Here is a 144,179-nt window from a genome sequence, read left to right as displayed (position 1 = left end):
ATTTTGAGCACAGCAGGGAGGATAAGTGCAGCTGGCACAGACTCTCCTACTAATGGATCCAAGCGCTGACGTTCCCATCTGTTCTCTGCACTATTGACGGCGGTAGTGCAGAGAGAATAGAAGGGAACTGCAGCGCCTGCAACCATTAGTAGGTGAGTTTGTGTGCGCCGCCTTTTTCCTTCCGCGATGTGCAGCGCGGGGGAAAGGGGGAATGCGGCAGCGGCCGGCGGCGGCAGATGCGGCAGGAGAACGGAAAGATGGGGGGACATGTCACTGGAGGAGGGGAGCGGAGGCCAGTGACAGGAGACAGCCTCTGACCCCCCTAGCTGCCGCTGCGACCACACAGAGGAGGGGAGACCAGGCGGCCAATAAGCGAGAGGAGAGAGGTGAGTGATGGGCTGGTTCAGCCTGCATGTCACTTCTCTTTTGCGTCTGTGTACGCTGTTAGAGCCTGGGGGCATGAGGAAAGAAAATCTAACTGGGAAAAAAGTAAGATTAATTTAAACTTTTGAATTGCTTTGTTAGCATCCTTTTTAACATTTAATAGCCTGTAATAGATAATTGATTCAGTATTTTATGCCTAATTGTTACTCTTTAAAACCACTTATTACCAATTAATAGCTGCATTTAAAGTGTTGATTTTAACTGTAAAATCCATTTTCTTAAAAACTAAAAGTTATTTTTGGAATTTTAAGTTGTAGCCCCTTATCACCTTTATAATCCATGCAATTTGGGGAATTGTAGCATGTATGGGGGATTTAATAATAGCCTAAACGCTTTTCCATTGTTACGGCTGTGAATTTCCGTGATTGCCTCACTCACGGAAAAGATCCGAGTCTAATTCATAAGTCCATTTCAAATCCGGAAATTAATCACGGAATTTCCGTATTTTTTTTCAATCACTGCCGAATAGTTGAATCCGTGAAGCAGCAATATTACCCGGGGCTTCCCCCAGCCCCATACACCTAGATATGTTCCTCACCTTCCTCCCGTGTGCCTCCATTAAGTGGCAATTGGCTCCGTTATTCGGCTCACTGATGTCAGCAGAGGGCCTCCTGCGCATGTGCGGACCTTCTGCACAAGCGCAGAAGACCCCGATTGATGTCACTGAGTCAGACTGGGCCCGACTGACCCGAATACCGGAACTGATTGCTGCTTAACGGAGGCACGAGGGAGGACAGCGAGGGACGAACATTCATGCTTATGGGGCTGGAGGAAGCCCTGGGTAAGTAAAAAGTCTTTAATAGCTGACATCTCTGGGTCTCTTTAAAGGAGTTATCAGGGTGAATGAAGAAAATAAGTGCTACTTACCCGGGTCTTCCTCCAGCCCCGAGCTCCCAGCATGTCCCTCGCCGCAGCTCTGCACGCAGCCGGTCCCCAGCAATGACGTCCGTACTGCGCCTGCGCGAGCGGCGCTATCAGTCACCGCCACGTGGACCAGAGCAGCAGTCCGCTCCGGTCCACGTGGCGGTGATTGACAGCACTGCTCACGCAGGCGCAGTACAGGCCGACCTGGAGGTCTGCCTGATGTCATCGCCGGGGATCGGGACGGAGCTGCGGCTAACGGCTGCGGGGAGAGCTGCAGGGAGGGACATGCTGGGAGCTTGGGGCTGGAGGAAGCCCCGGGTAAGTAGCGCTTATTTTCTTCATTTACCCTGATAACTCATTTAAGGGGGCAGAGACCACTGGTACTGAATTGGTTAAAGGTTATTATGCTGTTGTGTATCTTTTAGAGCAGAGATGTAGTTCTGAGTTTAGGTCCGCTTTAATATACAGATATTAATGAATGTTTGCAGTGCATAGTTTTTTGCTGAAAATGTACACATTGAACTCAATTCACTAAGCTTTATCGGACCTTTGATAATTTACCTCATCCGTAAAATCTAATTTTGAATTCACTAAGGTGTTATAGATTTATCCAATGTTTTATCGATAAAATGCTGAATAAAATTATAACGCCTTAATGAATTCAAAATTAGATTTTACTGATGAGGTAAATTATCAAACTTTCGATAAAGTGTTTGATAAAGCTTAGTGAATTGAGGCCATTGTGTGTTGTGATTCGTTGTAGCCTTCCTGCACCGCTGGATGTCTGTATACAGCACACACTGGCTTCCTGCACTGCTGGATGTCTGCTTACTGCACACACTGCCTTCCTGCACTGCTGGATGTCTGTATACAACACACACTGCCTTCCTGCACTGCTGGATGTCTGTATACTGCACACACTGCCTTCCTGCACCGCTGGATGTCTGTATACAACACACACTGCCTTCCTGCACTGCTGGATGTCTGTATACAGCACACACTGGCTTCCTGCACTGCTGGATGTCTGTATACAACACACACTGCCTTCCTGCACTGCTGGATGTCTGTATACAGCACACACTGCCTTCCTGCACTGCTGGATGTCTGCTTACTGCACACACTGCCTTCCTGCACTGCTGGATGTCTGTATACAACACACACTGCCTTCCTGCACTGCTGGATGTCTGTATACTGCACACACTGGCTTCCTGCACTGCTGGATGTCTGTATACAGCACACACTGGCTTCCTGCACTGCTGGATGTCTGTATACAACACACACTGGCTTCCTGCACTGCTGGATGTCTGTATACAGCACACACTGCCTTCCTGCACCGCTGGATGTCTGTATACAGCACACACTGGCTTCCTGCACTGCTGGATGTCTGTATACAACACACACTGCCTTCCTGCACTGCTGGATGTCTGCTTACAGCACACACTGCCTTCCTGCACTGCTGGATGTCTGTATACAACACACACTGCCTTCCTGCACTGCTGGATGTCTGTATACAGCACACACTGCCTTCTTGCACCGCTGGATGTCTGTATACAACACACACTGCCTTCCTGCACTGCTGGATGTCTGTATACAGCACACACTGCCTTCCTGCACTGCTGGATGTCTGTATACAACACACACTGCCTTCCTGCACTGCTGGATGTCTGTATACAGCACACACTGCCTTCCTGCACCGCTGGATGTCTGTATACAACACACACTGCCTTCCTGCACTGCTGGATGTCTGTATACAGCACACACTGCCTTCCTGCACTGCTGGATGTCTGTATACAACACACACTGCCTTCCTGCACTGCTGGATGTCTGTATACAACACACACTGCCTTCCTGCACTGCTGGATGTCTGTATACAGCACACACTGCCTTCCTGCACTGCTGGATGTCTGTATACAGCACACACTGCCTTCCTGCACCGCTGGATGTCTGTATACAGCACACACTGGCTTCCTGCACCGCTGGAGGTCTGTATACAACACACACTGCCTTCCTGCACTGCTGGATGTCTGTATACAGCACACACTGCCTTCCTGCACTGCTTGATGTCTGTATACAACACACACTGCCTTCCTGCACTGCTGGATGTCTGTATACAGCACACACTGGCTTCCTGCACTGCTGGATGTCTGTATACAGCACACACTGCCTTCCTGCACCGCTGGATGTCTGTATACAGCACACACTGCCTTCCTGCACTGCTGGATGTCTGCTTACAGCACACACTGCCTTCCTGCACTGCTGGATGTCTGTATACAACACACACTGCCTTCCTGCACTGCTGGATGTCTGTATACAGCACACACTGCCTTCCTGCACTGCTTGATGTCTGTATACAACACACACTGCCTTCCTGCACTGCTGGATGTCTGTATACAGCACACACTGGCTTCCTGCACTGCTGGATGTCTGTATACAGCACACACTGCCTTCCTGCACCGCTGGATGTCTGTATACAGCACACACTGCCTTCCTGCACTGCTGGATGTCTGTATACAGCACACACTGCCTTCCTGCACTACTGGATGTCTGTATACAGCACACACTGCCTTCCTGCACCGCACACACTGCCTTCCTGCACCGCACACACTGCCTTCCTGCACCGCTAGATGTCTGTATACAGCACACACTGCCTTCCTGCACTGCTGGATGTCTGTATACAGCACACACTGCCTTCCTGCACTGCTGGATGTCTGTATACAACACACACTGCCTTCCTGCACCGCTGGATGTCTGTATACAGCACACACTGCCTTCCTGCACCGCTGGATGTCTGTATACAGCACACACTGCCTTCCTGCACTGCTGGATGTCTGTATACAGCACACACTGGCTTCCTGCATCGCTGGATGTCTGTATACAGCACACACTGCCTTCCTGCACTGCTTGATGTCTGTATACAACACACACTGCCTTCCTGCACTGCTGGATGTCTGTATACAGCACACACTGCCTTCCTGCACCGCTGGATGTCTGTATACAGCACACACTGCCTTCCTGCACTGCTTGATGTCTGTATACAACACACACTGCCTTCCTGCACTTTTGGATGTCTGTATACAGCACACACTGCCTTCCTGCACCGCAAGATGTCTGTATACAGCACACACTGCCTTCCTGCACTGCTGGATGTCTGTATACAGCACACACTGCCTTCCTGCACCGCTGGATGTCTGTATACAGCACACACTGCCTTCCTGCACCGCTGGATGTCTGTATACAACACACACTGCCTTCCTGCACTGCTGGATGTCTGTATACAGCACACACTGCCTTCCTGCACTGCTGGATGTCTGTATACAGCACACACTGCCTTCCTGCACTGCTGGATGTCTGTATACAGCACACACTGCCTTCCTGCACCGCTGGATGTCTGTATACAGCACACACTGCCTTCCTGCACTGCTGGATGTCTGTATACAGCACACACTGCCTTCCTGCACCGCTGGATGTCTGTATACAACACACACTGCCTTCCTGCACCGCTGGATGTCTGTATACAGCACACACTGCCTTCCTGCACTGCTGGATGTCTGTATACAGCATACAGTGTCTGCATCTAAGCTCATATTCCTCTGCTATCTAGCATGTTGTACAATGTAACAGATTTGGTTTAAACTTTAACTAATCTACTGGGAGTAGTGTTTGGTGATATGACCTAATCCCTGTCTTGTGGTTTCCCTGTAGGGATGCATATAAAGTCTCTCAGAATATGCAGAAAGAGAAACAAAGCCTCCTGCGACAACTGGAACTTCTCAGGTAACACTGCTTCATACATGTAAATAAATAAGCAAACTAAAGCAAGCCATGGGCTTTATACAATGCTATAATTGTCTGTGCATGTGTAAAGCAGCTGCCCATAGATTTCAGACTATTCAGCTTTGCATGAATGATCCAACTAATCTTTATGTAACAAATGAACATGCATGCCCATATCGGCAAATCTTTCATATTTCTACACTCCGGGGTGAGTAGTGATATCCTGCAGTTGGATCTTATCTTGAAGATAGTCTACAGAAAAAATAATCCAGATAAATGTTTTTCCTGTGAGCAGATTTGGCAAGTGTTTTACAGAGTTTTATGTTCATAGTCTAATTACACTGGCTGGATAGTGTACTGGTTAAAGTGTGACCGAGGCGACATGTGACATAAGATAAACATGTGTATGTACAGTACTAAACATATTAATAACCAGGCTGTTTTATTTTGCTGCCTGAAAGCGTTAATTTTTAATGCTGGAAGTGACAGCTTCTGTCTTGTCAGGAATATAGTAAACATCACTGATAAGCAAATTACGGCCATAAAAGTGTTCCTGGCACAATACATTTTCTACATATTCCTTAGAGCAGATGGTGAGAGTAAGGGTCAATATAGTTCAGGTATTTTCATTTAGGGACACTTAATAGACTGCAATTGAGCAGAGACAACAAACCATTCAGTCTACTTTCTAAATGTTTAAATATAAAAAAAAATCCTGGGATGTCTTAAAAAGTCATTTTTAGGAGTAGGAGGATATATATAATTGTTTATCTAACCAGTTTATTTTCATCTCATGTTTACTTTAAGGGCTCTGCCTTTGACATGGGAGACCAAGGTTTGAATTCTGGCTAGGGTCAGTGCCTATTCAGTAAGTAGTTTAAGGTACAACTCCCTAACACTGCAGAGTGGCCTCTTGAGCGTGTCCCAGCGGCTGCAGCTTGAGTGCTTTGAGTCCAACAGGAGAAAAGCGATATACAAATGTTCAGATTATTATTATATTCTGTTGGGTGGCAGTAGTGTACACTGTGATCCCAGACTATGACCACAAGGTGGCACTGATGTGTGGTGGAAGCTTTGGGCAAGTGCATTTATCTCACTCATGGACTAATGTATGCACCATTAGCAGACACATCTGGTGGCTGGTGCTAATTCTACGCAATTCTGATAGTTTCATGTCTGTTGTTCAGTCTCTGCTGTTGTGTCTTTTGCAGTCAACCACTTTGTTATCAGTGGTGTAGCAAAGGAGCTATGGGCCCCAGTGCCAGTTTTACAATGTCCCCCCACAAGATCACTATGTATGTTACAGCCAGAACCCGAAGACTGGCCACTTTCGGGTTCTGGCCGGTCAAAACTAGAAGTGGCCGTCTAACTGTGGCCAATGTCCAAAATTGATTGAATCCTGGCGGCGCCATTCTTTTTCCTACAGCTCTGGATCCTCCCCCCTGCCCCCTTTATTGGCTGCTGGCAGCCAGGGACACGCGCAATGCATCCAGAGCCATTTGTTGCGGCAGGTAAGCAGGGATTTGTGCTGTTCGTTCCTGCAGAGCGGGTGCTGGCAATGTCTGCAGCATTCCATCTCTGCTTTCCCACCGCGACAAACTACTCTGGCTGCATTGCGCGTGTCTCCGGCTGCCAGAAGCCAGCAGAAGAGAGGGAGAAGCCAGAGCCATAGGAGAAAGTACGGAGCCACCAGGATTCAATCCACTTCGGACATTGGCCGCAGCGAGACAGCCACTTCTAGTTTTGGCCAGACTTCGGCTTCTGGCTGTAACGTGTATAACAATTGATATGGAGCACCAAAATCTGCCAGGGACAGCCGCATTTGCAGAATCGTGAGCAGGGAAGGAAGACAGTTTGTTAAAGAGAACCCGAGGTGGGATTTAATGATGTTAGTGGGGCACAGAGGCTGGTTGTGCACACTAACACCAGCCTCTGTTGCCCCATGGTGTGCCTCCAGGACCCCCCTGCGCACCGATATACCCGCCGCAGTGCTAGTGACACACAGCGTGTCGCCAGCACAATGTTTACTAAAGCGCTGTCTGTCAGCGCCGCTCCCCCGCCTCCTCTGCAGCGGCGCTACCCGCCCGTGTCCCTTCCCTCCCGCTGATAGGAGGGAAGTGACGCTCTGTGTCGCTAGCACTGCGGGGGTATAGCGGCGCGCAGGGGGGTCCTGGAGGCACACCATGGGGCAACAGAGGCTGGTGTTAGTGTGTACAACCAGCCTCTGTGCCCCACTAACATCATTAAATCCCACCTCGGGTTCTCTTTAATGATTACCACTAATCACAGCATGCATACAGGTGATCATTACCAATATAGCGCCAATGAAAAGCGAACAGCAGTGAAAGGAGGGTCCTTCTGATCCAGGGGCCCTGGTGCAATCACAACCTCTGCATTGCCGAACACTACACCACTGGTTGTAATAATTATGCAATTGCTGTTAAATTCTTCACTGCCAAAACAAAAGCCCCTGCTCCTTCCCCAAATCCCCCCTCCCCTCTCAAATAGCTGGTTAGGCTTACCTCATGGAAATAGCTGGTTAGTCTTACCTCATGGAAATAGCTGGTTAGTCTTACCTCATGGAAGAGTCAAACGTAGAAAATAAAATGTTCCCCATGAAATGATTGCCGGTGGGGGTGCTTTCAGCTTGGCTTTGATGGTTACACATAAAAATAATAATAATTATGTAATATTACCATTTAGGAGCACTGTAAAAACAGCGCCAGAGATTTGGGCGCAGCTGGCACTGCCATAGGCCGTAATAGGAATTATGGCTATATTGGCGCTCAGTCAGTAATTTGGGCGCTGCATAACAGACGCTTGCTAACTCCGCTTACTGCAGTGCACCACCTATGCAATGAGGCATCGTAAACATGCGTGTCAACAGTGACAGTGAAGCATACTTTTCATTGATTGTATGCTTCCCTGTTATAGGGAGCGCAAAGCAACTTCCACCGTGAACCTAGCTTTAATGCGTGGTAATTGTATGTCCTCCCCATCCTACAGGCACCCTGGTTTCCTTCCATAACCCCAAAACATTTAGAGAAGTTAAGAATTTGTTTCCCTAAATAATTGACCTTAGAAGATGTAGATAAAGAAATGACTATAGTAGACATTAGATTGTGAGCCCCTCTGAGAGACAGCTAGTGACAAGGCAATATTGTTTAGCGTGCTTAAAGGGAACCTGAAGCGAGGACAATTATTTAAAATCATTACATGACGTAGCTGCATATGAATATTACATTCTAACCTCACCGTCAGTTCCTCTCAGAAGCTCACCATTTTCTTCTTACAGTGATCCCTTCCAGTTCTGACAATATTTTCTCAGAATTGAAATATACCAGTTGCTGTCAGTTATATATCAGCAGCTGTCAGTTACAACTGAATGTGCAAGGTAATGTCCATGTATCTGTATGGCTCAAGTGGGTGATATTACAGTTTAACAGTGTGCTGACCAGGAAGCTGTTAAGGGGGAATGGCCATTTTTAAAATGCATGCAGAGGAGTGTTTACATGGAGGGGAAGAATCTCCCTTTGAGCGTGAGGAGCGTATGGGGAAAGCGGCAGGCTGGTTGCTGGGCAACCGTCATGTGACCATGGGAGGCGTGGCGGTTTTTTCGCCTAGCCAACCACGGAACACCCCATGCGTCTATGCGCCAATCAGAGCGCAGTAGCAGCGAGAGGAACGGAGGGAGATGACGCAGCGCCTGGTGAGTGACTCTCACGGATGTCTGTCACATTCCCCCTCACGGTGCACCTCAGGAGAGGCGGGACTTCCGCCCAGGGCATGCCACAGCAACAATTAGGGCGACGAGCGACTTGGGGACAGGGATGGCGACTTTGCCTCACAGGTACTGTGTACATGGTGAACAGTTTTACAATGATGTACCATGTGTGTAACCAGCAACAATGAGATTATGGTTTGCCGTCACAATGTAATGTGTTTAAATATGCTAATTATGATATGTTTGAATTTTGGAGGTGGAGTCAAGTACTGGTCTGAGTGCTTATTAGGTTGCGCTGTCAGTTTGCACATTGTTACCATTCTGTATTGCTTTACCTTGACAAAGGGGACCCCACGGGGCCCCGAAACGAGTCGTTGGGTTTATGGAGTGGACATGTGTCACGATTGGTTGTCTCAGCTCTGGTCTTCTCTTGTCTCGCGCTGGCAACCTCTGGTAGCCTCCCACATCACTGAGAGTGTGCCACGCCTGTGCAGTACTACTGCGCAGACACAGTATGCTCCTGACAACGTGGGCGCGTTCACATGACGTGGGCGCATTCGCAGAAGATGCTGACCCATCGGGGGTCTGCGATACTTCAGGGGCTGCCAGTGGGATCCGGGAGAAGACTGGAGCTGCGAGGGACGCATGTGACTTTTATGGGAAGCCCCAGGTAAGTAAAGATGGATTTATTTTCGCTTGCCCTTTAAGAAGGTGTCAGCATGATATAAATACAATATAAATGATCAGCAGAAGGTTTGTGGTATTAAGGGGAGGGGCTACCCCAATACCTCAAACCTGCTGCTGATCTGTCGTATTGAGTAGGCCCAGCACTTTAAATCATAAATCTATATAAATACAAAATAAATGTAAATAAAAATGTATGATGCTATATATTCAGGACAATTTATGAATCCATTCTGTAACTGTAGATATATGCTGTGTTACAGGGATATGAACAAAAAGCTTCGGGATGAAAGGGATGTATTTGAAGCAAAGAAGCTGGACACCCTAAAGAAGAGTTTCCCAGACCCGCTGCTTGTGCCCGGTTGCTGCTGTTGCTGCTTATCCAGCTGTCCCAGTAGTTTACACTGTGATCCCAGACTATGACCACAAGGTGGCACTGTGAAACAAGTATAGCAACCTACATGGACAATCTAGCTGAAGAAACTTTTATCCTTATACAGATGTACAGTGTATATGTAAATAAGACTGTATATATAATTATCCTTGTAAATATCATTGTTCACAATTCTCCATTTATATTTGTATATGTACCTGGAGTTGTGGCCACTATGTTTCTGTGCCTTCCTTAGGTCAAACTTTACTCAGTACAGAGAGATCTAAAATACAAATAGTGGTAGATACTCGCTCAAGGTTTTATTACAGAAGAGTAGATGCAGGTTACACTACAGGTTTGATGTAAGGCAGCCCTCATTGGCGCATCATCTCTGCTAAAGCATCGGTACCATGAGAAGGAACTCAATCGTGTAAGGTGTCTCCACAGAATAGAAAAGCTTTGAATGTATAAATAACAAAGGTAACATTTCTATAAAGATATTTCCACAAAATAACAAAATATAGACAAACTTTAGTATTCACATTAGGTTGTAATAGTTGAATTACATTCATCGAAAATTAAAACCCACCTACAAGAAATCTGGTGGGGGGATTAGCAGGTTTGTAGTTCTTTTCATAATTAGCAGTCCAATTTACATACAATATAAGGAAAATATGCCACATATGTACAATGGACACAGAAATGATGTTCTAGGAGATGGATGTCTTATGCTTCGCATACACGGCTCGATTTTGCCGCTCCATTCTCTCGCTCGATCGATTACGCAGGCGATTCTCTTATCTTCCGCTCGTTTTTAAAAAAAATCTTTTTCCATTGAGCTCAATGCGGAATCGAGCACAGAAACGATTGGGCGGGAGATCGGACATGTCGGAAATTATCTATCGAGCCATCTAAATGACTCAGAATCGATCCATGTATTCCCAGCATAAAGGAGAGATATAATGTTTGAAGATTGTGAGTGGGCACCCCATTTGCTTCAAAGTCGGGTGCTTGGTATTATGGCATAGGCATGCCACAGGCAAAGTCAGTCATCAAGTATACCAGCACTCAGTGTTTGCAAGAAATCACGCTCTTTTATTGAGCCATAAATTGTCGGCTACTTCTGTGGGTATGATGGCTCAATAAAAGAGTGTGATTTCTTGCAAATACGGAGTGCTGGTATACTTGATGATTAAAGGAAAGATAAAACCCTCCAATACACTTCCTGTAGTTGCCATTGGTGTAATTCGCTCTCACAGTCCTGTGCAGCAAAGCAAACAAGTCTATACGATTGGCTGTAGCCACTATTGTTATAAGTACATTAGGTTCTGTTAAGATAAATATACAGAACCTATAGTGCAAGAAGTCCATGCTTTTTGGCCCCCGGATAGGTCCCTCATAAACTTATCTGTTGCTCAATATAGTTGTCTGCTGCTTACACAGGTTTCCCATCAGCACACCAAATGTAAGGACCCTGTGCTGTGCAGATGGGAAGTTTAGAGTCTCCCAATAGCTTTTTCAGGCCTTAAAGTGTACCTGTGAGTTTAAAAGGTGAAAACTAAAGATACTTACCTTAGTGGAAGGAAGACTCTGGTTAATCCTGAGGCTACCTACATCCCTCCTCAAGCTTGCTGTTCCAGCACTGGGACCCTCTGAACCTATTCACCAAAGTCTAGTTGGATAGGTTCATACAGCTATGCTTCCACCCTCCATGTACAAGTGTGCTATGCGGGCTGTCACATTGCGCCGTGCTCATACACAGACCTGAGCATGACCATGAAGAAGAAGAGGGTCCCAGCGAGAAGTGGTGGGCTGCCGGATTGAAAAAGTCTCCGGGTGTTTCAGAGGTTTCCCCCAACTAATGTAAGTAGCTAACTTTTAGCATTTTGTTTTCTCACAGGCTTACTTTAAACAGCCATGATGAAGGGCCACGGCTGTTAAACTTTTTATACCTTTTAAATACATTTTATACCTTGTTGAGCCATCCTAAAACTAATTCAGAGTGTGTGTGTACGTACAAGGCTATAGTGTCATAGTTTAAGCATAAGCATAACTCAACTTTTCCTGACTAACTGAATGTAACAAAGAAGAGGTGTCACATGTTATGCTTTCTACTTTTATTTATTTCTTTAATCTGTGATGGTGTTGCTGATTTTATTTATTGCATACATTGGGAAAGGTACATACAGTATACAGTGTATTTTACCTGTCGCCCATAATGGGTAGAGCAACAGCTTCTTTGGGCATAATGGAACAATGTAATTAATAAATTCCAATCTTTTTTCCTCATCATTTTTATGTAAGTTTAGGTAGGAAGAGGTAATACTTCCATCTATCACGTGTGAGAGAAGGTTGCAGTAGAAACTTTACATCTTGCACCCGAAGAAGTGGTTTCCTAGCCCAAAACACCATTGTTGGGTGTATTACCTCTGCCTACTATTTCTTTACTGGTTTTACAAAAAATAAAGAGTTTTTATCCACAGAGGTTTTTATCTTTCCCAAATAAAAATAAAAATAGAGTTTTACTTTTTAGATGTTCAGGAGCTACTAAATGATTATTACCTCAGAACAATATAAATGAGCTTCTGTTATTGCTAAGGAGTTTCCTGTACAAATCAGTTTTATTATTGTTATTATAATTTATTATGGTTTATTGCTGGCCGAGGCTGCAGAAAATCACTTACCTTTGTGCATGTCCTAGTGTTAGTTGTGCCTTTAGTGGTTGTGTATTCCTTTTAGGGAAGGGAAGTTCAGTGAGATGCAAAAAAAAATAGTTGGTGCAAAATTATGTGTATTTTTTAATGTAAATTTATGCAGCTTGAAAATTAACCAATTGAATCCCACCCCAAGGTGGTCATTCAATTGGTCAATTTTCAAGCTGTGAATACATTTGCATAATTTTATCATTTACCATATCATTGATCATCCCTAATTATGTTACAGCAGGGTCAGGTGGGTGAATGGTAGATGGATGAAGGATTGTTGGTATACAGAAACTTTACAGGAACCTGTATGTCACATGATATACAGGAAGCAAAGCGATGCGAGTTGGCAGGGGACGGAGAGAGGAAGACTGACAGCGTTGGACTCGGTTTGAAGGTGAGTCCAACTCTGCTGCTGGAGATGTGCGCCAGCACTCGGGGAAGTTTGGAACCGCATCTTCAAACTTCCCCCACGCGGAAATGACGTCCTCACGACTGGATCGGCTCGTTCGTATCGGCGGGTCATTTGTAAGTCTGACGTTTGTAAATCGGGGACTATCTGTACTAAATCATAATGAGGAGCATAGACATATGAGCAGTTTAACACACTGCACAATCAGGACATCCAACGACACAAGTACCAATACATACAATTGATATGTCGTTTGAAAACATCACCAATACTGATACATTTTTATTTGGTAAAGTGCAACGGAAATGGGAACCGCTAGGGGGAGGTCCCTGTCCTTGCAAGACTACAATCTAGAGGGTAGTGGGGTGGAGGCACTGGGGGAGTAGACAAAGCGGTTAGTGGATGAGGCGGTGAGCCTCAAATTCTAGCTGTAACAAATAATAAGCCTGTCTGAAGTGATAGGTAGTGATGATCGTAATGTGGTAATTACGATTTCACAAAATTTCATTTAATTTTCATTACAGTTACGATCATATTGGAAGAATCGTAATCATAGGAATTTACGCAAAATGTTGCGTAATTACGTCCATACATAAAACATTCATAATTCCAATCATCTTCATGATTATATTTTCAGAATCACGAAAATGTCTGAATTACGAGTATTTTTTGGGACAAATTTTCAAGTAAAACCTGAAATTATGATTTAGCACTACCTGTAACTTCTTTTTTTATAATGCCGCTAATTTAAAGAATTACAATTGAAATGCGAAATTATGACACAAAACAAATTACAAATGTTCACATTTTCTGATAACGAATTACGATTTCATATCATAATTGCAAAATGGGTGTCGTAATTACGAAAACGCTAAAGTTCGGCTCATCACTGGTGATGTGTCTTGAGGATGCATTTGAAAATTTCCAGGCTTAGAGCATATTAGACCGGCTGTGGGAGAGAGTTCCCAAGGATAGAAGTCCCGGATGTGAGAGTGAGAGGAGGTAACCAAGCTGGATGACAAGCCTGGGAGGAGCGAAGGTTCCCGGGAGGGATGGTATGTGGAGATTAATGAAGAAATATATACGGAGGAGATAGCTTATGTAGAGTTTTGTATGATAGTGTTAGGAGTTTCAACTGGATCCTTATCTGGCATCTTCCAGTGCTGGAGACCCAGGCTTGAATCTCAGCCAGGCTTGAACACTCTGCTTGAAGATAGTGTTTTTTCATTTTTGCAATGATTTTCTTCTGGTGTTCTGGTCTCCCCCCTCAAATGCTGGCATCTTTTCTGGCTGTGAACTGTTAAGATTGTGAGCCCCTCTGAGGGACAGTCACTCACATGAATGTATCAGTGCACTCTGTAAATTGATGGCAAATGATAGTCCTATATAAATGTAATAAAAATGCACATGTCCGCAGTGCAGACTTCAGTAAACACAGGTGGTCTTGGATTTTTATTTTTTTTAAACAATCTCTTAGGGCTCAGTCACACTATAAGCACTTTTCTGAGCGCTTTTTGGCCTCTAAAGCTTTCTGAGAGCTTTTTTTTTTTTTTTAATGCTCCCATTGACCTTACATTAAAATTGCAGTAAAATCGTGATAAAATTGCACAATTTTACAACGATTTTAATGTATGTCAATGGAAGCGTTTTTTAAACGGCTCCCCGTAAGCTCTGGAGGCCAAAAAGCTCTCAGAAAAGTGCTGATAGTGTGTCTGAGCCCTAAGGGTCTGTCCATAGTTATGCATTGCATTACTGATTTCAGCTTCATGCTAGGCAGGTGTGATTGCTAAGGAAATCAGACAATCCTTAGACAGCACTGTATGATATCTTCATTCATTTACTGTGCAGCAACACACTGCTGCATGCATTTCAGCATACTGCGTAATGTAATACATTGTAATAGGATCAGCAGTCAGCAATGCAGGTGCTATTTGTAAAACGTGCATCCACCTGCGTTGCAAGCCAACACACAAGTGTGGGTGAGCCTTTACTATGGATGTTGCATGCAACTGCAATCATTAACCATCTGACTCTGATGAAGCAGGGTTAACCCCTGCGAAACACCTGTCAGGCATCTTTCCCCCCCCACTGCTGTAACCACTGTGTCTACCCAGCCACAATAAAAGGTTTTTATGCAGCTGTGCCATCTCTTTTTTTTTTTTGCTGTGATACGTTGATGTGGACTGGAGCATGCTGCAGGTAAGCCCAGGTGTGGCTTTATCCATCCCTGCTGCATTCAGGTGCCTGTGTTTCTACTGTTTTAAGAATGTTTGATGGCATTAGGGATGGCAATGCTTAGGAGAACGCGTGGAGAAGCATGTGATCAGTTTGATCAGCTGATAATTTGTATGGCTGTGCACCACAATGCTATGCTATTCCTACGGAGAATTCCACATCGAGCGTGGTGCGGTGGGTTCCAACGCAGTAACGCAGGACATGCCTTGCGTTAACTGAGTAACGTGTTTTTTCTGCTACGTTGCATTGAGATGTTACCGCAATGCTACTAACTCTGTATAAAAGGGCCCTTACAGTATGTACAGCATAACTTTCCTGCTTGTTGTGTAACCGTCTCTGTTGAGAACGATCGTATGTGTATATGTAGCTTTTCTACAGTAAATTGCAAATTGTAATAACTGGTTTCACCTCTGCAAATGAAAATCAGATGATATGTTTACTGCATGCAAAATGTATGGGCTTGGAATCAAATACAAAGGACCAAACAAAGTTGCCCAAATAAGCAATTCTTAAACAAAGCTTAAATTGAATAAGTTATATTGACATAGCCAAAAAAGTAAATAAAAAAAAAAAACAGATAAAAAAACTCCCCAAATAGGGTAATTATTACCAGTTGCCACAGTGTACAACAATTCAATAAATGATGACTAATCAGTAAGTAAATGAAGCAACAATACATGTCAATGGATAATATAAAGATACATGATGTGAAAAATAAAGAAAGAAATTGATGATATAAGATAAATGAAAGTCCATAAATAAATAATCAAAAATAGTCAACTTTAGCCAATTTATGATCCAAAGGTGCAAATAGCAATAAACATATAGATGTACAGGAAACTGACTGATTAATTGATTAATCAAAAATGCAAAACACTCCCACCAACTAAGTAAATACAAAAAAATCAAGATTCAAAAGATCAGAACTTAACATGCTTAATATGACTCTTCTTTATAGAACTGTTCAGTCTCCATCAGATTGGATGATGACCCTTGGTGATCTTAAAGTGGACCCAAATTAAAAATACAAGATTTTAGAAAGAAAATCTATTTTCTAAATTATAATAATAAATAGCAGCCTTTTTTCAGCTGCATGATGAATAAAAAAATATAAAATATTTTACATTTATTGGGGTAACCCCTCTCTTCCTTTCATATTGCCGGGACAGAATCCGGCAAACTGGTGGAGTAGATGGTGGCCAGCAAAGGAGGAATTGCTAATGGCTGCCATCTGTATAACCCTAGTTATGAAAAGAGAAGGCTGAAAAGCATGCACTGAAATGCTCATAGGCTTGAAGGAGTGTTTATTTATTTTTATATGTGTCAGAGTGGTGCAACTAAATATTTTGAATTTAAAAAAAAATGTTTGGCTTGGGTCCGCTTTAAGTCATTCCACAGATATTCAATAGCGTTTAAAGTGAACCCGAGCTGAAGCTCAGGTCAAAAAGGGAACTTTAAGAAGAGGACAGCCTTTGAATGCTATAAAGACTTCCCAGTTCCCTCTCTCTTCTGCCACTGCTTGCTGGGACCCTCCAGAATATCTGGGCCGCACTCTTCAAGCATGAGTGGCTGTGCTGCCCCCGCATGAGCACAGCTGCACTATGCCAGACGTGCCTATCTATGCTCACGCAGGTGCAGTATGGCTGCCTTACTGCTTGAAGAAGAGCGCGGCCCAGATCAGATTTCTGTCCAGCCCTTGTCGGGAATCTTTGGGGAATCTGCGAGCAGCAATGGGGCACTGGAGAACGCAGGGGGAAGGCTCTACACTACAGGATCCAGAGGCTTCCCTCTTCTTAGTTATTGCCCTTTGACTCAAGCTTAAGCTCGGATAAACTTTAAGTCTGGTTCTCTGACTAGGTCATAGGATTATATTTACTTTTTTTCTCATTTAGTCACTGTAAAGTAAATTGTGCTGTGTTCTTCAGGCCATTGTGATGATGGAAGGTGAACCTCCTTCACACTGAGAACTGTCTAAAAAGGGGCAACAGTTTTCTTGAAGGGTTTGGTGACAACTAATGCCCTGTCCATTTTCCCTCTATCCTGACAAGTGTGCCAGTCCCTGCTGCAGAGGAAAATCTCCACAACAGGATGTGAATGCATGTGCTAAGTGTTGCGGCACGCCGCATAAGCGCGCACATGCTCATAGCCGTAGTCTAATCTGCGGCCAGTGATGCGTGTGAAGGACAGGAAGGACACCAATATTGGATCAAGAAAGCATGAGTATGACATTGCACCTGCCCATAAGGACAGTCCCTGAATTCCTTTTGGTTTGGACTTTTCAGGATGAATACTATGAAAAATATTCAGCAATCTGGGCGCATGAATATTTTGTAATCGTTACAAGAATTCTCCCATGGACCAAACCCAAGCCACTTAACTAAATACTGTACCGATCTGCCCCACCTCCTGCTATCCAAAATCTTCTCCACCTTAAACTCATCATTGCCGTCAACCACGACTAGCTGAGGAGATTCATTGACCCTCTCCCAGATCGGAACCTGGCTTCAAACAAGATCGGTAGGCTGGCTGGATAGTGTACTGTTTAACCACTTCCCGACCGCCGCATGTACAAATGGCGGCCGGGAAGTGGATCCCGCAAGGACCGCCGCATGTACAAATGGTGGCGGTCCTGGTATGGGCATGGGCGGAGCGATCGTGTCATTCATGACGCGATCCTCCGCCGGGGACTGGCTCCGCCCCCCTCGCGCTGTAACCCGCCGGCCGTTTGGAAGCGCCGGCGGGTTACTAGCACCCGGATCGCCGCATACAAAGTGTGTAATACACTTTGTAATGTATACAAAGTGTATTATACAGGCTGCCTCCTGCCCTGGTGGTCCCAGTGTCCGAGGGACCACCAGGGCAGGCTGCAGCCACCCTAGTCTGCACACAAGCACACTGATTTCCCCCCCCCCCCCTGCCCCCTGATCGCCCCCAGCACCCCTCAGACCACCCCCCACACCACTGTTTGCAACCAATCACCCCCCTAATCACCCATCAATCACTCCCTGTCACTATCTGTAAACGCTATTTTTTTTTAATGCCCTAAACTGCCCCCTGCTCCCTCCTGATCACCCCCACCCCTCAGATTCTCCCCAGACCCCCCCCCCCCCCCCCGTGTGCTGTATGCATCTATCCCTCTGATCACCTGTCAATCACCCATCAATCACCCCCTGTCACTGCCACCCATCAATCAGCCCCTAACCTGCCCCTTGCGGGCAATCTGATCACCCACCCACAGCAATAGATCGCCCGCAGATCCGACATCAGATCACCTCCCAAGTGCAGTGTTTACATCTGTTCTCTACCCTAAACACCCACTAATTACCCATCAATCACCCCCTATCACCACCTGTCACTGTTCCCCATCAGATCAGACCCTAATCTGCCCCTTGCGGGCACCCAATCACCCGCCTACACGCTCAGATTGCCCTCAGACCCCCCCCTTATCAATTCGCCAGTGTAATATTTACATCTGTTCTTCCCTGTAATAACCCACTGATCACCTGTCAATCACCTGTCAATCACCCATCAATCACCCCCTGTCACTGCCACCCATCAATCACCCCCTGTCACTGCCACCCATCAATCAGCCCCTAACCTGCCCCTTGCGGGCAATCTGATCACCCACCCACAGCAATAGATCGCCCGCAGATCCGACATCAGATCACCTCCCAAGTGCAGTGTTTACATCTGTTCTCTACCCTAAACACCCACTAATTATCCATCAATCACCCCCTATCACCACCTGTCACTGTTCCCCATCAGATCAGACCCTAATCTGCCCCTTGCGGGCACCCAATCACCCGCCTACACGCTCAGATTGCCCTCAGACCCCCCCCCTTATCAATTCGCCAGTGTAATATTTACATCTGTTCTTCCCTGTAATAACCCACTGATCACCTGTCAATCACCTGTCAATCACCCATCAATCACCCCCTGTCACTGCCACCCATCAATCACCCCCTGTCACTGCCACCCATCAATCAGCCCCTAACCTGCCCCTTGCGGGCAATCTGATCACCCACCCACAGCAATAGATCGCCCGCAGATCCGACATCAGATCACCTCCCAAGTACAGTGTTCACATCTGTTCTCTAACCTAAACACCCACTAATTACCCATCCATCACCACCTGTCACTGTTACCCATCAGATCAGACCCTAATCTGCCCCTTGCGGGCACCCAATCACCCGCCTACATGCTCAGATGGCCCTCAGACCCCCCCCTTATCAATTCGCCAGTGCAATATTTACATCTGTTCTTCCCTATAATAACCCACTGATCACCTGTCAATCACCCATCAATCACCCCCTGTCACTGCCACCCATCAATCACCCCCTGTCACTGCCACCCATCAATCACCCCCTGTCACTGCCACCCATCAATGAACCCATCAATCAGCCCCTAACCTGCCCCTTGCGGGCAATCTGATCACCCACCCACACCAACAGATCGCCCGCAGATCCGACGTCAGATCACCTCACAAGTGCATTGTTTACATCTGTTCTCTACCCTAAACACCCACTAATTACCCATCAATCACCCCCTGTCACTGCTACCTATCAGATTAGACCCCTATCTGCCCCTAGGGCACTCAATCACCCGCCCACACCCTCAGAACGCCCTCAGACCCCAGCCCTGATCACCTCGCCAGTGCATTGCTTGCATCTATTCCCCCCTCTAATCACACCTTGAGACACCATCAATCACCTCCTGTCACCCCCTAGCACACCTACACATCAGATCAGGCCCTAATTTGCCCCGTGTGGGCTCCTGATCACTCGGCCAAACCCTCAGATCCCCCTCAGACCCCCTTCCGATCACCTCCCCAGTGCATTGATTGCATCTATTTTCCCCTCTAACCACCCCCTGAGACACCCATCAATCACCTCCTATCACCCCCCTAGCACTCCTATCCATCAGATCAGGCCCAATACAACATGTCATCTAAAAGGCCACCCTGCTTATGACCGGTTCCACAAAATTCGCCCCCTCATAGACCACCTGTCATCAAAATTTGCAGATGCTTATACCCCTGAACAGTCATTTTGAGACATTTGGTTTCCAGACTACTCACGGTTTTGGGCCCGTAAAATGCCAGGGCGGTATAGGAACCCCACAAGTGACCCCACTTTAGAAAAAAGACACCCCAAGGTATTCTTTTAGGTGTATGATGAGTTCATAGAAGATTTTATTTTTTGTCAAAAGTTAGCAGAAATTGATTTTTATTGTTTTTTTTTCCACAAAGTGTCATTTTTCACTAACTTGTGACAAAAAATAAAATCTTCTATGAACTCGCCATACACCTAACGGAATACCTTGGGGTGTCTTCTTTCTAAAATGGGGTCACTTGTGGGGTTCCTATACTGCCCTGGCATTTTAGGGGCTCTAAACCGTGAGGAGTAGTCTTGAAACAAAAATGACCTGTGAAATCCTAAAGGTACTCATTGGACTTTGGGCCCTTTAGCGCAGTTAGGGTGCAAAAAAGTGCCACACATGTGGTATCGCCGTACTCAGGAGAAGTAGTATAATGTGTTTTGGGGTGTATTTTTACACATACCCATGCTGAGTGGGAGAAATATCTCTGAAAATGGACAATTGTGTGTAAAAAAAATCAAAAGATTGTCATTTACAGAGATATTTCTCCCACCCAGCATGGGTATGTGTAAAAATACACCACAAAGCACATTATACTACTTCTCCTGAGTACAGCAATACCACGTGTGGCACTTTTTTGCAGCCTAACTGCGCTAGGGGGCCCAAAGTCCAATGAGCACCTTTAAGCTTTACAATTAGGCACCCCCCAAAATGCCAGGACAGTAAACACACCCCACAAATTACCCCATTTTGGAAAGTAGACACCGCAAGGTATTCAGAGAGGAGCATAGTGAGTCCGTGGCAGATTTCATTTTTTTTTTGTCGCAAGTTAGCAGAAATGGAAACTTTTTTTTTTTCTTTTTTGTCACAGTGTCATTTTCCGCAAACTTGTGACAAAAAATAAAATCTTCTATGAACTCACCATGCCTCTCAGTGAATACTTTGGGATGTCTTCTTTCCAAAATGGGGTCATTTGGGGGGTATTTATACTATCCTGGAATTCTAGCCCCTCATGAAATATGACAGGTGGTCAGAAAAGTCATAGATGCTTCAAAATGGGAAAAATCACTTTTTGCACCATAGTTTGTAAACGCTATAACTTTTACCCAAACCAATCAATATAGGCTGAATGGGTTTTTTTTTTATTAAAAACATGTTTGTCAACATTTTTCGTGCTGCATGTATACAGAAATTTTACTTTATTTGAAAAATGTCAGCACAGAAAGTTAAAAAAAATAATTTTTTTGACAAAATTCATGTCTTTTTTGATGAATATAATAAAGAGTAAAAATTGCAGCAGCAATCAAATAGCACCAAAAGAAAGCTTTATTAGTGACAAGAAAAGGAGCCAAAATTCATTTAGGTGGTAGGTTGTATGAGCGAGCAATAAACCGTGAAAGCTGCAGTGGTCTGAATGTGAAAAAAGGGTCTAGTCCTTAAGGGGGGTGGGGGGAAAGCCCGCGGTCCTCAAGTGGTTAAGGCCTCTGCCTCTGACACAGGAGACCAGGGTTTGCTTTAATACAGAAATGGGACCATAAACTTTGGTCCAAGTTTCAGATTGGCTGTGGACAACCAGATCTTGTCACCTAGTTTGAAAATAGGACTTATGCTGGGGATACACTGTACGTATCTGTACCATGTATCGACCAGCTGATAATATTCAGCTGGTCCGATCACGCTACTCGACCCCCGCCCGCTTGATCCCCGCCGGCGGACAATGGCAGGGAATCGAGCAGCTGATAAGGAGCGCCGGCAGGGACGAGCAGTAATCGATCCGCACGGACGAGCGGGGATGCAGCGGGAGTCGATGCGGCGGCTAATCGGATTCCCAGCATTACTCTCCTTTTCTTGTATGATTGGTGCTTCACCCCTAACCTGAGCCTGATGAGGATTATTGGGAAGTTTGAGAACATTTTTTTGAGGTAAGTAGTTCCTGAACCGAGGGCAGAGAACGTTCAGATCTGATGTTAGGAAATACCTTTAGGTAGAGCCCAAAATTTGCAAGAAGTGGAGACTGACTAGTAGAATAAGGCACAGCATTGTTATGATCAATGAGGATCATTCATTCTAAGATACCAAAGATACTGCTCTAACGTCTGATTAGTCCTCTCTGTCTGCCCATTGGACTGAGGATGACATCCAGACGATAAGGAAGAACAAGCAAAAATCAATTTTTGTATGCAATTCCTGCCAGAAGTGAACTTAGACCCTCTATCAGATACAATGGGTCTGATTCAGGAAGCTGTGCTGCTATATCATCGCCAGCTCCACGACAGCACCACACTCTAAATTCAATGCTGCACAACATTCTCGCTCTCGCATCGTAGCGTGTCTTCCTTAGTTGCACACATTGTCTTATTACTTCTTTGATAAAAACTTTAGCCGTGGTAGCTGCAGACTGTATGTTTTCCATAGGTATGAAGTGATTTTGATAAAGCGCTCCATAATAACCAAAATAGTAGTGTTGCTGAAAGCTACTGACAATTCAACAACAGTCTATTGCTATAATTTAACCACTTCGCATCCAGACCTTGTTTTCAACTTATTGACCAGAGCAGTTTTGACAGTTTAGCAATGTCCCTATTTAATCAGAAATAACTTTATCCCTACTTATGACACAGAAATGAAATATGTATTGTTTTTTTCAAGACAAACTAGGTTTTAATTGTATGCAATTTTTTCCCTCAAACAATTTTGTTTTCTAGGAATTTTAATGGGAAAACAAAGAAAAAAATAGAAAAAACATGTATTTCTCAGTTTTACCAATTCCAATTTAAAAATAAAAAGTGCTACGGTCGATAAAAAACACAAATTTTGTTTGGCTATTCTTACTGCTTATCACAAAACCTCGATTATGTTCTGGTCACAATTTATGGTGAAGATATTTGATTCTGAAATAGTGCTACAAAGTGTGTTTTTCACTATGAAATGAGAAAATAAAGTACCTTTAATAGTAAAAATCAATCTCATTAGCTTAGGAAACTCATATTCCCATTCACCAATTAGTCCTGCATCAGATAGTGCCAGAAATATGCACAGGAGCAAGCCCAATCCTGCACAGCACTGCTTCTGCTACAAGACGTATATCTACTGACCTGTGGCTTAGATGAAGTCCCAGAGGACGTATATCTACTGACCTGTGGACGAAGTGGTTAAGTGGACAAGCATACACATGGAAAGTACAGTCTTTTTTTTATCTCTGGCCAATAGAAATGTCTTTTGAGTTAACGCCAATATTCTAGCCACTCTTCCATGACCGGCCAGCTTGTGATTATGATAAGACTGAAGAATCGTTGAAGGTTTTCTGGAACAAAGATTTTCCCTTCCTGGATAAGCACCTAATCTTGAACTTGTACTTCAGGAAATTATTCAACTGCAAATAGCATGCTGCTTGTTTAACTTGGAAAAAGAAAACTAGTTGCGTTCAGAGGAAGCACTGTTGACTCTGTCACTAGTGGTTGGCGTAGGCTCTTCCAAGGCATGAGGTCTACATGGCTACATGTCATCACCAGAGCACCCTGCAAGGGATGATGGGCCTGCTACCCCTAGTGGGCAGTGGCCTACTATGCTTCCTGGTAGCCACCAGGTCAGGACCCTCAGGATTGCCCCACCAGTGACGAGAAAGAACAGCTGACGCTGCGTTGTGGAGAACAAGGAGGAACAAAACGTGGTACCAGAATTGGCAGGCAAGAAGTGTAGTCAGACAGTCCGGGATCAGGGCAGGCAGAGTACAATTGTAGTCATAGGCCAAGGGTCGAGACAGGCGGAGTTTAATCAGAAGAGAGGGAACAGGCAATGGGTCAGGGCAGGTGGAGAACAATCATAATCGAACAGACAGCACTGAACAGACAGACAGTACTGAAGTACAGGGCAAGTGGGTTTAAATAGGCAGCTTGGCTCCAACTAAGAACGCCACGCATGCATACAAGTGTTTGGGTTAAAATACTGCACATACGTACGCGCACGTGTACTACCATTCACATAAAGCCGTGCATGCGTTCGAGCGCACAGACGATCGTATGCCCCCATGCTTGTGTGAACCCTCTCTCGTGGTGAAAAGGCTGTTGCACGAAGCCATGAGAGAGACAAACAAAGTGACGGTCAGTAACGCGCGCACGCACATGGGCCGGACGCCAAATAGGATGGCCACAGAGAGTAGGCCGGTAAGTACAGTATAACATATGGATTCTTCACCTGGAAACATCTGAGAAAGAGCATCCGGTTTGACATCCTTTGACCCAGGCCTATACTTTAGCTAGGAAATCAAACCTGGAAAAGAACAGTGCCTATCGGCCTTGCCGTAGGCGTAGCCACTTTGCTGTTTTCAGATATTCTAGCTTGTGATGGTCAGTGTAAATAAGAACAGGATGCTTGGCACTCTCCAGGAGATAATGCTAGTGCCAGTTGAATTGCCAGGAGTTACCTGTTTTGAATTTTCTGGAAAAGAATACTAGAGGGTACAGGAGCAACTTAGGGCCAGATCATTGAGAAAGTACAGTGCCAGTAGCGGTTTCAGATGCATCCACTTCCAAGATAAACAGTTGGGTTGGACATACATGATGCAAAATAGGAGCTGACATGAACTATTTCTTGAGAGAATCATAAGCCGTCTGTGCTTCAGATATCCATTGAAACAGTTGATGGGTCTTTGTAAGCTGAGTTATTGGGTCAACCACGGAAGATAAATATTTAATGAACTTACGGTAGTAATTGGCGAAGCCAATGAACCATCAAATTCCTTTATTTTGTATCGGAGCAAGCCAGTTCAACATTGCAGAAATCTTTTGAGGATCCATGGAAATACCATCACATTTCTCAGGTTTTGCGTATAGACCATGCACTCTTAATCTCCCTAATACTTCTTGTACATGCCCTCTGTGTTCCTCCAAAGTTTTTGGAAGGGATAAAAGGCAATGGCCTCAATTCACTAAGATCATGCTGGAGATAATAAGGCAAGAGAAAACTTACCTCCACACAGTAAGAGAGTTATCTTATCTCTTCATTCCTTACGTTACCTCTTCTGTAGTTAATTTACCTCCTCTGTAGTTATTTTCACATGCAGTTAATGAACAGCCTGTCTTTAACTCTGGAGTTATTTTAAGGATTAAAGAGTTAACTTAAAGACAGAAGAGTTAACTTTAGGTTTGCCTGAGGTAAAATGTTTCCTGAATACTACATGCCTTATCACCATGGTAACAACTCAAGAAGAGTTATTAAAGACAGGAGATAAGCTTAGTGAATTGAGGCCAATGTCTATCATTCGATTCTTTATCATAATTGTATTTAATCCCCTGTTGTCCACACAGGGTCGAAGTGAACCATCCTTCTTCTCCACAAAGAATAAGCCTGCACCTGCTGGAGATGTTGAAGGCCGTATGAAGCCCTTGCAAAGATTTTTGTCAATATATTCTTTTAGTGCCTGAGTTACGGGTTCAGATAAAGGGAAAGTTTGCCAAATGGAATGTCAGCTCCTGGAAGTAACTCAGTATGGCAATCATAGATTCAATGGGGAGGAAATGAGTCAGCAGCTTTCTCATTAAAGGGAAGGTCCAGGCAAAATAAAAAACAAAATCCACTTACCTGGGGCTTCCTCCAGCCCCTGGCAGCCATCCTGTGCCCTCGCCACAGCTCCAGTGGCTCCCGTTGTCCTCCTGCTGCAGGAACTGACCTCATCCGGTCAGCTTCCTGATCGGCTTCTTGTGCGTTCCACTGCGTGGGTCACGTGGTCTGGCCGACGTCATCAGAATTGTACTGAGCAGGCACAGCGCCTGCGCAGTACAGACCTGATGACGTCGGTCAGACCACGTGACCTGCGTGGTGGTATGCACAAGAAGCCGACCAGGAAGCTGACCTGGCGAGGTCTGCTTCTGCAGCGGAGGACAATGGGAGCCACTGGAGCTGTGGCAAGGGCACAGGACAGCTGCAAGGGGCTTGAGGAAGCCCCAGGTAAGTGTATTTTGTTTTTTATTGTGCCTGGATGTATCCTTTAAAGACATCTGGGACATTGTGATACTGGGATGGCACTAGATTCTTGACTGTTGCACTGAGACACTTGAGACAACCAATTTTGGTCAGACAAAAGCGAGATCAGTAATCAGAAGGGAATGAGACTTTGCCCAAGGACCAATCGATCAGTGGATTGTGGGCTTGTAACCATGGCATGCCAAGCATGTTAGGAAATTGAGAAGAAGGGAGGAGATCCAGGCTAAGGTATTCCTGATGACCAGAGAAAATAGATACCAATAACGGGAATGTTTCTTGAGTAATAAGCCCCAAGCTGATGGTTGATACATCTGCCAAATGGATAGGAAAAACTTGGGACTTGCTGTGAATTAGACATTCTAGTTGCTGGGCCAGATGATTATCAATAAAGTATGAGCAAGCCCCTGAGTCAATAATGGCCTTAACTTTGGTCACCCCTCTTGGACCCTGTAGTGAAATAAAGGAATATGAGCTGATGACCCAGATGTGTGACAGATTGGATGTTGACAGATCTCAGAACCCCTACTTGTAGGTCTCACAGGGCATGACTGGCAGAAGTGACCAGAGGTTCCGCAGTAAAAACATAGGTTAGCTGTGAGGCGACATTGGCATTCCTCAGCAGACAGAGAAGATCTTGTTAGGCCAATCTGCATAGGGTCATGCATATTTTTAGGTACTGAGGTAGAGTTGCTGAAACTGGTCCTAGGGGCAGGTAGAGATGTCTGTAGAGATGAACCCCAATAGGAACAAAGTGTACTAAATTTTTCTTTATGCCTTTCTCTGAGTCAACAGTCTATGGAAATAGATAGTGGATTGAATTCCTTGATGGTTTCCAGAATCCCAACACGAGCCAGTTCCTCATTAAGTTGTTCACTCAGGCCCAACCTGAATTGATACTTCAATGCTGCCTCATTCCACTGAGTATCCTTGCACCATCAGTGAAATTCAGAAATATAATCTTCATCAGGTCGCTTTTCATGTTGAAGAAAACAGAGAGGCACTTTGGCAGAAGCGGTGCAGCCTGGGCCATTACACACCTCTGCCGAAGCTTGGAAAAAAGTTTCAACAGAGCCAAGAGCTGTCTTGTTCTGTTCCCTCAGTTGCAAGGCGTAAGCCAGCGGTTCACCTTGAAGGAGAGAAATGATTGTGCCTACTTTGATTGCTTCAGAGTTAAAGGTGCAGGGTTTAGCTGAAAAATACAGCAGTCATGCTCCCTTGAAGACCCTAAACTGACTGCAATCTCCAAAGAAGCGGTCAAGTAGGGGGATCTTTGGTTGAGGTGCTAGGGTTTTGGCAGTAGTGGGAACTGAAGCTGGTGAGGGACTAGCAATACTTTGAATCTGGCCGTGTAGTTGATGATAATCGTTTTACTTCTCCCACTGAAATGAGCAGTTCTGCAATCTGCTGACAGAGTTGCTCGAAAGTGGAAGGTGCAGGTATCTGAGCAGGAACTCCAGAGGTGTCCATCTTCTATTCTGTTTGTATCTACAGTGCAGTTCAGGAGACCATTGACGCTTACACTTGTGAGTGGAGTCTTACCCAGGTGTTGGGTCTGAGTGACCCTGGGCTTTCACCATAGTGCCCCGAAAGGGACAATGGTCTTTGCTGCCTAGGGCCCATCAAGTTACACTCAGGATAGTTCCGACTAGTGGTTAGGAGAACAGTGACACCACATGAAGGAAACTCCAAGATCCAGCGTAATTGGCACGAAGTGAGACAGGAAGTTTGGTAAGTATACAGCAGAGTCAAGGCAGGTGGCTCTTACGTATCCATTTTCCAGGCAAGGGTTCAGGGCAGCTGGCTTTCAGGCATATCCAGTATCCAGGTAAAGTCGGGCACAAGCCAAGGTCCATACCAGAGGAATCAGATAAAAAATAATCAGGCGGTACAGTAGAAAACATTTATTTTCTAATGTCCTTGCAGATCACAGATCATATACCTTACTAAAAAGGGGACAACAATATGTATTATGTAAGGCCTTGTTCACATCATTGCGATTTTGTGAGTGATTATTTTTTAAGCGCCTCTCAGCACTTACCTGCGTGTTAGGGATTTTTTGTAAATTGCTTTTCTAAGCGCTTTTTCAGAGCAATTTGTTTTTTTCACTTCCTGATGTCAGTCAGGAAGTGAACTCTTTCACCCGGAAATGAATAAATACAATGGGCAGGATACACTAAGACAAATAGCATGCCTTATCAAAATTAGCACGCCTTATCAGAGTAGCATAGCAAACTTATGCCTGCTTATTGGCAATGATAAGAGCTCCACTTATCCTGCCCTGCGCCCCTGCAGGTTCGGAGCGCTCGCTATGCTACTCTGATAAGGCGTGTTAACTTTGATAAGGCGTGCTATTTGTCTTAGTGAATCAAGCCCATTGTATTTATTCATGAAAGCGCTGGGGAAATCGCTATACAAAACGCTATACCTTCCTATTGAGGCAAATCGTTCCGAAAATGGTACAGGCAGCAATTTGGTGAGCGGATTGGAATCGAACTGCTCATATGTGAACACTCTCATAAGGAATCATTGCACAAGTGCTTTTAGGGCAATTTTAAAAATCGCTGGCACTTAAAAAAAACCTGAAAGCACCCTAGGTGTGAACAACTCCTTAAAGAGGCCTGAATTGCACACCTGAAATAAGCATGCAGCTGAAATGGTCAGCAACTGATGTTGATACTCATTCTGGGTCAGTGACTAAAAGTATTTTGGCTGGGGCCCACTAGTGGACGCATTTGCGGTTTGGACTCACAGCTTGATTTCCTAAGTGATTGCGATTTGTCTCAAATTGCCTTAAATGCAATCACCCCATGATTGTGGCATAAATGCTGCAGGTGGCGCTTTTTGCGATTGCTCTGCGGTAGCAATGCTGCTGTGGAACCACCCCCATGGGTTCACCTGTTTCAGCACTTTTCTGATCGCTAGCTATCAGAAAAGCAGCTAAAGCTCTTCTAGTGGGCCCCAGTCCTTAGAGACCCAGGATCAGCAGGACAGAGAGAAAATTGGCATAGTTTGAAAGAAAAAAGCTGGCCTTCACATCACTCTCACTTCAGCTTCCCTTTTAGTATCTCTGAGCCCATCATAAGTACCCTGTGGGAAGTATATACGGCATGTTGAGAACCTATGCTCTACAACACAAAAAGGTGTTAATTTGAAGCTATCTTGTTTTTACCTTTTGATATACCATACTGATTTATGGTATGTTAACACAATCAGTATAGAACCAGATAATTGCACAGGACTAATTAAGTTTGAATAGTTAATACTTGATATGTTTCAGCTTGACTGGATTTGAGGCAGTATATCTACGTCCTGTGGGAGGACAGATCCCGTTCCAGGGGCATAGATATACGTACCTCTCTGCATCGCTGCTGTGCGCACTCCCCGCTGTCTCCTGCACAGGTTCTTGTTGCCACCAGTTAGTAAGGAGATCAGTGAATGGGAATGCAAATATTTTAAACAATGCAATGACCGGGACAAATGAGCAAATACAATTTGTGGGTTTTATCCACTGTAAAATGTTTTATTTTAAAACTATAATAGCTGAAAACTGAGATATAATGATTTTTTTTTTACCATTTGTTCTTGTCATTCCCATTAAAATGCATTTAGAATAAAATAATTCTTAGCAAAATGTACCACCCAACGAAAGCCTAGTTACTGGTGAAAAAAACAAGATATAGACAATTTTGTTGTGGTAAGTAGTGATAACGTTATTGGCGAATGAAAGGGAGGAGCTCTGACAGGTGGAAATTGCTCTGGTCCATAAGGGAAAAACCCCCTCAGTGGTGAAGTGGTTAATAAGGGCTGGTTCACACTCGGAGCTTTTTCAGTGCTTTGTTGATCGCCAGTGATCAGCAAAGCGCTGCTACTAATGTATCCCTATGGATACATTTACACTGTGGCATTTGTGATTTCGATCAATTGCAAACACACTGCATGCAGCATCTTTGGGGCAATTACGCTGTGATTTTCGTTCTATTGGTGGGAATCACAATCGCACATTGCGAGATTTTGCCACTGAATCGTGATCGCGGACCTGAACGCAATCGCTGGGAAGAGGAGGCCAAGCGCCCAATGTGAACCGGCTCTAAGCTATCAACTGTTAACTAGTGCTGTACAAATATCCAGTTCTTCCCTCAGAAATTCCACGTCCTGTGGAAGAGAAACATTCCCCTAAAGTTGGATTTCCAGCTCATGTAACCTGGATAATCAGCTTAGAAGGAAAGTTGAGATGAAAGTGAGCCAGCAGATGGCGCTGCGTGTGCTGGCGAGCAGTGCTTTGCACATGACGTCCTGGGGGTGAGCACTTCGGGCAGGCACAGGCGGGGTGTGGCTTAGGGAACACTTTCTCCTTTCTCCAGTCTCAGGGTAGTCCAGCTGCTTGCGGTGTCCGGGGATCCTGTGCCCACGTAGACTGTAGCCCCAGCCAGTGTCACCCCACAGAAGCGGAGACTGCAGAGCCAGCACGCCAAGGTAAGCGGATGTGTGATCCTGGCACCGGGCTGTATCTGATCCTTTGTGCTGCTCCTACCAGGAAATACTAGCAAGGTGCAGTAGCCTTTGTGCTATTCCCATATGTGCTGCTGTGGGTTATGTATACTGGGCTGTCCGCTGGTTACATTGTAGTTCTGCAGTGGCTGTGCTGCCCGGATGAGTATAGTTGTGTGCCACTCTGTGTGTAGCGTGCTGCCAGTATCAGCCATGGCCAGACACTGCAGCTGAGCCAAGAAGTCTGGAGGCATCAGCTCCATGTTGGGTCAGAGCTGCCACCAGTGCCCACTTCTACTTGTTTTCTTGCTGACTTGTGATGTTCTATGAAATAGAAAAGTTGCAAACTGTGTGGAGAACACAATGCTACAAGTGTCATAATGTGGAAGCGGTCATGCCTGTGACTCCAGACATCTTCACTAATATATTGGCAGTCAGACTGCTGTCAACCACAATATGGTCATAGATTTTGCAGTTGGGTATCCTATGGGTGCCCAGTTTATTCATTTCTTCATTATTTGTGTATGTTATGATCGGAATTTGAAAAAAAAATTGTGTGTGTGCTAGCTTTCTTTTATTTCTGATCAATGTCAGATGTGAATATTGATCTGATCACTTACGCGAATCTGATGTGAAAATTGCATGGTGTGTGCCAGGCTTTATTCTTGCCTTGTCAAATGTTACTTCACATCTCCACTAACAAGTAATCAATGGCAGTAAAAGCAGCATAGAAAGGTTGAGTACCCTTTTGTGGTGAACTCTTCCAGGAGACAGTTTTATCGGTTTCACCAGTCCACGAGTCTCACCTCACCTCTGGGACTGAATCAGTTTATAAAATATAAATATCTATCCTATCTATCTATATAATTTTTTTAGCAAGTGGATATTGTATTCTCCTGCCACTCCTTTCCGTAGGTATGAACGTTTTTTTATCTTAGGCCAATCCTTTTTTGTGTTCCGGAAGTTGTGTCTGGCAGTCCTCTGCCTGTGGCCCAGTGTAGAATAAATCCCAGTTATTGAAGTGAACGGAAGACCTGTTGAATGCTTGTTGGTGCATAACTGAGTAGATCACGGACCCGCTGAAGGCACACAATGTAGTGAGTGTAGCGACAGCGCAAAATGGCGCAGGGAAATTTGGGCGTACCATGTACCACCATAGGCCGTAATGTGAGTTATGGCTATAGTGGCGCTCAGAAAGTAATTTGGGCACTGTCAAAAGACCGAGCCCAAATTACTATAAAAACAGTAGCAATAGCTGGCAGCTGAGTTATGTTTTTCCGCGGTGGCCTGGAGGGGGAATTGTAATTAACGCCACTTGGACTTTTGCAGGAGCAGGGTGAGTCTTTTTGCTTTGTCCTATACCCAAATTTCCTGGTACCGTTTTTTCATATTTATGCGAGTGTAGAGTAGATCTAAAATTCCTGGTCGTGTTTTTTTTTTTTTTTTTTTTTTTTTTTTTTTTTTTAAATTTGAGATTTGAAATGATGGAAGTGTTGCACAGACATTTTTAATGTATTCCTTTAGTCTTGCTGCATAATTACTGAAGGTAACATCCTTTTCTGTAGCATGATATTGTGGCCAGTGACAGCACTATAGCCTGGAATTCTAATCACAGAGATAGGTGTCTCCTTTCTCAGCTGTATACCTATGCAGACCATGGCTCCTTATTCATTCTCCATTGTAATATGTTTCCTCTTCTGTTTTAAAATAACTTTTCAGCAATAGAAAAAGTACCAAAAGGTAGGTGGAAAAGTACTGTCAATGTGCAAGTATTTTCTTGCACATTGGTGGTTTAGTGCTGGTTTACACTGGGGTAATTCTTCAGCATTTTGCTGATCGCTGGCGATCGGCAAAGTGCTGCTACAATGTATCCCTATGGATACAATCACACTGCAGCGGTTGTGATTTCGATTAATCTCAAATGCTCTGCATGCAGCGTTTTGGGGGCGATTGCTCTGTGATTCTCGTTCTATTGAACAGGAATCAAAAGTGCAAATTGCAGCAAATCATGAAGTTTTGGCTGCCGAATCGCGGATGCAAATGCGATCACGGTTAAGTGCCTAATGTGAACCAGCCCTTTAAAGGGCATTTTATTGACAAGGTATTTAAATATTACCTAGGAGAAAACTTAGAAGAAAAAGTTAGTTGCATATGGCAGCGATAGGATTCTGAGTAGGAAGCCATTCAAATTCAGAATTAAAATGAGGCCTAATTGCCTCAGGTGTGAGCACGGGAGACGGGGTACTTACCCAGAAGTCCGTTGGCTCCTATGCCTCTCAATCCACCTCACACGTGACCTATGGGATGCGTTGCATGACTCGCTACCACACTTCCTCCTTCTGGCTTGAAAGAGGAAGTGTGGTAGCGAGTCTTGGAACGCGTCCCATAGGTCACGTGTAAGGTGGCTTGAGACGCATAGAGGCTCATCTTGCAAGGGTCATAAAACAAGTGTGGACATCGTAATCTTAACACCAATAACAAGCGTAGCCACAAAAACACCTGATCTGCAGGATGGACCCCTTTATTGGAGAGAGTGAAGTAGTAGTTTGAGCCCCCTTACAGCTCAGAAGCCCCCTGCGGCTGCAGGGGCTGCTCCTTGTAGATATAGTGCCTGCATGATGTCCACAGATCAAGCTCCTTTATTATGGACGTATCCAAAAGTCATTACACATCACCAACTGACATGTTTCGGACCTATTGGTCCTTAATCATAGCAAGTTGGTGATGTGTAATGACTTTTGGATACGTCCATAATAAAGGAGCTTGATCTGTGGACATCATGCAGGCATTCCTCTATATCTATTTGCAATTGGGTTGGCTGTCCTAGCCCTTGCACTGTCCTGGAGGAGAGCGTTTTTTGGCTGCTCCTTGTAGTTACGCCCGTTTCACTGACCAACTACCTCACAGAGTGCAAATCCCTTATTTATTGTTTGATTTATCAAATCTTCATGCTGCCTGTTGGTTTGCTTTTGCTGCCATAGTGTGTGTTTCCATCACCTGTCAGTCTCTGGCACTAATTCCATAGTGACATCCAGCTCCAGCGTTAACAAGCCCTGCAGCAGGGGCCACACCTGTCGAAATCGCAGAAGTTTTGCCAAAACTTGAAACTGCAAGTAATGCTTTACTGTGGGGCAGCTGCGTTTTCAGGAGCCATCTGCATTTCTATATAGCATTTAAAAATAAAATACAACCTGCACTACTTATCCACACAATGCATGCTATTCCTCATTGGAATTTACTGGGGGGGGGGGGCATACGTTCAACCGCAGACAAACCAAACGCACATATCATGAAAAAAATGTTTGCAAAGGAAGCATCTGCTGACACAGGTGTGATTCCTCCCTTCTGTGGCATCAGGATTGTCAGTGCCAGTCTGCCAAAGCCAACAAGAATGTTACAAATTTCCATAGTATCAGACCATTTCCCAAACATGTAGGCTAAAGGGTCTTGTGATATGTTTGCATCAGCATTTTGTATGGACTGGTGGGAGGGAGAGGCTGCGCATCCCTAAACACATGTTGCAATTGAATGGTTAATCGCACAGGCATACACCGCCCCTGCCAGACTGAAAAATGCATGCCCTGCATCCAATGCATGCCCTGCATCCAACTATGTAACTGTTAGGTTAGCTGCTCCCAGCCCCTCCTCCTGAGTTTCCTGTTTGCATGATAAGTAGTAGCAGATTTGCATATGATTTGCATCTGAATTGAATGCGAAGTGTGCAGAAAGTCTATATAGGTGCTGCACACTGAGCTGGTGGTCATTTCAGATGCAGCCTTAGTGGTATGCGCTGGCGTTCTCGCTGTTCTACCAAATGTAAGTTACACATTTTTCTTGCTTAGCTGCTCCCGAGGTTTTCAATTTAGGTTAGGTCACTTGCCCGGAGGTCTGCCTCACCGTGGCGCAAGTGTCTAGTATAATATACTTTGCATGCAAACCATATTGGAAGCTAAAGTACATCCTAGTTTAATAAATGTTAGCACTTGTCTTGGATGCAGGGCATGCATTTTTCAGTCTGACAGGGGCGGTGTATGCCTGTGCGATTAACCATTCAATTGCAACATGTGTTTAGGGATGCGCAGCCTTTCCCTCCCACCTTTCCTTAACTTTGTTGTCAGGTTAGCTGCTCCCAGCCCCTCCTCCTGAGTTTCCTGTTTGCATGATAATTGCATGATAAGTAGTAGCAGATTTGCATATGATTTGCATCTGAATTGAATGCGAAGTGTGCAGAGCTGGTGGTCATTTCAGATGCAGCCTTAGTGGTATGCGCTGGCGTTCTCCTCGCTGTTCTACCATATTGTATGGACTGCCTGTAACATCTAAGTTGCTGAAGTAGTAGTACTTGGACATTAGTAGCGATAGCTGATTAGTAGTAGTAATGTGAGGCTCCCCATCACAGAGAATATAAAATACAATATTCTATAGTCAGAACACTGAACAGGAAGGGTGGATCCTCATGGCACAGAGGGGGTTAAACATGAGAGGCTCAGATAGGGGATAGTGATGTGTATGAGGATGGACAGTAGGGATGGTCAGTGTGGAATGAGGCATGCCAGGAATGTCATGACTCTGGGGACTGTCACTAAGATGACTTTCCTCAGGGAACTCCTCCACCATAGCAGGGCAGGTAACAGGCAAATATGTAGCTGGAGGCAGCAGGAAACCTGACACCGCAGTACTATGAGCTGCAGGTCCCAGGCCTTTGTTTCCATTCAGCCAAACTGGTTACATGAGGTGGTGCTAGTCATTGTTTTGTCTTGTTTATTCTATCATGAAGCAAGGAAGCAGTTCTCATATACTGACTCTGGATACAGAACTACAGTATACTGAGAGGGCAGGGAAGCTGCTTGCCTGGCTCTCAGCTGCATTCAGTAGATTGAATCACACATCTGCAGAAAGCATAGTCAGAGGCCTTATACAACTCATTCACGCTTCAGGAGGTTAATAGAAAATGATTGAATTATAACTTTTATTGCATTTATTTCCACTGTTTACTGCTCTGTGTATTTGCACTGTAACTGGAAAGTTCAGGACGATGGATGCATAAATTAAACTTTGCTTTATGCTGGGAATACACGATGCAACTTCTGGTACGATCGGCGGGAACCAGACTATTTCCAACCTGTACGATCTGTTTCTGATCGATAAAGGGATTGAATTTGCTAAGTTCTCATCAGAAAACAGTTTGGACATTTACACACGATACAACTTCCAGTCTGATAATTACTCGTCAATCGGACAGGAAATTGCCTTGTGTGTTCCTAGCAATAGCAAATGTCTGTCTAAAACTGGCCACACACCATACTATTTTTTTTTTTTTAATTTCTCTTCACTTCAAGAATTACAATCAATTTTTCTGATTGATTGTAACATTTGAAAAATCTAATCAATGTACCACACACGTGTTATATTTTTCCCCAGTTATGAAAAAAAAGATTGAAAATTGAATGGCTTGGGACTGTACAGTAAAACTGTCAATTTTCATAAAAAATTATCAGAAAAATACATCGCTCCCGATTATCTTGTATTGAAAAATAAGGGAAAATCTATTCGATTTGTTGAACGAATAAAATAAAAAACTCCTTTCGATTTTTCTGTAAAACCGATCGCTTTTATCAAGTTGCCGTAAAATTGGATCATTTTATTGTATTATGTGTGCCCACCTTAAAGGACACCCGAGTTGAGAATAAACAAATGAAATAAACAATTGTATCTATCTTCCTTCTCCTAAATATGACTTTTTAAGATATTCCAGTTTTATTGTATGTTTTAAATCTACTTTTTAAGTTTTAACTGTTTTTTATTGTTTTTGCTCAATGACACATTCATTGAAGTAGGCCAGAGCTAAACATTTTTGAACGTTGGACAGTTTTCATCTCTTTCCTGCTCTCAGAAGTAATTTTCTGCTAGGAAAGCGTTTTATAGTTGGAATTTTTTTTATCAGTGAGGGTCACACTGTAGTCACTTCCTGTCTGAGTCAGGACTGAGTCAGCCACTTACATACCTGATATTTACTGTAACTCTTTCAGGCAGAGAAAGAAAAAAAGGAACAAAGCCTAGTTATTTGTGTGCTAGACCAGGGTTTCTCAACATTTTATTGTTATGTACCCCTTTTAAAACCCCGTACTCACAAAGTACCCCCTAGCATAGTAAACATTATCACAAGTACCCCTTGACAAATTTATATTTTATCGTAGTACATAATTGGTTCTAAACATTTTCCAAGCTTTTACTATTACTTTTAAATAGCTAATATACTAATTTGGTGTTGTTTAAATAAGATTTATCTTTTTCTAAAACACAAAATTTGTTATTCTTGGTTAAGTATATCAAGCCCGAGTACCCCCCTGAACCATCCGAAGTACCCCCTGCAGTACACGTACCACACGTTGAGAAACTAGGTGCTAGACACTGTACATACCCATGTCTATCTCATCATGTCACCTGTCACCTTGGGTATCCTTTAACGGGAACCTTAACGGAGAGGGATAGGGATGTTTCCTTTTAAAAAATTCTGTACCTGTTGCTTGGCAGTCCTGCTGATTTCTTTGGCTGCAGTAGTGGCTGAATCACACACCTGAAACAAGCATGCAGCTAATCCAGTCTGACTTCAGTCAGAGCACCTGATCTGCATGCTTGTTCAGGGGCTGTGGGTAAAAGTATTAAAATCACAGGATCAGGAGGGGAGAGTAAGTTAACAGGTATTATTTTAAAAGGAAAAATCCATATCCTTCTCGGTTTAGGTTCCCATTTAAAGTGTACCTGAGATGAAAGGAAATAAAGATATGATACTTAGTTGGGGCTTCCTCCAGCTCCATAAGCATTGCAGAGTCCCTCGCATGGTTAGAAGAGCCCGACTGACACGGCTGAGCCAGATTACCAGGACCGATAGCCGGAGAACTGAGGCACTTGGAAGGACATCGAGGGTCTCAGCGGAGCTTATGGGACTGGAGGAAGGCCCAGCTAAGTATCAAATCTTTCTTTATTCTCAGCTCAGGTTTACTTTAAAGCCGCATCTACACGCATAGATGCGGCGGCGATGCTCCTTATCAATCGAGCCGCTGATGCGGCTCGATTGATAAGATCCGACAGGACGGATCTCCGCACCGCCAATTCCCTGCTCGCTCCCCGCGAGGGGACAATGGCAGGGAATCGAGCGGAAGATAAGCAGCGCCGGCGGGGACGAGTGGGGAATCGAATGCGGGGACGCGGAAGAGGCAATCCGGCGGCTAATCGAGCCGCCAGATCGCTGCCTCATCTACCCGTGTAGATGAGGCTTTAGGCCTGCCTAAAGCGGTTTCGAGATGAAAAACTAACTATAACAAGTAACATATATAGTAACGTATATATCTAGCTGCAAACCGCTTCAACAGTTTGGCCCAGTGCACACCAAAAACCTTAAGCAGATCTGCAAAACGCTAGAGGTTTTTGAAGCAGATTTCAGAGCAATTCTAGGCATGTTTAGAGACGTTTTCTAAACACGCCTAGCATTTTTTTGGAGCGTTTTTGTGTAGCAGATTACAAGTGCTGTTACAGTAAAGCTGTTACTGAACAGCTTCTGTAACAAAAACGCCTGGAAAACAGCTCTGATCTAGCCTTTTTCAGAGCGGTTTTCCACTCTTCCTATACTTTAACATTAAGGCAGAAACGCTTTAGAAATCTTAAAAATGCTGCAGCCCCTGAGTTTGCGTTTGTGAAAAAAACGAACCTCTCTGGTGTGCACCATCCCATTCACTTTCATTAGCCAAGCGGTTTTCCCCCTGAAAGCATTTTAAAAAACACTTCAGAACCGCTCTGGTGTGCACCAGCCCTTTATGATTACTTATTCCTGTGATACAATGAGAGCGGCCATGTTCTGTTTGTCACATTACACATAGGCAAGCTGATCTGCATCTCCAGCTCTCAGCCCGTGAAAACTTCACTCCCCTCTCCTCCTCCCCTCTGCCTCTGAAATCTCTAGCTAGTAACCTCCTCCTGCCCAGACTGAGCTCCCATCCCACCGGTACTCGACAGGAGGTGCTCCCCGGACCTAGAACTTCTAATCGTGAACTGCAGGCCGGCATACTCACCACGGGAGTTCTCCTCCTATGTCCTTGTCGGAGTGTACATACCCCCCGACGCTGACGTCAAAACCGCCCTAAGCACCCTTAGCGACATCATATCGCAGTGGGAAACATCTCTCCCAGACTCACTGTTCATCGTTATGGGCGACTTTAACAGAGCGAATCTCCGACAAGAGCTGCCACGCTACCATCAGCATGTCGCCTGCCCCACCAGAGGCCCGAACACACTCGATCATTGCTACACGCCACTGAAGGACGCCTACAAGGCTACCTCCGGGGCAGCGCTTGGCTCCTCTGACCACTGCGTTGTTCATCTCATCCCCACTTACAGGAGGCTCCTGGAATCTACAAAACCGGTTGTGAAGTCCTCCAAGGTATGGTCAAGCGAGGCTAAGCTCAACCTTCAAGCCTGTTTTGACTGTACGGACTGGGAAGCCCTGGCAGCCCCTGACCTGGACGAGTGGGCGGATAACGTCACCTCATATATCAGCTTCTGTGAGGCCTCCTGCGTCCCAACCAAATCCTTCAAGGTCTACCCAAACAACAAACCGTGGTTCTCCAACAAGCTACGGCTATTGCGCAAGCGCAAGGAGGCGGCGCACAAGGATGGCAACCAGGAGGACTTCAGGAAGGCAAGGAACGCTCTGAAACGAGAGCTGAGAGACGCAAAAAAGGAGTTCGCTGAAAAGCTGAAGCAGAACCTGCGCTCGAACGACTCACGAGCCGTGTGGCTAGGGCTCAAGGCCGCCACCAACTACAAGCCCCCACCGCAACACGCTTCACCCAGCTCTGAGCTAGCTGAAGAACTAAGCAGATTTTACTGCAGGTTCGAGAGACAGGCTGAGCCCGGGGGACACCCAACACCTCTGACCCTCCCCCCAGTCCACGCAAATAGTGACACAAGTAGCGAAGACCCACTCCCTCTGGAAGTGGGCGAGGCAGATGTCCGGCGCCTCCTGTCCAAGCTAAAGGCCAGGAAAGCCTCGGGCCCCGACGGTGTGTCTCCAGCCTGCCTCAAGACCTGTTCATGGCAACTTGCTCCCATCCTTTCCGCAATCTTCAGTAAGTCACTGGCAGAGGGCAGAGTCCCTGCGTGCTACAAGAGGTCCACCATCGTACCCGTGCCAAAGAAACAAGGCATCACGGACCTCAACAACTTCAGGCCTGTGGCCCTGACGTCTGTCATCATGAAGTCACTAGAGAGAGTGGTCTTATCCATCCTCAAGCTATCCACCCTGCCCCTTCTGGACCCTCTCCAGTTTGCCTACAGGGCAAATAGGTCTACTGATGACGCCTTAAACATCTGCCTGGAATACATCCTTAACCACCTCGACAGACCAGATGCGTATGCCAGAGTACTGCTACTAGACTTCAGCTCGGCTTTTAACACCATATGCCCACACATCCTTCAGAATGTCCTGGCCACACTTGGGGTCCACCCCACCCTACGCTCATGGATCACGGATTTTCTTACTGGGAGATCCCAAGTTGTCAGACTGGGGGACATCTACTCCAGGGAAATGAGAACCAACACAGGGGCACCCCAGGGCTGCGTCCTGTCTCCACTGCTGTTCTCCCTCTACACAAACAACTGTAGATCCACGGCGGACTCTGTCAAAGTCATAAAATTTGCTGACGACACTACCATTGTGGGTCTCGTCACCAAAGACAATATCCAGGAGTATCAGCAGCAGGTGGAGAGAATATGCCACTGGTGCATAGAGAACAGTCTGGTGCTCAACAAAGCCAAAACTGTCGAGCTAATAATTGACTTTAGGAAATCCGCTCCCACTCCACCTCCCATCTACATCGATGGCGCCGAGGTGGCCAGAGTGGCCTGTGCTCGCCTTCTGGGCACCACCATCTCCAGAGATCTCAGTTGGAAGGCCAACATTACGGCAACCCAGCGGAAGGCCCAGCAGAGGCTGTTCTTCCTCCGCCAACTGCGGAAGTTCGGCATGGCGCAGGAGATTCTAACTTGCTTCTACTCCTCCACCATTGAATCGATCCTCTGCTCCTCCATCTTGGTCTGGTATGCGGGAGCCACTGCCAGTGACAGACACAAACTACAGAGGATCATCAAGTCGGCGGAGAGGATCATTGGGAGACCTCTGCCTCCACTTGACCTCCTGTATAACTCAAGACTGGGTGCCAGGGCGCTTAAGATCGCAAGTGACCCCTCGCACCCAGGCCACGGGTTCTTCTCCCCACTACCATTGGGCAGGAGACTTCGGGCCATCCCCACTAAGACCACCAGACACAAGAACTCCTTCTTCCCTGCAGCTGTCAGCCTCCTGAACTCCCGTAACATTCTCCCACCCTCTATCTGTGCCTTACCACCTGCACAGTAGTAGTCTGTAATAAATACGCTTTTCGAAGCAACCTGCCATCACCCCTAACTGATTGGACTTTGTCCCTGCACCCTGGTTAGAATCCAGCAGTGTCCTGGAATAATGCTTACGTCTGCTGAATGTATATTTGTGTACATACATTTCCTCGTTCTTGAGTGCAATATTCCTGAGTACAATGTTTTTTACTGTCTGTCCCTTTGTATTGCACTGTATTTGTGATGCTCTATTTTGCCTATGTACCTTTCAGAGCTATGTATTGTGCCAAACCCAATTCCGGGCATGACCCAGTCATGCTTGGCGAAATAAAACTATTCTGATTCTGATTCATAAGCCCTTGCTACTAAGGCTGAGAGTGCCAAGGCACTCTGGAGAAGCTGTGGGAGAGGCTTGTTGTAATGAATAGCGGAGATGCTGCCGCAGCGGTGAGCGGCATGGCGGCTGTCTCCGCGTCTCAGCTGGCGGCCTTCGCCGCGCAGTTACATGGTGGAGTTTTGTCTAGACCGTCAGTTGCACATAGACTGAGGGCGCGCCAGGCTACAGGACCTTTATGCAAATAGAAGGGGAGTCAGCTGATTGGCCGGTCAGCTGACTCCAGCAGTGCTCCTGATTGGTTGAGTGACTGGGGCGGCGCTGTGGGGCGCTCTCAGTATATATAGGACCTGCCTGTCAGTAGTTCCTCATCTGCTGTTGTAAATGCTACATGTTAGCACTTAGACCTTAGTCAGATCCCAAAGTGTGCTAGAACCAGCAGGAGCTGGGGATCCACACTTAGGCCTGGTGCACACCAGAGGAGTTTTTCTGAGCGTTTTGAGTTTTCAAATCTGCTGCTAATGTTATCCTATGTGTCTGTGCACACTGGAGCAATGAGGTTTTGTAAAAAAAAAACCATAACATTACATTGGAAAGAGCTTTTGAAACCTCTAAAAGCTCTTTCCAATGTAATGCTATGGTTTTTTTTACAAAACCTCATTGCTCCAGTGTGCACAGACACATAGGATAACATTAGCAGCAGATTTAAAAACTCAAAACGCTCAGAAAAACTCCTCTGGTGTGCACCAGGCCTTAGGCTCAACACACACCATACAATCTTGGTTGTACAGATTTACCAAATGTATGTAGTATAAGGGTCAACAGATTGAAAATACCTTGAATGATTGATTGGATAAGTTCTTATACTACATGAAAGTGGTAAGATTGAACAACCAAGATTGTATGGTGTGTGTTGAGCCTTAGTCAGATTCTGTTGATAGCTAAAGTACTAATTGTATTGTAATATTTGTTATGACCTTCTGCTAGCCTTGACTACTCTTCTGCTTACTGATTCTGTGCTTCTGCCTATCTGATCCTGTTGCCGACTCAGCCTGAACACTACTCTGATTTCAGCCTTCTGTCTTTGTACCGTATCTGTCCGTTTGTTGCCGAATCTGCTTGTCCGACTCTCCTGCCCTCACCAGTGAGCCTAGTCCCTGGTGAGGGATTCTCTGTACAGCTTAATCACCTGCTCCTCAGGTGACCAGTAGCTGCAGTACAGTCTTAATCACCTGCTCCTCAGGTGACTAGTAACTACGGTACTGTCCTCATCACCTGCTCCTCAGGTGATTAGGAGTTGCAATACAGTCTTGATCTCCTGCCCCTCAGGTGATCACCTGCTGCAGTACAATCTGAATCACCCGCTCCACGGGTGATCAGTATACGTTGTCTTACTGTGCACCACCCGCTCCTCGGGTAAACTGATTACTAGTTCATCTGCATCTCCAGCTTGCTGGAGTGCTGATCCCTGTGTTCTATAGAGATATCTCCCTCTACCAGCTGCTCTGGGGGAGTTGGTATCTCTATCTGTATTACTGTTGCACCAAACGCTTATCTTTACATCTAGTTGTCCTGTGTCTCGCTATACTCGCATTATTGGTGATTCTGCAGATCACCATATAATCAGGTATAGTATCTGTATTATTGGTGATACTGCAGATCACCAATAATCAGAAAATCTGTTCTTGCTGACACCAATCGTTACACTTGTATAGTTTATAGGGAATTAGAGTATTAAAGCAAAAAAAAGTATTTGGCTTGAGGAATGCCCTATAAACCATATAAAAGGGACACAATTATGCAATGAGTTTTCTCGGATCCACTTTAACAAAGACATGAATATACAGTGGGATGCGAAAGTTTGGGAAACCTTGTTAATCATCATTATTTTCCTGTATAAATTGTTGGTTGTTACGATAAATGTCAGTTAAATATATCATGTAGGAGACGCACAGTGATATTGGAGAAGGGAAATGAAGCTTATTGGATTTACAGACAGTGTGCAATAATTGTTTAAAGAGAACCCGAGGTGGGATTTAATTATGCTAGTGGAGCACGGAGGCTGGTTGTGCACACTAACACCAGCTTCTGTTGCCCCATGGTGTGCCTCCAAGACCCCCCCCCCCCCGCGCCGCTATACCCCCCGCAGTGCTAGTGACACGCCGCGTGTCGCCAGCACAATGTTTACCTATGCCTGTCTGTTAGCGCCGCTCCCCCGCCTCCTCTGTATCGGCGCTACCCGCCCGCGTCCCTTCCCTCCCGCTGATTGGAGAGAAGTGACGCGGGCGGGTAGCGCCAATACGGAGGAGGCGGGGGAGCGGCGCTAACAGACAGGCATAGGTAAACATTGTGCTGGCGACACGCTGCGTGTCGCTAGCACTGCGGGGGGTATATCGGTGAGCAGGGGGGTCTTGGAGGCACACCATGGGGCAACAGAGGCTGGTGTTAGTGTGCACAACCAGCCTCTGTGCCCCACTAACATAATTAAATCCCACCTCGGGTTCTCTTTAAACAAAATTAGGCAGGTGCATACATTTGGGCACAACAAAAAATAAATGAAATCAATATTTACTAGATCCTCCTTTTGCAGAAATTACAGCCTCAAAACGCTTCCTGTAGGTTCCAATGAGAGTCTGGATTCTGGTTGAAGGTACTTTGAACTATTCCTCTTTACAAAACATCTCTAGTTCATTCAGGTTTGATGGCTTCCGAGCATGGACAGCTCTCTTTAACTCACACCACCGATTTTCAATTATATTCAGGTCTGGGGACTGGGATGGCCATTCCAGAACATTGTACTTTTTTCTTCTGAATGAATGGCTTAGTGGATTTTGAGCAGTGTTTAGGGTTGTTGTCTTGTTGAGGGCCCGTTTCCACTATAGCGTTGCGGAATCGCCGGCGAATCACCGCAGGCAAATCGCATGCGGGTGCGATTCCGCATGCGTTTTTTTGCCGCGATTTCGCATGTGATTTCGCATAGGTAAGGGTGATGCGATTTTAACCATGTCACTGCCTGTGTGAATTAACATGGGTACCTATGCGAAATCGCGGCAAAAAACGCATGGCGAAAACGCATGCGATTTCCCTATTAAATACATTGCGTGCGATTCGCCTGCATTCCACACGCAGGCGAATTCTGAGGGCCCTACCCTGCAGATTTTTTTCTGCACAGAAAAACGTGCGGGGAAACGCACAAGTGGAAACAGTCCCATCCACTTGCACTGGCTATGCGAATTCGCATGCGGGCAACGCATGCGAATTCGTGATAGTGGAAACGGGCCCTGAAAGATCCAGCCCCGGCGCATCTTCAGATTTGTCACTGATTCTTGGACATTGGTCTTCAGAATCTGCTGATACTGAGTGGAATCTATGCGTCCCTCAACTTTGGCATGAGTCCCAGTCCCTGCATTTTCCGCACAGTCCCACAGTATGATGGAACCACCACCATATTTTACTGTAGGTAGCAGGTGTTTTTCTTGAAATGCTGTGGTGTTTTTCCTCCACACATAATGCCCCTTGTTATGCACAAATAACTCAATTTTAGTTCCATCAGTCCACAGCACCTTATTCCAAAATGAAGCTGGCTTGTCCAAATGTGCTTTAGGATACCTCAAGTGGCTCTTTGTGCTGTGGGCGGAGAAAAGGCTTCTTCTGCATCACTCTCGCATACAGCATCTCCTTGTGTAAAGTGCGCCGAATGGTTGAACGATGCACAGTGACTCCATCTGCAGCAAGATGATGGTGTAGGTCTTTGGTGCTGGTCTGTGGGTTGACTCTGACTGTTCTCACCATTCATCGCTTCTATTTATCCGAGATTTTACTTGCTCTGCCACTTCGAGTCTTAACTTGAACTGAGCCTGTGGTCTTCCATTTCCTCAATATGTTCCTAACTGTGGAAACAGACAGCTGAAATCTCATAGACAGCTTTCTGTATCCTTCCCCTAAACCATGATGGTGAACAATCTTTGTCTTCAGGTCATTTGAGAGTTGTTTTGAGACCCCCATATTGCTACTCTTCAGAGAAATGTAAAAGAGTAAAACTTACAATTGACCCTCTAAGAACGCTATTAGCACACAGAGGCTGGGTCTGCATATCCTGCCCAGCCTCTGTTGTTATACAGTTTCCCCCCCCCCCCCACAGGCCCCCCTGCGCTCTGCAAGCCCCCCATAAATCACACGCCGAGCTAGCAACACACAGCGTGTCGTAGCCGGCTGTTTACCTCTTGATGTGTCAGTCTCGCCGGTCCCCCGCCTCCTCCATAGCGCCGGTCCCTGCCCACGTCCTTTCCCTCTCTGCTGATTGGAGGGAAGGGATGCGGGCGGGGACCGGCGCTATGGAGGAGGCAGGGGACAATAGTAAAATAAGGGTATTGCTTAAAAGGAAATCAATATGGCAGCCTCCATAAACCTCTCACTACAGTTTTCCTTTAATGAATTGAGGCTTGTTTGTTCTGTAAATTAACTTCTGCCTCATGCGGACAATATTTAGGGAATTTGGAAAAAAAAGTGCAAAATACGGAATGAGATATTTTACAGAACTGCCCTTAGTGAATAGAGCCCAATGTTCGGCCCGGCTACAGAGCTGAAAGTTGGGCTGTGGAAGATGTAACCCCGCCTTGGAAAAAAAAACCCACAGCATTATTCCGGAATGGGGTGGGGCCATCTCCTTTTATGGAATAGATTGACTAATGAAATTACCACTATCCGAATGCATTATAGCATGTGGAGATAGTGACACCAACGTTAAGTTACAGTAGAGGTCTGCTTTAAGCCTCATACTCAATCCTGATTCCATTGCTCGCCCAGCTCTCGAGCCCCCCAACTAAATACACAGCTGACTTGTGAGTGTGTGGCCCAGCCCAGCGATGTAGTCAGCTCCTGATCCCCAACAGGTGATATCAGTTGGGCATGTGTAGGAGTTAAGCATAGGATCTATTCAGACATGTTTTGATGTGTCCATTACAATGATGGAATGCAAAGTCCTTTCTGTCCTGCATGACTTTTCTAGGGCACAGCATGCTCTCTATGACATGTCCATTGCAATGGACACAACAGAAGTAGGTGAGAACTATAGGGGTTGTGCTATAAACATCGGAACTACTGTGACCATCCACCGCACAACCCCACTGTAATGTGAACCCAACCCTTTATTTTGACTGTGAGGGCAGCTGGGTACATTTTAAGCTCTCCACAGTGATATTTTGTGAAGTATTTGCAACTTATAAAGTGAGAGTGACAATGTATGTGGTGGAGGGAAGCAGGAGAGCTTCCTTATTTTGATCAGTCTATCTATAGCTGTGTGGAAACCACGCTGGCTGTCTGGCCTGTGTCTGCACCTCACTGCTCTGCAGTGTACAGTTCTGCTACATATGAACATGACTGGTTACTGGTGCACAGTATTCTGTCAGCCTTCATGCACGCTACCTGTGTGAGCAAAGTCTAGTGACGGCGCAGTGTTTTGTGTGCAATGGGTGGGGTTGGATTAAACTAGCAGGAAGGACAGCTAATCTAGTTAGCAGTCATCATGCAGAGAGCATTCAGTTGTGAGCTACATCCGAGGTGTAATTATATTGTGGGCCAGACAAGTGTAGCTCTGGAGGAAAATGGATTTCTGTTTCTATTTTAGCAGCTGACCTGCTGTTATGGAACATAATGATCTGCTGTTTGGCTGATTAAAAACTGGAAATGGGTATTTTTTCCAGAGGAAGAAGGCTTACTAACAACTGCTGACTCAGTATCATTGAATACACCTAATTCTCTCCCTGATTTATGTAACTGGAGGACTACATTTACTAATGGGGTCAATTTCCTGATACTGCTGTAGGAGCACTGCTAATCTTGTTACAATATGGAACTGTCAGACATGCGTACTGCATTTTGCAGCTACAGCTTGGCATACATGCTGTATATTGGCTGCTTGTTTTCACTAGCTGCTGATGAATACAGCTGCAAATTACAAGAAAATCTATTGAGATCTGATGGCGTTCTACCTATACTGTGGTGTAATTGTGTTTGTAACATCGGACTCTTATGCGGTCCTGTTGAGAATCTGCCATACTGTCCTAAACGGGCATTTTCAAGACTGAGGCCCCTTTCACACTGGGATATTTTCATTGCTTTGCGTTTCCCCTTTTTAACCGCAAGGTGACGCTATAGCAATGAAAACCTATGGGGCATTTCATACCTTCCGCGGTGCGATGCGCCAGAAGTTTTGGATTTGACGCACCGACAACAGCGTATTTTAAACGGGTTTTCTCAAAACACTTCCGTGGGTTTTGTATTTCCTCCACAGGAATTGAGTGCTAGAGAGCTTCACTTCTTGCTTGGCTTGCAGCCAGAAGTGAGATTATACCGCGCATTGCCAGTGCGATCGTGCTGCAACAAAAATGCTGGTTTCTGGTGTGAAACTAGCCTGAATTATTATTACTAGTGATCTAAGCCCTAGGTCTGTCACCGCCGCCCTGGTCCGTCCTGCGTCCTGTCCCAACGGCCGTCAGTGCAGGACATGCGTAGTAGCGCAAAAGCACATGGACAGGACGCAGGGACACTTGCCTTTTTATTAGAAAGAATTATTTAATATTTTAACATATATATATATATATATGTGAAAAACTATTTGCCCCCTTCCTGATTTCTTATTCTTTTGCATGTTTGTCACACTTAAATGTTTCTGCTCATTAAAAACCGTTAACTATTAGTCAAAGATAACATAATTGAACACAAAATGCAGTTTTACATTATGGTTTTTATTATTTAGTTAGAAAAAAACCTCCAAATCTACATGGCCCTGTGTGAAAAAGTGATTGCCCCCCTGCGACCTGGACCAACTAAACATATGCTGAAATGCCCTGACCTGCTTGGTCCAGCATTTCACAAAATAGTAAATTGCTCTCTGCAAGCAGGGAGGTTTCCTACCTCTCTAAAAGAAGGAATCATCAAGCCCCTTCTTAAAAAACCTTCCATGGACCTTCCAGATGCTATGAGCAGCTACAGACCTGTCTCCAACCTCCCCTTCTTAGGTAAAGTTATTGAAAAGGCTGTCTATCTGCAACTTGAAACCAGGCTGTCAGTAAACAACATCCTGGACCCTCTACAATCTGGCTTTAAGGAACACCACAGCTGTGAAACAGCCCTCATCCAAGTCTGCAACGATCTGCTCATGGCAAGGGACAGAGGGGAATGCTCCATCCTAATCCTGTTGGATGTCTCAGCGGCTTTTGATGCAGTTGACCATGAAATCCTGCTTAACAGACTGCAGGAGTACTGTGGCATCAGTGGACCAGTCCTCCAGTGGTTCAGATCATTCCTGACTGACAGAACACAGAGAGTATCCCTAGGTACTATAATGTCCAAACCTGCACCTCTACAATTCAGAGTGCCACAAGGATCAATCCTATCCCCTCTGCTGTTTGCAATCTACATGTTGCCACTCGGTACACTTATCCTACGTCATGGCTTGACGTACCACTGCTACGCCGAGGACACACAGCTATACCTGTTCTTCAAACCTGGTGGAACAGACCCTACCCCAAAAATAAACTCTTGCTTAGCTGAGCTACAGGCATGGATGAATAACTGGTTGAAACTGAATGCTGACAAAACTGAGGTCCTGTTTGTCCAAAGCCAGCACTCGCCATCAAAACAGCTCTTTCCTAAAGCAACACCAATCAGGATTGGGAATTCAGACATAAACTGCTCCAACCTTGTGCGCAGCCTTGGAGTACTAATCGATGGGGAATTGAGTTTCAGAAACCAAATTTCATCTGTAGTTAAATCTTCCTTCTTTCATCTGAAGAACATTGCAAAGATTAAACATTGATTCCCCCAGAGGATCTTCCAACCCTAGTCCACGCCTTCATCACATCACGGCTGGACTACTGCAATGCCCTTTATGCTGGCCTCCCCAAAAAGGACCTGCGTCGCATGCAATTAGTGCAGAATGCTGCTGCCAGATTGCTAACAAACCAGCCTCGCCACTGTCACATTACACCGATCCTTTGCTCACTGCACTGGCTACCAGTAGAATGGAGAATACTCTTCAAGATTGGACTGCTGACATTCAAATCCCTGCACAATCTGGGCCCTGGACACATGAAGGACCTGCTGAAGCTGCACCCCACCTCTCACAACCTCAGATCAGCAAGTTCTATAAACTTGGTCACTCCCAGAGTGCACCTCAAAAAATCTGGAGATAGAGCCTTCTGTCATGTTGCCCCTACTCTTTGGAACTCCCTGCCACACCCAGTAAAGACAGCACCATCCCTGGAGCTATTCATATCCAGACTGAAAAGCCACCTGTTTAGCCTGGCATTTCCAGACTTATAAAATTCTTCCTCTGTACCACGATGGTCGGAGCCATGCTTATGCGCTTTGAGTCCCATGGGAGAAAAGCGCTTTACAAATGTTATTTGTTGTTGTTAAAAAAAACTTAACTGTGGTTTATCACACCTGAGTTCAATTTCTGTAGTCACCCCCAGGCCTGATTACTGCCACACCTGTTTAAATCAAGAAATCGCTTAAATAGGAGCTATCTGACACAGAGAAGTAGACCAAAAGCACCTCAAAAGCTAGACATCATGCTAAGATCCAAAGAAATTCAGGAACAAATGAGAACAAAAGTAATTGAGATCTATCAGTCTGGTAAAGGTTATAAAGCCATTTCTAAAGCTTTGGGACTCCAGCGAACCACAGTGAGAGCCATTATCCACAAATGGCAAAAACATGGAACAGTGATGAACCTTCCCAGGAGTGGCCAGCCGACCAAAATTACCCCAAGAGCGCAGAGAAAACTCATCCGAGAGGCCACAAAAGACCCCAGGACAACATCTAAAGAACTGCAGGTCTCACTTGCCTCAATTAAGGTCAGTGTTCACGACTTCACCATAGGAAAGAGACTGGGCAAAAACGGCCTGCATGGCAGATATCCAAGGCGCAAACCACTTTTAAGCAAAAAGAACATTAAGGCTCTTCTCAATTTTGCTAAAAAAAATCTCAATGATTGCCAAGACTTTTGGAAAAATACCCTGTGGACCGATGAGACAAAAGTTGAACTTTTTGGAAGGTGCGTGTCCTGTTACATCTGGCGTAGAAGTAACACAACATTTCAGCACAAGAACATCATACCAACAGTAAAATATGGTGGTGGTAGTGTGATGGTCTGGGGTTGTTTTGCTGCTTCAGGACCTGGAAGGCTTGCTGTGATAGATGGAACCATGAATTCTACTGTTTACCAAAAAATCCTGAAGGAGAATGTCCGGCCATCTGTTCGTCAACTCAAGCTGAAGCGATCTTGGGTGCTGCAGCAGGACAATGACCCAAAACACACCAGCAAATTCACCTCTGAATGGCTGAAGAAAATCAAAATGAAGACTTTGGAGTGGCCTGGTCAAAGTCCTGACCTGAATCCTATTGAGATGTTGTGGCATGACCTTAAAAAGGCAGTTCGTGCTAGAAAACCCTCAACGCTGAATTCCAACAATTCTGCAAAGATGAGTGGGCCAAAATTCCTCCAGAGCGCTGTAAAAGACTCGTTGCAAGTTATCGCAAACGCTTGATTGCAGTTATTGCTGCTAAGGGTGGCCCAACCAGTTATTAGGTTCAGGGGGCAATTTCTTTTTCACTCAGGGCCATGTAGGTTTTGAGGTTTTTTTTCTCACAAAAAAAAAACATAATTTAAAACTGCATTTTGTGTTCAATTATGTTATCTTTGACTAATAGTTAACGGTTTTTGATGAACAGAAACATTTAAGTGTGACAAACATGCAAAAGAATAAGAAATCAGGAAGGGGGCAAATAGTTTTTCACATCACTGTATATCTATCTTACGCAGCGCTGTATAGAGTATATTATCTGAATATATATTGTGTTGTCACTTAACTGTTCAGAGGGGCTCACAATCTAATCCCTACCATAGTCATATGTCTATATGTATGTATCGTGTAGTGTGTGTATGGTAGGGTCAATTTAGGGGGAAGCCAATTAACTTATCTGTATGTTTTTGGGATGTGGAAGAAAACCGATGTGCCTGGAGGAAACCCACACAGACACAGGGAGAACATATATACTCCGTGCAGCTAGTGCCCTGGCTGGTATTCCAACCAGGAATCCAGCAGTGTAAGGCAAGAGCGCTAACCACTACGCCACCGTAAGGATTGTTATGCTTTCTTTAATAGGGAAACCAAACCTTGTATCTGAGGAGAAAATAATAGTTAAGTTACTTTGTATTAAAGGGGCACTGTAGTGAGAGGGATATGGAAGCTTCCATATTTAATTCCTTTTAATATGGCAATCACATGCTATCTATGCTGATTCTTTTGGCTGTAATATTGTCTGAATTGCACACTTGAAACAAACATGCGGTTAATTGTACAGTCTTACCAAATTTATGGAGTAGAAGGTGTAAAGGCCCATACACTTGTTAGATTGATGTTGCCCAATAGGTATCGGGAGCCGAAGCCTCAGGCGACATCGCTGTTCTCTAGTCATCACATACTACACATGACCAGGCCGTGCATGTACAGTGGGATTGGTGGCGACTGGAGAAGGAGTCTGGGGCGGACATTAGAGGATCAGAGTATCCCGAGAGGATGGCGAGGAAGCCCCAGGTAAGTATGAATATTTATTTATTTTTTAATCTCCGGTACACTTTAAGGCCCGTACACGCTAGGTTAAAGTCGACTGAGGTAGCTGATAGCAATTATCCGCCGTGTTTACCCCCGACTACCAGCCAGCTTTCGGCGTGTAGCCCTGCCCACTAAAATCCCACCATTCTGTTTATTCTATCTCAATAGAACAGAATGGTGTCTTTTTCGAGGGCAGGGTCCATGTCAGAACCCGACTGATACGGGGCTTTGGGACGGCTTTCAGAGAGAAGACACCACAGGTATCTAATTCCAGTGTTTACTGAAATCATAACTTTCCCTTACATAAGGAACAGTGGCATTTACAATTTTAGCTTGATATCCACTTTAGTATTTTTCTTCCAATATTTAGTAGGTAAGGTAGTAGTAGTGGACAGTAAATGTGCCTTGCATGCAAAATGTAATGTACATTGTATGCTGCTTTAAATGGGGCCAGTCGCCTTCACTTCCTGCTGAATTTGATTGTCCCATTTCCAAGTTGCATGAAAACTGCATGCAAATTAAAATTATGTGCATCTTGTGGGCAATATTTGGTAAACGGTCTATTCACTATGCAGATTTCTTGGTGGCCCTGCGTTGTTAAAGTAATATTCCACTTGTAATATGTGAAAAAATACTCCAGTTCTCTCAGTTCTGTACATCACAATCAATTTTTCATTTCCAGTGTATCTTGGTTTTATGTGCAGCCACATGCATAGTTCAGTCTTTCTGCTGGCAAAGTGAGTATGATGCCTCTTTTACACTATGCAGTGATATGGAATGCAAATTGACAGCCCATTAAAATTAGCGTGCTCATTCACATTATACTTAGATTTTTTTTTATACCCTGTTTGCATTTTAATAACTACCACTTATTTTTTCTGTAGCCAAAGGAATTTCACTTTAATAGATCAGGCTTCATTCATCCAAAAGCTTATAACCTAATATAGAAGAGACAGTACTTTAAACCGTGTTTTTACTGTCTAGTATGGAAGTGCGTATTAAAGCCATTTAGAGATTTTGTTGTTTCCCAGAATCCTCTTGGGAGTTTTCTGCAGTGCAGTTGTCCTGTAAGAAGAGCCTATTGCAGCTAAAATATCCAGACCTAATTAATTGTCAAGGACAGGAGTGCCAATAGGAGCTGTTTGTGTTTCTGTAACCCTTTAAAGGCAAAGAATGGATCTCTTTTAGAAGATGAATGGGTGGCTCTATGGTAGGGGTTGTTTCTGAAAAATGGATAATTAGTATTGGCTGCTTTTTACTAACAATAGCTAAAATATGGTTGCTAGGAGCAGTGCCTCTACTTACTTAAAGTTACTGAAAACTGAGACTTACTGTTCTGCTGTGTTCTAGTCAAAGTCCTCAGACAATAATGGTGTGGGCTATTTTATATTACAGTATAATTTGCAATGCACAATTTTATTTATTTGTTTTTTCAGTGTGTGTGTGTATATATATATATATATATATATATATATATATATATATATATATATATATATATATATATATATATATATATATATATATATATATATATATATATATATATATTGTTTTCGCCTATGATTTTTCACAATCATTTTGTGATTTATTTTTTTCATATGCGAATGAACGTGGCCATCGAGTTCAATGGGCAGTGGATAGCCAAAGGGCACAATTCCAGCAAGTGTGTTCCCTGCCTAAGTTGTCCAAACTCCTCCATCCAATCACCCACAGGATGTAAGGAGCTGGGAGGGAGCACCAGGAAGTGTTTTCCTGGGGGAACAGAGCTGAGACTGCCTAACTCCTCTCATAGGAAGGAGCGAGGAAGTGTGTGAGGAAAGAGGATGACTCTGCGTGGAGCAAGAAACTCTCTACTATCATCTGTATACTTTGCACAGAAGTTATGTGAATTACTTTTGCAAAGTCAATTTCTCTGGAACAGCTGTATCTAGTATGACATTTGTGGGAGAAATAGAAATACCAATAGTCCTCTTTATGAATCATGAAATATTTGAAAGGGTGAACAGAGGCATCAAGGCCCATCTAATCCCAAGATTGCATTAGAATGCTAAAATCACACGTTGTTTAGTTTGAGTTCTAAGTATTACTATGTTTTTGGACTTCAAGGTCTTCAAGGTTAAAAAACATTTTTTTTTTAATGCCGTGCTTGTCTGCAGCTGTATACAAATCTATAGAGATGTTATGCCTCCTACACACTTTAGATTGTTCTCGGCCTAGGCAGCCATTCAGGGCTGGCTCTGCCAAGAATCTAAAGTGTGCCCCCACCATCCTCTGCTAGATCTTCTCCTTCTGAGTGCAGGCCAATGCTATTCTGCCCCCTCCTTGCCTCTCCTGCACTGTTATGTCCCTCTGCCTACTCCTTGATAACAGAATGTGTTACTAGCTTGCAGGCTAGCAACACCTCTGTGTAGAACTTAGCACCAAACTGGCGCCTAAGCAATCGAGTTCCAATCCCTGCGGGGTACAGGAGCTGAAACTGTGTAGATTGCTTAAGTCCTCAGCACTGGCTGATTCAGAAAGTAAGGTTCTCAACCATCCACCTCCTGTGAAGTATAGGCACTCTCTAGGTTAGGATTTCTGCTGTGGTATAGAAGGCAGTCTTTACACTAAGCTACACTGCCCCTATGGCGGCATATTTATTTATTTGTTTTATTTATAAAGCGCCAACATATTACGCAGCGCTGGACAATAAATAGGGATACATACAATATTTAGGGGTGACATACAGCAAAATGACAATACCTGAATACAAGAAAGATCAGATCATGCAGCACAGTATGAGTACAAGGTAATGCTTAGTCAGTCACTGGATGGAGCATGGAGATTAGGCAAGTTAGGTTCACTCAGATGCCTAGCATGGGTTCACAGTAATGGAGGTGCATGATCAGGTTGGACACAAAAGGAGGAGGACCCTGCCCAAAGGCTTACAATCTAAAGGGAGAGGTAGGGACACGAGAGGTAGGAGACCAGAGTTCAGCTGTGGGTTTAGAGCACTTGTGAGGGGTAGTAAGCCAGAGTGAAAAGGTGAGTTTTCAGGGCTTTCTTGAAGATGTTGAAGGAGAGGGCTGCCCTAATGGGTGGAGGTAGGGATTTCCATAGTGTTGGAGCAGCTCTTGAGAAGTCCTGGAGGCGTGCATGGGACTGGGTGATGCGGGGGGCGGTTAGGCGAAGTTCATTGGAAGAGCGGAGTGAACGGCTAGGTGTGTACCTCTGAGTAAGATCGGAAATGTAGGTTGGACAGGTTTTGTGGACAGATTTGTAGGTCAGACACAGTATCTTGAATCTGATTCTGGACTGGATAGGAAGCCAGTGGAGGGATTCAAGGAGGGGATCCGCCATGGTGGAGCGATGGGAGCAGTGGATAATTCTGGCTGCTGCATTCATGATGGACTGCAGTGGGGCTGTTCGGGTCATAGGGAGACCAGACAGCAGGGCATTGCAGTAGTCAAGGCGGGAAATTATGAGGGCATGGATGAGGAGTTTGGTGGTGGCAGAGGTCAGGAAAGGGCGAATCTTACAGATGTTACGAAGGTGGAAGTTGCAGGACTTTGTGAGGTTTTGGATGTGGGGAGTGAAGGAGAGTGCGGAGTCCAGGGTGACACCCAGACAGCGGGCTTAAAGGTAGGGTGAATGGTAGTGTGGTTAACAGTGACATGCACATCTGGGAGGTTTATGGATGTCCGGGGTGGAAAGATCATAAATTCCGTTTTGTCTAGGTTTAGTTTCAGGAACCTAGCGGACATCCAGGAGGAGATGGCTGATAGACAGGAGGAGACCTTGTCCATGGTAGTGGTGAATATGTCAGGGGCATATGTCAGGGGTCAGGGCATAGCACCTGTAGTTCCCCAACAGACACTTAGCAGCACTCTGCCTCTGTAATAATCTGACTTCTAAAATATGGTGTACTCATGGGATCCCAGAGGCATGGAGCTGGCTGCGGCTGTGCTGATAAGTGTCTTTTGGGGAACTACAGGCAGCATGTGTCTGTAGGGGCAGCTTAGCTTTGTGTAAAGACTGCCACATCCTCCTATGGCCCTGTGGGAGTTGTGGAAGACAAAATGTTACTGTTCCAGCCAGACTTCCACAGTCTCACAGGGAGAATTCTTGCTCCCGAATGACTGTTCAACTCCTCCCTATTGACCAATACAATAGCCCAAAGGTCCATTGGGAAGATCCATTAACCGTTTTTTTTTTTTTTTGCGCCCTTGTAATGACCCGCATTACATGACAATCTGAGGCCGAGTCAATTGGCCGTTGTCTAACGACGCTTCTGTGCAGGCCTTGCACAGTCTAATTGGATCCTGATTGCCAACACATATAGTGGGCAAATTGTGTGCGAATGCTGCTTACATTTAATGAATACTGTTGGTAAGGCCACAGTCCTATTTTTCATTCTCATTATTTTTTTTCCAATAATTTGTAACAACGTTTCTTCTCTTGATTCTCAGCTGGAGGTCTCTTGTGTTATTTTTAAGTTATTTTCCAGCCTCATTCTTGCCACCTCAGATAACAGACAGGAAATGGATGGAGAATGCCAATGAATCACCAGGATAGGTGACTCATGCTGCTCAGCACTAAATGCCAGATAACAGCTAGTGGAAAAAAATGCACTACAGCAGATTCAACACTGCAACCTCAGACATATCTTACACTCGTAACATGTGTATGTGGCTTGAGTAAAGGTACAACATTCCCTAATTCAAACTGGATTTTTCAAATGACATGCCAATCAAATATTAAAACGATGGGGAACAGGAGGGACCATAGCTCCCAACTGTCCCTCTTTGGGAGCCCTGTCTTTCTTTCCTCCTCATTTGTCCCTTTTTCAGGCCTTTGTCTCTCTTTCTATGTAAATATTTCTCTACTAAAACTTTATTCCCATCCTTTAAATTGATATACCGGTATTACTAATTTTAAAATGTTAATATGAAGGAAAATGAACCAGGATAGAAAGGACCAGTGTGGTTTGAATTATAAAGCAACATATTTTTCTTATGAAATCTTTATGCTATGTGTGACGGGGGCATGATCAGGGGTGTGGCAGGGGCGTGGCTTAAGTGAACTCTCATTCTCATCTCAACGTTTGGGAGGGACCCTGAAGACAATGAGCAACAGGTAATATAGCCCACCATGGGCTTTATTCATTAAACTGCAGTAAATATACCGTGCACACACACAGCGCTGGTTAATATTACTGCGAGTGGTTATATTAGTGTAGCGTTAACTGTCTCATGATGTGCTCGTAGCACGACCATGGTGCTTGTAGGGTGGCTGCTACTATTGTAACGAGCGTGTTCCTGTAGTACTGGCCACGCTACTGGAGTACTACAGGTGCACTATGAGGCATGGCAAGGTATTTACTCAACCAAGCTAGTATAACTGCGTGCTGTGTGCGCACGGTAATAACCCATGCTGTGTGTGGTATATTTACCGCAGTTTGATAAATCAAGCTGCATGGGTCTTATTCACAAAGTATTTTTTTTGTTTGCGTCATGTGGATGCGCTTTACGGCTCTTTACGACGGGGAATGCGGAAGAAGAGGACGCTTTGCCGGAGGACGACTGGCAGTCGGCCGAAAGCGAAACTTAATCGCGGAGGGAGACCGGAGGGCACCGAGGGACCGGCGTGGGCACAGGACGGCTGCAGGAGGCTTGGGAATGCCCCAGGTAAGTGAACTTTTTTTTTGTCCCACAGTGAAGGTTCCCTTCAAGGGGTACTTTAATAAATAAGGCAATTATAAACCATTCCTAAACTTGATCCCTTAAGAGATCTGAGGACCACCTGGTTGCATTTAATTTACAGTCAGTTCCCCATCACCAGCAGCCTGTACACTAAATACAGCTGTGCTCTTCCTGCTGCCACCCTCATTCCTTGGCATTGGTTTGAGCATCCGCTCATATATGTGATCTGGTATTTTCCTGTTAGTGTGATCTTTGCTTTATTCCATTCCCTTCATGTCTGCCTAGATTAGACTTGATGTTTAGATCACAGATATTTGAGTTATGGAGGAATTCGGAGGAGTGAGGGAGAGGCAAGGGAACCTGAGACAGAGCAGGGAACAGGCAAACAATTCTAATAAGCTATTATGCTGGGCACTCACAATGTAATTTCCTGTCCAATTGATGGGTAATCTTGACAGGAAGTTGCATCGTCTGTACATGTCTAAACTGCTCCCGATCGATAACTGGATCGATTTTCCAGTGATAACTTAAAAAAATGTGATCCTGTTATTGAACTGGAGCAGATCGAACATGATGGAAATCATTGTTTGCTTCTCTGTTGGTATGATTTGTTCTCTTTGAAAATTCAATAAAAATGATTGAAACAAAAATAAATCCTCGTTTGATTCCGGTCGATCGAACAGGAAGTAGCATCATGTGTACCCAGCATTAGCCTGACCAGATGGGAAGCAGTGCTGTGATTCTTCAGTGACTGCTGATATATAATGGAATTTGTCTGTAAACCATAGGCTGCCAAATTACTTTTGGTCTTTTTCAGTTGTCAAACTCTTTGATAAAATGTACTTGTATTGTTGATTAGGAGATAATTTGGGGTTAATTCAGCATATTAATAAGTCCTCTTATGCCTAACGCTTACTGAATAAGTCTGTGTGAAGTTTTAATGTCCATGTAAAAAAGAGTGAGTAAGCTTTGGCAGAACCACTAAACAACCATTTTATGTCCTGACAGACTATTCAGCGCTTTGTTCACCCCATGTGACACAGGCCTCAGAGTTCATTGAGCCCCATTGAGCACTACTGTTGTGTACATGGCTGCTGACAGTTGTAAAGTGCAGGGAAAACAGCTGTGTGTTCAGGAAGTCTGCATGAAGTCTTAATGACCATGAAAATGGAACAACTTGACTGTGGCCTTGCTTTTCTTATGGCAATGACAGAATAATGATACATGCATTTTGTGTCTTGAGACACTTCCATTTGGAGTCTTTTGGGGAAGATAATGTAAGTATTACATTAACTTTCATTGTGTGTCAGGGCAGAGCTGTGTTTCTGCATAGGTTTAGAATGGCACTGACAGGCCTGTACCTGCTCCTATTATTCTGTCACAGGGAGTCTGTCATCATTACACTACAAGGACTTATTGTGCTTTTACAGCATTCCTCTGCTTCCAGCCAGCGCCTCCACACACAGCAGATCTCCAGCTACTGTGTGTGTGTGTGTGTGTGTGTGTGTGTGTCCATCACTTTCTAAAGCCTGATATACACATCCAATTTTGATTGACCAATAAACTTCCTACTTGCCAACGAGTAAGGGGGATGGGTATAGGTATGTAAAGAAATCCATTGTAATGCTATGGGCTGCAGATCTACCACGAGACCTTCCATCTGGACAATTAAAATTACTATCGTTCTGAAACGTCGTGGCATTAATGTTTGACAGAATCAATTAGAGTGATCAAATCTGGTGGGAATAGACTTAGAGAATGGATGAATGTATGGCTACCATTAGAGTCTTCACATGCTGAACATTGTTCACTAACAGTATATGAAGCAATCTCTTATTGTTGGGGTGTAGGGGATTTCTAGAGTATAGCTATTAGGACTTTGACAGCATTAACTAAGTATCAATGATTAACTTCTTGTAAAGCATTGCGCTCCATTTATTGTTATATAGCAGAAAAATTAAGGGTGGTCGAGATTTGATAGCCAGACATGCTTTGGGTATTTCTTGCCTGCATCACAAAACTGTATTTTAGATAACAACTGTATAAAGTTATGTTCTAAATCATTAGTATGGGGGGTGAATCATGGTATGAAAGGCCTGATAGGGTCTATTCAGATCACAGTTTTGGGCTATCTGGGTTCTGATGATAGTGCTATACTCAGGCAATCTGATCTATCACTAAAACAGTCAGTTCTTTTTAAAGTGGTGAATTTTCAAAGGAAATAACAAGTGGTTTTAGGTTAAAAAACTGCAGTGGACTAAATTGTCAATACGTGTGTTTCCACTAGGGTGCCATGTCCTTTTTCTGAATTGGACGCGTCTCCTCTGCTGATGCGAATTCAAATTGCATGGCTATGGGGATTCAGATGCGTTCTGCTACAAGATGCAGCCGACACTATTTTTTTTGTTTCTTGGCCGAACACGATTTGGATGCAGCCTATTGATTTCAATAGTCTGCATTTCAGCATTTGGAATCGCGTGCCGTCAATGGCCATGATATGGGACTAGTGAAAATGTATTTATTGTATTTATAAAGCGCCAACATATTACGCAGCGCTGAAATGGGCCCTAAAGGAAATAAGCATGCTACAAAACTGCAGCAGACAGAGTTGTCTGGTTACTTAAGATGGAGGTGTTCTGTGGAGTCATTAATAATACATTGCTCCCCCACTCCATAGACACACTGTTGATGGAAAGATCACATTTTCCCCTTCACATAACTTCATTCTAAAAACAAGCCTGGCGTCTGCCACTAATATTTCCGTGCCTTGTCAGGGCAGCTTGGGTGTCAGCATGCCTGCGGAGCAGACAGACGTAGCCAGGAGCCTGGATTTTTCTGCAGGGCTGTCACACTTTTATAGCCTAGTTTCAGGAAACGCCTTTCTGTACCTTTTTATCATCAAAGGAGAAAGGGCGAGAACCAGGAGAGGTGTGTGTAAAAATGACAAGCCTGGGAGATACAAAGCTCTGACAGCCTGTCTTCCTGTGCTAAAGTACCATATAACATTCCTGTTTCATCAACATTTGCTGCTTCTGAGCAAGTTATGTTATTTGGGGAAAATCCTCTGAAATGTTCCTATACCTTCACTGCTCAACGATAAACTCCTGTACAGATCCTTTAGAAAATCACCGTCTCACAACAATGCTTGGCTATGCACATACAATCATTAAAGATAAATGTCACGGCTATAGCTAGGCTAGTGTTACACTCCACATGGGAACAATGTAACATTCTTCTACAAAGCACGCCCAATAGAACTGACATTTTCTTGAAGCAGAAGTTTTTATGTCCATAAGTATGTTTGGGAATAGCCAATTCTCAGTATATAGAATACTTGCAGAGGTCCCTCCCTAACACAAGCTGCACTCACCCTAAGCTGAGGGCTTCGGTCTCCACTAAGATCAGACTAAGAACAAATCCTCCCACCAGACTGGCTATCACCCATTCATGGTACTGTTAGCAGGTCAGTTCTCTGATCATGTTACAGCTGTCAATGAGGTAACAGACAGCTCTGGTGCATAGCTGCATCTTCTGAATGGAGAAAACTGGGAAACCTTCGAAGAGATTCCATACATCAAATTTATTTCAGGTCACAATCGTAACAAATGAGCAGATGCACAAGAACGAGCCACTAACAGTAAGGGCCCTTTGCCACTAGCAGTCGCTAGCGTTCACGCTGAACGCTAGCGATTGCTGAATCGCAATTACCGGCGATTCCCCGACGTTTGCGGCCGCGATTTTGCTATGCTATGCACTGCATAGCAAAATCGCGGCAAATATCGCTCCGCCTCGCGTTCCCGTAAAAAACGAATCGCGGTAGTGGAAATGACCTACCGCGATTCCTATGTTAAAAAGCAAACCGTAGCGATTGGAAAATCGCTAGCGGTTTGCGTCTTTGCGATTCAGCCAGCGCAAACGCGCTGGTGGAAAAGGGCCCTAAGAGGCTCATCAGTTTCTGTGAAATAGCTATTTAAGTTGTGGTGATCACCTGTGGTAAGTCGTCCTACTGTGCAATATACACTCACCTAAAGAATTATTAGGAACACCATACTAATACGGTGTTTGACCCCCTTTTGCCTTCAGAACTGCCTTAAAGAGACTCTGTAACAATTTTTTCAGCCTTAGTTCTTCTATCCTATGAGTTCCTATGCCTGTTCTAATGTGCTGGGGCTTACTGCAGCTCTTCCTAATTACACTGTCTCTGTAATAAATCAATGTATCTTTCCTCTGTCCTGTTTGTCAGGCTAAGGCTTTGATTGTGTGGAATGTGCAGGGCTGCTTGTGATTGGTAGAAGCGATACACACCCTCTGCAGGCCCCCTGCATACTCATACACTATGCTTAGCTGAGCCTATTAGAAGCTGGTTAGTTTGTTTGTAAACATTGCCTAAAACTGTTAATTACAAGCCAGGATTGCAGCAGAGAGTGGCAGAAACAGCACAGAGGGGCACAGGAGAAAATAAGGAATAGAATGGTATGCTTTTTAGTGTAAGAATATTAGAGTACAGATTCTCTTTAATTCTATGTGGCGTTGATTCAACAAGGTGCTGAAAGCATTCTTTAGAAATGTTGGTCCATATTGATAGGATAGCATCTTGCAGTTGATGGAGAGTTGTGGGATGCACATCCAGGGCACGAAGCTCCCGTTCCATCACATTCCAAAGATGCTCTATTGGGTTGAGATCTGGTGACTGGGGGCCATTTTAGTACAGTGAAATCATTGTCCTGTTCAAGAAACCATTTTGAAATGATTCGAGCTTTGTGGCATTGTGCATTATCCTTCTGGAAGTAGCCATCAGAGGATGGGTACATGGTGGTCATGAAGGGATGGACATGGCCAGAAACAATGCTCAGGTAGCCTGTGGCATTTAAACTATGCCCAATTGGCACTAAGGGGCCTAAAGTGTGCCAAGAAAACATCCCCCAGACCATTACACCACCACCAGCCTGCACAGTGGTAACAAGGCATGATGGATCCATGTTCTCATTCTGTTTACCCCAAATTCCGACTCTATTGAGACTCCTCAGACCAGGCAACATTTTTCCAGACTTCAACTGTCCAATTTTGGTGAGCTCGTGCAAACTGTAGCCTCCTTTTTTTTTTTTTTTTTTTTTTTTTTTTTTTTTGTAGTGGAGTTGAATGGTACCCGGTGGGGTCTTCTGCTGTTGTAGCCCATCCGCCTCAAGGCTGTGCGTGTTGTGGCTTCACAATGCTTTGCTGCATACCTCAGTTGTAACGAGGTATTAAAGTCAACGTTGCTCTTCTATCAGCTTGAATCAGTCGGCCCATTCTCCTCTGACCTCTAGCAAGGCATTTTCGCCCACAGGACTGCTGCATACTAGATTTCACACTATTTTTTTTGTAAACCCTAGAAATGGTTGTGCATGAAAATTCCAGTAACTGAGCAGATTGTGAAATACTCAGACCGTCCCGTCTGGCACCAACAACCATGCCGCGTTCAAAATTGCTTAAAGAGACTCTGAAGCGAGAATAAATCTCGCTTCAGAGCTCATAGTTAGCAGGGGCATGTGTGCCCCTGCTAAAACGCCGCTATCCCGCCGCACAACGGGGGTCCCTTCACCCCCAAACCCACCCCCGCAAACCTTGGTCGTAGATTTAGTCGTTCCTGGAGGCAGGGCTAACGGCTGCAGCCCTGCCTCCAGTCGCGTCTATCAGCGGCGCATCGCTGCCTCTCCCCAGCCCCTCTCAGTGAAGGAAGACTGAGAGGGGCGGGGGAGAGGCGGAGATACGCGCTGACAGACGCGCGTGGGGCAGGGCTGCGGCGGTTAGCCCTGCCCCAACCAGGAAGAGGGGATGTGCTGCACGGAGGGGGATTTGGGGGTGAAGGGACCTGCTATCTATGAGGTCTGAAGAGAGATTTATTCTTGCTTCAGACTCTTTAAAGGGGCACTATGGCGAAAAACTCTAAAATTTAAAATATGTGCAAACATAGACAAATAAGTAAAAAAATTTCCAGAGTAAAATGAGCCATAAATTACTTTTCTCCTGTGTTGCTCTCACTTACAGTAGGTAGTAGAAATCTAACAGAAGCGACAGGTTTTGGACTAGTCCATCTCTTCATGGGGGGATTCTCAGGGATTTATTTATTTTCAAAAGCACTTAGTGAATGGCAGTTGCTCTGTCCAACTGCCAAAAAACTGTGTAGCGAGCAGGGAATCTGGGCGGCATCATTGTTTAAATCCTTTTTAGGGAATATATTTATAAAGAATAAAAGCCTTGCTGAGAATCCCCTATGAAGAGATAGACTAGTCCAAAACCTGTCGCTTCTGTCAGATTTCTACTACCTACTGTAAGTGACCGCAACACAGGAAAAAAGTAATTTATGGCTCATTTTACTCTGGAAAAAATGTACTTCTTATTTGTATATGTTTGCACATTTTACAGTTTTTCGGCATAGTGCCCCTTTAAATCTCTTTTCTTTCCCATTCTGACATTCAGTTTGGTGTTCAGGAGATTGTCTTGACCAGGACCACACACCTAAATGCATTGAAGCAACTGCCATGTGATTGGTTGATTAAACAGTGTTTTGAAACATTTTATTGGTATGTACCCCTTTTAAAACCCTGTACTCACCAAGTACCCCCTGGCATAGTAAACATCACAAGTACCCCTTGACAAATATATATTTAATCGAAATTCATGGTAATTGGTTCTAGACAATTTCCAAGTATTATTGCTTTTAATAAGCTAAATCACTAATTTGGTGTTTAAATAAGATGTATCATTTTCTAAAACTCTAAATATGTTATTCTTAGTTAAGTATAGCAAGCCAGAGTACCCCCTGGAATAATCAGTAGTACCCCCTGGGGTACACGTACCAGACGTTGAGAACCTAGTTATTAGATAATTGCATTAATGAGAAATTGAACAGGTGTTCCTAATAATCCTTTAGGTGAGTGTATTATGTCAATTTTTCCTTTTAAATCCCAAGACCAGGCAAGAAGAATACGGTAACCTTGACAGATCAATCATGCACTTAATCCTGGTACACACATCCAATTTTAATTGCTCGATGATTGGCAAATTTTAAAAATTTTGGCTTGACCCATATTTTAGCATGTGCTCCTAACCTGTCAGCACTGACCAGATGCTGCCAGCCAGAGAAGGTTACTTTCTCCCGGACACCTACTAGTAGCCTCACTGCTAAGTGATGCCAACCTAAGAACTTGTGTGGCATAGCTTATTCTATGCATTATTGCCATCTGGAGTGCATGTTTGGGGCTCAAACATGGTCAGAAATGGCCCTGATGAGAGAATTCCTTCACATCTGCTTCATTTACAGGTCAGTGATACAAGCCAGACATTTGGCCAGCATGAAGTTAATCTGAAAATACTGAGTGGTTAGGAATTTAATGTAGAGACCTTACAAGTAGAATTGGCAGCATTCTTTTGTGGGATTACTGAGCAGATTGTCAGTGGCTTTGGGGAAATCTTTCAATACAGGGCATTTGTGCATTGCATGTGCTGAATTCTAATAATGCCCCTTACCAAACATTTCCTCATAAGTTTTCAGAAGAATGCGCCTTTACTGTTTACTGCCTGTGTTTTGTGTGCCTGAAATGACAATGTGTGAGCTATCAAAACTAGCCGTTCTGTATTGGATATTCGTTCAGAAATGGAATAGTGTGGGAAACGTAGTCGGATAGTGTGCTAGTGTCATTTAGTGCATAATAATAAAAAGCAACACTAAGGGCCTGTTCCCCCTACACACAGATTCTAGATGCAGAAAAACTGACTCCAATGAATATCTATGGGCCTGTTTCCACTAAACACGATTTTTCTGATGCAGATTTCCCATAGGCATTCATTGGAATCAGTTTTCTGCATCCAGAATCCGCATGTAGTGGAAATAGGCCCTAGTCAAAATAATTTCTGTAACACATATGCACTATGCGAATCATTGTGTGATTAGAATTGGTTTGCAGCCAGCTAGGATGCTTTAAATTGTCTGCAAATTGCAATACCACATTTTTTCAACAGTGAAATCTGAACTCTTTTGGTGTTGCCTCAGAAATATGGACTGGCTAGCAATGCTGTTTTCCTGCTGGAGCAATTGGCTGTAGAGTGGAAGCATTGCGAAGGCCTCATTCACTAAATGGGGGGGGGTGGGGGGGGAGTTAATGAACTTACCGGTATGTTTGTGAGGAAACGTGCAGTTAAACCATACCTGAATGGACTTGTGGCTTGAGGTAAATGTATACATATTGTACTAGTCCTACTAATAACTTATGTGGTGATTTTCTTTTTTATTTCTTCATTATAAGCTGGATTCGTACTCCACTAAAAATGTTCTGCAAGTGAACCTGGGTAGGGGACGTTCACATACTTCTCTTTTTAAAACTTAATGCTTTTCTAGTGTCGGAGCAAAATCCATTTTATAAATACTTGGTTGCCTTCTCATTGCAATATAAAACCAGTTGCATTCTGGCTGGAAGTCAGACCTGGGTATTTCACTTGAGGCTGTTTCCCGAATAATAAACGTGTCCCTGTCTGACTCGCATGCTGGGAAACGCAGTGGATTCGGGGCCCTTACCCAGAAACAATGGTCTGGGGTTTTAAACAGGTTAAAAAAATCTTGTTCCACCTGTATCTGGGAGACCGCTAAGCTGTTCCTGAGATGGTAAAGTACTCCTCAGAGAATTCATTAATTGTATCCAGTGTATTCTTCATTGTGCTTTTGTGAATGTTGGGGCTTCAGGAGATTTCATTCATATTTTCTAGCACTGTAGAGACACAGTCCTTTTGGATCTATATTTGGAGCAAATTTAAGGTTGTTGCCTCTTAGGAGATTAAACCAACACCAACCCAAACCTTGTTTGCTCTGAACTCTGATGTTCCTAGTTTCTTTCACAGTTTTGTTTTTGTTTTTTTTCCGGGCTTATAGACATGCCTCTCTTCCCTTTCCTCAGTTTGAGACGCAGGTGGATTTAAAAATGGATACTGACAAGCTGGCTGCGTATAGTCTTGGATATGTCTTAAATGTGATGGGAAGGAATTGTCAGAATACTGGTTAATTATTCTCAGAGGGAGTGTTGGGGCCCGTTACCACTAGCCGCGCGGCAGCATTTCCTGGTCTGTCGGTATGCAGACGAATCCCAGAAGCCGTGCCATGCACGGCTATAGGATTCATTGCTGCTCACACGGAAAAATGCTGCAATGTTGGCTGAATCGCTAATGGCCCGTTTCCACTACACCTAAGCGAATCCACACAGAAAAAAAAACGCCTGCAGATTATTATTCGTATTTGCATATGTGAATTTGTGTGCATTTGCAGGAGTTTACTTCATGCGTATTTATTATATTTTACCGTCTCCATTAATATTGACTTCTGCATGCGTAAACGTGTACACTGAAATGCATACGCATTCATGCCAACTCACTTAAACCGCACAGAAAATTCTGACAGGGGCAGGCAGGGTTTTTTTGGGCCTGCAGAGTTAAGTGAATTTCGCCTGTAATAGATACTGGCCCATTGGCTTGTATATGTCATGCGGATCTGCATGCAGAATATGCATGCAGATTCGCGTTAGTGGGAACGGGCCCCAAGGCAAGAGATTCGGACGGTGGCAGCATAATCCCCTATGGCAGAGTTTCCCGCGCTATTTTCTTGCGGGGAAAGTCTGTGGATTCGGCCCAATTTCCACAGCAGTGGTAACCAACAGTTTTTGGTGCTTCTACTTTTATTTTTTTGTTTATGGGTGGCGGGGCCAGACTTGGTACTTTGTTTCTTCAATGTTTAATTCATAATGTTTTGAAAGCGTTTTCCTTCCTATTATCTGCTTCTTCTCAGGTGCAAAACAATGTGTAGTCAGACCATACGGCAAAGAGTGGATATATTTTGAATATATAGGATGGTGTTTGTATTTGCTTTCCACCCTGAACGCCGTGTGATTGCAAATACATACATACTTATGCAAATAATGTTTTTTGGGGATCTAAAAAAAGTTCTGTGAATTGAAACAGATCTGTCCATTTGGCACATATTTGTTTGTTCAGTTCCAGTTGGCGGAAGTGTAGACTGTGTGTGATGCAATATGGGTACGGGTTGGTGACACCGCAGATGCCCACAGAATCAATGGAAGCCTATGAGAATGGATGGTGTCCATTCTCACTAGGCTGGTCAGTGCACATTTTGCTAATTGTATTCACCTGCTGCAGTCACATTTGGTTCCACTGCTGCTTGGTCCACTGCAGGGTACACAGATTGGAGCCCCAGCTAAAGCATATGGGGCTTCTTATTGGATTGCAACAGACCAATGAGAATTTTCCCTTTGAGCAAGGATTCCATGCTTATGTCAGGGCTCAATCTGTATACCATCACTTCTCCCCTGCATTGGACACCAGCTCGGTGGCGATGTTAGGGTAACCTCTTCTGTCCTTTTCAAAGATGAAAAACTGATGTTAACGGAACAAATTGGTCCATTTGAAATGGAAAACTGATCAGTATTTCATCTTTGACAGTGTGAACACAACCTAAGGCCCTGAACACTATCACACTTGTGTCCGCTTCTCTCTGCTTCTTTTTGCATCTGTAAGGCTATGTTTCCAAATCCAGTCTCTAGGCAACAGAGGTGGCTGCCTTGATACATGGTACTGCATTGCTCGCTGATGTTACCCTATTCAGTTGCTATCCCATTCATTTGTAATGATGCAGAAAAGCCAGCAATCATGCTTTGCAAATCACAATACATGGTTAGAAGCATCAAAGTGCAGTGTATGCACTTTCTGATGTCCTGGCAGATGGAAGTGAGGCCTGAGACCTCTTGTACACTGCATGCGATTCCTTTTTAATTTTTTTTTATTTATTTATTTTTCTTTTCCCATCTGAGTTTTGATTCCGATTTAAAAAAAAGTAGCAGCATGCAGTATGTTTTTTAATCGGAATCAAAAATCGGATCAGGTAAAAAATCAGAATCGCATGTAGTGTGCAATAGGCCAAACATTGATGTGTTGCTTCTGTGTGTTGTGCTCAGACCCTAATGCTGGGAATACACCATGAGTTTTTTCGGCAGATAGATGGTTCGATAGAGAATTTGACAGGTCCAATCTGATTTTTATCTTTTTTTTTTTTTTTTTTTATCGATGTTCTCATAGAAGTGAATGGAAATCGATCTGAAAAAATCTGCTGAAAAAAACTCATTGTGTATTAATACCCAGCATAAGGGTTTAAAAATACAAAAAAGGTGCTTTCCACCTAAAGGTGCCCATACACTAATGCGATTTCTTGCTGATAGACCGCAGATTCGATCAAAAATCGATAACTAAAATCGATAACGCAAATGCAGACCGATTGACTAATTACCATCCAAAATCGATCGATCCAGTCAATCTGCCCAGGTGGAAAATTTCAATCGTCGGCGGGTCAGGAGCATGTCCTTAGCTGCGTTCGATACGGCAACGACCGACGCAGCAATACATCACCTGTCCGGCTGACACGAGTCCCCGGGTCCCTGCTGTCTCTCACTTCTTCTGGCATCCTTTCTTCACTTCCTATCTGGTCCTGTGAGAAAGCCAAGTTCAAACAGTAGAAGGCGCTTTACTGTTTGAACTTTCTGCTTGTGACAGGACGGGAAGTGAAGGGAAGATGGAGTAACCTGGATGAAATGAGACTGCAGGGACCTGGGGAATATGTATTGTGGCTGGCCAGGGGAGCAGGGGCGGCAGCAGCAGTTCCACAGGTTGTGAATCGATTTAATGCTGAAATCTATTCAAAATATGTTTGCAGTGTATGGGCAGCTGTGAGATCCCTCTCTGATTAGATCGGAGAGGGATCTATCGGTTGATCTGGTGGCAATTGACTGACCAGTGTATGTCTGCCTTAAAGCGGACCCAAACCAAACATTTTTTTTAATTCAAAATATTTAGTTGCATCACTCTGACACATACAAAGATAATTAAACACTCCTTCAAGTCTATGAGCATTTCAGTGCATGCTTTTCACCCTTCTCTTTTCATAACTAGGGTTATACAGGTGGGAGCCATTAGCAATTCCTCCTTTGCGGGACACAACCTACTCCACCAATCTGCTGGATTCTGCCCCGGCAATATGTAAGCAAGGGAGGGGTTCCACCAATAAATGTAACATATTTTGTATTTGTCATCATGCAGCTGAAAAAAGGCTGCTATTTATTATTATAATTTAGAAAAGAGATTTTATTTCTGAAATGTTGTATTTTTAATTTGGGTCCACTCTAAGGGTTTAGCCACTTGCCGACCGCCCACAGCCAATTAGTGGCGGCAAAGTGGCACCCCCAGGACCGCGTAACGCCAATTGGCGACACCTGGGGGACTGAATTGCCAGGGATCGCGCACAGTGATGCGCCCGCATCCGCAGGCATTAGGCTCCGCCCACCCGCAACGTCAACCCGTCGGCCAATTAGCAGTGCCGGAGGGTTGTTAACCCCCGATCTGCCGCATAGTAAGCGGTTAATATGCTTTGTAATGTATACAAAGCATATTATACAGGCTCCCTCCTGCCCTGGTGGTCCCAGTGACCGAGGGACCACCAGGGCATGAGGCAGCCCCCCTAGTAAGCACACACAAATGCTGATCCTGCCCCCTGGCACCCCTCAGACCCCCCCTGATCACCCCCCCCAGACCACTGTTTGCACCCAAACGCCTCCCCCCTAATCACCCATCAATCACCCCCTCTCACTATCTGTCAACGCTATTTTTTAGATTAGGTCCTAAACTGCCCCCGGGGGGCTCCTGAACGCCCCCCCCCCCCGTGTACTGTATACATCTATTCTCCCCATTAATCACCCCCTGTCACCACCTGTCACTGCCACCCATCAGATCAGACCCTAATCTGCCCCTTGCAGGCATCCAATTACCCGCCCACACCCTCAGATCGCCCTCACCCCTCCCCCCCCCCCCCCCCAAATCACCTCCCCAATGCATCTCTTTGTTCGATTCAATCCGACATGTCCGATCGGGATTCGATTAAATTTGCGTTTTCAAAACAATGGCAAATTGAATCGAATCGCACAAAACGTATAGTGTAGATGGGGCAATAGATACATGGGACATTCAAAACTCTGTACAATCAGGGCATCTAGCAGTACAAATACAGACAATGTTGGTGAGTGGTTTGAGACAGCAGCAATACTGGTGCTATGTTCATATGATAAATTACATTAGAATAAGAAACACTAGGAGATACCAACCCTTTCGAGCACAGGAGAATGAGAATGACGTTTTACAAAAAGGAAGTTGCTTGTCAGAGTACAGATTAGTTTACTAGACTCCCATAATAATAAAATGATAAACACATGACAGTAACTTCCTAATCTTCTGGGAGCCAGTCCGTTAGAATTATTGTCTCATGACAGTAAGGACTGCTTACTGCTAATGAAACAATAATTCTTAGTATATACTCTAATTTGAAAGGAATACAAACATTAACCACTTCAGCCCGAGAGCAATTTTCACATATAGACGCTGCTCCCATTCATTTGCCAATAACTTTATTACTCCTTATCACAACTAAATGATCTATATATTGTTTTTTTCAGGACAAATTCGGCTTTTAGTGTGTGTTCATTTTGTTTAGTAATCACCTTATTTTCTATGCATTTTAAAGGGAAAATAAGGGAAAAAGATGAAAAAAAACAATCTATTCCTCCATTTACATCCATTATAGCTTTAAATTAAACAGTGCTGACTAGAAGTTAAACCCACTAATTTTATTTGCTCATCCATCCTGGTTATTGCAACATTTAGATTATGTTCCTAGCACAATGTATGGAGAGAATATTGTATTTGGAAATAAAGGTGTCTTTTTTCTGTTTTGTGTTTTTTGCTTTCTCATTGTACACTGTCAATGATTACAAGGCCTTATTTTGAAAAATAATAGTAATATACCCTTATGGCATACATATTTAAAAAGCCTGGTTCCTAAGGTAACAATATATGTTGTTTCTTTCATATTCTGTCACTTTGTTTTCATTTTACAAGTCTTTTATTTTGGTACAGAATATGCAAAAATGTAATTTCTTTTGATTCAGTTTGTGACTAAAAAAAATACAGGAGACATGCGCCTCAACCCTAAAACTCTTTAAACTCTATTCTACTACTTATCACGGTTAAAATGATACCACATATGTCTCTTGTAGTGTTGCTAAAACTTTCCCAAGTTTGATCATAATTCTGAAAATGACTTTTTATATTTGATTGAGTTTGTCCCTACCTATTTTTCATGTGACGTGGTTCACAGGTTTTAGACACACCAAAATGGATTCCACAACTCGTCATGGTTAAAATGATACCACATGTGCCTCATTTAGTAGCAAACTGGTGGTGCACTCTCCACAACAACACTGGACAAATATATTTGTCCAGTTGGGCTTAAGTGGTTAAAGAACCTCTGTCGCAAAAATCTTAAAATTTAAAATACATGTAAACATACACAAATAGGAAGTACGTTTCTTCCAGAGTAAAATGAGCCATAAATTACTTTTCTCCTATGTTGCTGTCACGTACAGTAAGTAGTAGAAATCTGACCTTGCTGACAGATTTTTGGACTAGCCCATCCTCTCATGGGGGGTTCTCAGGGTTTTCTTTATTTTTAAAAGCACCTAGTGTATGGCAGTTGCTCCGTCCAACTGCCCAAAAAGTGTGCAGCGAGAGGGGGGCTGGCCAGCATCTTTGTATAAATCTTTTTAAGGGAATGTCTTTATAAATAAGTCTATGCTGAGAATCCCCCATGACGAGATGGATTAACCCAAAACATGTCGGTAATGTCAGATTTCTACTACCTACCGTGACATCAACATAGGAGAAAATTAATGTATGGCTCATTTTACTCTGGAAGAAATGTACTTCTTATTTGTATGTGTTTTAAATTTTAAGATTTTTTTTCGACAGTTTCTCTTTAAAGTGAGACCAAAAATTGAAAACTCTAGTACCTGTTGCAAGGTACAAGAGTATTAGGGTAACATAGTTACCACTACCAACACTTCAATTTTTATAGACATTTATACAGTTACCTGTGTCCTTGTAGTGCCTGTATACTGGGAGGTGCCCAGTGACAGTCACTTCTGGTTATAGCTTACTCCTCCCCTGGTAGTAACACGTTGCCGTGGCAAGCTGATGCGCCCTTCGGAAATGGACCCAAACTACGTGACTTTCCACTGGCCCGATACCGCTGTCAGTCACTGCGCCATCAGTAATGAAGATGCAATGTGGCAGGTCTTCTCTAAGGCACATTAATTGCTCAGTGTATTCTGTGAAGGGCCGCAGAACATGTCAGTGAGTACTGTATACACGTATAATTGTAAATAACTGAATAACTACTTCTAGGGCTCTTTCACACGAGCAAGTTAATAGGCAGTGAAAAGACTGTAGAACTCGCACAACTGCTCGCTGCTGTCTGCTAGATGCTCACTGCTGCTTGGAAACTAACAGCACACAGTTCAGCTGCCCATGTGGAAGGGCCCTTACTCTGCTTATAGTTACAGATACATACACGCTAGATTAAACTCGACAGAGGTGGCTGTTGTCTCTACTAAGAATCTAGTGTGTGTATAGGAACTCCTAAATTGACCAATCCATGAGCGCACCTGAAGCTGCTCCACTGAGCGCCGCACATCGTCTCTCTTCCCCTCCATAGCAACAGATGTGCCTGTTCAGCACTTAGCCCTGAACTGTCATGGAGTCCCAATCTCTACAGGTGGCAGTACTCATACATATGTATGAGGAGTCGCTCATCCTGGATTTTTCCACTAACAAGCCAGGATAGAGGCCGATGTATAGAACTTACCATTTATGAATGACAGAAAACGTTATATTTTAACCTTTGAAGGATCTCTTAAGATGAGCAGTGGGTGTCTGTTAATATTCACATCCTTTATTGCTCTGTTCATCTTACTCCTATGGAACAAATGCCCAGTTAAGCTCCTGGCTGCAGAATGCTATTAGAGTGAATATTTGAACAGAAGCCCAGTTTTACATTCTGACTTAGGCTCTTTAATAACTAGGAATCTAATTTCCAGCTACTCCCACAAGATGCATTTTGATAGAAAAATCCTTTAAAGATTAGAGAGGCCTCCCAACACTATCCCAATTTGACCCATCCCGTTAACTTGGGAGAGCTATTAGGGCCATGTCAAACCAAAAACTCGTGGTCCTCTATTGCAAGGGTAATATTTGGGGAGGGGGATGGGAGATAAGATGCAGCTTACGGTAATCCTGGGAGTGAGAGCTGTGCAGCTATAAAGAAGCCATGTGTACTGTTCATTGGAGAGGAGGGATGACAGGGCAGTGCGAAAGAAAGCCTCCAGCGAGGCAGGTAAGTAGCACAATGCGACTCTTTCATTGCCCATCATATGCTGTGGGACAGCTGTACACATGCTAGATTGTGGGCTGAGACCTCACTAAATAATTATTCTGGCTGAGAGTGCTTGAGAGTACAAAGCTTTAGTTGGTGCTGCTATTTGCAGCTACTATGATGCTAAGAAGCAGCTACAAAGGGGTAGTTTGCTCACCGAAAAAACGTAGGTTATCAAAACAATAAAAACCTGACCGAACTGTCACCTAAAGGCAAACGCAAATTAAACTGAAGAGGCACTCTTAAAAAAAATAAAAATGGTTAAAATCATCTAATAAATATCGGTTAAAAAAGTAAGATGAACTAACCTCCAAGCATGAGAGCATTTGTTCAGCAAGCAAGTAGTTTGAGACACAAAAAATTGACAACTCGTTTTACGGGACAAACCTGCTTCTACACAGCTTGGACCTCCAAGTCTAAGCACTCCAGACTGTGTTGGACTAAGGCCCAGTGCACACCAAATCCGCTAGCAGATCCACAAACCGCTAGCGGTTTTTGGTGCGGATTTCAGAGATTTCGCCCAGTGCACACCGAGCGGATTTGGATGCGATCCGCCGGCCACATCCGCCTGTAAATCCGCTTGGCTATTGTATTTCAATGGTCTGGTGCACACCGGCGGTTTGAGGTTTTTTAGCAAACTGCAAACGTGCAGTAGGAGGCACGTTTGAGGTTTGCCACAAACCTCAAACCACCGGTGTGCACCAGCCCTTTGAAATACATTAGCCAAGCGGATTTACAGGCAGATGCGGCCTACGGATCGCATTTAAAATCCGCTCGGGGTGCACTGGGCCTTACTCCACTTTTTTTTGTATCTCAAAAAACTACTTGTTGAACTGACACGCTCATTCTTAAGGTAAGAACATCTTGCCTCTTAAACTGTTTGCAATCATTTTATGTTTTTTTTAGGGGGTGGGGGGGGGGGGGGGGTGAGGGAGCGCCTCCCTCCCTCCCAGTTTGCTTTTAAAAATACCTTCTGGGAAACCTTTTATGCTGTACTGCTTTGCTAACGGACTACTCTGAGAGGGAGGAATAGATTAATAATAGCCAGAAGAGGGTCATTAACTCTGCTGTATATTCTATGGTTACTTTCTGTGTCTTGTGCAATCTGTGCTCTTTAGCTGTATTGGAATAAAACTTTCTGTCCTGTTCCTGGTACTGATGTATGGCAAGCCTTGTCTCTGCTGCCAGCTAGCACAGCCAGCCTCACAGGAATGTCCACGCCTAGAGGAATTCACAATGTTTCTAGGTGGTATGAAATGTCAAGCATGGGATGGGAGGAGGACCAACAACTGTGTGACAATATTTACTCCACACAGACCACATCCCCCAGCCAGACACACACAGATTGTGACATCTGAGAGCCCAAAATAAGCCCTCACGGACCATACCCCTCTCCCTCAACTTATTTTAGGACTTTACAATCAGAACTGAGGTGGCTGTATTATTTGCAGCTTGCAGGGGACTACAAATGATGTAGATTATTAACTTTCGCTATTTTAAGTACTGTAACTGTATAGTGAATATTCATAACAAAATGCTTAATGGAACTCCAGATAAACTCTGCCAGTTTGTTTGCTGTCTAGCTGAAGGATTTTCTCCAAAAGCAGAAAATAATATCTACATAAATATATATTTCTTTTTTAGTGGAGTTGGTTAGAACTTCTAACCAGGTTTTAGTACTGTTTAACAGATTCTCTCACTTATGGTGGCCATACACGGTACAATAAAAAAGTTCGATTTTCCCGTTTATTCGATTTAATTGATAGAATTGAAAGTTGAAAAATTATTTTTTTTCGATCAAGAAATTCGAACGATTATCCCGTTTTTTTTCTGGAAAAATCGGACATGCTGGGAAAATCTTTATATTCGATCTAACGGAATAATCAAACTAAATTATCTAATTGAAAAATTGTACCATGTATGGCCACCTTAAGTCTCAGCAGCAAGTATCCCCTCAGCTCTTAGGGCTGGTTCAGACGGACGCTTGTGGAGCGTTTACTGCCAGCGTTCGTGGCTTGGCGTTAAACGCTCCCATTCAAGTGAATGGGAGCGTTTGTACCAAGCTTTCACGCGCGTTTACACGACCGCGGCGTTTGGGTCCCGATTTTCACTGGCGTTCAAGGAGCCCCTGGAAGCTACATGTTGCTTTCAGGGGCGGTTAACCGCGACGGGTAATGTCCCCCTAGGGGAAGAAAAAACGCACCCGCATCCGAACGCAACGCGAACGCTGCTGAAAGCCCGACCGCATTGCCACCGCGACGCCAATGAACGCGACGCCTCCAAACGTCCATCTGAACCTGCCCTTAGTCATATGGACATTTCCTAGGTGACATGGTAGAAGTGATAAAAATGTACTTGAAAATCTGACCTGTGGATGTCAGTCGCCCATCAGGCTTGCCCCCTCCTTCAACACCTTCAAACCAGCCTTCAAAACTCACCTGCAACAGCTGGAAGCTGAATTACATCTTCCCCCAGAGTCCACTGTGGCCTAGAGGAGGAACAGTAATTAACGCCACCGGGACTTTTGCAGGAGCAGCGTGAGCCCTTTTTTCAGCTTTACTCTGCACCCATATTTCCTAGGCCTTAATTACATGTACACCCATGTCTGTCCTACAAGCTGAGTCTATAAATACTTATTGTATGCATTATATTTATCAGACAGTGGCCACGTGCTGTCTGGGTCTCTTCTTGAAACAGACAGGTGAGGATGAGTAGAGCGAGTCACCGAGGGAGAGTTCATTTTACTAGTGAGTCAGTGTGCTGATTAATTCTTTCCAAGTTACAGGGAAGTTGTCATGAGGAGAAGGGTGCTTGGACAAGCAGCAGTTCCCTCTTTGGGTATAGAAGCATGTTCGTACTGAGACTTTTTAATGTGATCATGTAATATGGAATTCATTCTGGTTATGGCCATCATATAACTAATTATGTGTAGTGTTCAGTTCCAAGGCACAGTCTAAAGCCCACACAGACAGGCCCTGCAGTTAGAGGGTTATGGAGGCTGAAATATTTATTTCCTTGTAAACAATTCTTGTTGCCTGGCTATGCTGCTGATTCCCTGATTCTAGTACTTTAAGCCACTGACCCAAAGTAGTCCTGCAGCTCAGGTACTCTGACTAAATGTATCCTTGTTTAACAGGAGGCTAATGAAGCTTTCCTCGCTGTCCCCTGTTGCCCTCAGCGGACCTTCCAGCTGATCAGGACCACACTCCTACCATGAGCACGGCCTTGCCTTCGCTGTAGCACAGAGCTGCCTGACTGGCTCCGGCTTACTGCGCAGGGGAGGCCGTATTCGTGCAGGTGCACTATGGCCACACTTGTGCTTGAAGGGGAGCGTGCCCCGATCAGATTACCCAAAAGCCTTTGTCAGTAATGTTTGGAGGGTCTGCGATGAGGGACCAGAGGACTGAGGGCGAAGCCTCCATTAGGATCCAGAAGCTTCCCTTTTCTGTACCGTGTATCGACCAGCTGATCCGGCCAGCTGATAATATTCAGCTGGCCCGATCATGCTGCTCGACCCGCGCCCGCTCGATTCCCACCGGCGGACAATGGCAGGGAATCGAGCAGTGATAAGGAAGCGCCGGCGGGGACGAGCAGCAATAGAGCCGCTGGCTCGATCCTGCGCATAAAACGAGCCGTGTATGCACGGCATTAGGCAAATATGAGATTTTATTTTTGTCAAAAAAAAAAGTGTGGTTACTTATTGTTACTATTGCAGGAGGTGATGAGACATTCTTGTTATCTCACGTCATGATACAATGTTTTCAGTTACAGAAACGACTTCCACAGCAATGTTAATCATATTGTAAGCAAAAGCAAACTGCATACAAACATTAATTGCTATAATTGACTGTATGACAATGTATGCATCTTGTGTTTCAGAGTCACCATGGGAGAGTACAATGAGAAGAAAGAGACCTGTGGAACAATATGTCTCAAGTATCTGCTCTTCACTTTCAACTTCTTTTTCTGGGTGAGTCACTGCAATTTATTTACCGCATTTAGTCACAGATTATATCCTATCCCTGAATTCTTTTCCTGGCATGCTGCTGGGGAGGGGAGCTTCTACCTGGCTCTGTACAATCTCTCATTTCCATACCTGGCAAAACGAATGCTGCTGTGCTACACAAGAATGGACTATGCAACCCCATTGAAAAGTAGATAAAGCCTCTATCAATCACCACAGATACATTCAAATTTCAATACAGTTGTGAGCTGCTAGTAGAATCAACCAATAGACTTGTGACTTGTGTTGCTACCCGTGGCTTGGAGGTTCTCCTAGGCTAATAATCATTGGAGAAAGTAGTAGACCCTGGAAAACCTGGCCTGGATTGGTTTAGACGCTGTTCTTTTACTGGCACTCTGTTGCTGTTAATTTTGATGGATCTGGACTCAAAACGGACCATTTGAATTGGTGTTTTTCTGTTTCACATATTTTTTTGAAAGGTTTGAGCAGGAGTACACTAACCCATAATCGGCTTCACATCATTATGCCACATTCTGCACATCAGTTTCAGCATCTAAACATTTTGGTATTGATGGTGCATGCATTATCGTGTTAATTGTTGCTATCATCCATAACAGTGATATCGACTTCCTTATATAGAGGTGAATGTTTAAAGGGACTCCGAGCAGTGCAGAAACTATGAAAAGATGCATATCATTTTAAAGCTCTCTTTCTCCTCTTTCCAATGATATATAAACCGCCGCCCTACGCCTTTTAATTTTCGCTATTTTCGCGATTTAAATTGCCGTGGCCGCGATTTCAATCGCAAAAATAGAGAAAACTAAAAGGCGTAGGACGACGATTTAGGTGTCGCCAGAAAGAGGAGAAAGAGAGCTTTAAAATGATATCCATCTTTCCATGGTTACTTGTATTACACAGGACGACACTTTCCCCAGTGTCAGCAGCTCCATTTTGCAGAAAAAGTCGCCCTGTATAATACAAGGTAACTATGGAAAGATGGATATCATTTTAAAGCTCTCTTTCTCCTCTTTCTGGCGACACCTAAATCGTCGCCCTACGCCTTTTAGTTTTCTCTATTTTCGCGATTGAAATCGCGGCCGCGGCAATTTCAATCGTGAAAATAGCGAAAACTAAAAGGCATAGGGCGGCGGTTTATATATCATTGGAAAGAGGAGAAGGAGAGCTTTAAAATGATATGCATCTTTCCATAGTTTCTGCACTGCTCGGAGTCCCTTTAAAGTACTGCATTCTTTAACAAACAACAAACAGAGACTCTTTCTAGGCCTCGAGATAAATTTACAGGAGAGTTTGAAATAGCCAGAGAAGAGAAGAGAACCCAGAGAATGAGGCCATTGCCTAGAGCCCACAACAACCGCCACAATCCACCCTCTCCAGATCCCGCCAACTGATGCCAGAGGTCCCATACTTATTGTTGTTTTGTCTCAGGATTCATAATAACCTGTGTCCACTCTGGTCCCCTGCTGGACAGCCTGGTACACTGGTCGAGTAGTACTGTGCAAGCGCAGTATGCTTTAAGCCACGGGGACAGCGCAACTCGACCAGAGTACCAGCCATACTGTGGGGGAGACGGCAGCCTGCAACTAATTGCTTGTCATTGTTTGTACAGTTGGGGGATTCTGCAAGCCTGTTTCTGGCTGGAAAGGGAAAATGAAGCCAATTAGAAAAGACTGTTTTCAGCCATCTTTCAGTGTCTGTTCTAAGGCTTGGTACACCCGCTAGACTAAACTCTGCAGAGGCAGCTGGTGAGAGCCTTCTCATAACAGAATCTAGCAGGTGTATAGCTGGCACCATGTGGTGTTAAAAGATGTGCAGTACCAGGTCATTTAGGATGAGCACATTGTACCCATCCATACCCCACACCGAAAGCCACCTACTATATAGCAACAGAAATCGTTGCTCAGCTGTTGCTAGGTGATGCATCTGTACAGCACTTGGCCTTGACTTGTTGCTCCTGGGATCGAGTACTGATGGCTACAGGTGACCGTTCACATGGACCAACCTTCAAAAAGATATGGAAAAAACAGAACCAGACATAAACTGCTATTGCTGCAGCAGATCACCTGACACTGAAGTGCTTTACTTTGCAAAAAGGGGATTCAAAAACAACTTTTAGTGGGTAAGACCTGCTTTTAGTGTACATAGTTCATTGGGGAAGCCCTGGCAACAATCTTACTGCCAGTTAGGCTAAGCACCCACTTGTGATTGCAGGGAGAGGTGGAAGCACTTCCCAAGACAGGCTGCCTCTGAATGACTAACAGCATAGGTGTGCAGAGCCTACTTATAGACAGGATACACATCTTGCATTAAAAACAGATGCACCAAATTAACATAAATGGAGGATGTTGGCTTCCAAAAACAGTTTGCACGCAGAGTCTACCATACTGGACCCTTCCACCGCCATGAGGTAATCCTTATGGAAGGCACCCTAACCTCTAATTACCAAAGGGCTTTGAAATCTTCAAAACCAGAGGGCTCACACAGGAATCATGGGACATCACTGTAAAACTGTTTTGTACATCCGTACCTGTTGGATGCCACAACAAACAACTGCTGACGTCTAGTTTATTGCCCTCTCATGTTGACCTATGCTCTGTGTGTATAACCCTGGCAGTGGAAAAGGGAAGGCCTTTCATTTATATTGTTGAAGTATTTCCTCTTGTTTGTGCTTACAAATACCCAAACAGGTTTAGGTTCATTTGTGAATTTTAAAAAGCGAGATTTTCTTTCAGACTGGTTGAGCATGTGAACAGGGCCGGCGCTACCATTAAGGCAAAGGAGGCAGCTGCCCCAGGGCCCCAGAGCTTGTAGGGGCCCCCAGTGGCTACAAGAGGAAAAAAAAAATTTCAAATCGGCCTTATAGTTTTTGAGAAAATCGATTTTAAAGTTTCAAAGGAAATAAAACACATTTAAAAACCTACCGACTTTAATGGTTAATAGCAAATCCACCTTAAATGCTAGAAACCCTAAATTTGCAGGATATGTTAAGGAGATCATTGGGAATAAGAGGAAAAAACAATTTTTCAAAAAGACCTTATAGTTTTTGAGAAAATCGATTTTAAAGTTTAGAAGGAAAAAAATATACTTTTAAATGCGGTAAATGTCACTTTTAGCAGCAAACCTAACGGTAGTGTAATTTTACATGTATCAAAGGAAGGCGCAATAAATTTCCTGACGGGGTTTCCAGGGGGTCCATACGCAGCCGCAGCGCTTTGGCCATGGATCGCTATACAGCCGCAATATGGCTGTATGAAGATCCCTGGCATTTTTTCCTATTTTCCCAATTTTTTTTATGTTTAGAGTGTGGGAATTAAAAAAAAAAAAAAAAAAATTATGTGGGGTCCCCCCTCCTGAAACTTTTTAACCCCTTGTCCCCCATGCAGGCTGGGATAGCCAGAATGTGGAGCTCTGACCGATTGGGACTTCACACCCTGACTATACCAGCTGCAAAAAAGGTCCCCTAATGCCGCTTTTTGTTCCGTGGTATATGTTGGGGGGGCCCCCCAGGTTTATTTTGCCCTGGGGCCCCATTGTTGCTTAAACCAGCCCTGCATGTGAAATGAACAGAGGCAAGGCATTTATTTTAATCAGTACCAGTGACACCACAATGTGCACCTATGCTGGATGTTAAGAGGTGTTCTTTTAAGTTTCCAGTGAGAGTGGAATTAAAATGTTATGTAGTGAAACACTTACAAAAAGTCTGTTCTTTTACAATCCAGCTCCACTTTATGGTTTGTAGAGAAGACACTTTTAAATTGAACCTGAGGAGAGAGTGATGTGGAGGCTGCCATATTTACACCTTTTCAACAATACTAGTTGCCTGGCAGTCTTGTTGATTTTCTGGTTTCAGTAGAGTCACAACCCTGAAACAATCATGCTGCTGATGCAGTTAGAGTTGAATCAGAGCACCTGATCTGCATGTTTGTTCTGTGGCTAAAAGTATCATTCAGTGGATCAGCAGGACAGCCAGGCAACTTACATTGTTTAACCACTTCCCTACCCTGGGGTTTTCCCCCTTAAAAACCAGAGCAATTTTCTACATTTCACACTCCTACCATTCATTAGCCAATCATTTTATCACTACTTATCACACACAAATGATCTATACCTTGTTTTTTCTGCCACCAATTAGGCTTTCTTTGGGTGGTACTTCTTGCTAAGAATCATAATATTTTCTATACATTTTAAAAGTAACATTATTATTATTATTATTATTATTATTATTATTATTATTATTTCTCAGTTTCCAGCTACTATAGTTTGAAAATAAAAGTTGCTACTGTAAGTTAAACCAACGCATTTTATTTGTCCATTCGTCCTGGTTATTACAATACTTAAATTTCAATCCTAGTACAATGTATGGCGACAAAAAATTATTTGGAAATAGAGTGCAATGTTTCATTTAGAGTTGATATTTTTTTTTTCCCCTCCTTTATAATTTTATTCCCCCCCCCCCCCCCCAGCTAGCCAGATGTGTATCTTTATCTCTTTACACCCCACAAAAAACTGTCTGGATGTGCTTGTTCATTCCCCTCCCCATATCCAGGTGTGTGCCACTTTATCCCCCCCATGGATATCCAGTGTTTATACTGCCCCCCACCCCCACCCCAATAGATCACAAGGCGTTCCTTTAGACCTTTAGAGATCTCTCTTTCCCCCCACCCACCCTGCAGAGATTGGTGCAGGGAAGCATTGTACAATAGAGAACTCTCATCTAATCTTGTTCCTGCGGCGGCGATCAGGCTCCCCTCCATTGACAGCCTCTATGTGCAGAATGGATAGGGTCCCGGCTTAATGATGTCATCAAGACGGGACTCGATCCATTCTGCGCATAGAGGCTGACAGAGGTACTGAATGGAGGCGAGCCCGATCGCCGCCGCAGGAACAAGAAGGGGTGAGAAATCTACTTAGTAATCATCCATGCTGTTTGATCGCAGCATGGAAGAGGAGGGTGGGTAATTACAGGGGAATGGGTGGGGGATCGGACACCTGGGAGGGGATCCATCATTAGTGTAGTTAGAGGGTGGGAGGGTTGACGAGCCCAAGTACGTGCTAGCACGTGCGCTGTGCTCATTTAAAGGGGGAAACCTACAGTGCTTTGCAAAAGTATTCGGCCCCCTTGAAGTTTTCCATATTTTGTCATATTACTGCCACAAACATGAATCAATTTTATTGGACTTCCACGTGAAAGACCAATACAAAGTGGTGTACACATGAGAAGTGGAACGAAAATCATACATGATTCCAAACATCAGGCTGCAAGTTGCCTGATGAGTGCTAATGACTAAATAGAGTGCACCTGTGTGTAATCTAATGTCAGTACAAATACAGCTGCTCTGTGATGGCCTCAGAGGTTGTCTAAGAGAATATTGCCTCTTTGTTGACATTTTCCTTCACTGTGGGCACTCTTGCGTGGGCATCCTGTGCAATTCTGTCAGTTGACACTGCCAGTGGTTTTATGCTTGCAGTTTAACAACTAAAAGCTTCTGAATTTTGCACACAATGCAGATATATCAGCAAGTTGCAATGTGAACATAGAACCCAGGACAATGTAAACTGCCCACTTCAATTGTATAGGATGTCCATGCGAGTGTGTTCTGCCTGAAAGTGTGAGCCCTGCCTAAAGCTGTGTACACACGCAAGATGAAACGCTGCCGAGGTGGCCAACAACTGCAACCTGTACCGGAAATCTAGTGTGTGTACAGCGGCCCCAATGCCTCAGCCAGCAATCGGCCTAAGCGGAACAATTCGGCTGTGAGCATTGTTCTCCCCACTCACCCGCCCACCACATGTCACTCCTCCACCACTCTGTCAGCATTTAGGGAAGTCAAATTTTAGAAGTGGGTTAAGGGAAACAACTGTGTTGCATACAATTTTATGTGATTATTTGATGAACTGAATGATACCTAAAAGCTCTCCATTAGAAACCATGCAGTACAGTATATATAGTATTGCTTCCTTTTTAAAATAAAGCAGACAAAGAGGAATGATTTGCATGGCTACAACCACTGTCCTAAAGTGATGCATTGTGGGTGTTTTTGCCAAGGAAAACTTATTAAGTAATGTTAATACTGTACTAACAATGGAGTCTGAGATGGCAGCTTTCCTTGTCTTTCTCATGATGGGCATTTTGTATTCGTTTTTCTGTTAAGTACAAAGCAGTTAGAGTTAAAGTAATTTGTCCACATCTAAGGCTTGGGTACACTCACTAGATGGTTCTGGACTAAATCAGCAGGTTGGTATACATATAATTAAGACAATTGGAAGTTTAGGTGCAGGGTGAAACCGATAAACTGCTCACCCTGCTCCTGCAAAAGTTCTGGCGGCGTTAATCACTATTCAAATTACACTGTTTTTAAAGTAATTTGGGCTCTGTCTTCTGATGGCGTCTAAATTGCTGCCTTTGACAAGAATCTAGCTAGTGTACGGTGGCCCCCATGCATCAGCGAGAGATCCAGCCTGCTAGATCATTTCAGTTGCATGCAGGCCGAGGCTATTTAGTGTTCTCCCCAGAATTTTTTCCAGCTGGGTGGCATGGAAAAGTAGCCAGGTGGGGGGGGGGCACAATAGAAGTAGGGCTGGTGCAACTCTGCTTACAGCATAGGAGGAGGGTGAGGAGGCGAGCCGATGACAGCCGGGTGTAACACCCGGCTAAAAGAGCCTGGGGAGAACACTATTTTTCTCCACCTTACCTCTTCTAATCCGTTGTGCGCATCACTGTCATCCCTTTACTCTCCCCCTCTCGATAGAAACAGAACATATCGCTATCCTGCACAGAACACATTGCTACCCTGCAGGCTAGAGATGTGTCTGTACAGCACTCGAACTATCACCCATGGGATTGAGTCCTAATCCCTGTGGTCGGCAGTCCGCATATGCTTGTACAAGGCGGCCTACAGACCTCTAGTTGGATGTTTTTCATTTGAGCCCAACTTCAGCCTCTCCATCTCTCTGCTGTACAGATGAAATAGGAATCGGTTGGTTTGCATTTTCCCTGTTAACTATTGTATTTCCTTGATCTATTATAGAGGTCTGCTGGTTCTGCCCTGTTTGTTCAAAGGACAGAATCAAGTTTGCACAATCATTTTCATAAGAGTTAAAGGACAACTGAGGTGAGAGGCATATGGAGGCTGCCATATTTATGTCCTTATATGCAATACCAGTTACCTGGCTGTCCTGCTGATCCCTCTGCCTCTAATATTTTTAGCCATAGACCATTCATAGATGTCAGATCTGACAAGATTAGCTGCATGCTTCTTTCTGGTGTTATTTAGACACTACTGCAGCAAAATAGATCAACAGGGCTGCCAGGCAACTGATATTGTTTGAGGAAATAAATATGTCAGCCCTCATATACTTCTCACTACAGCTGTCCTTTAATTTTGTCCTCAGCTTGATTGTGTACTATTGCTAAAGGGTGGTGGGGGAACAGAGCTGCATGGGAGTAATGTCATGTGGGAGCCGGGTGAATTAGAGAGAATAAGGGCTGGTTCACACGGGCTTCTGCCCAGCTTTCGCTCGGCGCCACGTTCAAATGCCGGCGTTTAGACGGGTAGCGTTAAAGGCTAGCAGTTCTGGTCTCTGCTATTGTTTCCTGGCGTTTACCGCCTCTGAAAACAACATGTTGCTTTCGAGACTAGAAGCAACGCCGGGATCTACCGCCAGGCTTTCATGAAAGCCTGCAAAAGCCAGCTCTAAACGCTCCAATTTACTTGAATGGGACGGCAGTAGATCCCAAGAAACGCTACATCTTAAACGCCACAAAAACGCCTGTGTGAACCAGCCCTAAAGCTCTTGGCAGATGATCCACTATTGTGTGTACTGAACTTTGAACATAATATTGGTTGGTGAATGTAGACTGATCCATAAGACTGTAGAGTCCTCCTAGCAATATAATGTCCTCTCCTGTTTACCTAATGTTTGTTTTCCCTTGCATCACTCTCCTGACAGCTGGCCGGTCTTGCTGTAATGGCTGTAGGAATTTGGACACTTGTTCAGAAAAGTGACTTCATTAGCCTGCTGCCCTCAAGCACCTATGCTGCGACTGCTTACATCCTGGTTGTTGCTGGAGGCATTGTCATGGTAACTGGGATCCTCGGATGCTGTGCCACTTTCAAGGAGAGGAAAAGCTTGCTGAAAGTTGTGAGTTTCCCACCGATTTAATACCTATATGTACAGTATATCGTAGAAACGTCTTCTTCTTTTGTGAGCAGTTTTCTTTTCTTTTGGACAGTGATGAAAGGTTAGAGCAGTTGTCATGTTGATATTGTTGTCAGAGTTCCATTTACGGAGATTTCTGTTGATTTCCTGTCTCAACGACAGAGTAGGAGCTAAGGTGAAATCTCTGCAGTGACAACAAAGACCACACTAAAAGCCTTTTTCTTAGCTGTGTAGTAGAGGAAGGGTTTTGAGCAGTGGTGTCAAACTCAAATACAAAGTGGGCCAACATTGAACACTGAGACCAAGTCGCGGGCCAATCTCAATGTATAATGGCCTCCCCCCGCCCTTAAAATGTATCTTGTGTCTAACTGCCCCCCTCACTCCCCTATACAGTTCCCTGGTATCTAGTGCTCCTCCTGCTTCCCCTATACAGTTCCCTGGTGTCTAGTGGCGCCCCTGCTTCCCATATACAGTTCCCTAGTGTCCCCCCTCCCTCCCCTATACAATTCCCTGGTGTTTAGTGCCCCCCTCCCTCCCCTATACAATTCCCTGGTGTCTAATGGCCCTCCTCTACTCCCCTATACAGTTCACTGGTGTCTAGTGGCCCTCCCTCCCTTATACAGTTCACTGTTGTCTAGAAGCCCCCTCCCTCCCCTCCCTACAGTTTCCTGGGGTCAAGTGCTTTCCCCCTTGTCACAGGATCCCTCGTGGCCGGAACGCAAATTGCCTTCCAATCGGTTTCAGCACACAAACCATGCGAGCTGTGGTCGCGATCGGTGCACAGAAACCGACGGAATTTGGGCAGCAGCCCGACCAGAAGGGAGCCTGTGAGTTACGGTAATTACAAATTACACACTAATTCAGGGTATAACTGCCACCACCTCTGTTTCCTGAGACAGAGGAACTCACTGACTGAGCCTAGATCTATAAATAAAACGGTTAAACACACTATTCTGTCTAGCTAGCAACAATACAATAGTAGCGTCTCTTCAGAGACTCGGGTTCAGTTTCTGTGTATGGCTGAATAATAGGGTAGCGGAATAAACAAACTGACGTTAGCGTCGGTTTATTGAAAAGCAATATAAATAATTAATATATACAGAAAATCATTAAAAGCAACTATTATGGAAACATTAATAGCCAGTATGAAAATAAAAAAAGGGAGAAAATACTTAGTTCGTGGAAAGATGTCCGTTCTGCGAAAACTTGTAAAGTTCCTTGTTTCAGTTCAAAGTTTAAACAAACCAGGTGCCAGCATGTCCTCAAGCTGGCAAGGATATAATCAGGATGATGTTCAAAGTGGAGGACACTGAGTTTGGCTCCTCTGTCATTCTTATGCCCCTAATCCAGTAGGAGGGAGTGAGGGCGGGAGCCACACAACCCCTTAGAATAAGAGAGGAGTCCTAGCCTTGTCCTGAAGACCAGAAATCATATCTAACCGTATATGGGCTCTATCTCACAGAACCGTACAGGTCAGGGCAGATTTACTAACATTTTCAGATTCGTCCCGATTTACCCAGCGCCCTGATACCAGACATGAGGGGTAGGACTCCTGTGGTATTATCAGGGCACTTTCGAACTGCCTAACTGGCAGTCTTTACCTCAGAATGTTCTGAAACTTTCTCAGAACCAGCGCCAGACCAGGCCCAGCATGCTCTGTTAGTTTGGAGGGTCTGCCAGCCTGGCAATACAGGAAATATGACACATAGCAGTTTATGGAATATTATATACATCTGGGATTTACAGCAGGTTGTTCCTAGGTGAAGGCTCTTTTGAAGCTTGGGGGCAGCAAGCTTTGTGTCAGCTCCCCTGCTGGGATTGTAGCCAGAGAGTCTGACTTTTTCCCAAATTAATTGGTTCTGCCATGTTGCTTATGAACTTTATCTGATGGATGGGCCATTAGCACAGCTGGGGGCTGGGGACACTCTGCAGCAGGCTCCTGCCTTTTGGTGGAAGGAAGTAGAAAAACAGTCTTTTAAACTAAGAAATGTCAGTTTTTGATCGCTTACCAGGACTGCGCAAATCTGACCAGGAAATTAGAAAAATCGACTGCGAATCTTCTAGATTCGCCCACGTTTCTCACGGCTGTTCCGTGACACCACCCTACACCTAAGGTACTGCTAGTTCTCTGCTGAGGGGAAGAGAGAGCCCAGATTCTATCGATCGGGTGGGGGGATCCCCTTCAATGGTGGCTATGTGGGCGGGGGGATCCCCCTCTGTACGGGCGGGGGGATCCACCCTTCAATGGTGGCTATTTGGGTGGCCTATCCCCCTTCTGCCCCCTCTCTCCCGATTTCTTCCCCCCCCCTCCCGTCTCAGCCCGTTGAGTAATTGGGTGTATTCACCCGAGGGCTTACTCCAGCGACGGCTGCGGCGTACACCCTCCTCCATCTCCGAAGTCTTGTTCTCCGTACAGTTACATTACAAGACTTTGTGACGTCACCAAGTCTCGTAATGTAACTGTACGGAGAGCGAGATTTCATAGATGGAGGAGGGAGTGCGCTGCAGCCGTCGCTGGAGAAAGCCCTCTGGTGAGTACACCTAATTACACAATGGGCTGAGACCCGGGGGGGGGGGGGGGTGTCAGGAGGGGGGGGGGAGAAGGGGGATATAGAACGCCAGGGTGAGAGAATCGATTGTGATCGCATTTTTTTCACGGGCGGTTCAAGGACACGTCTGCAGCCACGCAACCGTCCGTGACACCCCTCCCTCCCCCATATGGCTTTCCTGGTGATCTAGGGCAGGGGTCAGGAACCTTTTTAGCCATAAATGCCACATATTTTAAAATGTAATTCCGTGAGAGCCATACAATGTTTTAAACTGGGACAGTAGGGCTCACGTTCCTGTTGCCATGGAGATGTGTATACAATTGATCTCCCAGGCAGCGGAAGTGTCAGACACGTCTTCAGCTTCTCTTGGTTTTCAGCAACATTAGCAATTTCCCCGAGAGCCAGACAGGAGAAATACTGACAGCTTGTACAATTATCTAGCTGACTTGTGAGGTTGATTAACTTTGTAGGACGAGATCCCCGCACTTTGGCCCAATAGGCTGCCTGTCAAGTGACAGGCAGCCTATTGGGCCAATCACAGTGTGGGGATCTCGTTCTACAAAGTCACAGGACCTGAAAGGGTCCAAAGTGGGACAATGGGAGCAGCTGTTCGTTTTGGGGTAGCGCGACTAAGTTTGTAGTGCATGCTACAGCAGTAGTGTGCCTACTTTGAAATTGCCACACTAAAGCTATGCTGCTTGAGCAGTGTAGCTTAGTGAATCAACCTGTTGATTTGTATGAGAGCCAGATGTAGCCATCAAAAGATCCACATCTGACTCCAGAGCCATAGGTTCCCTAACCCTGATCTAGGGCTTCACCTCCAATATAGCTTCCCTGGTAGTCTAGAGAGGGCCAAACATAATGCAAAGTGGGGAAACCACTTGGGGGCCAAATTTGATGGCTCCGAGGGCCGGATATGGCCCACAGGCCGGAGTTTGACATGTATGGTTTAGAGCACTTGTGAGATTGATTGTTTGTATTTTCCTTGCTGTCTCTAAAAGTATTGCTCTTTTCCTGTTACAATAACTGGATCTTTAAGAACAGAAAACAAATTGTCAGTTTAACGCATTGTTAAAAATATATACATTATATATTCTATATCGGCAAGGAGTCCTTGGGCAAGACTCCATACGGGTCTGTTTCCACTGTAGCTGGCATGTATCTCAGAGATCGCATCCGAATCCACCTAGCTATGCCATGCACAGCTATAGGAATAGGCATGCAAATTTTTATTTACTTTTTTTAATTTCCCTTCCTACATGCGCATTGGACAGCAGACTGTTGATTTCATTAGGCTGCATTTCACTAGTAAAATTTGCATGAGGGAAAACGCATCAAATCGCCACTAATGGAAACAGGCCCTTAGGGCTCGTTCACACCAGGCATGATTATGCCCGTTTTGACGCAGCATGTATCGTACACAGTTTTCAAAGTGAAGTCAAAGTCCATAGACATTTACCTTTCACATCTAGCACATTATAGTGTTCCGTTGCGATGTAACGCCACCGGGAACATTTAATCGCACAACGCAAGTGATTTCCTGTTGAATCAATTAGTACTAGCACCACTGATTCATGCTAAAACACAACTTCCTGCTGTTATGCCGTGTGTTGTAACGCATGCACGCTAGCCGGGTTCGTGCATGTGTTGGCTAGTTGGAAATGGCCCTAAGGCCTCTTTTACAATACAGTAGAATCTCGTTATAGTAAACTCTGGATATAGTAAACTCAGTCCTCAGGTCCCAGCATCTGTATAAATATACAATGTATGAACAATTCTGATATAGTAAACTACTTTTCCTGGTCCCTTGGTGGAGTTTATTGTAAAAGGATTCTACTGTATACGCTGAATATTTTGTTTTAACTTTATATAGCAGAGCATTGTAAATAAAGTTAAAACGTGTATAATGTGAACTCCGCCATAGGGAATCAAGAAGATTACCTTGCACATCAGTTCATTCAGGTATAACGGACAGCAGCTGATAAGTCCTATTGAGCTCGCCCTTAGTAGCTTTAGCTCCCAAGCTCTATGCTCCCTTCAGAAGAAAAGTGCTATAAAAATGTTAACATTATTATTATAACCCTGTTCAAAGCTTTAAAGGGAACCAGGAACATTAGAGAAAACACCTTCCCTGCTCTCTGTTTCATTCTTCACTGTTCAGCTTACTTCTGATCAGCCTTGGTAAAATCCCCGACTGAGCATTCAGTCTGGCTTTGCTCAGGAATCATTATAGCAGAGTCTGTCTTCTGTGATGTCCTTTCAAGCCCAAGCATGCCCCCTTCTGGCTCTGCTCAGGAATCCTTATAGCGGAGTCATTATAGCAAAGCCAGACTGAATGCTCAGTTGGGGATTTTATAGGGGCTGATAAGAAGCAAGCTGAACAGTAAAGAATGAAACAGAGAGCAGGGTAGGTGTTTTCTGTAATGTACCTACTGATATATATGGTAAAATACATGAGGGTGCTTCGTCTCTGGTTAACTTTAAGAAATCTTATTGGCTGGCATGTTATTTTGAAGGTGCTAGTTTCAGAGATGCTGTGCCACTTCTGGATTCAATACTGAGGAGGTTACTGACCCCGTCAGGTACTGAGATGCAGTGACATGCTTGTTCTGTGTCAGTGCTACATGCATAGTATTGGAGCTCACGCATTTTATATACATGCCTGTGGAGGCAGCTCTTTCATCTCTTCCAGTCAGTAATGTACAATATAAAATTAGCAATTTACTAGAGAACTCAGATCCCCCTGAAAAATTTGGAGAATGTGCAGGTAATTGTCCGAACTCTGTGCGTGCGAGTGCTAACATAATCTTCTTCAATTGCATTGTAAATGCATGTAGCCAGGCAGCCGCTGTTTGCCTAGGTACAGGTATAGGAAAGTTTTTGTATGAAGACTCTCATGTGGGCAGGTCCCTGTAATGGTGGTGTAATGTCAGGAATGTGAGTTTAGATTCATCAGTCTCCTTCTCCCCCCTGAGTGAGAGCCATTCACCTCTTCTCCAGGGAGATGCCATGTTACTGTTGGCTGTGGTGCCACCTGCTGGCAACACATGGTATTGGTAGATATTTTCTGCTGCCTTCCAAGACTTTTATGTTACAAATTCTCTTACTGGTTACCGCCTAAGTAATATCACACATTTGAATATACTAATCACTTAATCTGAGTGAATTTCACTGTTTATGCGGTAAATGTGTGATGTGAAATGTTTCCTCATTGTGACGATAATTATTATTTCTTTCCCCAGTACTTTATCCTGTTACTGTGTATATTCATCCTGGAGATTCTGGCAGGAATCCTGGCCTATATATATTACCAGCAGGTAAGTGGATGGCTTTCAGGAAAGCTAGGAAGATAGGAATGGTAGCTTCCAAACTTGATGTGACTTTTACTGATGCCAATGTGTTAATAGTGAACTCTCTGAGTACATTGTGTGTTTGTTCTGAATTATTTGTAGCCTGTTCAATCAGGGCTGTGGAGTCAGTCGAGGAGTTCGAGCTTTTTTTACTTGGAGTCGGTGGTTTCATAAACTGAGGAGGGGGAGTCGGATTATTTTTGTACTGACTCCAAAGCCCTGTGTTAAATAAGAGTGGATGAAGCCATGTCAATACATTATATGGCTTATGTCAGTTGAGCTTCACTGTGCCGGCAGTGAGCACAGGGCCCACTAAAAGATGTTGGGCCATAAGGCCACTCTCCTGAAGTCAGTTGCTGATTGTTTGGTCAGAGGCTTTCACACTGTTGGCCTGTTGGTCATCCTGTAGGGCTCTGACACGGTTTATCCTGTTCCTTCTAGCCCAAAAGTGCAGATCTCTGTCCTGCTGATGGGTTAAATCCTTTCTACAGCCCTGTCCAGCTCACCTGGAGTAATCATAAAGCAAGGAAATGATCCAGGCACCAACTCAATCCGCTTGGTTTAATTATGTCAGAAATCCACAACTAAGCATAGTTAGTTGCACATCGTGCAAAACAAAGTGCAGACAGGTGGTGGTGAGTGCAGGGGGATGAGAGAAGTTGTGCGTCCCTTGGGATGCTTGCATGCTTATCTTGGTGCCGAGACAAACATGCATGTAAGCGCCCTGAAGGACTCAAAACTGCTATACCACCACCTGTCTGCACTTTGTTTTACACAATGTAAAACACGTGTTTACCTATGCTAGGATTTCTGACATCATTAAACCATGTGGATTAAGGAGTTGGTGCTTGGATCAATTATTTGCTTTATGAATACTGAATTTTGTCCGACTTGAGATCTGTGAGAGCACTTACAATCCATAGTGTGAATCGTGCGATGCGGTCTAGGGCCAAGCTTTCATTTCTTCGTATACTAAACTCTCCTAGAGTAACTGCAAAGCTTCTGGCAATGGCACGTATTGATGTACCATACTGAAAGAGTTGGACTGTGGGGAACCTCTGTAGGGTCCAACTATAAACTTGTGCTACCAGTAGTGACACTGATTGTCGCCAAATGCGAAAATAGTTGAAAAAACAGAACGGGAAAATGCGCAGTACACTTCACTCCACGTGCAAATGATAGCGGCACTCGCGCAAACGCAGTAGAGGATGACCTCGCAAGCTGCTGCGAGGGAGATGTTGGCTGCAAGGGGCTGGAGGAAGCCGCCTGGATATTGTCTTGAACTGACAGGATTACTAGCCCAGGAGTTTCATTGACTTGGTGCTATGCTCTGATTAAAGGGTTGCCTCTAAATCTCAGTAGTAAACAGCTTTTGAAAATTTAAAGGACAAGTGTAGTGAGAGGGATATGGAGGATGCCATATTTATTTCCTTAGATGCAGAGGACCAGCAAGATAGCCAGGCAACTGGTATTGCTTATAATACATTTAGCCATAGACCCTGAAAAAGCAAGCAGCATATCAGGCATTTCTGACATTGTCAGATCTGACAGATTAGCTGCATGCTTGTTTCTGGTGTTAGACACTCCTGCAGCCAGATAGATCAGCAGGGCTGCCAGGCAATTGGTATAGCTTCAAAGTAAATAAATATGGTAGCCTCCATATTCCTTTCACTACAGTTGTCCTTTAAGCCCACACAGCCCTAAACAGTAGTAATGTGTCCATTTTTTGTTTCTCTTTATTCTGGATGTCTTCCCCATGACTGTAATTTTCCTCTACATTTAATTGGAGGTTGGATTGTTGTTTGCATACACCCCCAGGGCAGCAATGGTGTCATTCAGTTTTATTTGGTTAAGTAAGAGGGCGCATGTGACAGCACGCTCATGCATGGTAAATCGCTAATTACACAGTGCTTGCCGGCTCCCCAGACTGCAGACTCTGCACACCACCACACCTGCCAGGGATTACAAGGTGGCTGTCAGGCTATGAATGTTTATTTAGGTTTATCCTGGTACCGAGAGGCCCATATGGGTGTTGTGCAGTTTCCTCAAGATACATTTTCCAGCACCACTATGGGAAGGATTCAGTTAGTTACAACAATTTCAAAAACGTATTACGGTAAGTCAGGAGGCTGATTTCAGATTACCTCAGGTTATATGTTTCTATACACCTACCCCAGCAGTTTCTGATGTTTGCTGGAGGTACAGCTAACAAGCCACTCTATGAAATTATCTAGGATAAAAAGATCTCAGGAGTGTGAGATTGGTACAGGACATACAGGATGTTGATTGAGCAACGCAGATTGGTCATTGGTGTGTGGCATGATGCTGACTGGCCACTACCATGTTGATGGATGACTACTGGATGCTGGCATGTTTTACGGTGCCGAGTGTGTGCTGGTGCGTTGCACAAGGCCCAAAGAATGACCTATATATTGTAGAAGCATTTTACTGCATCATCCTATCAGTCCTTCATTCATTACTGCCCACTCCATGAGATGCCTAATTTATATTCAGACTGCAAGTATTGGCGCATTTGTTTCTGCCATCATGACTGACCTTGTGTACTGCCTGCAGCCCTCTCCCAGCTCACATAGGTGTTGCACTGGCTGAACCCCCCCTGCATGTTATTATTTTCAGTTGATGTGTAGAATATACTGTGCAGAATACCTGTGCATTTACTCGGGCAGCCATACAGAATGCAGCTGCTATTTATCGTATGAAAGATAGATGAGATGAAAACCAGCCATATTTTTCCCTATCCCCCTTACTTCTGTGAGCTGCAGTGTGTTAACTGTTCATCTATCCAGCTTCAGACCTGCATCTCAGGAGGTAGCAGCAGCATTGGTTGCACTATTATACAGCGGTTTAACCAGATTCCTTTCTCCCCCACTCATGCCTGCTGCGTATGTATGTGTTTATATATTGTGCTTAACTCTTGCTGTGTCCCTGTCTCTCTTTCCATGCCGCAGTGTACTCCGTTCTGCTCACAGGTAACAAATCTTCCTGCCTTCTTATCTTAGGACCTACCACATGCTGCCTGAGTTTTCTAAAGCTCCAGTAATGAACATGCACAAACGGAGGCCACGTTATCTCAAAATCCCATTTGTATTTATTTGTTGATTTAGAACATATCCGCATTTTCATATAGGATCAAATAATTAGGGCTTAAAGGGATACTTAAGTCAAAAAAAAATATTTTTACTCACCCGGGGCATCCCTCAGCCCCCTGAAGCTGTATGGTGCCCTCGCAGCCCCGCTCCGATCATCCTGTCCCCGCCGGCGGCTACTTCCGGGTTCGGCGACAGCCGCCGACAGGCTGGGAACGCGAGTGATTCTCCGCGTTCCCAGCCGCTATATCACCCTCTATGCTGCTATAGCGTATAACATATACACTATAGCAGCATAGAGGGTGATATAGCGGCTGGGAACGCGGAGAATCACTCACGTTCCCAGCCTGTCGGCGGCTGTCACCGAACCCGGAAGTAGCCGCCGGCGGGGACAGGATGATCGGAGCGGGGCTGCGAGGGCACCATACAGCTTCAGGGGGCTGAGGGATGCCCCAGGTGAGTAAAAATCTTTTTTCTTGACTTAAGTATCCCTTTAAGATTATACAATTTATTTATTTTTTTATTAAAAATGACCAGATGTGAGAGGAATATGTAGGCTGCTATCTGTTACCTTCCCTTATACCCTTATAAACCATGCCAGTTGCCTGGCTGTCAAGCTGAGCTCTTGGCTTTAGCTGTTTGTAAGCCACACACACCTGCAGCAGGCATGCAGCCAGTGGAGTTGCACCCGAGTCAAAGCATCTGAACTGCATGCTTGTTCTGGGCCTGTGCCTTGCACGTATTAGAGGCAGAACATCCACACAGAAGTCAGGCAAGTGGCATTGTTTATATTAGAGAAAGATGGCAGCCTCCATATTTCTCTCTCTTAAAGAGAACCTGTACTGAGTAAAAATATTTAAAATAAACACATGAGGTAACTCCAAATGAACATTACATCCTAACTTCACCGTCAGTTCCTCTCAGCAGCTCACCATTTTCTTCTTACAGTGATCCCATCCAGTTCTGACAACATTTTGTCAGAACTGAAATATATCAGTTGCTGCCAGTTATATATCAGTTGCTGTCAGATACAGCTGAGAGGAGAACTGATGTGTCCATGTTTCCCTATGGCTCAAGTGGGCGAAACAGTGTGCTGACCAGAAAGCTGTTATGGGGTAATGGCCATTTTCAAAATGGAGGACGGAGAATTCTATTGATCACAGTGGACAAACAGGATGCAGGAGAGGAAAAATAGATTGAGGCGTAGACTGCACGGGAGGCAAGTATGACTTGTGTATGTTTATTTTGACTTTTAATTTTCAGTATAGGTTTTCTTTAAGGTTACCTTTCATTTACATGGTTTAAGAAGCAAGCAATTGGCCTCACTTTGGTGATCACATTGACTCAATCTGTGGACATTAGCAATGAACTCCTCGTAATAGAGTGAAGATGGTGAAATATATGAGGAATGCTGGGTGAGCTTACAGCAGGAAAGCTGTCTCAAGCAGAGATCCTGAGCAGTGTTTATTTGTCTCGGCAGATCAATGATGAACTGAAGCAGAGTTTAAAGGACACCATGACACAGAAGTACCAGCAGCCAGGAGAGGAGAAGGTGACCAGTGCTGTGGACAAGCTACAGCAGGAGGTGAGGGACACTTTGTGGATGGGTTTTATGTTCTTCTACATTCTCAGAGTTTATTAAATACTAAAGGTAGTCGCTGAGAGGGATTTTTATGGCCTGCCATAACCACTTGTCTTTCTTGCCTCTCGTTTAGTTTAAGTGCTGTGGAAGTAATAATTCCCTGGACTGGAAGGACAGCGTGTGGATTAGATCTCCGGCTGCTGACAGCCGTTTGGTCCCAGACAGCTGCTGCAAGACTGTTACTCCTAAATGTGGGGCTCGAGACCACCCTTCAAACATCTACAAAGTGGAGGTGAGACAAAGCCAGAAATCCTCAGCCTATTTGGGTGTTATCGCAAATATGTTTTAAGGATAATTGTAAAAAAGTTGACATCGCCTCACAAGTCATTTTGTCATGTAAAGTTAATCTACCTGTATATTGTAAATGAAAAAATTATTCAGCAATATCTCTGCTCTTTGTTAGTTGGCAACAGCAGCTCCTGGTCATGGAGGTCTGGAGGAGATGCATAGAGAACATTCTATAGAGTATATGCACATTTAGTAAAAATCAGAATATTCTGAGGAGCTGCTTTAAATTTATCATGGCCAGTGCAATTGAAAGTGGAGCAAAAGCAAAGCAAAGCAGTTTAGAGCTACTAACCAGAATTCTTATTTTGTTTCTGTGGAAACCTGATAGTTTGCTCCTAGAAACAGCTCACTATTTGCTCAAAATTTCCTTGAACCGGTCTTAATTAATCTGACTCTCTAAGCATTTCACAGCTACTGAAGTTAGTGTATTTACTTACATTCACAATTATTCTATATACTAATAAAAGGATGTAATTATGCAAGGACACACGGCAGCCAGTTTACAGTTAAACTGCACAGATAGCATGCAGCAACTGCTCATTCAGCTGCTGATCTGCCAGAAATTGTGTATAATAAACAAAGGATATAGTTATGTCAATTAGTATAAAAATAGTAGCACTAGGGTATTGTGCCGTGTTAGCCATATACAGTATATAAAAGAGAGGTTGCTCTCCTTGTGGGTATCTTAGTCGCCAGCTGGGAGTGAATGTAAATCGTGCAATAAATCCTGTGCTTTCTATACACAGTCTCTGATCCACCTGAAAAATAAAACACTTTGGGCAGAGGTGGTGTAGGCATTGGTGGGCACCGCAGGCATTGGTGGGCACAGGCTTTGAGAGACAATAGGCTTTGGGCAGAGGTGGCGTTCATTCGTGTTGTAGGCAGCAATTATGGTGTGCACATGCAGGCACTGGTTTTCCCAGGCTTTGAGAAAGCGATAGTCTTTGGACAGAGGTGGCGTTCATTTGCGTTGTAGGCAGCAGTTGTGGTGTGCACCTGCAGGCTTTGGGTGGCAGTGGCATTCGTGTTGTAGGCGGCAGTTGTGGTGTGCACAGGCTTTAGGCGGAGGTGGCATTCATGATGTCTGTGTGGCGCTGTGAAGTGATGCTGGGTACACACGTTGCAATTTCCAGATCGACCCCGATACAGCCGTCGAGTTTGCATACTTAACATGAGTAAATCGACAGCTGTATCGATCGAGACCCGATCGAACATGTCGGAAATAATCGATCGACCAGGATCGAGCAGGAAATCACAATGTGTGTACCCAGCATTGGAATCCTGTCCGGAGGATTACACTGTCTGATGCATAGTAAAACTGTTTTCCCATTTGGTGTTGTTAGTGATGTAAATGTACCGGTTTCAATATTTTTTATTCAAAAAGTTTTTCAGAGAAAAATAACAGTCAAACATTTACATTTTGACAACATCAAATACAAGCTACATAATAAGCAGGATACATATTTTGAGGTATGGGTAATAATCACGAAGCGACAACAATCAGAAAAATTATAATGAATTAGTATTACAGAAATAGTATAATCATGCAATGGGTCTGATTGGTAAGTAAGTTTCCAAAATTTTACTCTCTGATCTATAAACTAACATCACTGAAAACTGATGCTCGGCTTTGGAGAAATAATAAGGGTATGGAGTAGAAATAATAAGGGTATGGGGTAGTGATGTAAATGTAATGGTCAATGACATGAAAATTGTATCAAGCTCAGAATTAAGCCAATCAAACTGGACAGGAAGTTCCTTTGGTTGACCTAATTTCAAGATGCATACAATTTAAATGTAAACTAGAATGAATAATTTATGGTGGCCTTAGAGATTGAGAGGAAAGTGTGATTTGAGATTGGTTCACACCTTGTGCATTTTACACACACTAACACCATCCTTCTGATTCCAGGGAGGTTGTATCACCAAATTAGAAGCCTTCATCCGATCTCACCTGCTAATTATTGGAGCTGTGGGCTTAGGTATTGCTTCTGTACAGGTAAGTCTCTACTGCAGAAATCTTTTGCTGAATCCGGTAACGTATTGTTTTGCTTTCCTGAATCAATCGATGAATGTGTACAAATGTGTCCATAACACATCCACAAACATGTAGATGTACAGAGGCGCCAAAAGGATAAAATATGCTAAAATGTTTAAAATATTCGGGTGGCGGCGGTGGACCGGCCACTCAGAAATAGACTCGATGCTGTCGCTTAAGATAAAGTCAATTTATTCACATACTCCATGAACAGAACCGCAACGCGTTTCACGGGTATATTCCCGCTTCCTCAGGCAATAAACACAGGAGTAGACAGTAGTCTCAAGGTCATGAATAGCGCCTCTGTGACAAACATGCCCATCTTTATAGAAGTCCTAAATCCCAAACATGGCAGCTCTGGTCTGCTGATTACAGTAGATTACTGGGATGCCTGTAGTCCTTATGAATAACTGCAACAATTGCTGACATTAGGCTGCTTTGTGTGGCCTGCGCTGGTAGGTGTCTGTTCAGATCAGGTGCTTGGACTCGTGCTAAAACCCTCTGAAGAAAAATGATAGGTGTATGACCGCTTTATTTTATGAGATGCTTCTGTTTTGTTCCCTCTTTTGATATACTGTACCTATTATGGTAAGGGCTCAATCACATGCACATCACGTGACGTTTTTGTGTTTTTTAAGATCTGGACACATATTAGTGCTGCCGGGCAGTGTGCAGTGTACATTTATATCCATAGGCATCACCACATTCCCATTATCTTTCAGTATTTTTGTGCTTATGCAATGCTTTGCTCACGTGGCAGTCCTTTAACTTTTGATTAGATTTCATTCAAAATCTATTAAGTGGCTTGCCCCCTTACAGACGCCATTTCCCTATACCCCTTCCTCAACCCTCACCAGGCTTGTTGGCCCAGACCGACCCCCCCCCCCTTCTCCCCACTACCCTTTGTATTGTCTGTTTTCCCCGTCCGCATAAGTATTTTGGGCACTTTATGAACAGAAGCTACTGTTATTTCCAAGTAATATGATTACTCTGTCATTCATGATCACTCTAAGTACAAAGTTTTGTATTATATGAGCTTTGTGGGTTTTTACCTCCTTTTCCTCTTGTTATCCGATGTTCATGTAAAAAATTTTCAAAATTTTCAATAAAAACTTTGAAACAAAAACGATTAAGTGGCCATCAAAGCAAAGATACACAAAAGTGGTGATTTCATTGTAAAACGACTAAATGATTTTTATCCTTTTCCGTTGACTCAAATTGGAGAAACAATTGAGAACAAAACAGCAGTTATTTATGATCTAATAGAGGCTTCAGATCTAGCTTTAATTACAGAGACATGGTTGGATCAGAACTCAGGACCCACTCTCGCAGCTGCGGTACCAGACAATTACTCAGTTTTACACTGTGAAAGGCAAAACCGCAAGGGCGGAGGATTAGCTCTGTGCTTCAAATCCAGTTTGAATATTAAACCCCTTGCTGTAGCCCCCACCCACTCTTTTGAATGTCTAGCAGCCCAGCTCTCAGTTGGAAAAAAAATAAACATACTGCTTGTCTACCGACCCCCTGACGCTGGCTCAGCTTTTCTCAAGGAAATAGCAGAACTTGTATCTTGCATAACACTGAAACACCCTAGGTGGATAATTCTTGGAGACTTTAACGCACGGGTCGATACACACTCTTCCCAATTTGGAACTAAGCTACTTCTCTCCATGAATGAACTGGGCTTCTCTCAAGCCGTCAACCTCCCTACTCACAAAAAAGGACACACTTTGGACCTCATTTTCCATTCAGAACTCCCAATATCCAATGTGGAAATTGATCCAGTAGTTTGGTCAGACCACCACACTGTCCACTTCTCCTTTACAGCACCGGCTACAAAACACCAAGTGAAAGAACTAATAAAATATCGTTCCTTGAAAGGTTTGACACCCCAACACCTTCAGAACAGCCTCAATCTAGGTGGACTGACAGATCACAACTTCGGCCTTGAATCCATGGTCCTTAAATATAACCACGATGTCTCAGCCGCTTTTGACGCCATAGCTCCCTTAAAGATTAAACGTTCCGCACCATTACATCATGCTCGCTGGTTTGACAACTCTATAAAGGAACTAAAGAAACAGGGACGCAGACTGGAACGAAGGTGGCGCAAACATCAGTCTCCTGATGACAAACTTTCCCTAATTGCTCACCTGAAAAAATATCAAACGATGATTAACAAAAAGAAGTCCTTATTCCTGTCTCACGAAATTGCAAATGCAGCCAACAGACCTGCCCAACTCTTCCGCACGGTTGACAGTCTCTGCAATCCATCTTGCAGGAAATCCAGCATCAGACTTTCACAGGAACTGTGCGAGAAATTTGCCCACTTCTTCTGAGACAAAGTCTCCTCCATACGATCTGCCATTCAATTCACAGCCCCAGAAACCCATGCAGAGCCATATAACAGGTGCAAAAATAGCCTACCACCATGGTCTGATTTTAAGGTAATCACTGAAAAAGACATCTTGGATATCCTCTCAAACCTTCGCCAGACTACCTGCGATCTGGACCCTGGCCCCACTAAGTTCATGTTGAAATGCCCTGAACTATTTACACCGGCATTCCACAAAATAGTCAACGGCTCCTTACAAGAAGGGTGGTTTCCCTCTACTCTGAAAGAAGCAATCGTCAGGCCTCTACTCAAGAAACCATCCTTAGACCCAGATGCTCTAAACAGCTACAGACCTGTCTCAAACCTCCCTCTGGGAAAGGTTATTGAAAAGGCTGTCTACCTCCAACTTGAAGCCAGGCTCTCCAGAAACAACATCCTTGACCCTCTTCAATCTGGTTTCAGGAAATATCACAGCTGTGAAACAGCCCTCATCCAGATTTGCAATGATCTGCTCATTGCAAGAGACAAGGGTCAATGTTCCATCCTGATTTTGCTCGACCTCTCAGCGGCTTTTGACACAGTCGATCATGAAATCTTACTCAACAGGCTACAAGAGTACTGTGGCATAGATGGCATTGTTCTCCGGTGGTTCAACTCCTTCCTGGCTGGCAGAACACAAAGGGTAGCCTTAGGGCCCTTCCTCTCCAACCCTGTACCACTAAAATACGGTGTACCTCAGGGCGCAATATTATCCCCTTTACTGTTCACCATATACATGCTGCCACTTGGAGAAATCATACAAAAACATGGCCTGACATATCATTGCTATGCTGATGACACCCAGCTATATTTGTCATTCAAACCTGACGTCACAGACCCTACTCCACAAATAAACGCATGCTTAGCTGAGCTTCAGGAGTGGATGAATAATAATTGGCTAAAACTTAATGCTGACAAAACTGAGGTTCTTGTTATCGAGGGCCAGGGCTCAACAGCAAAGCAGCTCCAGTCTCAACCAACACCGCTAAGGATAGGGAGCTCAGACCTGAACAACTCAGACTGTGTGCGCAGCCTGGGAGTACTGATTGATGGGAAATTAAGCTTCAGGAATCAAATCTCAGCTGTTGTGAAACATTCCTTCTTTCACCTAAGGAATATTGCAAGGATTAAACACCTAATTCCTTCAGAGGATCTTCCAACCCTAGTTCATGCCTTCGTCACATCAAGGTTAGACTACTGCAACGTCCTCTACACAGGCCTGCATAAGAAAGACTTACGCCGCCTGCAATTAGTACAGAATGCCGCCGCAAGGCTGTTAACGAGCCAACCCCGCCATTGCCACATAACACCAACCCTGAGCTCACTTCACTGGCTACCGATAAAATGGAGAATTCTGTTTAAGATTGGCTTACTGACATTCAAATCCTTGCACAATCTGGGCCCTGGATACCTGAAGGACTTGTTGCAACTGCATCACACCCCCCACAATCTTAGATCAAAAGGACGTAACACCTTGGTCACCCCCAGAGTCCACCTCAAAACCTTTGGAGACAGAGCCTTTTGTCATGCTGCTCCTACACTTTGGAACTCCCTGCCACACCCAATCAGGACAGCCCCGTCCCTGGAAACATTTAAGTCTAAACTGAAAACCTACCTTTTCAGTCTGGCATTCATGAACATCTGACTATCTCCTCTGTAACACAACCCAGCCTGCAACCCTGTATTAATCTGAGACACAGCTATGCGCTTTGAGTCCTATGGGAGAAAAGCGCATTACAAATGTTATTGTATTGTATTATTGTATAGATATACATTGAGACCAATAGAAATCGTGCTTCAAACCTTTGACCCCCAGCTGATACGATAAATGTAGGAATTGTCTAGAAAATGAGTTTTTACTGCCTCATATATGGGCACCATTACTGCTTGACTGATTATAGCTTGTGGACTGTCCATAAAGGGGATCATTTTTTGACAGTTTTGGCCAGCTTAAAGGGGCAGTCACATAGGTGTCCACAGAAGAGCCTGTTCGAGTGTCAGGGGCCTCAGATGCTATGCTGCTAGTAATAGCAGCGTAGCTACTTAGAATAGCTACTGCAGTGGCACAAGTGGGACGAGGAAGTGGGAACGAACCACCGTTCCTTCCTTATCCATGTACAGAGATATTCTTCACAAAACCACCAGTAACAATTGACGTCCCCCGCAAGTGAATGAGATGATCGGCATCTGTCGCTAACTGCACAAGCAAAGAAATGCCCTCTGATGTAAGAAATGTGACAGCTCTGCTTATTTATTTTTTATTATTATTTTCCATTCTACCATATGCTTGTGTAACTTTTTTTTTTTTTTGTTGCTAGGAAATAAAAAATGACTAATTAGCTACAGCACCCCTTTTAAGTGAGAGTCGTTATTTGTATGGAATGATACCGTATGAGGCAGATTTATCAAGGCTGATGCAAGAAGAAAAGGAGCAAAAGGGAAGCAGTTGCCTTTAGCAACCAGTCAAGTTTCATTAGTTAAATGAAACAACAATCTGATTGGCTGCCCTGGGTAATTTCTAAAAATTTGCTCCATTTTTCATTTCACCTGCCTCCATAACGCAAGTATACAGAGGGATAATTTAGTCTGCTGAACATTATTTTACACTCAGACCCCAATTACACTTAATCAGTTGCTCTCAATTATAACTGAGAGGACCACTGATTTTCAAAGTAATGCCCAAGTTTTCCTATGGCACAGTTCACATTTAACGCATTTTAACTGAAAACTTTTTCACAATGCACTGCTATGGAGAAGAAGAAAAACGCGTACCAATTGATCAAGTGTAAACGGGGCCTCAGTGTCCCCCAAATTATAAGCTCACCTGCATTGCACTGCTCCATGTCACATTTTAATAGCTTTCACTCACACAGTGTTTCTACTATCCGACTGCCTCCTTGTTGTGGAGGAAGCTGCTACCCACAAGGAGAAATGCCATAGATGCTGACATTACACAGTTACAAAACACACAATCGGTTCGCACGATGACCAGGGGCCGCAGCCCCTGGTCATCGTGCGAACCGATCGTGTGTTTTTAAACGTTTTCTTTCAGCTCTAGGACATGGTGGACAGGTGAGCGGTTAGGGAGGGACCCCTGTGGGAGGGATGCCTGCACGGGGCGGTCCTGCTAGCGACGCAATCTTGCGATGGCGTCCAACTGAAGCCTCCCACCTGAATGCTAATGGCTGCTAGATGTGGTATGGCAGGTAAAGGGTGTATGACAGTGCATCCTGATTGGCTGACGAGCACCTGCTGACCACTTAAATGTAGCTGGATACATGTACTGCTGTGTTCTATTGCTTGTGTGTTGAATTATACAGTTACACTCAACCTCTGTCTGTTGTCTGAAGGCAGCTGAAGCGTAGAGGAGTTTTTAGCTCTGAAATAAGCAACCATGGGGAAATGAAGGCTTGCAGGGTAAATGGATGGCTTTTATGATGTTTTTCTTCAATCATCCGGGGATTGTTACTTGTAAATAAAGCTCATTGTGGCAGGGTCACTATAATTGCATGGCAAACACATTGGAAGATATGTTTACAGTTTGTTTTTCGCTAGCAGAAATACAGCCGATTCGCTGCAGAAAAAAAACATGACAACAACCGATGTTAAAGCATAGCTACATTCAACTACTAATGTTTGTCTTACAAGCTCTGCAGCTTTCAAACATAAGGAACGTGGCTTAATACGTATACTTGAATATAAACCTGGGTTGTTACTACTTTTTTTTTTTTTTTTTTTCTTTCTCAAAACCAGCCTTGCACATGAGGTTTTTGTGAATATTTGGGCCAATGCAAAGTGTCTTTAAGCCACTTAAAACTCCCCAAAAATAATGCAGTGTTGTCCGTACCCTTCCTCACGGTTTCCACCAGGCCATCGCTGGCTCCCACCTAGTGTAAAATATGTAGCCGTGTGTGCTTTAAAAAAAAATGTAGTGCCTAGCTTACCTGCTTCCACCTGCTGGATCTCTTCACCATGGCTGCTGCCTGTCCACATGTCCTCAGTCTCCACCCAGTCTCTCAGTAGGCTGAGTAGCTGCAGTGGAGAGCGGAACCCAGAGCAAAGATGAATGATGGTGGCAGCAGCAAATGGATCCAAAAGACACGACAGTCCCTATGAAATCTAAACAATGTTTTATATGTTGTGGTCATAATAGTACATATATTCATACCTTCTGGTTCTGCCAAGTTGTAAAAAAAATTTGGTTAAAGGTCTCGGCACTCATTTATTGGGTTCTGGACAAGTCCATTGCCCCAAACCTCTAATGCTACTCCTGGGAGAAAAGCCATATGGTTGGAATTTTCCACAACACTGACTGGCCCAGCATATAGCCAAGGTTGCCAGGTTACATATAGCTAGACAGTGATTAACACCCCCACTGTCCCTAGATCTTACCAAGAGAATTGTAAAAAAAAATTCTCATCTCTGAGAGATTGATAGCCATTGTAAATGACACCCTAGACTTATTTGCCAAAACCTGGCAGCCGTGGCTTTCTCTGTTTAGGGACAGTGGCTTTACAGCAACTTGTGTGTGGTCTGGTATTAGTCATGGAGAGAATCCAAAGTCATAACAAGTTGTTTAGGTGATGCCTTTAATGACTAACTGTACAAGATTTCTTTGCAAGCTTTTGAAACGTTAAGTTTCTTCTTCAGGCATGTTTCAGAACTAGATGGTTCTGATCCAGCTCTGAAACATGCCTGAAGAAGAAACTTTAAGTTTCGAAACCTTGCCAAGAAATCTTGTTCCGTTAGTCATTAAAGGTATCACCTAAACAACTTTTGTTGTTATGTCTTCAGATTTACAGCAACTGTCCTTTCTGTCTGACCTCCCAACATGCCTATCTTACCCCTACATCAGCATTGATAGCTGATGTCATATTGTGTCTCTCAAAATCCAAGCTAATTCTGTTGAATATGATTACACTAATGTCAATTCTTATTCATTGCTCAGGAAATATGACTTTAATGTTTTTCCTGTATTGTTATGTATTTTAAATGATGATTCTAGTCCTAATAGGACATTTCACTGCTGATTGTATGATGTTAATATTACTTTTTTTTGTCAAGAAAACTTTTGAAACTAAAAGACACTGCAGCAAAATCTAGAGGAGATGGAGGACATGCATAGGGTAGATCCAGAAGTGAGAATTCCTAGATACACTCTCTGGAGCACACATTGCTGCATACTCTGGATTTCATGTGAAGAGATGCTGTGGTACGTTTCTGTGCAATGCTGGGACGACCACATTAGCGTCCAGAGTGGCAGTAAGGAAGTAAAGCTTACCCTTGCCTGACAACAGGATCAACTGTTTTCAACCATTTCCTAGAGCAAGTATATATGAATATTAATTGAAGTGTAATGGTTAAGGGCTCTGCCTCTGACACAGGAGACCTGGGTTCAAATCTCGGCTCTGCCTGTTCAGTAAGCCAGCACCTATTTCAGTAAGGAGTTTCTTGGGCAAGTCTCCCTAACACTGCTACTGCCTACTGAGTGCGCTCTAGTGGCTGCCTCGCAAGCGCTTTGAGTCCGAGAGGAGAAAGGCGCTATACAAATACTGCCATTATTATTATTATAATATTACAATATACATTATGGTATATCTATAAAACATGTAGAAATATCTTGTCCAGCTAACCTTCCAATTTGGTTTAAAACAGAAATGGATTATCTCATTTACCGTAATTATCTACAGTATTTGACACGGAGTCTAGGATTAAAAACATAACAAGTAAATGACTTTCAAGAATTAAAAACAAGGACTAAAACAGCCATAAAAAGGTAAATGAAGTCATCACTCTGGTCCAGAGAAGTAATATTACAGAGGCCATATCATGTTGGAGTGCACAAGTGGCCAGGAAGGCTGTTAAAATTAGGGACAGACACATAATATGTGGGCACCTGCAGAGGAGAGCACAGACACTTTTCACAATTGTAAGGTAGAAATAGAGAACGGCAGTACAGATTGCCTAACTGTTCTAGGAGGGTCTCCAATGACAAGTGCAAAGTCAATAAATTGATAAAATACAGTACAGGTCTGCTTTATTTGAGGTCATTTCTGACAAATCCTTGTCCACATTCAGCATTTTAATAATGAACATGACACTTTGCTCTCTGCAGCCCAGCATGTTCCATGAACTAGCATCTTTATTCTCTGCATTGTAGGTGTGTAAATCAAACTTATGAAAATGAGATAAGCAGGTCAGCCAGGCAGTTAGAACAATTTGGAGTTTGCCATCGTTGTTCCCTTTAAAAAAAACAATCACTTTACTTCAGGTTTCATTTAACCTTTTTTTCCTAAGATCTGCTTCAAAACTAAAGAATGTGCTCAATATCCTTCAGACATTCTTCAATCTTCACAAACTCATTTCGGCAGCAGATTAGAACCGCCCATGTGCACAGGCCCTTGTAATATATTCTCCATTTCCTAATATATTCTGAATTTCCTTTCAGCTTTTTGGAATGATCTTCACCTGTTGTCTGTACAAGAGTTTAAAGTCGGAGCCATACTGAAGACATTACTGGACTCGCTCATTGCACTCCATCTGCTGACAAAACACAACCTGCTGCCTTAATAAGCCGCTTGGTACATCGACCAATCTCAAGGCACGCACTGAATATGACATCATCTGCTTTCAACATACTAAAATATGGAGTTTATCCTAATGCATTACTGTAGCATGAGCTCATGCTAACTCCGATGCCACCTTGTCTTTGTGCCAAGTGAAGACAATGAAGTACAATCCCTCTGGTCCCGAATGTTCACCAGTTACCTTAACCACCTTCTGCTCATGATTGAACTTGTTGGTTGTTTTGTGTCTATGAAGAACTGTCAGTGTGGTGTCAATGAGAAGAAGAACTCTTTTAAATTATGCTTTGCATTGTCGATCAGACCGTGCCGAACTGCTCTAAATGTCTGCCCTTACAAGCATTGGCATTATCCTGATATGTATTTAACCATGAAGCACGCTGTCCTGCTGTTGCACTTATAGTACTGTAGTGAGTGTTCACGCATTGTGTTGCCATGGTGATCAGTGTTCACCTGATGTAATGTCATGGTGATTTGTCTGCTTAACAATTGTAATTGTTTTTATGGAAGGAACTCTAAACTGTAGTAACCGACTGAATCACTATGTCCCATCATGATGGTTTGGTATTTTGCCATAATAATTTGTTGCCTCAGTTTTTCATAGAAAATTAGAAACCTGCCATGGCAAATAACCAGATTAGTGGTTTATTTGGTTACTGACAACAGTGATCGTACAAGATTGCCAAGGTCCTCATATATAAGCAGGGGAAGCCTCAGCTAGCAACAGATGGTCAACAATATGAAAATAATCCTAGACTGTATGGAGCTAGGAATTGTGCCAGTCAGATGCAGTTCCTGCTGTTTTTGATTTGCCCAAATTTTGTCAAGATTCTTTATCAGCATCTCAGTGACCATCTGTAGCCAGCACCCAAAATGTTTTTTTTCAGCTTTTTTTTTTTTTTTTTTTTTTTTTTTTTTTTTTAGAACTTTTTATATTTGTTCACTTTTATACTGGTGAATTTTACAGAGGGGAATTCCTTTCATTATGGTCTTGAAGTTGAAACATTTTACATTTATACACCTAAATTAAATTTTACAACAGGAACTGTGGTATGTGTTATTAAAGGGAATATATAGTGTTAGTATATTTGTTTTAATTTTTAGTGTTTAGTCTGAAATCAAAAAATATTATAAACTTTATATATTACACATATTTTAAGCTTTTTGTGCCCCATCTGCACTTTTTTTTATTGCAAACAATGTTTGTTTTTTATTTGTTTTTAATTAGAAGCATATGAGAGATTACAAATGTTTGTTTTTGATTTTTCACCTTTTTAAAGGACAACTATCAAAAGGTGCCCATTTTCTCAGGACCCCATTAATAAAACACACAGCAATTTTTAATAAAAGGCAACAAGAGTAAGAAAACACACACACACGGCTTCACAGGGGGTTGTCCCCTGTGAAGATGGTCTGCTCGGAGCTCTGGTGCCCCCGGTTTCTTTATGGGCCTCAGTTTCTCTGGTAAAGCTCCGTAAAAAAAAAAAAAAAAAAAAAAAAATTCTGAGTGTTATTCTCTCCTGAGATAAACTGGTACCTTTTGATAGATGTTTTTTGTTAACCTATCTTCACTGCGCTTCAGTGAAAGGGGGCTATTTTTCTATTTGCAGCGTTTTTTGGTCAACCCAGCAGATGGAGGTCTAAATTCAAATTTTAATCTGTGACATAGATTACGAAGCCTAATAAATGTGGGGGGAAAATCACGATACATTCCCTATGCATATCCTTGCTGCATACCTGTCTGGGATTCTACACTGTAAACAGTTATTGCTGCTTTTGTGCAGACACAACAAGCTGCTTGTGACTACCCTTGTTATGCTCCAGATCCTCTAATACACCACAGGCCTGTCCAATCCTTTCCTGCTGTCCTCACATTAATTACATCAGTGCTACTGACAACTGAGGTGTCTGGCTGGTCAGAAATCCTGTGCCTCTGTTTAATGTGGACTACAAGCTTGCAGTTGCTTCTTGTTCCAGTCTGTTGGCCAGGTGATGGACAGGTGGTGTTTGGAATGGAGCAACTTTAATTTCCAGCACTGACTTGAAATTACAGCTGGACACCAAATAACGAAACTATTGGCCTCTGCTGCCATTTATACATTGCTTGTGATGACTGCCAAAGGTAAATCACATCCTCGTGTACAAATTGCAGGAATAGTCTACCAATTACTATTTGTTGTGTTCAGTGTCTTGTTAAACGTTCAGATGTGAAGCATGACCTTTTGGGTCCATCCCCTTGCTCTAAGGCACTGCTGTCAAGGCCCACTGGCCGAATCTGGGACACCACACAATTTTATGTGGCCCTCAAGAGCTTCAACCTCCATGATTGTAAGCTGTAAAAGAAGGGAGGAAATTGAGAGCAGTAATCTTGCTTTATACTTGTGCTTGTACCAGTGGCATCTGATGTTTCCATGGAGACAGCAGGCCGTGGAATATATACTGTATGCACAACATTTTTTGGTTTGCGTGTATGCACCCTCTTCATCTCTTATTGTGATTGGTTATATACAAGGAGGGGACAGGCCTACAGTTGTCACACATTTGCAGCACGTTTTAAAGCATGGCGTCTTTCCCCTTCCTGCTCACACCTGCTCATACCTACAAAAGCTGCAAACTTTTTAAGCAAAACCACTATTTGCTGCCAGTCCTCTCACCCACCAGCCTGGGAACCCTACAATGCAAATACATTACAGGTTGGTAATCTGCATTTCCTTCTTTTACTGCAGAGGAAAACCTGCTGCTTTCCCAGGCAGAGTAGCGCCCAATGCAAGTAATGCACTTGACTTGTTTAGGGTGCAAAGGGGGGATGCCACCCCACTTAATAAACATTAGGCCCGCAACTATGACTTTGTGTTGGATTTTGGCCTTGTATGTGACTGAGTTTGACACCGCTGATTTAAGGTATAACTTCAGTTCCAGAAATGGAACTCTAACAGCTCTTAGGCCTCTTGCACACTGCATGCATTTCCGATTCAGAATCTGCTTTTTAATTGTTTTTTTACATCCAATTCAGTTTCCGATTTGCAGTGTGCAGGGAGCAAACTGCAAATCGGAATCGGATGTAAAAACGATTAAAAAGCGGAATCTGAATCGCTTGCAGTGTGCAAGAGGCCTTAGTGTGGTACGGCTAAAATCCAGTAGCCATTTTTTACAGGCTGTTTCTTTCAGCCTGTTACTTTAGTGGGCATTGATTTCATGTGAGGGTGTCTACTTAGTTCCCTTATTGAGGTTATGCTTTCACCTGCCTGTCCTGGACCCTCCACATACGTGTATTCCTAAAGCAGGAGTCCAGGCTGGGGGAGAGAGGTCTGCAGGAAAGGAGATATATGCTGCAGTGTGTTTCTGTGTGCTATTGCAGGTAGAGGGTGAGTGAAATGCACATACGGTTTTGGGAAAGCTGACTTAAGGATGTCAACTGCAGCGTGTGCTGATCTCTGCCTGTATAATGTGTTTTAAAACAGTTTCTATGAGTTGTAAGTTGACACTTTGTGTGCTCCTTTATTCCCTCTACTGAAGTGCTAATAACATTTGCAAACACTATTTTTATTATTTAGTATTTATATAGGGCTGACATCTTTCTCAGCGCTGTACAGAGTATATTTTTTGTCACATAACTGTCCCTCAGAGGGACTCAAAATCTAATCCCTACCATAGTCCTATGTCTTTATTGTGTAGTGAATGTATCACAGTCGAGGGCTAATTTAACGGGGAAGCAAATTTATCTGTATTTTTGGCATGTGGGAGGAAACCGGAGTGCCCAGAGGAAACCCACACAGACATGGGGAGAATATACAAACTGCTTGCAGATAGTGCTGTGGCTGGGATTCGAACCGGGGATCCAGCGCTGCAAGCCAAAGGTTAACCACTATGCCACCGTGCTACCCACACTCTGTATAGGAAGGTGATGACTCATTTTTTTGTACTGTACAAATCTTAGTTCCATCTTTTAATTCATGCTAGTTTCTGAAATAGTTTAAAGGCACTGTATTTTTGATCACAGCCTTCTTTAAATTAATCCAAGCACACTGAAGAACAAGTACACTAAAGCCTGGGGAAAAAAGTGTTTCCCTTTAAGGTATGTTTCCCTTTAAGCAGCAGGTTTACAAACCCTAAAAAAAACAGACCGGTTCCCTACTTCCCATTAGGATTGCCCAGCAGGCCATTGTAGGATTAGTAAAATGATTCATTTTTTTAATAGCTTTGTATTGAACCTCTACATTTCTTCACATCTTTTGTATAATCAGATTTAGGTTTTTAGATCCATCGATCCTTTTAAGTGCTCCCACGTTTGTCGGCCGTCAGTTTGATGTGCGACAGCACTTTGGTCCTGAGCCAGAGTGGCGTTCCTGCTTCCTTGTCAGTTGATCTGCTGCGATTGCATAATTACTGGTTCATCCCAGCAAATTGTGGAGAGGGGAAGACCTCATCGGCAGCATCTCACAAGCTTGTTTATTTGTGGGGAAAATAGTTCAGGCTGCTGAAATTACAACGTACATTTATTTTTTCTATTCAAGTCTTTAGATGTCACTGACAAGACTGCAGCCTCTTGTCTAGTAATTGAGTTTAGTTGGTCATGTGCACTACAGGCTTTTATCAAGCATCGATTCTGGCAAGCACAGTACAAAGCCTCCAGCAATGTGGCTGCACTAACTGATTATCATTAGGATGTGACCGGCCATTGTTCCCCATGTTTGCTGTCACAATATAGAGTGGATTGTATTTAACCAGCTGCAGAGTAGAAATGTACACCTGTGAGGTCCTATATTTAGACCAAGAAGAATGTGCAAAGTTCAGTGACCCAAAACAGTCAGAAACCAGATTTCATCATCCATTTCATCATTTCATCATCACTGATCAAACGTGGTTTTGGTTATAGCATCACTCAGTGGTACTCCTTCTGCCTTGTTAAATACACTCCCAACTAATAGACCTAAGATGGATATCGACCTAGATGATTGATTTTTCCTGCTTTTCTCAGGGAGAAAGCATCTGCTGGCTTTCACTACCCTGGAAAATGACTGGTAGTAGGCCACTGTGGTAGTCCTCCTTTTCCATCTCTTTGTGGAGCATACAACTGGAAGACCAACAAGTATTCTGGGTCAGGCATAACAGCAGACTTTCAAGTGATATCTGACCAATTCACTCCCATTTAAATACATTTCTTTAGCTGGTTCCATAGATTCCGCATTGTGTAATGATTTGTCTGCTGAAATCCCATAAATAAATACTTTACTCTCTTAGTAGACGTTTGCCCTATTTACTTCCATTTATTTCTAACCATCCTCATAGCTAAAGCATTTTAGAGGATATGTTGGGGACATTTTTACCCTTTTATGTAGAACAGGAAACGTGAAAAAACAATGCAGGAGCCCTTGCTGAAAAAAAGGATGCCGCCATTGGGGCCCATTATAAAAGCTGCGATCTACAGCAAAGAAAAAAAATTTGGGCGGACGGAGGCACTTTCATATTAGCAACCTACAGTGCCCGCAATTTTATCAGGCACCCCATGGGTGCTGAAATTTCCATTCTGTGCAGAAAACGTGGCTTTGTGGCGTGGGAGTAATTTAGGTTGGTGTGAGTAAGTGTTAGGTATTACCTGGGGGGGGGGGGGGGGGGGGGGGTTAGGCATAGGTACAGGGAGGGTTAAGTGTTAGACATAGGTAGAGGGAGGTCTTAGGGTTGGGCGTCGGTGGATGTCTTAGGGTTAGGCATCGATAGAGGGAGGGTTTAGGGTTAGGGATCGGTAGAGGGAGGTCTTGGGGTTGGGCAACGGTAGAGGGAGGTCTTAGGGTTGGGCATCGGTAGAGGGAGGTCTTAGGGTTTGGCAGCGGTAGAGGGAGGTTTTAGGGTTGAGCAACAATAGAGGGAGGTCTTGGGGTTGAGCAACGGTAGAGGGTGGGTTCTGTGTGAGAGTAGGGTTAGGTAACAACATAGTAAAATATCAGTAAAGATTACAATATTTTACTATTGGATCCAAGCACAGTGTTTCCCCAAAATAACATCTCCCCCGAAAATAAGACCTACCTGTGGGATTCTGTGTGTATGGGGAGATGTGCAGTCTCTTACTGCATCTTCCTTGTGGCTGCGTCCCCCTCCACTCGTGTATAATTGTTCTAGTATCATAGCATGTTGGAGCTTTGACCCATCTTGGCACAGGAATGTGACTGCACTCCCCTGTCATAATCAATGTGCCACATTGATTATGACGGGAGCACGGTCACGTTCCTGTTCAGAGCTGGGTCACAGCGCCAACATGCTATGATACCGGAGCAATTCTATGTGAATTGAGTGGGACGCAGCCACAAGGGAGGTGCGGTAAGAGACTACACACATACATTTACAGCGTCTACACCTCCGGAAAATATAAGAACATATCACTCTTCAACCAGGCACTCTTCATAGACATCTGAATCCGTCACTAGAAGCAGAATAACGTAACTAGTCGCTTATCCATTGCAAATCAAGCTTTGTGTCAGATTATTGTGTTGGTTTCACTGTGCCATTCTTCCCCTGCATCTACTGTACAATCCACGTTCACATGACTGTAGAGCTATCCTAATGGGATAAATCTTCCACTCTCTGCTACCATTCTGCATTCTTCACTATTTGTCATGACTGATATGCATTCTCTTCTGTTTCTAAACGCCTCATTCCTCGCGCCTCACCTGATGCAGAGATCCCTGTTCCTGAGCAGACCTGTCACTGATATTCTCATATCACTTGCATCTCTAACCCCCACGCTTACAATTCCACCAAGACCTGAGACAGATAGCATGATAAAGCTTATAAGTTTGTGAGCCTGCAAGTCATGCGGAAAGTCTTCAATTCACTAACAGCTGTGCGATTATACTGGCCCTTCATCCCATTCCTCTGTTTGCACCTGGGCGCTGCAATTAACATTCTGGTGCCCATATTAACATGCGCCGCACAGCACCAAATTATCTGCCTCACCAGAAATGGGTCTTTAGTATGGAAAGCAGTTGTATCGCCCATAACAGTCTGTCTAGTCACGCCTCTCATGTTTTAAAGTGAGAGTCTGGGCCCATTTCCACTAGCTACAACGCAAACTGCAGCAAGTGGAAATTGCATCTTACGTGATCAAATGCAGCGCGATCAGCAATGGAATAGGGCCCTACACGGTCGCCATGAGCAACACACTGTCAAAATGTCTAACCTGAAAGTGATTTAGAAGATTTTTGTAGTTCATTTCAGTAATTTGTTTTATTTTTATATACTTCCTGTTGTAAAACTGCTGAGGTTATTTAGAACAAAAACTACTGAAGCTGGCAGGTTTGTAATTCAGCATTAAACATCCATCCGTGCTTTATTTGGAGTGTGACTTTATTATATATTATTATATTATGTAATTTGTAGATCACTTGTTATATTTTTACTTGCACATCCACGTTTTTTGTTTGCTTTTGCTGTGAACTCTGTTTATGTTGAGACAAAATTTTATGCTTTTGAATCTAAGATGATTTGCTGTTTTCTACTCTAAAGATACTAAATTGTTGCTTATTATGGCTTAGTTATAGTAGCCCTGCAGTGGGCTGCTATACCTCAATACCTGGCAGGCTGTATTGCTTCCTGTATTACCACCTGTGCATCTGCTAGCTGTCCTCACTGCCGGGTCTGTGGTGAGTGCCAGTGTTTGGCTAGACACCCAGCCATACCTCTGTCCACCATTCCATCCCTGTGGCATTATTGCCTGGTCTCTGCCCGGTTTTGAGGCCAAGTTGATGTCTCGTTGGAAGGAATATAATAGAATCGTAGCCCGATTCTAATCTGACAAGGGTAACTTGCCGGGACTCCGCAGATCCCAGTCTGTGACTGGCTGCAATGGATGCTCAGTGCGATGCTCATGTTTCCAACCTGAATGCAAATTGTATGCAGCCAATCAAATGCTTTTCCTTGTCAGTTTGGATTGTCCATATTCCAAGCTTCATACAATTTGCATTCATGAAAAATGAGCATCTTATTAATCTGTGCAGCAAAATCGAGGGACAAGGGTCACTGTAAGGGCTATGACACTTGGGTAACGTGTAACAAGGATTATTAGCAGCTAGTCAAAGAAGTGTCAGCATCTGCTACAAGCAGATAAAGTATCCTCACAGCCCTAAGAATCCCGTCATGTACAGGTAGTTTCAAAAGATAACATTTCAAATCCCAGTACATAGTAAAAAAACAAAAAATCTACCTGATATAGGAAAGAGTCACTGGGTACTTTGTTTTCTGGCAACATACAGTATAATTGCGCTTAATGTGGTGTTCAGACCGATTTGGCTGAAATATTTTGCTTGTTTATACAATCATTAGGCATTCAGATTATCTTAATCATTCGTAGTCGTACAAATCAGCAGCAGCCTAAAACCGGAAGTGCACACGGCCAGGACGCTAGTCAGGCGCAGGAAATATGTGGATGCCCAGCAACGAAAGTTACCTTAAATTATCTGTGCTTAAAATGTATGTGTGTTCCATAATGGATATTTGCTTCTTTCAAGAAGTAAAGGTGACCACGCACCACACAATAAAATGATCAAATTTTACGCCAATTTGATAAAAAATGATTGGTTGTCCCAAAAAATCGAAAGCTTTTTTTCATTCGAGAAATCTGATCGAATTTACAATTTTTCTTCGATAAAAGAAGGTTGGATCCTCCCACCCTAGCAATGCTCTAGTTTGTGGTATTGAGGCTTACATTGGAAAAGACACTGTCTCCAGTCCCGGCTTTGTCCCCACCTCACATGACTGTTCCATCATATTAGTGTGGAGGAGGCTGAATGGTGCACCTAGGCTGGGAGGGGGATTGTAGCCTTATTTGTGGACCCTGCTGGGACTTTGACGATTGGGCTGTTGTGATGGCAAGATTGCTCAGGATCACTTTAAGAATTTACCTTTTTTTTACCGGTATACAGTAATGTGTGCAAAATTGTCAGCCTTGCCAGATCAGCAGATTCTGGGTAATATACACAGCCTGCTTGTAATTAGCGCAAGCCAGAATAGTGCTTTTCACTACAGCAACCAGAGCCTCTCTCTCCACCTCTTGTGCCAGTATCCTTACAGGATTATTTTATTCTATTACTGTGTTCCTTACACATTAGAAGTTCAACTCTCATAAACCGGTACATTTGTCTGTTCTAGATTATGCAATGTATAAATGCTATGTATTTAATCAAGAAAAACCATAATATGCAATTTATAGACACTGAAATGCAGCATCATATAACAGAAGTGTAATTACTGTAACTGTGCCTAAGTTAATATGGCAAATATGAAGCTTTTTGACACGTCAGTATGCTGTTTGCATGGAGGTCTTATTTTCATTTGAATAACTACTGATTTACCTTTTTTGTAATAAAGAAAAACATTATAAATCTCTATTAGGTGGTATCTGTTGTAATTATTTTGTGTTTACCTGTGTCTTGTAATCTAGGACTATAGATAGATAGAATGAATGTCAGCCCTTCTGTTTATATTTTGGCTCCTCCCTCAGTCATCATGCTGCTGTGGAAGTGTGATTACCAAGTCTGGTGTGGAGAACTGCAAACAAAGCTCACAAACCTCTCTTGTTTTGCCAATCAAGGTGCAGTAAAACTGGCCATACGCTATACAATATTTACCCCAATTCTACATTCATATGACGAATTGGGCTAAATATTTGTTTACTGCTGGAGCACATTGATGCCACGTACAGCCCTGTGATCAACCTGGGTGCAACAATCAATTATTAGGGCTGTCGGTCCTTTTGCCAACATCGTGTGCGATATCTATTAAAATAGTGTCTACGGGATAATCTCAGTCTGAGCGCCGTTCATGGTCAAGTACTGTATGGCCAGCTGAAGACTGCAGGTAACACAGCCTCACTGTTTGCACAAATTCATACCTTCTTACAACTAATTCATATTAGTTTTTAGCAACCTAAAAAGCGGTAAAGCATGGTACGCACTTTCAATATTGATTGGCACAACACTGGTCAATTTTACCCTCTCCATGTAGTATGAGGATCAAAAGATTTTGAATACTATGAGCAAATTGTATAGGTAAATTGTCATACTACAAGGTGGTTAGCAGCAGCATTTTGCTGATCGCGGGCGATCAGCAAAACGCTACCAAAGCGCCCAGTGTGAACCAGCCCTTAATTTATGCTTGGATGACTGCCTAGCCCCAGCTGGTGCAGTGAGGACTCTGTACTCTCCATTACTCCATAACACTTAGCCCTCTAATAGAGCACAGATTGGGTCAGTGCTCAAACCTCAAAAATAGTTGATCACTATTCATAATACTAAACATCAATGCAGGAGGTTGTAAGGGAACGTGATATGCTGATTGTTATATTACACTACACTGATCACACAAACTTGGTGTCATCAAAAATCTACACGTAGAAATTATTTTTTTTTCTCAAATTTTTATTTGCTTCTGATTATAAACCATACAAATCGTATCCGCCAACATGGCTAGGAAGATGATATATAAATAAAAAAAAAAAACATATATTGTACAACCACATCAGAACCTCTCCCCTCCACAAATTCTAATACCCCACCCAAGCCCCAGTCACTCATATGCTCCTTTGCATACTAAACCTACTATATCTTTCCCTGATGATTGAAAGTCAGTTCTGTTAAATCCTTTGTAAATGGTCACCAGAGTCCACTTAAAGCCTGTCCCTGTGTAACAGCCAATTGTGCCTTTGAATACCAAGATGTACATTTAAATGAATAAACTAGAGAGTGTCGTTCAGGGTTCCCCGAACTTTTTCGGTCAAGGGCCGGATCAACCTACTTCAGACTGCGGGGGGGCCGGAACATACATAAAATGATGATGAAAAAACATTACATTGAATCTAGGTATTACTCCCACCCCACCCCCCCCCCTCCCAGCAGCAGCCATTCAGTCATGCAGCGCCTGAAGAACGTCTTTGTGCACCAGACAGTAAAGCATACCCAGGTGACAACCTGTCATCCAGTTGGACGGCAGTCATCTGATGCAAAATTGGATTGGAAGCCAGCAAATTACTGCTCACTGGCTTCTACAGTATATGAATGGGTGGTGCCAGCACTGCTATTATATATGCAGGCCACCAATATTTAAAGGTGCAGTGAGCCGCATCTATAAGTTATACATTTTGTGTTTGGGGGGTGGGGGAGCAGTAAAAATTTCTCGCCGGGCCACATTCGGCTCGCCGGCTTTAGTTTGAGGACCACTGGTGTAGATCTTTTGTTGAGAAAGTATCCAAGAGAAAAGGTTTCCACCTAGTGAAAAACCGTTTGGTTCCCTTGTCCTTATTAATACTGGCATCCAATTTTTCCAACAACATGAAATGTCTAATTTCCTCCTTTCAGTTCCAAATCGAAGGCGGTGGAGGATATAAGCATCTGTTATAAATTGTTTTCCTTGCAGCAATAAAGATTATATGGACAATATCCGAAAGTTTGTGTCTTTTGTGTATCTGGATTTACTGGAGTGGGGTTAAACCGCAATATAAGCGGGTCTTTCAATAGATTGCTCTTATCTATTTTATTTGCATATTGTAAAACCTTGTCCCAGTAGGTCTGGATGAGTGGGCAGGACCAAACAGTGTATCATATCCCTCTTTGGCTCTTTACATTTAGGGCAATGGTCCATATAACCTGGTCTAGGTGATTAATAGCAGATATTAAAAGCATATATGGCACAATTAATCAAAAACAAATGAGTCTCCACCGTTCATTCTCTATCACTTGCCTAACGCAATTATTCCCACCAAGAATGTGCTGCTCCAGGTTAGGGGTAGAAAAGATTTTGTGCCAACTCTTCTTATTTTGGAGTGCTTTCTCTTGTACCCCCCCTCCCCGCCAGTTCCCTCTGTATATCAGACAGAGACTTTGGCCTCAATTCACTAAGCTTATCTCCTGTCTTTAATAACTCTTCTACAGTTATCACCATGGTGATAAGGCATGTAGTATTCTGGAAACATTTTACCTCAGGCAAACCTAAAGTTACTGTAACTCTTCTGTCTTTAAGTTAACTCTTCAATCCTTAAAATAACTCGAGCGTTAAAGACAGGCTGTTTATTAACTGCGTGTGAAAATAACTACAGAGGAGGTAAATTAACTACAGAGGAGGTAAATTAACTACAGAGGAGGTAACTTAAGGACTGAAGAGATAAAATTACTCTCTCACTGTGTGGAGGTAAGTTATCTCTTGCCTTATTATCTCCAGCATGATCTTAGTGAATTGAGGCCATTGTCTCCCCTCTAGGTCTAAGGAAGGAGTAGAAAGGGAGAATCTGTGCGATCGCCTGTATATCTGTCAGATGTGCCCCGACTTACGAACAAATTTGACCATATGTTAGGGAATCCGTCCCTGGAACACCATATTGCCTCATGATATCTTTAACCACTTCCGGATTCTCGGAGCGTATATACACGCCCCTGAATCCTGAAGTGTATTCCATGGAAACGGCCGCTCGTATGAGCGGCCGTTCCATGTCAGTTCCCGGAGGGTGTCTCCGTGAACACCCTGCGAGCCGATCGGCGGCTCGCAGGGTAAATGTAAACACACGGGGAAGACCTTCCCCGGTGTTTACATGCATACGGAGCTGCTGCGCAGCAGCGCCGTAGAGGAGATCGGCGATCCCCGGCCTCTGATTGGCCGGGGATCACCGGCATCTGATAGGCTAAAGCCTATCCCATCAGGCGCAGGACGGAAATCCGTCCTGCGCCGCTCACAGGGGGAGGGAGAAGGAGGGAAGGAAGGGGAAGGAGGCCAGGAAGCGCTGCGGAGGGGGGCTTTGAAGAGCAAGCGCAAGCAGCCGGCGGCGATCAGACCCCCCCAGCAGGACATCCCCCTAGTGGGGAAAAAAGGGGGGAAGTCTGATCGGCCTGGCTGCTAGCTGATCGGTGCTGCGGGCTGGAGAGCCCACGCAGCACCGATCAGCACAAAATAGCGTGGTAGGGAAGTGGTTAAAGGACAGTCAAGTATGATTTCTCAGATCTAGAAAGTTTGCCAATTTTTTTAAAATCCCTTTTCTGCCCGTTTTTCATAGGACCCGTTCATGAGAACTGTCTGAAAGGCTGGGTTGCCTTCTAATGGCATGTATATCAAAATTTCCAAGGCAAATTAAACAGCTTTTGTACCTCTCGCTTAGCAGCCATGGTATCGCTGAACAATATACTATGTTTTAAACGCAATGGTAAAGTGGTCCAATTAGAGTGCAGCAATCCTGTCAGTTCCCAGGGTTTAGCAATATGATGTTCCTATGCGGCATTGGAAAAAGCCTCCCTGCCCGATATCTAGTCCTGTACATGCCTACATACACATGAAAGATTATATCTCTTATTAGGGAAGCCCAGTCCCCCCTTCCCCTCATCTCCTTCGGGAGTTGCAGTCTAGCCAAATTAATACGAGCTCTTTTCCCCCTCCTTATATTTTGAAAAGGCCCTGTTCAGTATCTGTATATCCACTTGTGGAAGCAGCACAGGCAGTACCTGCATTGGGTAGAGTAGCCGATCAAAGCTCACCATTTTATCAGAGCTGCCTGTCTGATTACTCCCAATGGAATGCCATTCCAGCGTTGTAGCTGGTCCAGGATAGATTTAATCAAAGGCGATATATTTAAAGTATACAATTAACTAGGATTTCTATCTATGTCTAACTCCAAATATCTAATTTTGCCTTTGGCTAATTTTAACCCTAAATGATTAAAAGCACCTGTTTCTGCACATTTTGAAATTGGCAGCATCTCCCTTTTATCTATATTGACTTTAAAGCCAGGCAATTGACCTACCTCCTTAATAATATGAAGTGCCTTAGTGAGCTGCTTCCCTGGGTCTGAGAGAGAGAGAGCAATAAGTCAATTGCAAATAGCGATTGCACCACCTTCATTTTACTTGTGTGTATCCCCCAATTTCCATGCGTAACTTACGTGCTAAAGGTTCAAGCACTATATTAGAAGGGGTGATAGGGGGCACCCCTGTTTGGCCCCTCTCTGCAATTTAAAAGGAGAGGAAGGGAACCCAGGAGTATAAATCCTAGCCTGTGGGTCACTATATTGCAGATTGAACAAGTTTATAAAGGCCCACTCCCCCCACCCCCCCAAATCCCATTTTAGATCAGACACATTCTGTCCATTTCCAACTAACCGCGTCAAATGCTTTCTCTGCGTTTAATGTTACTATGGCACTATTCTTATAGGATTTGTGGTAGGCCCTCACATGCTCCAGCACTGTCAGGACTTTTAGAATATTTGTAACTGCTGCCCTCCCTCTCACAATACTCACTTGTTCTTTATGAATAAGTTTAGGCATACACTGTGCCAACCTATCCGCCATTTTTATTTATTTATTGTATTTATAAAGCGCCAACATATTACGCAGCGATTTTGGATAGCAGCTTCGTGTCTGATTGATAAGTGACACTGGACGGTATGACCCCGGATGTTGTGGATCTTTGCCTGGCTTAAAGCGGAATATAACCCTGCATTTCAACTTTGCTCTAAAACATTATTTACAGTATATTATATGCAACCAGCATTTTTTTTTTTTTACTAGACCAGCATTGGAAGGGTTACACACAGAGCTTTCAAGTTCCTAGACAGAACTGCAGACGCATCCGAAGCTGACATAGATACATTTTGTTTACATAAATGTATCTAAGTGTGGCATGTGACTCATCTCTCTGACTGAGAAGGAGCTGGAGGACAGCCAAAGAGTGTGTAACATTTATCACTTGTTACATTCTATTTAGTTAAATGTGTCTAAATGAACTTCTGCATATCTCTCCACGGAACTTTAAACCTGTGTTTAACCCTTCCAATGCTGGTCTAGTAAAAAAAATTGCTGGTTGCATATAATATGCTGCAAATAATGTTTTAGAGCAAAGTTGAAATGCAGGGTTATATTCTGCTTTAAGGAAAAGTTTGATAGGGTCTTCCTTCCCAGAATCTAGCATTTTGTCACCCTTTAATGTTTTGAGTTTCCTTGGTAACCCATCTGGGCTCAGGGCTTTATGGTTAGCTAATGTTTTAACAGTTGCTCTCACCTCACCTTTAGTTATAGTAGCTTTTAATTCCTCTAGGTCCTCTTGAGAGAGTCAAGGAAGCCATATTTTTGCTAGTACAGAGTTTATCTTTTTGATATCTGTTTCCCCAGGTGCCAAGCATAGGGCCTGATAGAAATTACAGAACACCTTGTTTATGTGTATAGGGTGATGAACCATGGTCCCATTGCTCTCTCTTAAAGAATGGATCCCTAAGGGTGCAAACTGACCCCAGGCCATGGTGGCTAGTAACCTTTCTGCTTTACTGACATACTTATAGAACTTAAGTTCTTGATATGATTTGAGCATTATTTCCCTATCTCTAAACCACATATCTGAATAGGCTTTAGCCTGCTGCCAGGCTGCCCATGTGTAGTCAGCTGTTTACGTCTTGTATTGTCGGTAAGCCACCCTGACTGCCTGCACTGCTTCGGCATATTGTTTAGCCGTCTCCTTCTTCACTGTTGTGTACAAGATTATCCATCTCCTTAAAACTGCTTTGGCCGTATCCCAAAGGAGATGGGGTTCCCCCATGTGTGTCCTGTTATCCTCCTTAAAGAGAAACCGTAACCAAGAATTGAACTTCGTCCCAGTCAGTAGCTGATACCCCCTTTCCAATGAGAAATCTTTTCCTTTTCTCAAAAAGATTATCAGGGTGCTCTGTATGGTTGATATTGTGGTGAAACCCCTCCCATAGTGTGATGGCACGACCATGGATCTGACATCACACTGTGGGAGCCTTGTTGCATTGTGGGAAATAACAGCTGTTTACAGCGGTTTCCAACTGCCAAAAAAGCAAGCAGCATCTCCTTCCACTGACATCACCTGCCAGCAGTAAAATGTCACCATGTGATAAATGTCAGAATGTAAATCAGGGAGATGAAAGATTTTATAATGGGCAAACACTGACTAAATCATTGAAAATAATTATTATAAAAATGAAGCACTTTTCTATTATATTCTTTTCACTGGAGTTCCTCTTTGATTTCAAACCACTGCCTACATAACAATGAATAAAAACCCTCATCTCCATAAAGATATGAAGGAAACCTCCATAAAATATCTGACCCCTTTAGAGTGGTTCCTTTTTAACTCTACTCCAATTTTTCATGGAAGAATCTGTTATGCTTGCAGGATTCTTCCAGGCTCCTTGCTCCGTTTCTAGCAATTGGATACGGTGTTCTGCTTTTCCAATCCTGCTTACGTGCGCTTGTAACTGGCACGTAATGTGGCCTAATTACTTCTTAACTGCGCTTTCCACAATCGCCTGCAAATCTGGGCCAATCAGCTTTGCCAAATCTTTGGCCACCAACTTGTTATCTCTGCCCCCTGCATCCTGAGCACCCTCATCCTCCATGCTGTCGGTGTCCCATGTTCTGGTTAGGGAGAGTCGCTCAAGGCTCTGGCTATGCTGAGAGCATCCGGGCGCCATCTTTGAGAGCCGTGTGTCTCTTCGAGTTCTCTGCTCCTTTCGCACGGAGCGAGTTAGATACTTCTCCATCGGACACCTGCTCGCTTCTCTGCCTTGTGATCCACCAAGTAACAGCGGTGACTTGGTGTTTGCTGTGCTGCAGTGTGTGTTGGTGTCTTGCCTGGGGCACCAAAATGGCCAGAAACAGCTGTGGCAGGATGAGAAAGCTGGATGCTGTCTGGTTAGATGACAATTCTTTTCAGATGAATCTCCACATTGTTCTACTAAGTGACCAGTCTGCCCCTGACTCCACAGGCTGCCATGTTTTGAAAGGGAATAAAGATGAGAGCCTTAAAATTAATCTCATCTGAAGTTACCTTTAAATCTAAACAATTTGAGACGGCAAAGAATGAGCAGGATGACGCATTACAGCTATGATATGTATGTTCATATTGAGCTCACAGCCACATGCAGCATGATGAACAAAGACTTTTTCTGTGACAAGTGAAGCCATTGCTGGTAATATACTTTATGAACTGCCTGGCAGTGATGTTATTGTACCATACATCCTATAGACAATGCCTTTCCGCATGTACAGCTTGTATGAACAGTGTTAATTTGTGATCAGTGGTTGACCATTCCCAGGCAATCTGGCTGACACTGTGTGCAGCATCAACAATGCACAGAACGGGACTCCATTCCACCCTCAGCGTGCCACCGCAAGTTTATAGCTTGTAAGATAAAAAGGCCAGAATGTATTTTTATGACTCATCGCGGATCAGCTTGTCTTTGGAAGGATTCTACAAATTTAATCACCCTTTGTTAATATGCAATTAGTGATCATTTTACAGACGTGGAATTATAGGACTATTATGCTGCATTGCCTAACAGCTATGGAGGTTTACACAGTGACGACATTGCAGCATTGCTCATCCTTCTCATCATAATTTGATATTCGCACTGGCAACAGGGAGAAGTACTTTAACTCTTCAAGGGAGTTTCCTGAATGTCATCATTTTCTGTCTGCACATGACTGAATGTGTGAAGTGAACACACCATGACATCACACCTTGTTTAGTATATCTCAACTCCAATGTGTTCAGCAGATTTAGGTCTAGTGATGGACGAACATGTTCTCCGTTCACATTTGACACAAACGTTAAGCGAAGTTAACATTCACCCAATACTTTAACATGGAACATATTTTTTGACCCTTCACCCCAAAATCAGGACAGCCAGTTTGGCATTCCTATCACGGGGGACCCTGTCAGAATTCTAGCAGTTTTATTTATGCAGGAAAAGCTGTCATATGTATAAATTTTAAGTTTTAATGTTCTATGCAAAATGTCATTGTAAACTGTAAAGTTAGAGTACTTTTTTAAAATATTGCTCTATGACATCTCAGCATTTTCCAGGCTGTGAGGCCTATAAGATTATTCTAGCTACAAGAAGTCAAAACATTACTGTTTGCTAGAGGCATCTTTCAAATGCCAAGGTCAAGGTCAAGCGTACTATGCAAAGACTGACTGAAAGCAAGTTAAACTCACATTACTGCAGCAATCTTATTTGCTCATTAATTACACATTACAGGGAGTGCAGAATTATTAGGCAAATGAGTATTTTGACCACATCATCCTCTTTATGCATGTTGTCTTACTCCAAGCTGAATAGGCTCAAAAGCCTACTACCAATTAAGCATATTAGGTGATGTGCATCTCTGTAATGAGAAGGGGTGTGGTCTAATAGAATCAACACCTTATATCAGGTGTGCATAATTATTAGGCAACTTCCTTTCCTTTGGCAAAATGGGTCAATAGAAGGACTTGCCAGGCTCAGAAAAGTCAAAAATAGTGAGATATCTTGCAAAGGGATGCAGCGCAGCACTCTTAAAATTGCAAAGCTTCTGAAGCGTGATCATGGAACAATCAAGCGTTTCATTCAAAATAGTCAACCGGGTCGCAAGAAGCGTGTGGAAAAACCAAGGCGCAAAATAACTGCCCATGAACTGAGAAAAGTGAAGCGTGCAGCTGCCAAGATGCCACTTGCCACCAGTTTGGCCATATTTCAGAGCTGCAACATCACTGGAGTGCCCAAAAGCACAAGGTGTGCAATACTCAGAGACATGGCCAAGGTAAGAAAGGCTGAGAGACGACCACCACTGAACAAGACACACAAGCTGAAACGTCAAGACTGGGCCAAGAAATATCTCAAGACTGATTTTTCTAAGGTTTGATGGACTGATGAAATGAGAGTGAGTCTTGATGGGCCCGATGGATGGGCCCATGGCTGGATTGGTAAAGGGCAGAGAGCTCCAGTCTGACTCAGACGCCAACAAGGTGGAGGTGGAGTACTGGTTTGGGCTGGTATCATCAAAGATGAGCTTGTGGGGCCTTTTCGGGTTGAGGATGGAGTCGAGCTCAACTCCCAGTCCTACTGCCAGTTTCTGGAAGACACCTTCTTCAAGCAGTGGTACAGGAAGAAGTCTGCATCCTTCAAGAAAAACATGATTTTCATGCAGGACAATGCTCCATCACACGCGTCCAAGTACTCCACACCGTGGCTGGCAAGAAAGGGTATAAAAGAAGAAAAACTAATGACATGGCCTCCTTGTTCACCTGATCTGAACCCCATTGAGAACCTGTGGTCCATCATAAAATGTGAGATTTACAAGAAGGGAAAACAGTACACCTCTCTGATCAGTGTCTGGGAGGCTGTGGTTGCTGCTGCATGCAATGTTGATGGCGAACAGATCACAACACTGACAGAATCCATGGATGGCAGGCTTTTGAGTGTCCTTGCAAAGAAAGGTGGCTATATTGGTCACTGATTTGTTTTTGAATGTCAGAAATGTATATTTGTGAATGTTGAGATGTTATATTGGTTTCACTGGTAAAAATAAATAATTGAAATGGGTATATATTTGTTTTTTGTTAAGTTGCCTAATAATTATGCACAATAATAGTCACCTGCACACACAGATATCCCCCTAAAATAGCTAAAACTAAAAACAAACTAAAAACTACTTTCAAAAATATGCAGCTTTGATATTAATGAGTTTTTGGGTTCATTGAGAACATGGTTGTTGTTCAATAATAAAATTATTCCTCAAAAATACCACTTGCCTAATAATTCTGCACTCCCTGTATTATCAATTTAAATATTAATCAATACAGTCCTTTTAAAGAGAGAAATAATCATTGTTAAACCATATATAATAGAATTTAATACTTTGAAATATATTTTAAAAAGCTGGATTCTGCAGTGAAAGTTTCAAAATACATTCGTTGTTTTCCACAAAGTTGTTTAGACTATAATTGTTCTATGGAATGTCAATAATAAGTTCCAAGGTTTTTGTATTGTCCCGTATTTAGGACAAATGATGCCACCTGGTGGTTTTATAGTCTTATAAATAATATTATTAATATTGCTTGTTATTTATGATGAGATAGTGACATCTTGCGGTTGACATTATTATATTTATTTTATAAGAAAGACAAATATATCGAACATGATTTTATATTAAGATTTAATATGCAATTATTTCTTATATGATTACCGTATATACTCGCAAGCAAGCCGAATTTTTGCCCCCCACAAAGGGGGTCAAAAGTTGGGGGGTCGGCTTGCTTGCGAGTCACCTGTGGTCCGCGCGAACCCCGCCCCGCCCCCCCCACCCGCCCCCCACCGCCCGGCGGCCGCCGCTATCACCTAAGCTGGCACCGGATCTTCTATTATTCCCCTCTCCACTCGTATGGTAATTCGCTCACAGCAGCGTGCCCCACGGCGGCTGCTGTGTGGTGACGAGGCAGGAAGCCATAGAGACAGAGCGGCTTCCTGTAACTATGGGAACCGCTCTCTCTATGGCTTCCTGCCTCGTCATCACACAACAGCCACGTGGGGCACGCTGCTGTGAGTGAATTTTTTTACGAGCGGAGGGAAATAATAGAAGATGCAGCGCCAGCTCAGGTAATAGCGGCGACCGCGGGGCGGGGGAGAGGAGGGGGCACTACCTATACTGGGCACTGTACTAGCTATACTGGGGCACTATACTGGGCACTACCTACCTATACTGCGCACTATACTGGGCACTACCTACCTATACTGGGCACGACCTACCTATACTGGGCACTACCTACCTATACTGGGCACTACCTACCTATACTGCGCACTATACTAGGGCACTATACTGGGCACTACCTACCTATACTGGACACTATACTAGCTATACTGGGCACTACCTACCTATACTGGGGCACTATACTAGCTATACTGGGGCACTATACTAGCTATACTGGGGCACTATACTAGCTATACTGGGGCACTATACTAGCTGTACTGGGGCACTATACTAGCTGTACTGGGGCACTATACTAGCTGTACTGAGCACTATACTGGGGAACTACCTACCCATGATGGGCACTATACTAGCTATACTGGGACCTTTACTAGCTATACTAGGGCACAACCTACCCATACTGGGCACTATACTAGCTATACTGGGACACACTGGGGGGATCACGCGGCCAGCATTTCCTACCCCCGGCTTGTATGAGGGTCAATAATTTTTTCCTGTTTTTTCCAGGTAAAAGTTGGGGGTCGGCTTATATGCGGGTCGGCTTGCTTGCGAGTATATACGGTAATTGTTTTAAGAAGAATTATATAATAAGCTTTATATTTAAATGAGTATATTAGAAGCCCTGTGTGTTTCAATAGGCATTACATTACTATATCTGTAATTCACAGATTGTTTGGGTCAACATGCCCTATTTCTTGTCTGGGAAAGTACAGACACATTCCAACCTAATTAGCAGAGAACACTTTATCAGAAATGCATCATGAATGACATTGTTTAGTCTCAGTGTCTGGGGCAAACCAGCAGACAAGATGGCTGGTGACGTCCATTTTTAATTAACTGCGTCAGAAATGACCCTAGATCACATGTCAAGCACTCCAAATGACGTTAATTCCCACAAGATATGGTAATTAAGGAATTTATAAACAATAATTTTATGATTTAGGTATCCAAACATGATAAAGCAATGACGCATGGAAGCTTTAGCCAATCAGAACCTAGGAATTAGGGACATTCCAGATTAGGCAGCCATATTGCTTCCTATCCCTATAAAAGTAGGAGCTCATAGTTTGCAGAAGCCCAACAATCTCCTGAGAAGACACATGAGGCAGAAGCTACCTTCCCACACGTGGTTCTAGATGCTGAAGAGATGACAGAGAAGGGGTAATATGCTTAATGTTCTGGTGATTTACTTTATTAATTTTTCAGCATTAAGTTTCGTTAAGATGTTAGCAAGAAGTTTTTTAGAAGCTATTTCTTTTAGAAGATTACTACAAGTTTTACACAACTATTATATACACAGCTATTGATACAGATGAGACTACTTTTGATCTTATTCTACATAACACAACTGTTATATTCTTTTTTGAATGCACTTAGAAGATTGATGATCGCTTGGCTATAAAGCCTTGATAAGATGGAATACTGTTAGAAGGAAACACTACTTGGAACAGTTCATATTTTGTATATATGCGGTATGATAAGCAAATACAATTTTTAATTTAAAATCATATACGGAGTGCTCTGATTCATTTCAAGGTATACCGTCAATCTATAATTACTGTTATAGAGGGTTCAGACCCCACTATGCCGGATTTATATGATAGCAACGCTTTAAGGGCTGGTCCTTTACTGAGTTAGCAATCATGAAAAAGGCAAGAACCGCTCAGGTTTTTGACAACCCCTTTCCCCCCTTCATAAAATAAACTAACCTGGCAGCCATTTTACAGTCTGCCAGGAGTCAGTGCAGGGAGAGCTGTGCTACTGATTGAGGAACTGATAGATTGCTGACACTGTTCTGTGTAATCCAGTGCTGTGTAGCTGCTTCCATAGGTGTTCTGCTCTTTGTAGTTTATAAACTAGGGACCCCAAAAGTCCTTTTTGTTGGTAGTAACAGCATTATTCGTTAAACTGCAGTATAGTAAAATAACCACAAGATGTCACTGTGTATAATGTGATAATGATCTCTATGGTGTTATTTTCTGTGTCCCTCTCTGTTCTAAGTAGGCTGCATTTCTTGATGGTGATTTATGATTTATCTCTGTATGTTTTTCTTCAGTAAAGAGTTATAACAAGTTATACTGGGTGCCTATCTGTATGTAGAGATCACTCTTATCCATCACTTGAGAACAGATTCTGCTGTCATTTTGTTGTTGTTGTTTGTGATGTGGTGTGTAGCTAGCTTATAGTACACTACCTGTGTAGTATAGTGTATTGTGTGGCTGCGTCTCTGTGCTACAGTAAAGTGGTTGAGTGACCACACTGTAGTTTAAAAAATTACTGTCCCTTGATATTGCCACACAAAGCATTTACATAACATCACTGTCTTTGTGGTGCAGTGTTAGGCCCAGGCCCCACACTGTGCAAAGGGAAAAAAAATAAGAAAGAAAAAAGAGAGAAAGACAGGAAGAAAATGTCTGCTGGGGGGATATCCTCTTCTAAATATTTCAAGATATAATAAAGTCATGCTCTCATCTCCCATTGGGAGTGGGGGTTAATTACTGTGCTCCACCTCACACAGACATGATCTGCCTGTATGTATCCAATTCTATAAACTATAAAAGCCATGGTGTCCAAATTTTTACTAAATTGTTCATCTCTTTTACGCATGGATTGAGTAAGGTCCTCAAGTTATTTGATTGCTTCTACTTCCTTGAGCCATTCACATATTGTGAGGGGTTGAGTTGATTTCCAGTAGCGGGCGACTACAATCCTGGCTGCGTTTATTACATGTCTAGACAAAGACTTATTGTATTTACCTAGGCTTCTGGGAGTGTTATGTAATAAATAGTATGACGAGTCTGACGAGGACATCTCTAATCATAGTGATATTAGACTTTACAGAATCTCAGAAAGTGGTTATATATGGGCAGCTCCAAAATATGGGGAGAAGAGAGTCTGTCTGTGGTTTACATCTCCAACATAGAGGACTAAGATTTGGGGACATTCTATGTAATTTATAGGGAGTATAATACCAATAGGTAAGTAGCTTATAGCCAGATTCTTGTACACTATGCACTGTCTGATGTCGTGCGTGTCGGCCTCCCGCACGCGTTTCCAAAACGCGGCTGGAAACGCGTGCAGTGTGAACAGGGCCTCAGTCTTTTTAGGTGAGCTAAGTGATGACAGCCTTTATCATTCTCTCATTACCTTTTTTATTAAAAAAAAAAAAGCCTTTACTGACAGAAATATGGGGAGTACTATTGCTAGCATCACTATGAGGACACTGTGTGTCTTGCAGTTTGGCTTCCTTATGTAACATGGCTTAACCTGTTTGCTGGCTATTTTCTCACCTCCTCTCCTATTTTGGGCTCACATACAAGTAGTACAACATAAGTATGACAATACAAATTGTTTTACAATACAAAAACAGCAGTTGCAAGAAACAATAGGATTGATCTATCTCTGGTTGCTTGGTACCCTTCTAGGGTGGCTTTTCTGCTTTGATAGACAGATGTGACAGCTAATCAGTAACTGGAACCCTGTCCCCAGCTTGGATGACTGTCACATTTGTCAGAGACTGAAGCTTTCTAGGATCAGCTGGGTACTGCATAATGAAGTGGCAGGACAGTAGTCCCGTCCTCAATGTACAACCCAGACTTGTGGTAAAGTACAACCCAGACTTGACTTAAGATGATCGTAGCAGAAATTGTACACGGGGGTTTAGGAGGCAAGAGACATACAGTAAGTATACCTGGGTGGCCCTCAGGCAGTTATGGTCCTGAGTAATCAGTTTCATACACAGGGTCACTAGTGACCACACCTTTTAGGTCTGCTACGCCGCAGGAAGTGACGTCAGTGGAGCGCACGCTGGCCTGGAACGAGGAAGAGGTGAGTAATCCCCGCCCGTTGCCTCTTACGAATAGCTGCAGCCACAGCACGGACCTTTTTAAAGCTGGAGGGGAGCGGAGGACGGGGGACCCAGGCGAGGGAGGGGGGGGTCCGACCCCCCTCCCCGCCGCTAGGCCCAATACCCCCTTCCTGCCCGCTATCCCCTCCAGCTCGGGCGGCCCCCACAACAACGGCTTGGGGGGGGGCGGCGATTTCTTTAAAAATTGCCTCAGGCGGCAAAAAGTCTAGGGCCAGGCCTGCTAACTGGGTTCACAAAATGTATAAACCACTAATGTGGAGGTCTTGGCTTATCCCCCACATTTAAACATATAATGTGGTGTAGCTATTCCACATCGAGGTTCAGAACCCTGCTGGTATAGGAGAGGTTGTAATCACTAACATTCAATCAGCTGTCATATAGACTGCCAGCAGATGCTGCCTGTAGTCAGTACAAACCATCGCCTACATATACATATCAGGAGGATATATAGAGGAGCGATAGTGCTATTTACAAAGTGATTGTATATTTTTCTTATACAATTATAAAATCACTTTGTAAATAGCACTATCACTCCTCTATATGTCCTCCTGATATGTATATGTAGCTGATGGTTTGTACTGACTACAGGCAGCATCTGCTGGCAGTCTATATGACAGCTGATTGAATGTTAGTGATTACAACCTCTCCTATACCAGCAGGGTTCTGAACCTCGATGTGGAATAGCTACACCACATTATATGTTTAAATGTGGGGGATAAGCCAAGACCTCCACATTAGTGGTTTATACATTATTTTGTGAACCTTGTTAGGCACGATTAAAGTTTTTTTTTGTTTGTTTTTTTTTACTGACCACTAGGTCTATTAATGTGGAACTATATACTCCTATAAAATCACTTTGTAAATAGCACTATCACTCCTCTATATGTCCTCCTGATATGTATATGTAGCTGATGGTTTGTACTGACTACAGGCAGCATCTGCTGGCAGTCTATATGACAGCTGATTGAATGTTAGTGATTACAACCTCTCCTATACCAGCAGGGTTCTGAACCTCGATGTGGAATAGCTACACCACATTATATGTTTAAATGTGGGGGATAAGCCAAGACCTCCACATTAGTGGTTTATACATTATTTTGTGAACCTTGTTAGGCACGATTAAAGTTTTTTTTTGTTTGTTTTTTTTTACTGACCACTAGGTCTATTAATGTGGAACTATATACTCCTGTATTTATACTAAAAGGGCTGGTCAATCGTGACCCTGTGTATGATTACATTTCCCTGGTATATCCTCTCGGCTGTGTGTATATACCGTATTTTTCGGACTAGAAGACGCACTTTTTCTCCCCCAAAACTGGGGAGAAAAAGTCCCTGCATCTTATAGTCCAAATGCAGGGAATGCCCGACTTAAAATTGCAGACGAACAGCTGACCCGCCGCATGTCGGGGATTCCCTGCACTCCTGTGCGTCTTGGATACTCCTCCATGTCATCCTCAATGTATGCCTTCCTGTCCTCCTTTGTATCCGCCTCCTTGCCCGCGCTGGTGTGTCATGTACCGTAATTAGCGGCAAAAGCTGCTCGTATCAAACAGAAGACTGTCCCTGGTGTTACCATTGTGTCTGCCTCTTTGCCCCGTCGCTGCGCATCATGTAATTAGCGGCAAAAACCGCTCGTTTCAAACAGGAGACTGTCCCCGGTGTATACATTGTGCCCGTCTGTTTGCCCCCTCGCTGCGCTGTGTGTCATGCATGTAATCACTGGCAGAAGCTTTTGCCGCTAATTACATGACGCGCAGCGAGGGGGCAAAGAGGCAGACACAATGGTAACACCGGGGACAGTCTTCTGTTTGATACGAGCGGCTTTTGCCGCTAATTACATGACGCGCAGCGAGGGGGCAAAGAAGCATACACAATGAATACACTGGGGACAGGAAGAGGATCTTGGTCTGCCGTTTGATATAAGCTGCTACTGAGGAGCAGCTTAAGGACACTACGGGAGAAGAGAACACTAAGGGACAGCATGAGGATACTGGGGGACAGGAGGAAGAAACTGGGGGCAGCTTGAGGACACTGGGGGAGAGGAGGGGTAAACTAGGAGGCAGCATGAGGACACTGGGGAACAAGAGGAGGACACTGGGGGGCAGCATAAGGACACTGGGGGGCAGGAGGAGGAAAGTGGGGGGCAGCATGAGGACACTGGGGGACAGTTGGAGGCCAAGAAGAAAACACAATGGTGACAGGAACAGGACAGTAATTGGGAGAACATCTACAAGATGCTCCTGGACCATGGCCGTACCAGGTTCAGTTATATATATATATATATATATATATATATATATATATATATATATATATATATATATATATATATATATATATATATAATTTTTTTTTCCTGGATTTTACCCTCTAAATCTAAGTGCGTATTATAGTCTGAAAAATACGGTAATTAATCAGTTTCCCCTGATCTAGCAAGCATGAACTATCCTTTAGAAAGTCAATAATGGCTGCCAGCATCCATATGTCCGACACAACAGGTTCCCTTTAACAGCATTACCATATCTTCCTGTCTCTTCCCCAACCACAAAAATAGGGAAGTTTCTATGTTAAAGCACACCTGAACTGGGGTATATGGAGGGTGTCCTATTTATATCCTTTTTTAAAAAAATTAAATTGCCTGGCTTTAACTGCTGCTCCTCTGCATCCAATACTTTTTAGCCATAGAACCTGAACAAGCTTGCAGATCAGATGTTTCTGACTAAAGTCTGACTGGATTAGCTGCATGCTTGTTTCTGGTGTGATTCAGACACTACTGCAGCCAAAGAGACTAACAGGATTGCCAGGCAACTGTTATTGAAGCAGGCAAAAAGGGCACAGGAACCCTTTCTGTAAAAATCGCACCTCCATAGGCGCCTATAATAAAAGCTGCATTTTATGGCATGATGGGGAAATTTGGGCACGCGGCGGCCGTTAGCGTGCCTAAAAGAATCTTGTTTTGATCATGAAAAAAAACAACTGATTATCCTGTTGTTTTCAACAAAAATCTGATTGGACATGATTGGAAAATCTGTATATTCGATCTAACAGAACAATCGATCAATATTATCTATAACTATCTAAAAAAATGAAAACATTGGGCACCATTAGACTAATCCTTCCACTTTCGCCTGTCCTCTACATCCACATTCCACTGTATTATAACAACTTATCCCTAGAACCAAATCTGCCCCTCTCTCTCACACCCCTCCCTGTTTTGAAAATGAAGAAAACCCTAGGAATCACCCATGAGGAGATGGGATAGTCCAACACCTGTCATATCTGTCAGATTTTTACAACCTCTTGTAAGTGACAGTAACATAGGTAAAAAGTAATTTATAGTACATTTTATTCTGAGACAAATGTACATTTTATACATATGCATACACATGTATTATAATTTTACAATATTTTTTTTTTTTCAAATCATGTAGCGAGCCCAGGGCTCGCTACATGATAGCCGCTGAGCGGTGGCATCCCCCCATCCACTCCGATCGCCTCCGGCGATCAGAGTAAGCAGGAAATCCCGTTCAGAACGGGATTTCCTGCAGGGCTTCCCCGGTCGCCATGGCGACGGGGTGAGATGACATCACCGACGTCGGAACGTCAGAGGGAATCCCGATCCACCCCTAAGCGCTGCCTGGCACTGATTGGCCAGGCTGCGCAGGGGTCTGGGGGGGGGGGGGGGGCGGTACGGCGCGGCGGGTAGCGGCGAATCGACGGGTAGCGGCGGCGATCGCGTACCACACGCATCTAGCAAAGTGCTAGCTGCGTGTAGAAAAAAAATTATGCAAATCGGCCCAGCGAGGCCTAAGAAATCCTCCTGCGCAGGTAACCCCGAGCTGAGCTCGGGATAACCGGCAAGGAGGTTAACCCTTTCAGTATTAGCAGTCTCTGGCCCCTTAAAGGGAACCTAAACTGAGAGGGATATGGATGTTTCCTTTTAAACAATACCGGTTACCTGGCAGTCCTGCTGAACTCTTTAGCTGCAGCAGTGGCTGAATCACACACCTGAAACAAGCATGCAGCTAATCCAGTCTGATTTCAGTCAGAACACCTAATCTGTATGCTTGTTCAGGGGCTGTGGCTATAAGTATTAGAGACACAGGATCAGAAGGAGAGTCAGGCAACTGGTATTATTTTAAAAAGAAAAATCCATATCCTTCTCAGTTTAGGTTCCCTTTAAGGACCAGAAATCACTGGTACCAGAACCTGGCGCATACAAACGATTTGCCACACTGAATCGCCACTACCGCTGTTCATGCCACACACCCGTCACCTTAGCCCACCCACTCTGCCGTCTCAATGACGGCAGAACTCTGTGAGCCGGTCACGGTCAAGAGCTGTTTTCATTGGCCAATGAGGCTCACTTTGATGACAGGGTCAGGATCAAATGAAATCGGCTCCTGACTGGCTCACGGAGCTCTGCTGTCATACCCAAAACAGGGTGAGTGAGCTGCAGCGGGAAGAGATTGACGATAACGGTGAGAGCAATGAGGGTGGTGAGAGCATGCTGCAGTGGTGAGTGAAATCTACGCCCTGGCAGGAATATTGGCCTCCAAAAAGGGCATAGATTTCACTCACCGCTGTGTGAAAGCGGTTAACATCTCACAGTACTTTTCAGATGGTGATGGCTAAAATCCTTCCTCTAAGGCTGCTTCCACACGGACGTTACAGGCGCACTAACGCTCCCCCAACGCACAGCAATTTAACACAAGTGGGCTGTTCACACAGCCCACGTTGCGTTACATGTAACGCTGCACATTCTTGAGAAAGTGCAGCATGCTACGGCGTTAGAGCGGCTTAAGCCGCGTTAGACTGTCTGCACATGCGCAGTCATGTTGGGGAGGAGCGGAGAGCGGCCAGGCACATGGCTAATTAATATTCACTGCACGTTGTGACGTGCAGTGTTTACTTCCTGGAGCGGCCGCACTGTGCGGTGATTGGCCGGCGGGACCACGTGATGCCGTATGCGTCCAAGAGTGCGCATCACGGAATCACGGACGCCAGAGTGAGCTGCACAACGCGGCTCACTCCGACGTCCATACCAGAGAGCACCAGGCGTTGCGTTAGGGGCACATTATGTGCCCTATAACGTCCCCTAAACGCAACGTCCTGGTGTGTCACTAGCCTAAAGGTGGCCACACACGATGCAATCAAAAGATGAGAACAATTGATTATACAGAAAAAAAATTAAGTTTTTTTTTTTTTTTTGTATTCAAATGATAAATCTGATAGAATTTCCAGTTTTGTCATTATACTGTACATGCAGTCCCCCAGGGGCGCCTTTGGCCATTTTGTCACTCCAGGCAAGGAAACCTGCCCCCCGCCCTCTCCATGAAAATATTCGCAATGCGGCAGCTTTTCACCAGAAAATAATTGTATTACAGTAGTGGTGCAGTGCAATACTACGAGCCGCCGATCTACCGCCTCTATACCGCTGTGTCCAATTGTAAAAATGTACTGCTTGATTGTACTTTTGGTACATTTTTGCCATGGATTGATTGAAATTCTGATCGATGTGGTAGTTGATAATAGCCATATTCAATCATTTTGAAAGAATCTGTCTGTAAAAATGAATGCATGTATTGACAGCTATAGGCTAGGGTTACTAATAACAAGATTGGGTGATTCAATTGTAAGGGTAAGATTGGGGGGGGGGGGGCAAAGTAGAGCGTAACAAGGAACATTTATAATTACTTTTCTCCTGGCAGACTCAGTGCTGACTTGCTCAGTAGGCAGTAGCAGTGTTAGGGAGTCTTGCCCAAGGTCTCCTACTGAATAGGTGCTGGCTTACTGAGTAGGAAGAAGCAGAGATTTGAACCCAGGTTGCCTGTGCCAGAGGCAGAGCCCTTAACAATTGCACTATCCAGAGAGAGGCAGATGAAACACACCACAGCCAAGAGCAAAGAGGACTATGTGGAAAAATGGAGGAGTGAAATAAAACAGTCACAAAAGCTAACCATATACCAGTCTCTACAAAGAGAATATAAAATGGCCCCATACCTGGAGAAGCTCCGTAACTCTCAAGAGAGGAAAATCCTGAGTGTCTACAGATTGAGTGCTCACAACCTCGAAATAGAGTCTGGGAGACACAGACAGACGTACAAACCCAGGGAGGAGAGACTATGCCAACACTGTGAGCAGAAGACCCTTGAGGATGAAAGCCACTTCCTATTGCACTGCCCCAAATATACTGCAACCAGGGACACTTACTTTAAGAAATTGTTGGAACTATTCCCAGACTTTCTCACATTAGAAGATGAGAGAAAAACATATATCCTACTGGGAGAAGAGGAATCCACAGTGACAACTGCTGCACACTATGTCGCAGCATGCCACAGGCTGAGAGGAGCATAACGGAACTGTAAACCTAAAAAATGTCCACATACTGCTTAGCCATTGTCCCCCTACCCCACCCCCTTCCATGTCCCCCTTTTCCCCTTGCTTTGGCAATACCTGTAATTAATTTTGGTCATGCCAATAAAGCTATCTTTGATTTGATTTGAGAGGTGGAAAAGACAGCCAGCACTAGGGGAGGGAGGGGGGGGGGGGCAAAGGTGAATGAGGGAAAGGGGAGGAGTGGAGAGAGACTGAGAATAGCCTGACATGGAGCAGAGAACTTATCTGTATTGCAACCACATAACACAGAGGCGACCTGCCTGTAATGTGACTCCTGTCCTACCAATCTCTCACACAAGCTGCAGCAGCCCACATGGAGTCTAGGGACTGTCAAAAACTTTTCAACCTGTGTAATACCTTATCTAGCTGACCACATGCAGTCTTTACAATGATGAGAAAGCAGACAGAGTTTTTTTCTAAGGACACTGTAGGAGGCAAGCCTATCGTCTGCATCATGCTGTGTACATTTACCAGCTTGCCATCAAATTGTACATTTATTTCCCTCAACCAGCCTAGTGCTTCACATTGCCTTATATATTGTACCAGCAGCCTGGGGGAAAATCTCCCTCCTTCCTCCTGGCTAGTCGGTTCTGGAATGCACACAGACACCATCCTACTCTCTTCTTTTCAAGTCATAAGGAGGGGCGGGCAGGACAGGAGTCACACAGACACACTCTAGATCTCGAGATAACACTAACATTAGGGAATGCCATACAAAGTGTTGTAGACAAAAGGTTTGTAGATTCCTTATTTGAGGCTGAGCAGCAAAGGCTTTCATTAGAACTTTTTATCTCCGTTCCCTACGTTTTCAGTCTCTGACAGGAAAAATAAACTTTTTTTTTCCCTCAAAGCGCCTGCCATAAATCTGGCGCTCTAGGCAATTAGCTGGTCAGCTGGTCTCTAGAAGCACTTCTGCAGTCCCCTACTTAAACTATTCAAGTTTCAATTTTTCATACATAGAAAAGAGTTCTCTCTGTATAAGATATACATTACTGTTGTTTTTATTACTTATTTTTGTTGTTACTTGTTACAGTATTGTGGAAAGTTGTAAGTGGTTTAAAACTAATTAAAAGTGTATTTTAAAGAACCAAAAACATAATTTATACTATGTCCAAATCCAAAGTTGTTCAAAAGTAAATAATTTATCCATCTTTCACTATAAGTAACACATGACTCAACCTACAATCAAATTCAGCTTTCAAATGAACTCCCAGAACATAACCTATTTGTAGTTAGGGAATCGGGAATGGCTGATTTTTCTGATCAGTTTTTTGTGAATATTGACTGGTGCAGGATAGATTGTCAATTTCTTAATCAACTATTAATTTAGCCCGCTCCATGAGTGGGCATTAGGTGACCTCCCATCATACTGCACATGCATATTGCCCCACGCGGTTACGGTACCCCACCCTCTCCCCCGCATGAACGCACTACGGTCTAGGGCATGCACACTACCACAGGCGGCACACATGAACGCAGGTGGATCCAAACACCTGCGATTTTATTACGTAAGATAGACCTAAGCAATTTTTTTTAGTGTTTCCAATCAATTTTTTGGGGATAAAAATTTAATGTGTTTCATAATCAGAAAAATGTATTGTTATTCTCAAATTAAAAAGAAATACAATTTGTATTGTGTGTGTGTGTCCACCTTAAAACTGGAAGCCTAATGGCATGTGAGGGCAAGACCAGTACTGCTATTTCCCAGAAGAATACAGGACCTTATTAGCAGTCTGAACTGAAGAGAAATAGACATAGCAAGGAAATGAACAGCGCTACTTAAAAACAGGCAAGTGCCTACCTGCAAAAGAGTGCAAGCCCCACTTGTGGGATATAATACACACCGAGCATACACATGACCTGTCTACCACTGGAGGAGGATGTTAGTTTCCTGTAACAGCTTGCATGCAACCTATTAAGTACTCGTCCCTCCCACTGCGAAGAAGTCGATCATCCATGGGAGGGGCCTAACACTAACTAAATCCTAACCTATGTATATGCATAGCCTGGGTGCGGCTAATCAAATAAAATCGAAAATTGAAAATTGCGCAAAAGGTGGATCAGCGCAACACCAGGCCGCCTCCGAATGGCCTCCAATCAGAGGTGCACTGCGCCCCCCCAGAAACTACAAACGCACCTTGAACCCAAACAGAAGCTCTGCATATACACCAAAAGCATGGCTGTTAAGTGGGAGCAGCTGACCAAAAACGAAATAAATTAGTACATAGCAAGGAAATGAACAGCGCTACTTAAAAACAGGCAAGTGCCTACCTGCAAAAGAGTGCAAGCCCCACTTGTGGGATATAATACACACCGAGCATACACATGACCTGTCTACCACTGGAGGAGGATGTTAGTTTCCTGTAACAGCTTGCATGCAACCTATTAAGTACTCGTCCCTCCCACTGCGAAGAAGTCGATCCTCCATGGGAGGGGCCTAACACTAACTAAATCCTAACCTATGTATATACATAGCCTGGGTGCAGCTAATCAAATAATATTGAAAATTGCGCAAAAGGTGGATCAGCGCAACACCAGGCCGCCTCCGAATGGCCTCCAATCTGCGCTGATCCACCTTTTGTGAAGAGAAATAGACACTGGCACTTACATAGTTACAAACAGTAGGGACTGAACCTGGTATACATTATTTATCGGTGAGGCCTCACAACACTACTGCACCTATTGCAACGTTCACAATACAGGAGGTGCATTGCGGTACAATGGTGTGCAGGGGCACGGGCATTAACAAGTACAGTAAAGAATACTTTTTTTGTTGACTGAATACTTTTGATTGACTATATGCTTCGCTGTGTGTGATGCAACACGGCCATAAAGTTTTGTTCAATTGCGTACCTGTTATAAAGGGAACACAACATAACATCCCACTGTAAATGTGGCCTTGGGATCCTTTCACACTGCATCAGTTGTGTTTCAGAATAATTCTACATGTCAGCTCACTGGTATTCAAATGCATTGTGATTCATTACGCTGTTCTAACTCGCTACATTTAGGCTTTGAATTAAAGGGACTCAAAATTCAAAAGATTTTATACGTACCTGGGGCTTCCTCCAGCCCCATCCGCTCTGATCACTCCCACGCCGCCGTTCTCCGCTGCCCGCAGCTTCAGGAACCGGGTCGCATCACTGAGGTCAGTCACGGGCAGCTACGCAGGAGAAGTGCACCAGCAGCTGCTGGAGAGATACGTAGAGGGCACACTTCTCTAACTGACGGAAGTGCGGGGACCCGGTTCCTTGAAGCTGCGGGCAGCGGAGGAGCGATCGGAGTGTATGGGGCTGGAGGAAGCCCCAGGTATGTAAAATCCTTTTTAATTTTACAGCTCTGGTACACTTTTAAGTCTTTGTCCTGTCTCATTGCTTTCCACACACATTATAACGCGTGTGTTATGCAACACCTACAGTGTGAATCCAACCTTACTGGAATTGTAGGTGGGGAAGGGTTGATGAATTATTTTTAACTCCTGGAACTGGAAAATTGAATATCTGGATAAATGGAGGTTTAATGATTTCCATCTTGTTGTTGTCATCTCACCAATCTTTGTTCTGTGTGATTTTTACAGGTTATTTGTGTAAATGCTTGCTATTCTTGACACTTTTTCCTGGATGAATTCTTCCTGTTCATTCAGGTAACTGCATGACTTGGTTTATACCCTGTTTGCACACAAGAGGGAACTAATGCTCCGTGTCTCAGCAAGCAGCTCTCCTCCTGCATCTCCCATCTGTACTGGTTTAAGATCAGATTTGAAATGAGGCTACAAAGCTATGTGAAGCTGAACATTCATCTGCAGAACATATTCCAGATTTACCTCCGCATGACCCTACGAATCTGGCCATTATTATTGTTAGTCTTTACTGTCGGCTCACATTTTCAGCCTCATGGACGTTTGTCATGATGTGGTTGTTTGAGGTAAAAAAGAGAAACATCATCTTGTGGTAGCAATGTCAGTTCTTCATCACTTTTAAGCCTGGTACACACATACAATTTTGATTAGCTAATCACTGCCCAACTTTACCATGTCTATGTAGTATGGCCAACAGATTTTGAATAGGTTGTGTAGGTAAGCTCTCCTGACTGGTACCCACTACGGGCGCTTAGAGGAAGTGCAAAGCGCCTGTGATTTGCATAATCGTGGAAGTACCACGATTTTCTGGAGCAATTGCGCTATCAAACTGCTGCAAGCAGCGTTTTGCAATTGCTGCTAGTGGGACCTCCCACATAAGGATCTGCTGGCTAAGCAATTTGGTGACTGGCAAGCGATGCTAAAGTGTGCCTAGTGGGTCCCAGCCCTCATACTGCGTGGAAGTGGTAAAATTGGACAATGGAAATTGGATATGTGTATATGGCTTATTAGCAGAGGAACACAATGGGGAAAAGGCATCATGGAGAGATAAGCATGTATTCCCCCAACATAAGCATGTTTACCCAGGCTAAAAAGAAGCATTGTTTGGGATTAATTAGCTACAGAAAGCTAATGATTGATTAGTGGACAGCTGATTAATTAATCAAGCTGACAGGTATCTGCACTGCAGTCAACCTTCCTTTCTGATCAATACTTTTCATAGATAACAAACACATACGCCCCACCCCCACTTGTTTTCATATATCGCTATTATGGCTTGTGCAGCATTGCATATGTAGGTTTTATAACAAAATTGCCTCCCCATTCTTGGCCCTATGGGAGGCTGCTGTGAAAGCCCTGGTGTGCTATAAATTCGTATAGACGCATTACCATAACGCTTCAAACTGGCTGATGATGAGTGTGTGATCTCATTTTGGCAACATCCTTTTATAAGGAATCTTTTATTAATGATGCTGTAAGTTGTTGATGCTTGGTGTGGCAATGCCTTAGCAGGCTGCCATGGGACGATGGAAAGCAGTATGACATTGAGAACTATTTGGCAGTCTGTCACCAACTATATTACCAGTTGTAAAGCAGGATTAGATGTGATCAACAATCATTACAAGTGGATGATGCATGAAGGAAAACATTTTTTTTTTCATTTTTTAACAAACTTAAATCGACCCTCTAGCAAACCAAAATAATGAAAACAGAATATGAGATGAAAAATGACTATGGGCTGGTGCACACCAGAGCGGTTCTGGAGCGTTTTTAAAAATGCTTGGGGATAGAGAAACGCTTGGCTAATGTATTTCAAT

At 43.9% G+C, this 144,179-nt stretch overlaps 2 protein-coding genes across 3 annotated transcripts in view; both read left to right on the top strand.

The window, feature by feature from the left end:
- The window catches only part of CRACR2B (calcium release activated channel regulator 2B), a 181,675-nt gene extending 167,265 nt beyond the window's left edge, over positions 1 to 14,410 (top strand). For both annotated transcript variants that reach the window (XM_068259635.1, XM_068259634.1), the window contains exons 9-10: positions 5,011 to 5,082; positions 9,754 to 14,410. In XM_068259635.1, the coding sequence (XP_068115736.1) occupies positions 5,011 to 5,082; positions 9,754 to 9,913 (232 nt within the window). In that variant the 3' untranslated portion in view covers positions 9,914 to 14,410. The remainder of the gene's footprint in view (positions 1 to 5,010; positions 5,083 to 9,753) is intronic.
- Positions 14,411 to 30,623: 16,213 nt separating this feature from the next.
- Positions 30,624 to 113,830, top strand: CD151 (CD151 molecule (Raph blood group)). Its single transcript, XM_068261385.1, has 8 exons — positions 30,624 to 30,764; positions 78,036 to 78,126; positions 86,089 to 86,280; positions 92,090 to 92,164; positions 96,785 to 96,889; positions 97,020 to 97,178; positions 99,147 to 99,233; positions 108,095 to 113,830. Exons 2-8 carry the CDS (start codon positions 78,043 to 78,045, stop codon positions 108,152 to 108,154), a joined length of 762 nt encoding a protein of 253 aa, XP_068117486.1. The 5' UTR covers positions 30,624 to 30,764; positions 78,036 to 78,042; the 3' UTR covers positions 108,155 to 113,830.
- The last annotated feature ends 30,349 nt before the right edge of the window (positions 113,831 to 144,179 follow it).

This window comes from Hyperolius riggenbachi, chromosome 11 (genome assembly GCF_040937935.1).
Source record: "Hyperolius riggenbachi isolate aHypRig1 chromosome 11, aHypRig1.pri, whole genome shotgun sequence".
NCBI classification, from domain to species: Eukaryota; Metazoa; Chordata; class Amphibia; order Anura; family Hyperoliidae; genus Hyperolius; species Hyperolius riggenbachi.
Note: the sequence above shows the minus strand (reverse complement) of the source record. Positions and strands in the feature narration are given on the sequence as shown.

Coding starts and splice junctions, on each gene's coding strand:
- CD151 (XM_068261385.1), top strand. CDS start 78,043: ATGGGAGAGTACAATGAGAAGAAAGAGACCTGTGGAACAATATGTCTC. Junction 92,165..96,784: donor CCTATATATATTACCAGCAG/GTAAGTGGATGG, acceptor TTGTCTCGGCAG/ATCAATGATGAACTGAAGCA. Junction 99,234..108,094: donor TAGGTATTGCTTCTGTACAG/GTAAGTCTCTAC, acceptor ATTTCCTTTCAG/CTTTTTGGAATGATCTTCAC.